Genomic DNA, 119,143 nt, shown 5'->3' with positions numbered 1-119,143 from the left:
CAGCATACAGAGAAGAGCAGGAGGAAGAGGCTGGTAAATTACAGTAAAGACCTGTAAATTTCTCTCTCCAAGTGATGCCTATCCTTCACTCCTGTGGCAGACCACTAAAGGGTTCAGATCCTCCACTCTTCTGGCAGACAACTAAAGGGTTCAGATCCTGGCTACCTCAGTGGTGACAAAAAAGAATGTAAAAATCCTCTTCACCAAGACCAGAGACAAGCACTACCTATCACCAATCACAGTTTTGATTAGTGACATCACGTTGCTGGGGGCCCAGATCTGAGGGCAGGCATTGTTCCAACCAACCCAGACAAAGATGGTGGCAGAACAGACTTAAAGATGCTACAGTTCTTCAGGGCTGCAGAAGACAGGTCTGCAGGTCAAGAAATCACAGCTTTGGGGAGCCATGGAAGAAGCTTTTGGTGCACTTTGGCCACAAGAAGCTTGGGTACTTTGGAACCAGTCTGTGCCCCCTTTTGTGGGTCCCTGACCCTGTTTCCACTAGGAAAGACTGACTTGGGCAATTTCTCTCTGGCATTCCTCTCCTCCCAGAATTTCCCCTCCAGGAGAAAGAAGCTTGAGACAATGAAAGGAGTCTAAGAAGCCACAGAGGTAGAAAGTCTAGGGCAAAGGTTTACCTGCTTTAAACACACAGGAGAAGGAGGTCTTTTTCCTGGAAAATAGAGTGGGCATTCAAACTTCTGTAAAAGAACTCCAAAACAACCAACAACCACAAGCCTAGGACAAGACACAGCCCAGAAAAGGTAGAAGGATCCTGAATACTGCATTTACCTTGGGCACATTTTCCTTATTGCAGGGCCGAAGCTCAAGAAAATCTTATCACCAGCTGGATAAAAAAATCAAGAAACAGACATCTTAGGGAATAAATCCCAGGTTTAACATTTTAAAATATTAAAATGTACAGTGTACAACAAAAGAGTAAAACACAAAGAAATGGGAAATGATGGCCCAACCAAAGGAAGAGAATTGAAGTACCAAAAACATCAAGGAAGAAGACCAGAATGTAGACATTCAAAACAAAGACTTTCAAAAAGTGATCTTACAAATGCTCAAGGAGATGAAGAAAATTACAGAGAAAGAAGTAAAGGATATCAGGAAAACAATGAAGGAGCAATATGAAAATCTTAGTAAAGAGACAGTGATTTGAAAAAGGAACCAAACTGAACTACTGGGGAGTTTAAGGCCACAATAACTGAAATGAAAAATCCCCAGAATGGTTTCAATAGCAAATTGGAGCTGGCAGAAGAAAAAATCGGTGAACTTAAAGATGAGACAATTGAAATAAGTAAGGCTGAGCAGTGGAAAGAATAAAGGAATTATGAAAATTGAAAATAGCCTAAGACACCTCTAGGACACTTTCAGGCATACCAATATATACATCATGGCAGTTCCAGAAGGAGAAGAAAGAAGGGGGCAGAAGGAATAGTCAAAGAAATAATGACAGAGAACTTCCAAAACTTAACAAAAGAAGTGAATATGCACATGGAAGAAGCCCAGAGAACACCAAACAGGACAAATGGGAAAAAAAAATAAACCCCATCATATATTGATTACAGGACCCAATGCAAAAGACAAGAAGACAGTTCTGAAAGCTGCAAGAGAAAAGCAAGCTGTTAAGTACAAGGGAATCCCAATTAGATTGAGAGCCAATTTCTCATCAGAAACCATGAAGACAAGAAGGCAGAGGGTCAAAACGCTTGTACTGAAAGAAAACAACTGCCAGCCAAGAATTTTATATCTGGTGAGATGTTCTTTCAAACATGAGGGAGAGATTAAGACATTCTCAGATAAACAAAAGCTGAGGGGGTCTATCACCACTAGACCTGACCTAAAAGCAATGCTAAAGAGATTTCTCTGACTGAAAGGAAAGAACATTAGACAGTGGTTCAAAGCAGCATAAAGAAAAAAAGACCTCCAGTAAAGGTCACCATTTGTGTACTTATAAATGCTAGTATTATTGTATTGTATTGTTTGGTACAAACTCCACTTCTTACTTCCTACAGGTGCTAAAATGCAAATACATAAAAAGTAATGATAATGCACAACTCTGTGATTATACTGAAAGCCACAGATTGTATACTTGATGGATTGTATGATGTGTAAATGAAACTTAAAAAAGAAAAAAAAAAAAAGCCCAGAGTTATAAGAAGGATAGTTAAGGGAATCTAATACATCCTAGCTCACTACACCATTAGTTTTGAAGAGGAAGCCTAAGGTATAAATTGAATACTAACACAGTGTGAGGAAAAGGAGAATTAATACAATCCCTAGCATTTAGTTAAAGAAGACAGAGGGAATGAATAGGGAAATTTGGCCTAAATCTGGGGAATGACTCTGTGGGGATCCAAGCAACCATATGTCCAGCTAGAAAAATCAGTCCTATAATTTAGACTGCTCTTGGATTGAGACATCTGAACAAGGAATTGAAGTTACATACCCAAGAAATAAAAGGTTTTTGTGGAACAATCCTGAAAGAAGGATATATACAGTAACTCAGAATAAGTAAAATAGTCTACATAAACAATAAATACTTGATTACTCACACAAACCAAGTTGATAAACCAAAAATAAAAGGTAATATGAAAATTGTCCATGTCTGATATTAAAAAACATACAAATTATTAATTTCATTGTTTTTCATGAATTTGCTTGCATTTCTTAAAAGTATTTCAGTGAACTCATAAACTGAAGTACTGAAGGAATCTCCATTTTTTGGGAAAGTATATAATCATGTCACTAAAATTGACTTAATCCACAAAAAATATGTGTGTGAAGATAGAGTTTACTTCCAAACAGCCACTTTTAATATTTACTATTTTATAAATAATAGAATATCTGTTGGTGATGTCTTAAGGCCCTGTACTACCATAAATTCTTGGAATACACTGGGAAGGCATAGACCAAACCTGTCTGCATCTAATTGGGCTCAGAGCAAAACCTCTCAGGTAATATCTTTCAAAATATTTCTGCTCACTGTTTCCATTGCGTTTGATGAGCCAATTTGTGCTGTGGTTTACACAGTTTTGGAGACTATAAGGAGAGCTGCATGTATCTATACACATAATCAGTATTCTAGGCAATAACAAATCACCTTTCTCAGTTCCCTATAAAAGACATTATTTTCAATACTCCAAAAGATCTTATTAAAAGTATACATATCAAAGCCTATCTGGAGCATTTTCTACACTACACTGAGTATCAAATGCTGAATGAATTAACGATTAGCTGAATTGATTATCTTTTTTGAATTTAATGATATAGAAAAGTATTAGTTTTCTATTAAATTATTTCTAAATAAAAATCTATACACTCACTGAAAAATGCACATGTTGGGAATTCCTGATTTTTCTCTTAATGTTGTGATACTTGACAGGTTACCCATATATCTCATTTTCCTGCTTACAAAACAGCTGCCCTATCTCAAAAAGCTTTTAGAAATGATAAAATATTTATTTAAATAGAATAAATTTAACAAAATTAAATGGAATTTATTATGCACTAGCCACTGTGCTAAGTGGTTATCTCACATTAGACTCTTTAATTAAAATCTCAGTTTTAACAGTAAATAAGTAAACCCACATGGAATATCGTAAATTACTGTTCCAGTGTGCTAAAGCTGCCAAAATGCAATATACCAGAAATGGACTGGCTTTTTCAATGGGGATTTATTAGGTTGCAAATTTACAATTCTAAGGCCATGAAAATGTCCAAATTAAGGCATCAAGAGGTAGCTACCTTCACTGAAGAGAGGTTGATGGCATTCAGAAAACTCTGTCAGCTCGGAAGGCACATGGCTGGCATGTGTTGGTCCTTTGCCTCCCAGGTTGTGTTGCTTTCAGCTTCTGATTCTGGTGGCTTTCTCTTTAAGCATCTGTGGGTTCTCACTTAGCTTCTCTTGGGTAAACTCTGGGTTTCCTCTCTTAGCTTAGCATCTCCAAACATCTTTCTGTCTGCATCTCCAAGCATCTGAGTCTGTGTGGCTCTGAGCTCTCTCTCTCTCTCTCTGAGTCTCTCAAAGACTCCAGTAAACTAATTAAGACCCACCTTGAATGGATGGGGTCACATCTCCATGGAAACAACCTAATCAGAAGATCCAACCCACAACAGGTCTGCCCCGACAAGAGTGGATTTTGTGGGTACATAACAGATCCATACCAGCACAATTACCACTCATTAAAATGTTAGTATTTAATAATCTCCTAAATAAGAAAACATAAATTTCAACATTAGAAGTGACCCAAAATACTTGATACTGTATTCTATTCTTATGAAATTTTCTAGGCACAATTTAGAAATCAAATGTACTTTTTTCCCATTTGACCTGTTCTCTACCCTTGTTCTTGATGGGCAAGTTACTCTGCCTTTAGTAAAGGGATATCATGAATGTTCTCGGCTACTTCAGAATTTATAGAAAGAACTATAATATACTGTCTGTTAACTAATTTCCCTATTCATGGGTATCATCAGAAGAATAATGGCCTTCCCAAAGATGACCATGTCCTAATTACTAGAATATATGAATATGTTAGTTTACATAATGTGCCAGTTTGGATGTATTACGTCCCCTAAAATGCCATGTTCTTTGATACAATCTTGTGGGGGCAGATATATTAGTATGATTAGGTTGGACTCCTTTGAGTGTTTCCATGGAGATATGACTCAATCAACTGTGGGCAAGAACTTAGATTAGATAATTTCCATGGAGGTATTACCCCACCCATTTAGGGTGAGTCTTAATTGAATCACTGGAGTCCTATAAAAGTGTTCACAGACAGAAGGAACTGCTGCATCCAAGAGAGACACTTTGAAGAATGCACAGGAGCTGAGAGTGGAGCTGGAAAACAAGCTGGGAATAGCAGATGTCAGCCACGTGCTTACCAGCTATCAGAGGTTTTCTGGATGCCATTGGCCTTCTTTCAGTGAAGGTATACTTGCATTGATACCTTCATTTAGACATTTTCATGGCCTTCAGACTGTAACTTTGTAACCAAATAAACCCCCTTTACAAAAGCCAATCCATTTCTGGTATTTTGCATAACAGCAGCATTAGCAAACTGGAACACATAGTAAAAAGAGAATTAAGATTGTGGATAAAATTAAGATAACTAATTAGCTGACATTAAGCTAGAAAGATAAATTATCCTGGATTATCTGGGTGAACTCAATGTAATCACAAGTTTCCTTAAAAGTGGAAGGGGGGCAGACAGGAGTCAACATGGCAAAATAGGGAGGTGTGGAGTTTAGTTCATCCCCTAGGGCAGCAAATAAAGAGCCAGGAACTGTCTGGAACAACTGTTTGGAGGACTTCCAAGACCAGACGCACCTTGTACACCAGCCAGGAACAATTTGAAGGGCTGAGACTGATAAATGACAGCACAGAACTGTAAGTAAATTCTTCCACGGTGGGCACACTAATGCCCCTCCCCAACAGACATGGCAGGCTGACTCCAAGTCTCTGCCAAGTGGGAAACAGAAGTCTTATCTACTAGGAACAAGGGAAGGGGAGCTCAACCACACTCCAATTGCAGAATTAATTAACAAACTTGGAATGCTGAATGCCAGCTCCAAGCACAGATAAATCAACAATGCAAACAAGAAATAATCCAAGAGTTCTGTATCAGCCCTGCTCCCAGCAGGAAGAAGGCAGAGCTGACGAAAATGAAATTAAATACAAAAACAAAAACAAAACAAAACAAAAACAGAGGCTTCTGAAGTTGGCTGACCTCGGAATACTAGAAAAGGGTTGTGCCTAAAGAGAAGTGGCACATAGAGCAGGGTACAAACTCTGGCTTTTGATTGGTGAACCCAGGGGGCTGGCGACCAGCTCTGAGAACAGATTTTGTTGTTGTTGCTGTTGTTGTTGTTGTTGTTGTTTTAATTTTAAGCAGCCCTTTAAAGAAAGCAACAGGCATTCTCCATTTTAAGCCCTTCCCCCAGCAGGGTGAAAGTAGGGCTGAACGAAAGACCAAGTAACTAATCAGGTGGAGGAAATAGTTTCCTGAAGGGTGTGTATTCCCCAAGAAAGGGGAAAGGCAGGACCCAGCATAAGTGGTGGCTCTCACTCAGAGAATTTAGTCACCAGGGTTTGGGATACCACAGTAGTTTCAAACCACAAAAAGCCTGTCTCAAACACACTCCCATTGAGGAGGAAGGGGGGCTGCTTGAGAGCCCTTTTTTTTTTACCAGCCTGCACGGAACAGGGAGCTGAGGAGCAGCTAGTCTCCACCCCCACAAAAAGGGTTGGGGGGAGGTCCAGCACAGACAGTGACTGTTCTTTAGGGAATTCAGACCCTAGGAGCTAAAAAACAGAAATAGTTTAAGCTTGCCTTTGGCCTCACCCTCTGTCTCAACAAGGGGTCCGGGAGGGAGGGAGTCTGCTGAGAATTAAAGACACACTACCACTTTAGGCCTCTGGGGAGCAGCAGGCTGACAAGCACCATCTGCTGAGCAGGACAGGAAAATCACAGATTTAAGAGGCTTCACAGGATAGACTAGCACCAGCTGGGTCTCATCACCAGGGAACCTTGATACCAATTACACTCTCTTTGTGAGTCCTTGGCCTGTCTTGTCTGGGAAAACCTGACTGGGGTTGATCCTATTTGGAGGGACCCTCCTCCCAGAGCCAGACCTCCCGATAAAAGTTGCCAGAGGTAATGAAAGGAGTGTTAAAAACATATAGAGGCAAGAAAACACAACAAACCAAAAAATCAACATTCCCTGAGAAGGAAGAGGGAAGACAAAGTTTTTTCCTGGGAGTGAATCAATTGCACCCAAAAAAAAGGGCACTCTCAAATATTTCCATATAGGCAGGGCAAGAATTAGAAAGATAAGAGCTGAAAAATTCCAATCAAACAGAAGCCATGCTAGAGGTATAGAATAAGTTGAACCAAATGTCAAAGGATAGTTCTAGAACAAAGCCAACCAACAAGAAACCCTTGGCAAAGAGAGGAAAATGACCCACAGAATAAACTAATCAAGAAAATCAGATGCCTAGACCTAGCAAAAAATCATGAGTCTACTAGGAAGCACAAAGATATAGTCCAGTCAAAGGAACAAACTAAACCTTCAGATGAAATACAGCAGTTGAAACAACAATTAAAGATGTTCAAACAAATCTTCTAAATCAAACCAATGAGTTGAAGAAAAAGTGGCAAGAGATGAAGAACATAAAGAAGACAATGGGTGACCACAAAGAAGAACTCAGAAACTTGCCTAGAGGACAGGACATCTGAAATCCTACCCACAAAAGGACAGATAGGCAAAATAATGGAAAAACATGAGCAGGGTCTCAGGGAATTGAATGACAATATGAAGCCTATTAGATTAATGAACATATATGTTACGGGTGTCCCCGAAGGAGAAGACAAGGGAAAAGGGGCATAAAGAATAACTGAGGAAATTATCACTGAAAATTTCCAAATCTTATGAAAGATATAAAACTACACTTAAAACTAGCACACCATATCCAAACAGAATAGATCCAAATAGGACTATGAGAAACTTACCAATCAGACTGTCAAATGCCAAAGACAAAGAGAGAATTCTGAAAGCAGCAAGAGAAAAGCAATCCATCACATACAAGGGAAGCAAGATAAATAAAACTAAGTGCAGATTTCTCAGCAGAAACCATGGAGGAAACAAGGCAGTGGTATGATATATTTAAGATACTAAAAGAGAAAAACTGCCAACCAAGAAGTCTATATCTGGTGAAACTGTTCTTCAAAAATGAGGGAGAGTTTAAAATATTTACAGATAAACAGACATTGAGGGAGTTCATGACTAAGAGATTTGATCTAAAAGAAATACTAAAGGAATACAATACAAAAGGCAGATAGGATAAGACAAGAGAGAAAGATTTGGTTATCAGTAAGTGTAACTAAAAGGGTAAAAAAAGAGAAAAAATAAGATGTGGTATATAAAATCCAAAGGATAAAATGGTTGAAGATAGTACTGCCTTCATAGTAATAACATTAAATGTTAATAAACTCCCCAATGAAAAGACATAGACTGGCAGCATGGATTAAAAAAAAAAAAAAAAAAAAAGGGATCCATTTATGTACTGTCTATAAGAGACCCACTTTAGACCCAAGATAAAAATAGGTTGAAAGTGAAAAGTTGGAAAAAAGATATTCCACAAAAACAACCCGAAAAGAGTAGGGGTAGCTATACTAACATCAGACAAATTAGACTTCAAATATAAAACAATTAAAAGAGACAAAAAAAGGGCACCATGATTTAATAAAAGGAACAAGTCATCATCAAGAAGAAATATCAATCATAAATATTTATGCACCTAGCCAGATAGTCCAAAAATACATGAGGCAAACACTGAGAACACTGAAGGGAGAAGTAGACAGCTCTACAAAAATAGTTGGAGACTTCAATACACCACTCTCATCAATGGATAGAACATCTAGACAGAGGATCAAAAGGAAATTGAGATCACTAATAATATGATAAATCAACTAGGCTTAAGAGACATTGACAGAACATTGCACCCCACAACAGCTGGATATACATCTTTCTCAAGTACTCATGGATCATTCTCCAGGATAGACCACATGTTGGGTCACAAAGCAAGTCTCAGTAAATTTTAAAAGATTGATATTATACAAAACAAATTTTCAGATCATAATGGAATGAAGTTGGAAATCAGTAATAGGGAGATGGCTGGAAAATTCACAAATATATGGAAGCTAAACAACACACTCTTAAACAACCAGTGGGTAAAGGAAGAAATTACAAGAGAAATCAGTAAATATCTCAAGGCAAATGAAAATGAGAACACAACATTACAAAATATATGGGATGCAGTGAAGACAGTGCTAGGAAGAAAACTTATTGCCCTAAATGCTATATTAAAAAATAAGAAAGGACAAAAATCAGGGACTTAGCTCACCTGGAGGATTACAGAAAGAACATCAAACTAACCCCAAAATGAACAGAAGGAAAAACATAACAAAGATTAGAACAGAAATAAATCAAATTGAGAACATGAAAATAATGGAGAGAATCAACAAAACTGGAAGTTGGTTCTTTGAGAAAATCAATAAATTTGATGGACATATACCTAGGCTGACAAAGAAAAAAAGAGGATGCAAATAAATAAAATCATAAATGTGAGAGGGGACATAACTACTGACCCTGCAGAAATAAAGAAGATAATGAGAGGATATGATAAGCAACTATAGCTAACAAACTAGAGAACTTACAAGAAATACACAACTTCCTAGAAAATCATGAACAACCAACAGGGAATTGAGAAGAAATAGACCTCAACAAACCAATCACAAGTAAAGGGATTGAATCAGTCATCAAAAACCTCCCAAGAAAGAAAAGTCCAGGACCAGATGGTTTCACATATGAATTCTACCAAGCATTCAAGAATTAGTACCAATCCTGCTAAAACTCTTCAAAAAAAATTGAAGAGGAGGGAAAGCTACCTTAACTCATTCTATGAAGCCAATACCACCCTAATACCAAAGCCAGGCAAAGACACTACAAGAAAAGAAAATAACAGACCATTCTCTTTAATGAATATAGATGCAAAAATCCTGAACAAAATACCTGCAAATTGAATCCAGGAGTACATTAAAAGAATTATACATCATGACCAAGTTGGTTTTATTCCAGGCATGCAAGGGTGGTTCAACACAAGAAAATAAATTAATGTCATACACCACATTATTAAATCAAAGGTGAAAACCACATGATCATCTCAATTGATGCAGAAAAGGCACTTGACAAAATTCAGCATTTTTTCTTGATGAGAACACTTCAAATGACAGAAATAGAAGGAAACTTCCTCAACATGATAAATGGAGTATATGAAAAATCCACAGAGAACATCATACTCAATGGGGAAAGACTGAAAGCTTTCCCTGTAAGATCTGGAACAAGATAAGGATGCCCACTGTCATCACTGTTTCTCAACATTGTGCTGGAAGTTCTAACTAGAGCAATCAGGCAAAAAAGAAATAAAAGGCAGCCAAATAGGAAAAGAAGAAATAAAATTTTCACTGTTTTCAGACGACACAATCCTATACATAGAAAATCCCCCAAAAATCTATAGCAAAGCTACTAGAGCTAATAAACAAGTACAGGAAAGTGGCAAGACACAATATGAACATGTAAAAATCAGTAGGGTTTCTATACACTAGCAATGAGCAATCTGAGGCAGAAATCAAGAAAAAAATTCCATTTACAACAGCAACCAAAAGAATCAAATATATAGGAATAAATTTAACCAAGGACATAATAAACTTACACACAAAAAACTACAAAACATTGCTAAAAGAAATCAAGGAAGACCTAAATACATGGAAGGACATACCATGTTCATGGATTGAAAGACTAAATATAGTTAAGTTGTCAATTCTACACAAACTGATTTATAGATTCAATGCAATGCCAATTAAAATGCCAACAACTTACTTTGTGGAATTCGAAAAACCTATAATCAAATTTACCTGAAAGGGCAGGGTGCCCCAGATAGCTAAAAATATCTTGGGAGGTCTCATGCTACCTTACTTTAAAGCATATTACAAATCTACAGTAGTCAAAAAGGCATGGTACTGGCATAAAGATAAATATACTGATCAATGGAATCCAACTGAGAGTTCATGATATAGACCCTCGCATCTATGGATAATTCATTTTTGATAAGGCTGCCAAGTCCACTCAATCAGGGCAGAATAACCTCTTCGACAAATGGTGCTTGGAGAACTGGATATCAATAAGCAAAAGAATGAAAGAGGACCCCTATCTCACACCTTATACAAAAATTAACTCAAAATGGATCAAAGACCTAAACAGTAGAGCTAAGACCACAAAACTTTCAGAAGAAAATATAAGGAATGATCTTAAAGATCTTTGGTAGGAGGTGGTTTCCTAGACCTTATACCCAAAGCTCAAGCAATGAAAGAAGAAATAGATCAATTGGATCTCCTCAAATTTGAATACTTATGTGTGTCAAAAGACTTGTCAGGAAAGTAAAAAGGCAGCCTACTCAATGGTAGACAATATTTGGAAACCACATTTCACATAAGCATTTAATATCTAGAATATATAAAGAGACCTTACAACTCAACAACAAAAAGACAAACAACCAAATTTAAAAGTGGTCAATAGATATGGATAGACACTTGTCTGAAGAGGGAATACAAATGGCTCAAAAGCATATGAAAAGATGCTCAACCTCACTAGCTATTGAGGAAATGAAAATCAAAACCAAAATGAGATATCATTTCACACCAACCAGAATGGCCATTATTAAAAACACACACAAGCACACAGAAACTACAAATGCTGGAGAGGATGTGGCAAAATGGTACACTTATTCACTGCTGGTGGGAATGTAGAATGGTACAGCCTCTGAAAGGCAGTTTTGTGTTTCCTCAGGTAACTAAACATAGAATTGCCGTGTGATCCAGCAATCCCATTACTAGGTATATACTCAGAAGAACTGAGAGCAGGGACATGAAGACATTTGCACACCGATGTTTATAGTGGCATTATTCATGATTGCCAATAGATGGAAACATTCCAAATGTCCATCAGCTGATGAGTGGATAAACAAACTGTGGTATATACATACAAAGGAATAATAAAGAGCTGTAAGTCAGAATAAACTCATGATGCATGCAACAACATGGGTGAACCTTGAGGAAATTTTGTTGAGCGACATAAGCCAGAAGTAAAAACACAAATACTGTGTGGTCTCACTAATATGAACTAACTATAATGAGCAAACTCTGAGAGTTAAAGTTGAGGACACAGGTTATCAGGAAATAGAAAGAGGGTAGAGTGGACATTTGATGCTTAAGGAGTACAGAATGTTTAACAAGATGGATTGTAAAGATTCAGAAATGGATAGCACCATGCTGTATGATGGTAGCACAATACTGAAAGTGTACTGAACAAAGATGATTGTGAGTATGGTTGAAAGAGGAAGGCTAGGGGCATGTATGGCACCAGAAAGAAAGAAAGAGGATAAAAACTGGGACAGTTTAATTAAGTGAAACCTAGAATGGATTATGATGATGATTAAATGTAAAAATATAAGAAAGTTTTTATATGAGTGAGAACAAATGAATGTCACCATTGCAAGGTGTTAAAAATAGGATGGTATATGGAAAAACACAATTAATGCAAAGTAGGATCTATACTTAACAGTAACATTGTAATATTCTTTCATTAATTGTAACAAAGATAATATACCAAAGCTAAATATCAGTGATGGGGATATAAGGGAGGGGTATGGGGTCTACTTTTTCCTTCTTTATTTGTGGAAGAAATGGAAATGCTCTCATATAGATTGTGGTGGTGAATGCATAACTATTTGATTATACCAGAAGTCATTGACTGTACACTTAAGATGTTGTTTCAGTTCACTAAAGTTGCCAGAATGCAATAGACCAGAAGTGGATTGGCTTTTAACAATGGGGATTTATTAAGTAGCAAGTTAGAATTCTAAGGCTGTGAAAATATCAAAATTAAGGCATCAACAAGAGGATACCTTCTCTGAAGAAAGGCTGCTGTCATCTGGGGTTCCTCTGTCACATGGGAAGGCACATGACAATATCTGCTGGTCCTTCTCTCCTGGGTTCTGGTTTCAATTCTCTTGCTCTCTCAGCTCCTGTGAGTCTTTCTTGCTTCACTGGGCATTTTATATCTCTGCCCCCTCTCTCTGTGTTTCTACCATTTATCCTCTCATAAAGCGCTCCAGTAAAGGATTAAGACTCACCTTGAATTGGGTGGGTCACATCCCAATTGAAACAACATAATCAAAAGGTCCCACCCTCAATAGATCTACACCCACAAGAATGGATTAAAAGAACATGGCGACTCAGCAGGCTCGGCTGCGGCGGCGACAGCTGTGGGAGCTGAGTTGCTGTGTGGGAGAGGTCCCAGGCGCGTTTGCGGGCTCCGGCTTTGCCACTCTCCGCTTCTCTGATCCCAGTTTCCCTGCCAGGTGCTGTGGTAGGGACTAAAGCCTGCCCTGGGAACCCCGAGCACACACTTGGCTCCTTCGACACCCGCCCTCTTTCCCTTCCCAGTCGCAGGCCTCGCTTGGTGCTAGGCGACTCTGCTGGGAGGCGGCGGAGGCGATGGCTGCCTGTCTGTGGAGGAGTCCTGCCCTCCAACCTTGCTCCTCCGCCGGGCCCTGCAGGGGTCAAGAGAGCTCGGCGCCTGCCCTTCCTCTCGCTTTTTTCCTCAGCCGGTTGGAGCAGCGTCGGTCTGGGAGGTCTCTGGGCTGAGGCGGCGGCAGCTCCTCCGGCTCCATCATGTCCGCGGGCGGAGACTTTGGGAATCCGCTGAGGAAATTCAAGCTCGTCTTCCTAGGGGAGCAAAGCGTTGGAAAAACATCCTTGATCACCAGATTCATGTATGACAGTTTTGACAACACCTATCAGGCAACAATTGGCATTGACTTTTTATCAAAAACAATGTATTTGGAAGATCGAACAATCAGGCTGCAGCTGTGGGATACTGCGGGTCAGGAACGTTTCCGTAGCCTCATTCCCAGTTACATCCGCGATTCTGCTGCAGCCGTAGTAGTTTACGATATCACAAATGTTAACTCATTCCAGCAAACTACAAAATGGATTGATGATGTCAGAACAGAAAGAGGAAGTGATGTTATCATCATGCTAGTAGGGAATAAAACAGATCTTGCTGATAAGAGGCAAGTGTCAATTGAGGAGGGAGAGAGGAAAGCCAAAGAGCTGAATGTTATGTTTATTGAAACTAGTGCAAAAGCAGGATACAATGTAAAGCAGCTCTTCCGACGTGTTGCAGCAGCTTTGCCTGGAATGGAAAGCACGCAGGACAGAAGCAGAGAAGACATGATTGACATAAAACTGGAAAAGCCTCAGGAGCAGCCCATCAGTGAAGGAGGCTGTTCTTGCTAATCCCTCATGGCATCTTCAACACTTCTCCAGAAGCTCACTACTTTGGCCCTCTTACTCTTTCATTGACTGCAGTGTGAATATTGGCTTGAACCTTTTCCCTTCAGTAATAACGTATTGCAGTTCATCATTGCTGCTTGTCTCGTGGAGATGATTTGTTAGCTTCACAAGCACAAAAAAAGTCAGTGTCTTCATTATTTATATTTTACAAAAAGCCAAAAGATTCCAGAATATTCCAGTGATAACTTTAAAAATTAGATACATTTTCTTAACATTTTTTTCCTTTTTTAATGTTATGACAGTATGCTTCAAAATGATGGAAATATCAACAGTATAAGTGTGGCTTGATTAAGGAGCAATATATTTACAACAGCATTTGCCTACCTACTTGATCTCTCCCTGTTTTTCTTACCTCTCCTGTAGCCAATACTTATTCTCACCCTCCGTTCCTCAGAACAAACAGGAGATGGCAAGGCAGCAGTCAGACCAAACCCACTGGAATTTTCCTTAAATTTTAGGGATACTACTTGCTGTAGGCCTTGGGTCAAGATGTCCAAAATTATTCTTGAGTACTGATATAAATTCCTTAGACCTTCTTTGAGGTCAAATCTCGGCTATCATGGTGGGCAGTGCTTGAATGAGAAAAGGGTTCTGTTGCATATTTAAAATGAATCCTAATGAACATACTGAGTACTTACAACTAGAAGAACAAAATGTATTTCTGACCAAAATGAATGACCCTTTCACATGTGCTTTATTAGACTCTGGGAGAGATAAGTGAATAAGTCAGTACAGGTTTTTAATATTTAACTCTTTGTGGTAAAATAAAAAGTTCTAATGAACTATTTCTCCCAAGATTTAAAAAATTCCTAGTTAGAGTTACTCTTATTTGTTAGAAAAGCCTTTTTAAACAATAACTTTTGCTTGCGTTTTCTTTCCTTCTCTTTAAATGCTGTGCAGGCAAGGAACTGTTCAAGCCGAATTCCTTTAAGAAGAACCAATGGATGAATTTAAATTTGGCACTATGATCAAAACTATTATAAGCAGTAGAAACAATTTAATATCTAAAACTTACCAACACAGAACCCTCAGCAGAATAGCAAATACTTTGCTCAGGATGTTTGAGGTCAGAATGAAGAAGGAAATAGTTTTTTTATAAGCCCCTATAGGCAGATCTGAAAAAGCATACGTATAAGAAGAGGGGAAAGGAGTGAATGGAAATAAAACAATATTATGCAGGTTTATGCCTTACTTTTTAGTGTTTTTTTTTTTTAATGTTGGATCTTTCAGGCTGGTTTTGCTTTTTATTAGATCTGTATAGTTAGGTTAATTAACCAGTGATTTAGTTTTATATTTAAGCTACAATTTATCTTTTTTCTTTGGTGATATTTATTTCTTTGCCTTCTTTTTTTTAACTACTTTTACCATTTCGATGTTTTGTTGAATCCATTTAGAACCTGATCACCCTGGCAATATGTATTTCCCTTAAAACATTGCAAACAAATATACTAGGAGTGCACCCTCTTTACTAGTTATTGTGAGATTGCTGTGTAAGTTAATAAACAAATTTGTAAATACATTGTTTGCAGGAATAAAATTTCTGAGTTATAGCTCAGCCTGCTGAATTTATGTTTTAAGCATTACTTAACACAGTATAAAGATGAAAAGACAACATCTTCATACTTCCTCTTCTCATTACAACAAAACCCTTTAACTGGGAGAATTTTATTCCCCACTCTTTCCTCTTCCTCCTTCACATCCCATTTATTGTCACCTTGTAATATTCAGAGAGCACTTGGATTATGGATCTGAATAGAGAAATGCTTTCAGATAATCATTAGCCCACATACCAGTAACTTATGCTCAAAGACAGGATGGAGTGGTAAAGTGCTTTTATAATACAATATTATTGTTAAAGGCAAGGGTTGACTTTTTTGTTTTATTTTGACATGGCATGTCCTGAAATAAATATCAATTCAATATGGCAGATGGGTCATATTCTTTATTTGGAAGAAGTTGTGATTTATGACAAGGAGGTGATTGTCTTCCTATACTGTAGCATTTGATTCTTTTTATGTATCTTTTAAGAAAGTAACCAGTTATGCTGCTTTTAATATTGGTCTTTATTTAGCTTGGGGTTCTTCATCTGAAGCAGTGAAGTGTGTTCATAGTCCAGGTTTTTTTTTAATAAACACAACTTTTGCTGCCAAAAATATATAAATAAAACAAGAAAGAAAACAAAAAAAAAAAAAAAAAAAAAAAAAAAGAACATGGCGTTTTCTGGGGTATATAACAGTTCCAAACCAGCAAAGATGGACTGTATGGTGTGTGAGTAAAACTGTTTAAAAATTAATCAGAAAGATACAAGTGTAAGAGAAGATGTGGAGAGAGAAATATACCTATTCAATGTTGGTAAGGAAGTTGATTGGTACAGCCCATCTGGAGGACAGTGTGCCAGTTCCACAGGAGGCTAAGTATAGGATTGCCATATGATCCTGGAATCCAGTTACTAGGTATATATTCAGAAGAACCGAAAGCAGGGACATGAAAAGACATTTGCACACTGGAGTTTATGGCAGCATTATTCAAAGTGTCAATGGATGGAGGTAGCCCAAGTGTACATTGACTGATGAGTGGAAGGGTGAACTGGTGTATGCAAACGATGGAATACTGTGTGGCTGCAGAAAGGAATGAAGTCATGATGCATGCAATGAGGTGAGTAAGGACATTATGTTGAGTGAAAAAAGCCAGAAACAAAAGGACAAATATTGTATGATCTCACTAATATAAACCAAGTATAATGACCGAACTCTGAGAATTAAATTTGAGAGCATAGGTTATCAGGAGACAGAAAGTGGGCAGAGATCAGGCAATTGATGATTAAGGAGTACAGAATGTTCAATAAGGCTCACTGTAAAGTTTCCTAGATTGTAAGCTCTTACAGCAGTCACATTTATTCCTGAGTTTTAACTATTATCTCTAAATTCTGAGACTCTGTGTTCTTTGTGTATAAACTGGTAGTTCCTTGGAACTTTGAGTATCTGTGTGACACCTGAGACTCAGAGTTAGAGTTTTGCACCTCTGAAAGTCACCAATACTCCATACGGCAACTGTTAAAGAAGTTGAAAAAGGATCAGACTTCAATTAGAGATATGAATGAAGCTGATCTGGTTAGGAATCAAGTAAATCAGAATACAGGGTAAAGGATGATACTGTTCCTATTTTAAGACTTCAACTTCTGTGTGAGACCATAGGAAGGGATGTTTATTTTGTCCAAAATTTAAATTTTCTGTAGCACACTATATATTTATCCTGTGTGGTTAGTTTATTTAAACAATGTAGTAACATGTGACCTAGGATAGGGAATGAGATCCTGTTATTCTGTAACGGTTATTGTAATACCCTGATATATTCCAAAGTATTTTGGGCAGAAAATATAAAGGTATTTGAAAAGTCCTTTGAGGGACTGGAGAAAAACTGTAACTATTAAACGCCCCCACCTGGGGAATTCCTGATATTCTCTTAACCATCAGGGACTCTCAATTTAATAAGCCAAACCCTCAATCTTGAGCCTTGCCTTTATGAAACTTATTTTTATAATGGTGAAGCTAAGCCTACTTTTTGCTCACATGTGGCCTCTTTCTCTCTCTCTGAGCCAAACTCTGCAAATAAACTCACTACTCTCCCCCCCAACATGAGACATGACTCCCATGGGTGTAAGTCTCCCTGGTAACATGGAATATGACTCCCTTGGATCAGCCTGGCCCTGGCATTGTGGTATTAACAATATTCTTCTAGTTTGCTAATGCTGCCAGGATGCAAAACACCAGAAATGGATCAACTTTTATAAAGGGGGTTTATTTGGTTACAAAGTTACAGTCTTAAAGCCATCAAGTGTCCAAGGTAAGTCATCAACAATCGGTACCTTTACTGGAGGATAGCCAATGGTGTCCGGAAAACCTCTGTTAGCTGGGAAGGCATGTGCCTGGCATTTGCTCCAAAGTCCTGGTTTCAAAATGGCTTTCTCCCAGGATGTTCCTCTCTAGGCTGCAGTTCCTCAAAAATGTCACTCTCAGTTGCTCTTAGGATGTTTTTCCTCTCTTAGCTTCTCCGGAGCAAAAGTCTGCTTTCAAAGTCCATCTCCAAAATGTTTCTGTAAACTGCAGTTCCTCTCTCAGCTCCTGTATGTTCTTCAAAGTGTCCCTCTTGGCTGTAGCAAGCTTGCTCCTTCTGTCTGAGCTTATATGGTGCTCTAGCAAACTAATGAAGGCCCATGCTGAGTGGGTAGGGCCACAACTCCACGGAAACTATCCAATCAGAGTTATCACCCACAGTTGTGTGGGGTGCATTTCCATGGAAACAACCTAATCCAAACATTCCAACTTAATCCCCACTAATATGTCTGCCCCCACAAGTTTGCATCAAAGAACATGGCTTTTTCTGAGGGACATACTATATACAAACCAGTACAGATACCTTCTTGACCAAAAGGGGGGAAAGAAATGCAACAAAATAAAGTTTCAGTAGCTAAGAGATTTCAAATACAGTCGAGAGGTCATTCTGGAGGTTACTCTTATGCAAGCTTCAGCCGGATACTGCAAACTGCCACAGTACAACAAGCCCCAACCAACTGTATTCCTGAAAACCCTAAAGAATACCCTTGGCTCTATCCAATACTCTATGAAAGTTGTACCTATTAAGTTTATTTTTTCAGCAAGTTAAAGCCTCCAGATGGCTCCTACGCCAGATAAGCCCTGAAACACAGAGGTACCATTCTCTCTAAGTATTTCAACCAGTTTCATTCCTCTACCCCATAATGTTGAAACCCTTTTTCAGCACAAATAAGTTAGATTGGCCATTACCCAGATATCCCTGAAGACTGAGAGATGATCAAATGAGAGGGAGGAGTTCCTAAGAAATTAGGATCTAACAAATGATTATGACTACTGACTCATTAAATAGATATTTCTTTTTAGTTTCTAATGTATTACAATAGCCAGAAGGAAATGCATGAAATTTTTGAACTGCAATCCAGTAGGCTTGATCTGTGATGATTATATAACTATATAGCTTTCATCTTGTGATTGTGTAATTTAAAAATCCTTGTGACTGACACCTCCTTTATCCAGTGTATGGGTAGATGAGTAATAAAATAAAGACATGTATGAAAAAAAAATAATAGTTTGGGAATATGGGGAAAAAATACCCCTACCTTAACTACTACTACTAGTAGTACTACTTTAATAATCTTTCATCAACTATAAAAAATGTAACTAAAAAACAGAATTACAAACAATGCTATCACTAATTGTAACCAATTTTCCTCATCAATGTAAGTAGTGGTGGTGAGGAGGTATATGGAAATCCTGTATTTTATGCATGATCATTCAGTAAACCCACAAATTACTTTTTATGACATTATTTTATTGTTCCAACAAACAAAAATGTAAAAAAAAAAAAAAAAACTGGAAGAGGGAAGGAGTGGAGGGAGAACCAAAAGATGGCAGCATAAGAAGAACTTGCTGCAACCTTGCTGGCTTTGAAAATGGAAGAAGGAGTCATAAGACAAGGAATTTTGGCAGCCTGTAGAAGATAGAAAAGGCAAGGAAGCAGATTCTACCAGAAAGCCTCCAATGAAGCCCTATCAACACCTTGAATTTAGCCTAGTGAAACTCACTATGCACTTCTGACACCCACACTGTAAAACAATATATTTGCATTATTTTAAGTCATTTGGTTGTGGTAATTTCTTCAGCAGCAATAGGAGGCTAATACAATGTGGTTTTTTTCCAATCTAAAATTTAGGTATTGCATAAGGCAATGTTTTAATTTCCTAGGATGCTAAGAATAGATACCATGAAATATGTTGTCTTAAACAATGGAAACTGATTAGCTTACAGTTATGAGGCCACAAAAATGTCCAAAGCAAGGCCTCAAGGCAATGCTTCTTCCTGAAGACTGGCTGCTGGCAATCCTTGGCTCCTCTGCCACATGGCAAGGCAGATGGCAGCATCTGCTGGTCTCCCCTTCTCTTCTGGGTTTCTTTGCTTTCAGCTTCTTGCTTACATGGCTCTCTCTCTCTCTCTCTCTCTCTCTCTCTTCCTCTGTATTCATTTCATTTATAAAGGACTCCAGTTAGAGGATTAAGACCCATCCATGAATGAAGTGGGTCACACATTAACTGAAGTAGCCTCATCACAATATCCTACTTACAATGGGTTTACATCCACAGGAATGGATTAGATTTAAGAACACACTTCTCTGGGGTACATACAGTTTTAAACCAACACAAGTAATGTGCACTAAAATACTGAGAAATTATTCAATATTTTACAAAGTCCTGTGTCCTACTATATATTAAACTAACCTAATATTCATTTGTATAATATATATTCTTTAGAAAACAGCACAATATTATGGGCATTATAACATTTACAGATAAAATTTATGATAACAGCAAATATAATGGAGGGAAACAAAAGCATACTGTTGCAAAGCTCCTATATTTTACATGAAATGGTAGAATATTACTTGTAGATATTAAATGTTGAATATGCATACTGCAAAACCAAGAGAGGTGTTTCTCAATCTCTCTTATCTCAGGAAGCTTTTCAACTCTTAAAAATTACTGAGCACCTCAAAGATTTTTTGTTTACGTTATATCTCTTGATATTTACCTTATTAAAATTAAAACTGAAAAACTTTTAAATCACAATCTATTAGCCATCAGAACAATAAGATCCTCACACATCACGTAAGCTCTGGTAAACTCAGTGATACACTCACAAGGGAAAATTAGTTGAAAAAGGTAAAAACAATCAAAAAATCCTCACACAACAAAAAGTTTAGTATCATAACAAAAATAGTTTCAACTTCTTGAACCTCTAAAAGGGTACCAGAGACACCCAGGGATTGCCAGAAAAGGCTTTCAGCAACAATGCCTAGAGGAACAATCAATAAAATTAAATTAAATTTAAAAAACAAAATAAAAGTGATATACCAATAAACGAATACAGGAGATAAAATGGAATACTAAAAGTATTCTAAATAAGTCAAAATAAGGAAGGAAAATAAGAAAACAGACTACATTAGATGAATACAAAGCAAATAGTAAGATGTTACATTTCAACCCACTCATGTTGATAATAACATTAAGTGCAAATTGCCCAAACACTCCAACTAAAAGGCAGAGATTCGCAAATACACCTCTAGAATGATGAAACCAGGACCTCAGAAAATCCAATCCTAAAAAAAATGAAGAAAGAATAGCAAACTGGGAAAAAGTAAAAACAAAACAAAAAACCAACTTTTCCAGTTCTGTGGAAATTAACCAAGAACATCCAACAATACAAGCAGCATTTATTCCAAAAAACTCGTTGAATCACACTAAGAACAGTGAGATTTGTAGCATTTTAGCTTACCCTGTATTGAAATGCCTCTTCTTAGCTCCATGGTAGAATTGAAAACCAGCAGACTGACCCCATGGTAGCTATGAAAACCAGCAGCATAGCAACCACTAGCAAACAGAACAGGGTTAGAGCTTCCCAAATAAGCCCCTTCCCCAGATAATTATCTCTATTCACCCTATTTTCCAGTTTGCTAATGCTGCCAGAACACAAAAATACCAGAAATGGATTGGCTTTTATAAAGGGGGTTTATTTGGTTATAAAGTTACAGTCTTAAGGCCATAAAGTGTCCAAGATAAGGCATCAACATGAGGGTACCTTCACTGAAGGATGGCCAATGGCGTCTGGAAAACCTCTGTTAGCTGGGAAGGCACATGGCTGGCATTTATTCCAAAGTTATGGTTTTAAAATGGCTTTCTCCCATGACATTCCTTTCTAGGTGCCTGCTTGCTCCTGGGTTACATTCTCTGTAAGCTGCAGCTCCTCTAAAATGTCACTCTCAGTTGCTCTTGGGGCGTTTGTCCTCTCTTAGCTTCTCTGGAGCAAAAATCTGCTTTCAAAGGCCATCTCCAAAATTTCTCTGTAAGCTGCAGCAACTCTCTCAGCTCCTGTGCATTCTTCAAAGTGTCCCTCTTGGTTGTAGCAAGCTTGCTCCTTCTGTCTGGGCTATATAGTGTTCTAGTAAACTAATCAAGGCCTACGCTGAATGGGCAGGGCCATTACTTCCATCGAAATTATTCCATCAGAGTTATCACCTACAGTTGGGTGGGTCAATAGAAATTCTCTCTTATGAAAACCAGACATTGAACTTACTAGTTACATCACCTATTTTAAATATGTCCAAAAAGCTAAAAGAAGCCATTCTCAAGAATTCAAGGAAAATATGAAACCAATGTCTCACTAAAAAGAGAAAAACAATAAAGAGATAGAAATTGTATTTTTCAAAACAGGAACTAAGTGGAAATTCCAGACTTGAAAAATTCAATAACTGAAACAAAAAATTCCTTGAAGTAGTAAAAAATAGTTTTGACTGGCAGAAGAAAGAATCAGTGAACGTGAAAATGGGTCAATTGAGATTACCCAGTCTGAGGAACAGAAAGAAAAAATAATGAATAAATGGAGTCTCAGAACTGCAGCACACCATAAACGTTCCAAAATAAGTGTAGTGGCAGTCCCAGAAGGAGAAGAGAGAGAGAACAAGTGGAAGAAAAACTGCTTGAAGAAATAATGGCCCAAAACTTCCAAAGTTAACAGAAAACCTTCATCTATACATTTAAAAACCTTAAAAAACTCCAAGTATGATAAGCTAAAAGAGCTCCATACTTAAACACAGCATAATGAAATTCTCAAAAGACAGTGAGAGAATCTTGAAAGTAGTGAAAGAAAATAACTCATCTGTTCCAGTTTGCTAATGCTGCCATTATGCAAAATACCAGAAATGGATTGGCTCTTATAAAGGGGATTATTTGGTTACAAATTTAAAGTTCTAAGGCTATAAAAGTGTCCAAAATAAGGCATCAATAAAGGATATCTTCACTGAAGAACAGCTGATGGCATCTGGAACACTTTTGTCAGCTGGGGAGCACATGGCTGACATCTGCTGGTCCTTTGCTCTTGGTGTGTTTCTAAATGGCTTTCTCCAAAGTGTCTCTGGGCATCTGTCTTGGTTCCTCTCTCTCAGCTCCTCTGTGTCCTTGCTTCTTTCTCCCAGGATGTTTCTCTCTATGCATCTGGGGGTCCTCTCTTAGCTTCTGTGGGGCAAACTCTGAGCTTCAGCTCTTAGCTTAGGAACCCCAAATATCCTTTTGTCCACATCTCCAAGCATCTCTCTGCTCCAACTCTTAAATAGTCCAGTGAACTAATTAAGACCCACCCCGAATGGGCAGGGCCCACAACTCCATGGAAATAATTTAATCAGAGATTCCACCGTAATCAACAGACTAATCAGTCTGTCCCCACAAGATTGCATTAAAGAATATGGCTTTTCTGGGGGACATAATATATCCAAACTGGCACATCATCACATACAAAGAATTCTTAATAAGCTTAACACCTCAATTTTTGTTAGAAAGCACAGAGGATAGCAGGCAGTGAGATGACATATTCAAATTACTGAATGAAAATGAATGTCAAAAAAGAATCCTATATTCAGCAAAATTATCCTTTAAAATTTAAGGATAAATTAAGACATTACCAGATAAACAAAAACTGAGAGAATTTGTCCAGAGCACACTCATCCTAAAAGAAATTTTGAAGGAAGTCATTCAGGATGAAATGAAAAATTACCTCTGGAGAGTGGGTATGGGGGATGAGTAGAGGGGTTGGACTTTTCCCTTTATACTGTTGGGTATTGTTTCTTTTTTTTTTAAATAAAAAATGTATAACTTAATTCTCAATAAGTTTGGAAACCATTGGTCTAGATATGTCCAATATGGTAGCCACTAGCCACACGTGGTCATTTAAATTAAAAAAAAGAAAAAAGAAAAATACCAGACAGTAACATGAATCCATACAAAGAAATGAAGAAAACTGGTAAAGGTAACTATGTAGGTAAATACAAGAGGCATTATGAATATATTTTTACTAATAAACTTTTTGTTCTGATTTAAAGACAACTACATAAAGCAATAATTACAAACTGTGTTGACAGTTCATAATGCATAAAGATGTAATTTATATGACAAAAATAGCACAATGAATGGGAGGGTAAACAGACCTATATTGGAGCAAATATTTGTACTGAATTGAAATTAAGTTGGTATTGATCCAAATTAGGTTGTTTTGAGTTAAGATGCTTCTTGTAATCCCCAGGGAAACCAGGAAGAAATTATTTTAAAAATATAGAAGAAACAATAATGGATTAAAATAATACACTAGAAAAATATTTATTTAGCACAAAAGAAGGCAGACATAAATACAAAAAGAAGAGACATAAATATATAGAAAATAAATACCATATTGGCAGACATAAATCCTACCTTATCAAAAATTACATTAAACATAAGTTGATAAAAACACTCTGTTCCGGTTTGCTAATGCTGCCGGGATACAAAAAATCAGAAATGGATTGGCTTTTATAAAGGGAGTTTATTTGGTTACAAAGTTACAGTCTTAAGGCCATAAAGTGTCCAAGGTAATGCATCAACAATCGGGTACCTTCACTGGAGGATGGCCAATGGTATCCGGAAACCTCTGCAGCTGCAAAGGCACATGGCTGGTGTCTGCTCTGGAGTTCTGATTTCAAAATGGCTTTCTCCCAGGACATTCCTCTTTAGGCTTCAGCTTCTCTCCAAAATGTCACTCTCAGTTGCTCTTGGGGGCATTTGTCCTCTCTTAGCTTCTCCGGAGCAAAAGTGTGCCTTCAAAGGCTGTCTCCAAAATGTCTCTGTAAACTGCAGTCCCTCTCTCAGCTTCTGTGTGTTCTTCAAAGTGTCCCTCTTGGCTGCAGCAAGCTTGCTACTTCTGTCTGAGCTTACACAGTGCTCCAGTAAACTCATCAAGGCCCATGCTGAATGGGTGGGGCCACACCTCCACAGAAACTATCCAATCAGAGTCATCATCCACAGTTGGGTGGAGCGCATCTCCATGGAAACACTCAAATAATGACAATCTAATCAACACTGATATGTCTGCCCACACAAGATTGCATCAAAGAACATGGATTTTACCACCAGAGAGTTTGGGTATTGGCTAAAAGATCATGGCGACCCTAGAATTGAAAGAGACGGGCAACCTACTAAAGTCTTACTTGACTTGCATAAGCAGAAGAGCTCAAGGTCACGTGAAGAAAAGTTTGACCTGAATCAGCACAATAGAGAGTCAAAGTTCCTCAACCCTTTCCAGACTTGAACCAGTTCACAGATCCAGAGCCCAAGCAAATAATACTGTTTTAAAAAACTACCCCAAAGAATGCAGGGGTATTGGGCTTCCCCACCTCGATGGTTGCTGATATGCTCACAGACATAGGGGACTGGTGGTTTGATGGGCTGAGCCCTCTACCACAGGACTTGCCCTTGGGAAGACTGTTGCTGCAAAGGAGAGGCTAGGCCTCCCTATAATGTGCCTAAGAGCCTCCTCCCAAATGCCTCTCTGTTGCTCAGATGTGGCCCTCTCTCTCCAGCTCAGCCAACTTGAAAGGTGAAATCACTGCCCTCCCCACTACGTGGGATCAGACACCCAGGGGAGTGAATCTCCCTGGCAACGTGAAATATGACTCCTGGGGAGGAATGTAGACCCGGCATTGTGGGATGGAGAACATCTTCTTGACCAAAAGGGGGATGTGAAAGGAAATGAAATAAGCTTCAGTGGCAGAGAGATTCCAAAAGGAGCCGAGAGGTCACTCTGGTGGGCACTCTTACACACAATTTAGACAACCCTTTTTAGGTTCTAAAGAATTGGGGTAGCTGGTGGTGGATACCTGAAACTATCAAACTACAACCCAGAACCCATGAATCTCGAAGACAATTGTATAAAAATGTAGCTTATGAGGGGTGACAATGGGATTGGGAAACTAGACTCCCTTTTGTCTAGTTTATGGATGGATGCGTAGAAAAATAGGGGAAGGAAACAAACAAACAGACAGACAGACAAATACCCAGTGTTCTTTTTTACTTTAATTGCTCTTTTTCACTTTAATTATTATTCTTGTTATTTTTGTGTGTGCGCTAATGAAGGTGTCAGGGATCAATTTAGGTGATGAATGTACAAGTATGTAATGGTACTGTAAACAATTGAATGTACGATTTGTTTTATATGACTGAGTGGTATGTGAATATATCTCAAGAAAATGAAGATTTAAAAAAAAAACAAAAAACAAAGAACATGGGTTTTTCTGGGGGACACAATACATTCAAACTGGCACACACTCCATAGAAAGGCAGAGTTTGCCAAATTAGATTTTGTTTTTCTAGAAACATGGTGCTTTCTACAAGAAACACACTTTAGATTCAAGGACACAAATAGGTTGAATGTAAAGGGATGGAAAAACATATATAAAAGTAACTAGAAGATCTCAAGTAGCTGTACTAATATGAAACAAAACAGACTAAGAAAAAGTTTGTTACTGGAGTTGGAAAATTATAATAATAAAAGTTCAATCTATCTATAAAGATATCAGCACTTAACAACACCGCCCAAAATACATGATGTATAACCTGACAGAATTAAAGGGAAAAATAGATAATTTAACAATAATAGATGGAGATGTCCATACCCTACTTTCAATAGAGGACAGACTATCTAAGCAGATCAACAAGGAAAGAGAAGACTCAAACAACACTATGAAACAACCAGACCTAACATATACCGATAGCACACTCCACCCAACAACACTAGAACACACATTCTTCTCAAATGCACATGAACTATTTTTTAGGACTCACCATATATTAGCCCAAGAAGCAAGTCTAAATAAATGAAAAATGATTGAAATCATATGAAGTATATTCTCCAAACACAACAGAATGAAATTAAAATAAAGAATTTGGGAAATTCACAAATATGTGGAAATTAAACAACATGCTACTACATAATGAATATATCAAATGAAAAATCAGAAGAGAAATTTTAAAATATGGTGAGATAAATAAAAAACAGAGTACCAAACATACGGGATGTAGCTAATGTAGTGTTTAGAGGCAAATTTATAGTGGTATGTGCCACTATTAAAAAAAGAAGAAACATTTCAAAATCAATTGGCAACCTTCATTTTAAGAAACTAAAGAGAGGCGGGGCAAGATGGCAGACTGGTGAGCTGTATGTTTTAGTTACTCCTCCAGGAAAGTAGGTAAAAAGCCAGGAACTGCGTGGACTGGACACCACAGAGCAATCTGTCTTTGGGCATACTTCATACAACACTCATGAAAACGTGGAACTGCTGAGATCAGCGAAATCTGTAAGTTTTTGCGGCCAGGGGACCCGCGCCCCTCCCTGCCAGGCTCAGTCCCGGGGGAGGAGGGGCTGTCAGCTCCGGGAAGGAGAAGGGAGAATTGCAGTGGCTGCTCTTATCGGAAACTCATTCTACTGATTCAAACTCCAACCATAGATAGACTGAGACCAGACACCAGAGACTCTGAGAGCAGCCAGCCCAGCAGAGAGGAGACAGGCATAGAAAAAAAACAACACGAAAAACTCCAAAATAAAAGCCGAGGATTTTTGGAGTTCTGGTGAACACAGAAAGGGGAAGGGCGGAGATCAGGCCTTGAGGCACATATGCAAATCCCGAAGCAAAGCTGATCTCTCTGCCCTGTGCACCTTTCCTTAATGGCCCTGGTTGCTTTGTCTATTAGCATTTCAATAACCCATTAGATCTCTGAGGAGGGCCGTTTTTTTTTTTTTTTTTTTTTAAATCCTTTTTGCTTTCTTTAAAACAATTACTCTAAGAAGCTCAATACAGAAAGCTTCAAAGAATTGAAATTTGGGCACGTCAAGTCAAGAGCAGAACTAAGAGAGCTCTGAGACAAAAGGCAATAATCCAGTGGCTGAGAAAATTCACTAAACAACACAACTTCCCAAGAAAAGGGGGGTGTCCGCTCACAGCCACCATCCTGGTGGACAGGAAACACTCCTGCCCATCGCCAGCCCCATAGCCCAGAGCTGCCCCAGACAACCCAGTGTGACGGAAGTGCTTCAAATAACAGGCACACACCACAAAACTGGGCGTGGACATTAGCCTTCCCTGCAACCTCAGCTGAATGTCCCAGAGCTGGGAAGGTGGAGCAGTGTGAATTAACAGAGCCCCATTCAGCCATCATTTTAGCAGACTGGGAGCCTCCCAACACAGCCCAGCAGCCCAGAACTGCCCTGGGGGGACGGCACTCACCTGTGACATAGCACAGTCATCCCTCAACAGAGGACCCGGGGTGCACAGCCTGGAAGAGGGGCCCACTTGCAAGTCTCAGGAGCCATACGCCAATACCAAAGACTTGTGGGTCAGTGGCAGAGACAAACTGTGGCAGGACTGAACTGAAGGATTAGACTATTGCAGCAGCTTTAAAACTCTAGGATCATCAGGGAGATTTGATTGTTAGGGCCACCCCCCCTCCCCGACTGCCCAGAAACACGCCCCACATACAGGGCAGGCAACACCAACTACACACGCAAGCTTGGTACACCAATTGGGCCCCACAAGACTCACTCCCCCACTCACCAAAAAGGCTAAGCAGGGGAGATCTGGCTTGTGGAGAACAGGTGGCTCGTGGACGCCACCTGCTGGTTAGTTAGAGAAAGTGTACTCCACGAAGCTGTAGATCTGATAAATTAGAGATAAGGACTTCAACTGGTCTACAAACCCTAAAAGAACCCTATCAAGTTCAGCAAATGCCACGAGGCCAAAAACAACAGAAAATTATAAAGCATATGAAAAAACCAGACGATATGGATAACCCAAGCCAAAGCACCCAAATCAAAAGACCAGAAGAGACACAGCACCTAGAGCAGCTACTCAAAGAACTAAAGATGAACAATGAGACCGTAGTACGGGACATGAAGGAAATCAAGAAGACCCTAGAAGAGCATAAAGAAGACATTGCAAGACTAAATAAAAAAATGGATGATCTTATGGAAATTAAAGAAACTGTTGACCAAATTAAAAAGATTCTGGACACTCATAGTACAAGACTAGAGGAAGTTGAACAACGAATCAGTGACCTGGAAGATGACAGAATGGAAAATGAAAGCATAAAAGAAAGAATGGGGAAAAAAATTGAAAAACTCGAAATGGACCTCAGGGATATGATAGATAATATGAAACGTCCGAATATAAGACTCATTGGTGTCCCAGAAGGGGAAGAAAAGGGTAAAGGTCTAGGAAGAGTATTCAAAGAAATTGTTGGGGAAAACTTCCCAAATCTTCTAAACAACATAAATACACAAATCATAAATGCTCAGCGAACTCCAAATAGAATAAATCCAAAAAAACCCACTCCGAGACATATACTGATCACACTGTCAAACATAGAAGAGAAGGAGCAAGTTCTGAAAGCAGCAAGAGAAAAGCAATTCACCACATACAAAGGAAACAGCATAAGACTAAGTAGTGACTACTCAGCAGCCACCATGGAGGCGAGAAGGCAGTGGCACGATATATTTAAAATTCTGAGTGAGAGGAATTTCCAGCCAAGAATACTTTATCCAGCAAAGCTCTCCTTCAAATTTGAGGGAGAGCTTAAATTTTTCACAGACAAAGAAATGCTGAGAGAATTTGCTAACAAGAGACCTGCCCTACTGGAGATACTAAAGGGAGCCCTACAGACAGAGAAACAAAGACAGGACAGAGAGACCTGGAGAAAGGTTCAGTACTAAAGAGATTCGGTATGGGTACAATAAAGGATATTAATAGAGAGAGGGAAAAATATGGCAAACATAATCCAAAGGATAAGATGGCCGATTCAAGAAATGCCTTCACGGTTTTAACGTTGAATGTAAATGGATTAAACTCCCCAATTAAAAGATATAGATTCGCAGAATGGATCAAAAAAAATGAACCATCAATATGTTGCATACAAGAGACTCATCTTAGACACAGGGACACAAAGAAACTGAAAGTGAAAGGATGGAAAAAAATATTCCATGCAAGCTACAGCCAAAAGAAAGCAGGTGTAGCAATATTAATCTCAGATAAAATAGACTTCAAATGCAGGGATGTTTTGAGAGACAAAGAAGGCCACTACATACTAATTAAAGGGGCAATTCAGCAAGAAGAAATAACAATCGTAAATGTCTATGCACCCAATCAAGGTGCCACAAAATACATGAGAGAAACACTGGCAAAACTAAAGGAAGCAATTGATGTTTCCACAATAATTGTGGGAGACTTCAACACATCACTCTCTCCTATAGATAGATCAACCAGACAGAAGACCAATAAGGAAATTGAAAACCTAAACAATCTGATAAATGAATTAGATTTAACAGACATCTACAGGACATTACATCCCAAATCACCAGGATACACATACTTTTCTAGTGCTCACGGAACTTTCTCCAGAATAGATCATATGCTGGGACATAAAACAAGCCTCAATAAATTTAAAAAGATTGAAATTATTCAAAGCACATTCTCTGACCACAATGGAATACAATTAGAAGTCAATAACCATCAGAGACTTAGAAAATTCACAAATACCTGGAGGTTAAACAACACACTCCTAAACAATCAGTGGGTTAAAGAAGAAATAGCAAGAGAAATTGCTAAATATATAGAGACGAATGAAAATGAGAACACAACATACCAAAACCTATGGGATGCAGCAAAAGCAGTGCTAAGGGGGAAATTTATAGCACTAAACGCATATATTAAAAAGGAAGAAAGAGCCAAAATCAAAGAACTAATGGATCAACTGAAGAAGCTAGAAAATGAACAGCAAACCAATCCTAAACCAAGTACAAGAAAAGAAATAACAAGGATTAAAGCAGAAATAAATGACATAGAGAACAAAAAAACAATAGAAAGGATAAATATCACCAAAAGTTGGTTCTTTGAGAAGACCAACAAGATTGACAAGCCCCTAGCTAGACTGACAAAATCAAAAAGAGAGAAGACCCATATAAACAAAATAATGAATGAAAAAGGTGACATAACTGCAGATCCTGAAGAAATTAAAAAAATTATAAGAGGATACTGTGAACAACTGTATGGCAACAAACTGGATAATGTAGAGGAAATGGACAATTTCCTGGAAACATATGAACAACCTAGACTGACCAGAGAAGAAACAGAAGACCTCAACCAACCCATCACAAGCAAAGAGATCCAATCAGTCATCAAAAATCTTCCCACAAATAAATGCCCAGGGCCAGATGGCTTCACAGGGGAATTCTACCAAACTTTCCAGAAAGAACTGACACCAATCTTACTCAAACTCTTTCAAAACATTGAAAAAAATGGAACACTACCTAACTCATTTTATGAAGCTAACATCAATCTAATACCAAAACCAGGCAAAGATGCTACAAAAAAGGAAAACTACCGGCCAATCTCCCTAATGAATATAGATGCAAAAATCCTCAACTAAATACTTGCAAATCGAATCCAAAGACACATTAAAAAAATCATACACCATGACCAAGTGGGGTTCATTCCAGGCATGCAAGGATGGTTCAACATAAGAAAAACAATCAATGTATTACAACACATTAAAAACTCGAAAGGGAAAAATCAATTGATCATCTCAATAGATGCTGAAAAAGCATTTGACAAAATCCAACATCCCTTTTTGATAAAAACACTTCAAAAGGTAGGAATTGAAGGAAACTTCCTCAACATGATAAAGAGCATATATGAAAAACCCACAGCCAGCATAGTACTCAATGGTGAGAGACTGAAAGCCTTCCCTCTAAGATCAGGAACAAGACAAGGATGCCCGCTGTCACCACTGTTATTCAACATTGTGCTGGAAGTGCTAGCCAGGGCAATCCGGCAAGACAAAGAAATAAAAGGCATCCAAATTGGAAAAGAAGAAGTAAAACTGTCATTGTTTGCAGATGATATGATCTTATATCTAGAAAACCCTGAGAAATCAACGATACACCTACTAGAGCTAATAAACAAATTTAGCAAAGTAGCGGGATACAAGATTAATGCACATAAGTCAGTAATGTTTCTATATGCTAGAAATGAACAAACTGAAGAGACACTCAAGAAAAAGATACCATTTTCAATAGCAACTAAAAAAATCAAGTACCTAGGAATAAACTTAACCAAAGATGTAAAAGACCTATACAAAGAAAACTACATAACTCTACTAAAAGAAATAGAAGGGGACCTTAAAAGATGGAAAAATATTCCATGTTCATGGATAGGAAGGCTAAATGTCATTAAGATGTCAATTCTACCCAAACTCATCTACAGATTCAATGCAATCCCAATCAAAATTCCAACAACCTACTTTGCAGACTTGGAAAAGCTAGTTATCAAATTTATTTGGAAAGGGAAGATGCCTCGAATTGCTAAAGACACTCTAAAAAAGAAAAACGAAGTGGGAGGACTTACACTCCCTGACTTTGAAGCTTATTATAAAGCCACAGTTGCCAAAACAGCATGGTACTGGCACAAAGATAGACATATAGATCAATGGAATCGAATTGAGAATTCAGAGATAGACCCTCAGATCTATGGCCGACTGATCTTTGATAAGGCCCCCAAAGTCACCGAACTGAGCCATAATGGTCTTTTCAACAAATGGGGCTGGGAGAGTTGGATATCCATATCCAAAAGAATGAAAGAGGACCCCTACCTCACCCCCTACACAAAAATTAACTCAAAATGGACCAAAGATCTCAATATAAAAGAAAGTACCATAAAACTCCTAGAAGATAATGTAGGAAAACATCTTCAAGACCTTGTATTAGGAGGCCACTTCCTAGACTTTACACCCAAAGCACAAGCAACAAAAGAGAAAATAGATAAATGGGAACTCCTCAAGCTTAGAAGTTTCTGCACCTCAAAGGAATTTCTCAAAAAGGTAAAGAGGCAGCCAACTCAATGGGAAAAAATTTTTGGAAACCATGTATCTGACAAAAGACTGATATCTTGCATATACAAAGAAATCCTACAACTCAATGACAATAGTACAGACAGCCCAGTTATAAAATGGGCAAAAGATATGAAAAGACAGTTCTCTGAAGAGGAAATACAAATAGCCAAGAAACACATGAAAAAATGTTCAGCTTCACTAGCTATTAGAGAGATGCAAATTAAGACCACAATGAGATACCATCTAACACCGGTTAGAATGGCTGCCATTAAACAAACAGGAAACTACAAATGCTGGAGGGGATGTGGAGAAATTGGAACTCTTATTCATTGTTGGTGGGACTGTATAATGGTTCAGCCACTCTGGAAGTCAGTCTGGCAGTTCCTTAGAAAACTAGATATAGAGCTACCATTCGATCCAGCGATTGCACTTCTCGGTATATACCCGGAAGATCGGAAAGCAGTGACACGAACAGATATCTGCACGCCAATGTTCATAGCAGCATTATTCACAATTGCCAAGAGATGGAAACAACCCAAATGTCCTTCAACAGATGAGTAGATAAATAAAATGTGGTATATACACACGATGGAATACTACGCGGCAGTAAGAAGGAACGATCTGGTGAAACATATGACAACATGGATGAACCTTGAAGACATAATGCTGAGCAAAATAAGCCAGGCACAAAAAGAGAAATATTATATGCTACCACTAATGTGAACTTTGAAAAATGTAAAACAAATGGTTTATAATGTAGAATGTAGGGGAACTAGCAGTAGAGAGCAATTAAGGAAGGGGGAACAATAATCCAAGAAGAACAGATAAGCTATTTAATGTTCTGGGGATGCCCAGAAATGACTATGGTCTGTTAATTTCTGATGGATGTAGTAGGAACAAGTTCACTGAAATGTTGCTATATTATGTAACTTTCTTGGGGTAAAGTAGGAACATGTTGGAAGTTAAGCAGTTATCTTAGGTTAGTTGTCTTTTTCTTACTCCCTTGTTATGGTCTCTTTGAAATGTTCTTTTATTTTATGTTTGTTTTCTTTTTAACTTTTTTTTTCATACAGTTGATTTAAAAAAGAAGGGAAAGTTAAAAAAAAAAAAAGAAAAGAAAAAAGACAAACAAGGAAAAAAAAAAAAAAGATGTAGTGCCCCCTTGAGGAGCCTGTGGAGAATGCAGGGGTATTCGCCTACCCCACCTCCATGGTTGCTAACATGACCACAGACATAGGGGACTGGTGGTTTGATGGGTTGAGCCCTCTACCATAAGTTTTACCCTTGGGAAGACGGTTGCTGCAAAGGAGAGGCTAGGCCTCCCTGTATCTGTGCCTAAGAGTCTCCTCCTGAATGCCTCTTTGTTGCTCAGATGTGGCCCTCTCTCTCTGGCTAAGCCAACTTGAAAGGTGAAATCACTGCCCTCCCCTCTACGTGGGATCAGACACCCAGGGAAGTGAATCTCCCTGGCAACGTGGAATATGACTCCCGGGGAGGAATGTAGACCCGGCATCGTGGGATGGAGAACATCTTCTTGACCAAAAGGGGGATGTGAAAGGAAATGAAATAAGCTTCAGTGGCAGAGAGATTCCAAAAGGAGCCGAGAGATCACTCTGGTGGGCACTCTTACGCACACTTTAGACAACTTTTTTTAGGTTCTAAAGAATTGGGGTAGCTGGTGGTGGATACCTGAAACTATTAAACTACAACCCAGAACCCATGAATCTCGAAGACAGTTGTATAAAAATGTAGCTTATGAGGGGTGACAGTGGGATTGGGAATGCCATAAGGACCAAACTCCACTTTGTCTAGTTTATGGATGGATGTGTAGAAAAGTAGGGGAAGCAAACAAACAGACAAAGGTACCCAGTGTTCTTTTTTACTTCAATTGCTCTTTTTCACTCTAATTATTATTCTTGTTATTTTTGTGTGTGTGCTAATGAAGGTGTCAGGGATTGATTTAAGTGATGAATGTACAACTATGTAATGGTACTGTAAACAATCGAAAGTACAATTTGTTTTGTATGACTGCGTGGTATGTGAATATATCTCAATAAAATGATGATTAAAAAAAAAAAAAAAAGAAACTAAAGAAAAAAAAAGAGCAAACTGACCCAAAGCAAACGTAAGGAAGAATTAATGAACAGGAGCAAAAATAAATGAAATAAACAATATAAAAACGATAAAGAAAATCAAAGTTTGTCCTTTGAATGGGTCAATAAAGTTGACAAACTTTTAGCTAGATTGACAAAGAAAAAAAAAGAGACAGGATGCAAATAACTAAAATCAGGAGTGAAAGCGGGGAACATTACTACCAACCACACAGATACAAAAATAATTCTAAGAGGATGTTGTGCTGGTTTGAATCTCTTATGTACCCCAGAAAAGACCATGCTCTTTTAATCCATTCTTGTAGGAGCAGACCTATTGTGGGTGGGACCTTTTGGTTAGGCTATTTCAATTGAGATGTGACCCAGCTTCTTCAAAGTGGTCTTAATCCTTTACCAGAGTCCTTTGTGAAGAGGATAAAAAAGAGTAACAGTCCAGAGAGTTGAGAAAGAAATGCCCCAGGAGAAACAAGCAAGGATCCACATGAGCTGAGAGCTAAACATCCAGACATTTGGAGAGAGCCTTGAAACCAGAACCCAGGAGAGAAGGACCAGTAGACATCACCATTTGCCTTCCCATGTGACAGAGGAACCCCAGATGCCAGCAGACTTTCTTCATAGAAGGTATCCTTTTGTTGATGACTTCATTTGGACATTTTCATGGCCCATGAACTGTTAATTGTAACTTAAATCCCCACTTTAAAAGTCAATCCATTTCCAATATATTGCATTTCGGCAGCTCTACCAAACTGAAACAGATGCTATGAGCAACTGTATGCTAATGGACTAGATAGCCCAGATGAAATGGGCAGATTCCCAGAAACCCACAAACCACCCCCACTAACTCAAGAAGCAATAGAAGATCTATACAGACCAATAACAAGTAAAGAGATTAAATGACGAATGCAAAAACCTACCAACAAAGAAAAGCCTGGGACCATATCACTTCTCTGGTGAATGTACCTAAACATTCCAAGAAGAATTAATATCAATCCTGTTCAAATTCTTCCAAAACATTGAAAAAGAGGGAAAACTTCCGAACTCATTCTATGAGGCCAACATCACCTTAATATCAAAGCTAGATGAAGATCCCACAATGAAAGAAAATTAAGACCAACATCCCTTATGAATATAGATATAAAAATCCTCAACAAAATACTCAAAAAACCAAATCCAACAGCACATTAAAAGAATTATACACCATGAAAGTGGGATTTATTCCAAGTATTAAGGGTGGTTCAGCATGACATGTAATACATCCTATTAACAGAATGAAGGAAAGACCACATGATAATCTCAATTGATGCACAGAAGGCATTTAGCAAAATCAGCACCCCTTCTTGATTAAAAAAAAAAAAGGCAATCCAGAAAGTAGTAAAATTTTTCCAATTTTCAGATGACATTATCCTATTTATAGAAAATCTGGAAAACCCCACAACAAATCCACTAGAGCTAAAAAGAAAAGAAAAAAAAAAGAAGAATTCAGCATGGCAGGGTACAAAATCAACACTGAAAAATCAGTAACATTTTTATCTAGGAAAAAATTTAACCAAGGATATATCTTATTCTCAGAAAACTAATAAATATTGCTAAAAGAAATCCAAGAAGACTAAATAAGTTGAAGGATATTCTGTGCTCATGGATTGGAAGACTAAATATTCTTGAGATAACAATTCTCCCCATGTGGATCTGCAGATAGAATGTTATCCCAATCAAATCCCAACAGCCTTCTTTGTAGAAATGGAAAAGCCAATCATCATTTACATGGATGTGTAAGGGGCCCCAAATAACCAAGCATTCTGGAAAAAGAAGACAATTTAGAGTACTCACACTTTCAGATTTTTAAATGTACTACAACACAGCATGGTACTTTCACAAGGACAGATATATAGACCAATAGACTCAAATTGGGAATTCAGAAATAAACCCTCACATCTAAGGCCAATTGATCTTTGACAAGGGTGTCAAGTCTGTTCAATTGGGATAGAATATTCTCTTCAACAGATGGTGCTGGGAAAACTGGGTATCTGTATGCCAAAAAAAAAAAAAAAAGAAAGTGGACCCCTATTTCATATCATATACAAAAATTAATTTAAAATAGATCAAATACCTAAATATAGGTATACCTACAAAACTACTAGGAGAAAACATAGGGAAATATCTTCAGGACCTTATAGTAGGGAGTGGTTTCCTAGAATTTACATCAAAAGCATGAGCAAGAAAAGAAAAAAATGGATAAATGGGACTTCATAAAAATTAAAAACTTTTGTGCATCAGAGGACTTCATTATGAAACTAAAAGGACACCTACAGAAAGGGAAAAAACATCTGGAAACCACATATCCAATAAGGGTTTAAAATCCAGAGTATATAAAGAAATCCTACAACTCCACAACAAAAGACAACCATCCAATTAAACAATTGGGCAAAGAACTTAAATAGGCATTTCTCCAATAAGCACATGAAAAGATGCTCACTATCAATAATGATTAGGGAAATGCAAATCAATACCACAATGATATACCATTTCACACTCGCCAGAATGGCTACTATTAAGAAAATAGAAAATTACAAATGTTAGGGAGATGTGGAGAAATAGGAGCACTCATTCCTTATTGATGAGTATATAAAACAGTTCAGGAGTTCCTCAGAAAGTTAAGTATAGAATTGCCATATAACCCAACAATCTTACTTCTAGGTATATACCAAAAATAACTGAAAGCAAGGACTCAAACAGTTTTTTGCACACCAAGGTCCACAGTGGCATTATTCTCAATTGCCAAAAGATAGAAGAAACCCAAGTGTGCATCAATGGATGAATGGATAAACAAAACGTGGTATATACATACAAGGATATATCATTAAGTGTTTAAAAGGAATTAAGTTCTGATACAGGTAACAAAATGGATGAACATTAAAGTCATCCTGTTGAGTGAAATACACCTGTCACAAAAGGACAAATAGTGTATGATCCCACTGATTTGAAAAAATTAGAATAAGTAAATGCACAGAGTCAGAAACTAGAATACAGGCTGCCTACGTAATTTGTTCACAGCTAAGTTTGTGAACCTTATGCATTTTCTTCCTGAAATGATTTTTTTTTTTTTTTTGCTGGAGTTAATAATTGCCTTATTTTCATTGGCTTAGCTTAGTTTTATTTCCAGCCACTCCAATTTACATATAAATTCCACAATAGTTACATTAGGTAATCAATATATTTCCTTTTTAATCCAAATATCCCTTTTTAAAACTTTTAATGGACAGAATTTTAAATTTTATTATTTCCCAACTTATGAATCTTTTGCTTATGGTGAGTGCTTTTTGTTATTCATTTTAAAAAATCTTTGACTTCCACAAAACATATTTAAACCTCAGAACAACATTTTGCTGTAGATTTTCTTTGTCCCCATTTGTTTGATGAGGACAAAGATCACAGAGTTGTTTCACAGGTAGTAATGTAGTACCAGGTTATACAGACTTTATACCAAAGCTATAATTAGACATATTTTAAATAGCACAGTTTGGGTTTCTAAGTTTTTTTCAATGAAAAAATCTATTATCTTGAGGAATGGGAAGTTATTGTTTAATGGGTACAGAATTTCTGTTTGGGGTGATGAAGTAGTTTCGGTAATGAATGGTGGTGGTAATAGCACAATATTGTGAATCTATATCATTGAATTGTATATGTGAAAATGGATAAAATGGGGATTTTTGCATTGCATAAATATTATGACAATAGAATTTATTTTAAAAAGTATATCAATTCTTGTCAGCATTAGTTTGATGGATTATTTACTCATCTGTTCTATTTTGTTCACAAGGCAGAAAAGGGAAAATATAGCACTATTTTGGAAAATTACAATTTCTTTCTTTGGGTTAAAATGACAGAGAGGAAGGAAGAATAGAATATTCAGAATTAGAAACCCAAAGGGGTTGCAACATGGGGAGGGGTCTTGAAATTTCAATTATCATGTTTCTCTAGTAAATATGAAATCAAAATATCTCATCTTTGAAGACCTCATTTTTAAGTCCTAACCTTTGATGGCACTTTTACGACCCGAGTGACTTCACACCATGCTAGGGGCAACACCGTGGCAGGAAAACTGGAACCTCGGGGCCAGCACTAAGGGCTGAGGCGGAGCGAGACAGCTTGTAAATGAGAAAGCGGGAGGACTTCCAGCCAGCAGGTGGACGCGCCTGTGTGAGATCTTCCCGGCGGCTATCGGAGGAGCCTGAATGAGATCCTCCCGGTGTCACTGGAGGCTGTCTGAGAGAACTTCCGCGCGACGTCTTCCTAGAGGCCCTGGAAACCGAGTGGGAGGACTTCCTGGCGGCAGCTGGAGGCGCCTGCGCAAAGACTTTTCGGCGGCACCGGAGGCGCGTGTGCAAGGACTTCCTGGCGGCAGTTGGACGCGCTTGCACGAAGAATTCCCTACGGCAGGTTTTTGCGGTTGTGAGGAATTCCGGGCGGTTGCACGTGGCGGTGGTTGCCGCTCTCCCAGCAGGCTCAGCTGCTGTCGGGCGCACACACTGCAAGACTAGTTCAAATTCTGCCTGATGGCTTCTCGCTATGACAGGGCCATCACTGTCTTCTCCCCAGATGGACACCTTTTCCAAGTGGAATATGCTCAGGAAGCGGTGAAAAAAGGATCCACGGCGGTGAGCAAACAACTTCCAGACCACCATCCCCTGCTTCGTGTCAGGCCTCCCCCTCATCCCTCTGCCGCAGCCTACACTCTGGCGTAGGGGGGTCTGGAAGTGAGAGCCTCCGGCCTCCTCCCGCTTGTGAAAATTGTTTCCTCCCTTCTGTTGAGGGAGGTCTGTTCCTGGGATTTGGGCTGGAAATGGCAGAGTAAAAAATGGTAGATTTCGTTGTGTTTTTTTGTTGTGTAACTGCCTTTTTTTAATGACTAGAGGCAAAACGTGTGTGTTGTCTCAACTCTAGATGCGATATTAGTGTTGTATCTGATAAAAAGGAAAGAAAAGACTTCTGTTAGCCTGTTACAGCCGACCTGAATGTGCGTGACCCATTTCCCCAGGAAGTCACAGACCCGGAAATCCAGCCCAGAGTAATAATTCCTTTAGATTGTTTAATAGTAATTATTTTAAAAATAAAAAATTGGTCTCATCTGCCACTGAAATGTGGTTTAAACCATTGGATGAGTAAATTCTTGTTGACTAGAAAGTGGTTAAAATTGCTAATCCGCTCATCAGTCTCTTACAGCCATTAAAAATAATTGCTCTACAGTTTACACACACAAATTTGGCAGTTTTTTTCAGGCAGAGGGTCCGAAGAGTTTCCACTCTTGCCACTTTTTCTTTTTTTTAAAATAATATTGGGAGTTCCTTGAGAGATTAAATCCTACTTTAAATTTATGTATCCACATTTCTGAAAAACTTTTTAAATACTCAGGGCAGCAGTAATACTTCTGCCAGATTTTAACTTCATTTAATAATCTTAGTAATTTATAAAAACTTAAAAGGACAAAAATGCCCTAGTGACCAAGGAAGGATCTCTTTCTCCTAATCTTCCACGTTCTCGCCTATGAATTAAAAAGGATCTGATTTTTTTTACTCTCACAAATATCATGAGCATATTTGTTTTGGAATTTGAGACACTAGCTATGAGAATATACAGTGCATGTTTAAGTGGGAAGTGTATGTATTTTCTCTCATCTTCCATACTCTTCGTAACGGAAGGAAATCAGTCACTTTTATTATATATCTATCAAATGTGGAATGGTTAAAAAATGACACTGAAAAAAATCTTATTTTTGAAAGTATTTTTCTTTTTAATTGGGCCCACTAGTTTTGCTACTGCTTTATAAGAAATATTTTTAGAATTGTAAATTTAAGAGATGCCTGGTGTAGCTTAAACCAAAAGGGTATCATTTTGATAAAAACAAAAAGTTACATAATCCCCTGCTTAGCAGGTAGCATATGGTTAGAAAATAATGCCCAAGTTTTACAGCCTAAAATAAAGGTAATGATGGGAAAAGACTGGGGTGTAATAAGAAACCACGTTGGCTCATTTAAAATGTTTTAAGAATGCTATAGAACTGATTGATAGTTCCTTTGTAATGAGCTGTAAAAGGGTAAGGGATATAAAAATACCTATAGTGGGCATTTTTAAAGATACATTGGAAAGATGAGACAGTTTTGTATCAGGGTTCTGAAATTATAATTTGCATCTTTGTGTGGAGTTGTTAACTGTGTTTCCTTGAGGGTGCTATGACCTTTTACTTACTGTAAAGTTTATAATGATTTTTGTTTGTTAAAATATTCTGTCTATAAACAGTTGTTGAAATGATGATTATAAATAAACCAGAATTGACTGGTTTTAACCAATAAGTAGATGTGATATTTAGTCATATAAAAGTTATATGGGCCACTTGTAGAGACCGTGGGTTCTACTTCCTTCTTGATGGTTATCTGACAGCATAAGTGAGGCTAGAGGCCTGTTTTCTTTTTACTTTAGTTCCCTTTTCTGTAAATGAAAAATATGTTTGAATAACATTCTGGAGAGGTAATAACCTTTCTTCTTGGGGAAGAAATGAATCCTTCAAAAATATTCCCATGAAAAATAAAAGATTTATTATCATTCCTTCATCCTGTCCTTTTCCTAACCCCAAGTTGTTACTGGCTCCATATTTCCTTCTTTATCAAATCTCAACTCCACTGTCTGGCCATCAAAGCCTTCTATATCCTTATCCACCCTCCTTAGTTAAGAGTGCATCTTGGTTTGATGAACATTCCATAGTAATGTTTGCTTCTTCCCTTGTAGGTGAGGAGAGGAGAAAACACCTTTCTCTCTGCCTCTCTACTTCTTACTTACCCTTAAAGGATCTCCTCACATTTCTCCCCCTCCATGAAAAAGGAGGACTGATCCATCCCAGTCATATTGAATCATTTTCTTATTCTGAATTTCTAATCTGTACCACAGAGTATTGTACTGTATTTGCTACTTGGCCTCATTTTCTCTTTAATTACAAGTATATTTAATAGTGTTCTCATGCCAGTTGAATAATAAGATCTCTGGGCATGGATGGTATAATTCCGTTTTGTATTTTTACCATATCATATACATTGGAGAGAATAGGAAGGAAGTAAACTAACATTTAATTAATATGTATTTTGTTCCAGGCATTTTATGTATGTTATATAACTTTAAGGGCAGTATTTCATCCCTTTTTTTATATATGTATTTATATAGATAGATAGATAGATATAGATATAGATATATATTCAGAAGATTTAATAACTTGCTTAAGGTTCCCAACTACAAGGTAATGGAACCCATGTTCACCCTATATTTTTCTTGTTCCAGAGTCTCTGCTCTTTGCATTGTACTATGCAATTTGTTCAGTAAATATTTGTATATTAATTAGCTATGATTATCATGATGTGGAAACCCAGATGAATATCACTTAAGGCAATTAACTTTTATAAGCTGCAATGTCTTTAATAGTAAAATGGGTATCATAATAGCACCTCCCTCATAGGATTGATATGAGAGTTGCATGAGATGATAATATATGACAAGCATCTTGCACAACATCTGGCTTACAGTAAATACTAAATAGTAGCTATTGTAATTTACTATTCTTTTGTTGTCTTGTCATCTCTTTTTTCCTTCAACTTTGCCTGTGGTTCTTTCACCATATTCATTTATTATCTCAAGACATTTTTGTTGAACACTTACGTATGCCAAACGTGGTGCTAGGCCCTAAAGTTTCACTGTGAACAAGATGGATAATCCCTGTCCTCAGAGAGCTTGCTATCTAGCAGTAAAGTTAGATGATTAAGTAAATCATCCTATTAAAGCCTAAATGAGTATTATAATAGGCAAGAAGGGGAACATTTGGGAAATCTAGGAGTTAGGGAGATATCCCTGAGGAAGTAATATTTAAACAGACACTTGAAAGATGAAAGTATAGCCCGGTGAAGAGGTGGAAGGGGAAAGAGTGGAGAGTATTCTAAGCAAAGAAAAAAGCATGAGGGAAGACCAAGTAGCAAAAGACAAGTGTGATTCATGAACTAAAAGGCATTCAGGATTGCTGAAGCAATGGAAAAATAGGATGAGATGAAGCTAGAAACAGGGGCCTGATTATGGAATGCCTTTAAATCATGTTAGTGTGAATTTAGTTGTTTCTGAGGGAATAAGAAGCTTTGAAGGGTTTTGATGTGATTATGGTCATTATCTAGATTACTGTACTCTGTCCTTCTAGTATCAGGCTGTGTTTGTCTTACTACAGAGACCCAGGCAGAAATATTCATAGTTTCCATCCCTCTGGCCACAGGTATGAACATGTGACCCATATCTCATCCTAAGTCCTGAGTCCATTCTTAGGACTTTTCTAACTAAAAATAGTGGTAGCTTCTTTCTCTGGGAGGATTATTGGGGATATTAGTCCAAGGTTGCTGGCGACCATATTTCTTTCTACATGGAGGAAACCTGTCTGCAGTAGAAAAGCAAAAGGCCAACATGCAAGGAGAAGCAGAGAGTAAATATCATAGTCCCTAGATCCTTTTGCCCCAAGTTCAGCTCTGTGCTGTCTTGGTTTGCTTAGTAAGGAAAAGTTCTTACCAATATAAGTTTTTAAAAAGGGAATGACGTTTCAATGTTTTTTCTTCAGATTTTCATCTTTGAAAGATTTGTCAGGCTACAGTGTGATCAGTAGATTGGATAGAGTCAAGATAGGGAAGGAGACCAGATAGGAGTCTGTTGAAGTAGTCCAAATGAAAGATTTTACTAGGGTCAAGGCAGAGATGAATAAAGTAGGCAGATTCCAGAGAAACTTTAGTGGCATCATTGATATAATTTGGTAATTATTTGCTGCCATGTTGTGAGTTGCCCTATGGCTTCACCTTTATGGCAAGGAACTGATGGAAGCTTCTGTTCAACACCTGGAATGGAACCTTAATCCAATAACCCTTGAAGAACTGAATCCTGCCAACAACCATGTAAGTGAGCTTGGAAACAGATTCTCCCCCGAGTCTTGAAATGAGTGCAACCCCTTGATTACAACCTTGTGAGACACCCTGAGCCTAGCTAAATTGCACCCAGATTCCTGTTTCACAGAAACTGAGATACTAAATGTTTTGTTATTTTAAACAGCTAAGTTTCGGAGTATTTTGCAACGCAGATAAATAATATAGGAAAGTTCAAGTGTAGTTGTGGAAGGAGCAGCTGAATGTACATGTTTGGAACTCAGGAGATTGATTTGTGCTGGAGGTAATAATTTTGAAGTATGACCTTTCTCTCTCCTGCTTAAAATTTGTGTTGAAGGTCAAGTAAATGAATATTCTTCTTCAGCCAAGAAGACTATATAGAGGATGGCATAGGGCCTGCAACTGAGCTATGAGGGACCTCAGTGACCTGAGTATATTTTACTCAGGCTAAACTCTCAATGGAAGGGTAGTTGAACCAGATTGCCGTGGGCTAAGGGATGATGACAGGATTTGGCTTTGAAGGAATTGAGAAAGACTTGGGATTGAAGTGGAGGGATTTTTAAGATTTTGTTTAAGGTAAGACATATTTATTTAGACTTAAGCATATGTTTAATTAAATGGTGGTGAGAAAAAACAGTAGAGAAATATATTGAAGTTTATTTGTTTTAGGATATTTTATTTGTTTTTAACTTTTTATTATGAAGTATTTCAAAAATATGAAGAGACTAATATAATGGACCTCTGTATACTTACCACCCAGCTTCAGCTCTTACAACATTTTATCAGTTTGTTTCATCTTCTCCCACCTCCTTCTCCTTTCAATGGACTACTTTTTAATTTAAATTTTTATTGAGATAATTATAGATTCACATAGAGTTGTAAGAAATAATACATAGAGATCCCCTGTATACTTTGCCCATTTTCCCCCAGTGGTAACATTTTACAAATCTATAGTACGATATCGCAACCAAGAGACTGACTTTGATACATTCCAACCGTCACATTTCCCCAATTTTACTGGTAATCATTTGTGTGTATGTATCTATGTATTAAGCTCTATAAAATTTTAACACCTGTGTGGGTTAGTGTATCCTCCACTAAAGTCAAGATAATGAACACTTCCAACTCCACAAGGATCCCTTGTGTTGCCTTTATGAACCACACCCTTGCCCACACCCTCTCACCCCTATCCATAAGCTCTGGCAACCACTAATCTGGCTCCTATTTCTAAAATATTTTGTTATTTTCAAGATGTTACATAAATGAAATTTATGACATTTATGTATGTTGTATATATACAGGTTACATCCTGTATGTAACCTTCTGGGATTCGCTTTTTTCTGTTGAAATTTATACAAGTTGCTGTGTATATCAATAGTCATTCCTTTTTATTGCTGTATAGTATTTCATGGTATGGATGTACCACAATTTGTTTCAACAGTTTACCTGTTGAAGAACATTTAGGTTGAGTAAAGCTGCCATGAACATTCATATACAGCTTTTTGCATGAACATAAGTTTTCATTTCTCTGGTATAAATGCCTAAGATTGCAATTGCTAGGTCTTATGCTAATTGCGAGTTTAGTTTCTTGTTTTGTTTTTTGTTTGTTTGTTTGCTTTTGTTTTTTTATCTTCATTTTATTGAGATATATTCACATACCACACAGCCATACAAAACAAATCGTACATTCAGTTGTTCACAGTACCATTACATGGTTGTACATTCATCACCTAAATCAATCCCTGACACCTTCATTAGCACACACACAAAAATAACAAGAATAATAATTAAAGTGAAAAAGAGCAATTGAAGTAAAAAAGAACACTGGGTACCTTTGTCTGTTTGTTTGTTTGTTTCCTTCCCCTATTTTTCTACTCATCCATCCATAAGCTAGACAAAGTGGAGTGTGGTCCTTATGGCTTTCCCAATCCCATTGTGACCCCTCATAAGCTACATTTTTATACAATTGTCTTCGAGATTCATGGGTTCTGGGTTATAGTTTGATAGTTTTAGGTATCCACCACCAGCTACCCCAATTCTTTAGAACCTAAAAAGGGTTGTCTAAATTGTGTGTAAGAGTGCCCACCAGAGTGACCTCTTGCCTCCTTTTGGAATCTCTTTGCCACTGAAACTTATTTCATTTCCTTTCACATCCCCCTTTTGGTCAAGAAGATGTTCTCCGTCCCACGATGCCAGGTCTACATTCCTCCCCGGGAGTCATATTCCACATTGCCAGGGAGATTCACTCCCCTGGGTATCTGATCCCACGTAGAGGGGAGGGCAGTGATTTCACCTTTCAAGTTGGCTGAACTGGAGAGAGAGGGCCACATCTGAGCAACAAAGAGGCATTCGGGAGGAGGCTCCTAGGTACAATTATAGGGAGGCCTAGCCTCTCTTTTGCAGCAACCGTCTTCCCAAGGATAAAACCTATGGTAGAGGGCTCAACCCATCAAACCACCAGTCCCCTATGTCTGTGGTCATGTTAGCAACCATCGAGGTGGGGTAGGCCAATACCATTGCATTCTCCACAGGCTCCTCAAGGGGGCTCTACATATTTTTTTCCTTGTTTTTTTTTTTTTTTTTTTTTAACTTTTTTCCCTTTTTAAAATCAGCTGTATGAAAAAAAATTAAAAAAAAAAAAAAATACAATAAACGAACATTTCAAAGACCATAACAAGGGAGTAAGAAAAAGACAACTAACCTAAGATAACTGCTTTACTTCCAATGTGTTCCTACTTTACCCCAAGAAAGTTACCTAATATAGCAACATTTCTGTGAACTTGTTCCTACTATATCCATCAGAAATTAACAGACCATAGTCATTCCTGGGCATCCCCAGAACGTTAAATAGCTTATGTGTTCTTCTTGGATTATTGTTCCCCCTTCCTTAATTGCTCTCTATTGCTAGTTCCCCTACATTCTACATTATAAACCATTTGTTTTACATTTTTCAAAGTTCACATTAGTGGTAGCATATAATATTTCTCTTTTTGTGCCTGGCTTATTTCGCTCAGCCTTATGTCTTCAAGGTTCATCCATGTTGTCATATGTTTCACGACATCGTTCCTTCTTACTGCCGTATAGTATTCCATCATGTCTGTATAACACATTTTATTTATCCACTCATCTGTTGAAGGACATTTGGGTTGTTTCCATCTCTTGGCAATTGTGAATAATGCTGCTATGAACATTGGCATGCAGATATCTGTTCGTGTCACTGTTTTCCAATCTTCTGGGTATATACCAAGAAGTGCAATCGCTGGATCGAAGGGTAACTCTATATCTAGTTTTCTAAGGAACTGCCAGACTGACTTCCAGAGTGGCTGAACCATTATACAGTCCCACCAACAATGAATAAGAGTTCCAATTTCTCCACATCCCCTCCAGCATTTGTAGTTTCCTGTTTGTTTAATTGCAGCCATTCTAATCGGTGTTAGAGGGTATCTCATTGTGGTCTTAATTTGCATCTCTCTAATAGCTAGTGAAACTGAACATTTTTTCATGTGTTTCTTGGCCATTTGTATTTCCTCTTCAGAGAACTCTCTTTTCATATCTTTTGCCCATTTTATAATTGGGCTGTCTATACTATTGTCATTAAGTTGTAGGATTTCTTTGTATATGCAAGATATCAGTATTTTGTCAGATACATGGTTTCCAAAAATTTTTTCCCGTTGAGTTGGCTGCCTCTTTACCTATTTGAGAAATTCCTTTGAGGTGCAGAAACTTCTAAGCTTGAGGAGTTCCCATTTATCTATTTTTTCTTTTGTTGCTTGTGCTTTGGGTGTAAAGTCTAGGAAGCGGCCTCCTAATACAAGGTCTTGAAGATGTTTTCCTACATTATCTTCTAGGAGTTTTATGGTACTTTCTTTTATATTGAGATCTTTGGTCCATTTTGAGTTAATTTTTGTGTAGGGTGTGAGGTAAGGGTCCTCTTTCATTCTTTTAGATATGGATATCCAACTCTCCCAGTCCCATTTGTTGAAAAGACCATTATGACTCAGTTCAGTGACTTTGGGGGCCTTATCAAAGATCAGTCAGCCATAGATCTGGGTGTCTATCCCCAAATTCTCAATTCGATTCCATTGATCTATATGTCTATCTTTGTGCCAGTACCATGCTGTTTTGACTACTGTGGCTTTATAATAAGCTTCAAAGTCAGGGAGTGTAAGTCCTCCCACTTCGTTTTTCTTTTTTAGAGTGTCTTTAGCAATTTGAGGCATCTTCCCTTTCCAAATAAATTTGATAACTAGCTTTTCCAAGTCTGCAAAGTAGGTTGTTGGAATTTTGATTGGGATTGCATTGAATCTGTAGATGAGTTTGGGTAGAATTGACATCTTAATGACATTTAGCCTTCCTATCCATGAACATGGAATATTTTTCCGTCTTTTAAGGTCCTCTTCTATTTCTTTTAGTAGAGTTATGTAGTTTTCTTTGTATAGGTCTTTTTTTTTTTTTTAATCATCATTTTATTGAGATATATTCACATACCACGCAGTCATACAAAACAAATTGTACTTTCGATTGTTTACAGTACCATTACATAGTTGTACATTCATCACCTAAATCAATCCCTGACACCTTCATTAGCACACACACAAAAATAACAAGAATAATATTTAGAGTGAAAAAGAGCAATTGAAGTAAAAAAGAACACTGGGTACCTTTGTCTGTTTGTTTCCTTCCCCTATTTTTCTACTCATCCATCCATAAACTAGACAAAGTGGAGTTTGGTCCTCATGGCATTCCCAATCCCACTGTCACCCCTCATAAGCTACATTTTTATACAACTGTCTTCGAGATTCATGGGTTCTGGGTTGTAGTTTAATAGTTTCAGGTATCCACCACCAGCTACCCCAATTCTTTAGAACCTAAAAAAGGTTGTCTAAAGTGTGCGTAAGAGTGCCCACCAGAGTGATCTCTCGGCTCGTTTTGGAATCTCTCTGCCACTGAAGCTTATTTCATTTCCTTTCACATCCCCCTTTTGGTCAAGAAGATGTTCTCCATCCCACGATGCCGGGTCTACATTCCTCCCCGGGAGTCATATTCCACGTTGCCAGGGAGATTCACTTCCCTGGGTGTCTGATCCCACGTAGGGGGGAGGGCAGTGATTTCACCTTTCAAGTTGGCTTAGCCAGAGAGAGAGGGCCACATCTGAGCAACAAAGAGGCATTCAGGAGGAGACTCTTAGGCACAAATACAGGGAGGCCTAGCCTCTCCTTTGCAGCAACCGTCTTCCCAAGGGTAAAACTTATGGTAGAGGGCTCAACCCATCAAACCACCAGTCCCCTATGTCTGTGGTCATGTTAGCAACCATGGAGGTGGGGTAGGCGAATACCCCTGCATTCTCCACAGGCTCCTCAAGGGGGCACTACATCTTTTTTTTTTTTTCCTTGTTTGTCTTTTTTTTTTTTTTTTTTAACTTCCCCTTCTTTTTTAAATCAACTGTATGAAAAAAAAAGTTAAAAAGAAAACAAACATACAATAAAAGAACATTTCAAAGAGACCATAACAAGGGAGTAAGAAAAAGACAACTAACCTAAGATAACTGCTTAACTTCCAACATGTTCCTACTTTACCCCAAGAAAGTTACATAATATAGCAACATTTCAGTGAACTTGTTCCTACTACATCCATCAGAAATTAACAGACCATAGTCATTTCTGGGCATCCCCAGAACGTTAAATAGCTTATCTGTTCTTCTTGGATTATTGTTCCCACTTCCTTAATTGCTCTCTACTGCTAGTTCCCCTACATTCTACATTATAAACCATTTGTTTTACATTTTTCAAAGTTCACATTAGTGGTAGCATATAATATTTCTCTTTTTGTGCCTGGCTTATTTTGCTCAGCATTATGTCTTCAAGGTTCATCCATGTTGTCATATGTTTCACCAGATCGTTCCTTCTTACTGCCGCGTAGTATTCCATCGTGTGTATATACCACATTTTATTTATCCACTCATCTGTTGAAGGACATTTGGGTTGTTTCCATCTCTTGGCAATTGTGAATAATGCTGCTATGAACATTGGCGTGCAGATATCTGTTCGTGTCACTGCTTTCCGATCTTCCGGGTATATACCGAGAAGTGCAATCGCTGGATCGAATGGTAGCTCTATATCTAGTTTTCTAAGGAACTGCCAGACTGACTTCCAGAGTGGCTGAACCATTATACAGTCCCACCAACAATGAATAAGAGTTCCAATTTCTCCACATCCCCTCCAGCATTTGTAGTTTCCTGTTTGTTTAATGGCAGCCATTCTAACCGGTGTTAGATGGTATCTCATTGTGGTCTTAATTTGCATCTCTCTAATAGCTAGTGAAGCTGAACATTTTTTCATGTGTTTCTTGGCCATTTGTATTTCCTCTTCAGAGAACTGTCTTTTCATATCTTTTGCCCATTTTATAATTGGGCTGTCTGTACTATTGTCATTGAGTTGTAGGATTTCTTTGTATATGCAAGATATCAGTCTTTTGTCAGATACATGGTTTCCAAAAATTTTTTCCCATTGAGTTGGCTGCCTCTTTACCTTTTTGAGAAATTCCTTTGAGGTGCAGAAACTTCTAAGCTTGAGGAGTTCCCATTTATCTATTTTCTCTTTTGTTGCTTGTGCTTTGGGTGTAAAGTCTAGGAAGTGGCCGCCTAATACAAGGTCTTGAAGATGTTTTCCTACATTATCTTCTAGGAGTTTTATGGTACTTTCTTTTATATTGAGATCTTTGGTCCATTTTGAGTTAATTTTTGTGTAGGGGGTGAGGTAGGGTTCCTCTTTCATTCTTTTGGATATGGATATCCAACTCTCCCAGCCCCATTTGTTGAAAAGACCATTATGGCTCAGTTCGGTGACTTTGGGGGCCTTATCAAAGATCAGTTGGCCATAGATCTGAGGGTCTATCTCTGAATTCTCAATTCGATTCCATTGATCTATATGTCTATCTTTGTGCCAGTACCATGCTGTTTTGGCAACTGTGGCTTTATAATAAGCTTCAAAGTCAGGGAGTGTAAGTCCTCCCACTTCGTTTTTCTTTTTTAGGGTGTCTTTAGCAATTCGAGGCATCTTCCCTTTCCAAATAAATTTGATAACTAGCTTTTCCAAGTCTGCAATGTAGGTTGTTGGAATTTTGATTGGGATTGCATTGAATCTGTAGATGAGTTTGGGTAGAATTGACATCTTAATGACATTTAGCCTTCCTATCCATGAACATGGAATATTTTTCCATCTTTTAAGGTCCCCTTCTATTTCTTTTAGTAGAGTTATGTAGTTTTCTTTGTATAGGTCTTTTACATCTTTGGTTAAGTTTATTCCTAGGTACTTGATTTTTTTAGTTGGTATTGAAAATGGTATCTTTTTCTTGAGTGTCTCTTCAGTTTGTTCATTTCTAGCATCTAGAAACATTACTGACTTATGTGCATTAATCTTGTATCCCGCTACTTTGCTAAATTTGTTTATTAGCTCTAGTAGGTGTATCGTTGATTTCTCAGGGTTTTCTAGATATAAGATCATATCATCTGCAGACAATGACAGTTTTACTTCTTCTTTTCCAATTTGGATGCCTTTTATTTCTTTGTCTTGCCAGATTGCCCTGGCTAGCACTTCCAGCACAATGTTGAATAACAGTGGTGACAGCGGGCATCCTTGTCTTGTTCCTGATCTTAGAGGGAAGGCTTTCAGTCTCTCACCATTGAGTACTATGCTGGCTGTGGGTTTTTCATATATGCTCTTTATCATGTTGAGGAAGTTTCCTTCAATTCCTACCTTTTGAAGTGTTTTTATCAAAAATGGATGTTGGATTTTGTCAAATGCTTTTTCAGCATCTATTGAGATGATCAATTGATTTTTCCCTTTCGAGTTTTTAATGTGTTGTAATACATTGATTGTTTTTCTTATGTTGAACCATCCTTGCATGCCTGGAATGAACCCCACTTGGTCATGGTGTATGATTTTTTTAATGTGTCTTTAGATTCGATTTGCAAGTATTTTGTTGAGGATTTTTGCATCTATATTCATTAGGGAGATTGGCCGGTAGTTTTCCTTTTTTGTAGCATCTTTGCCTGGTTTTGGTATGAGATTGATGTTAGCTTCATAAAATGAGTTAGGTAGTGTTCCATTTTTTTCAATGTTTTGAAAGAGTTTGAGTAAGATTGGTGTCAGTTCTTTCTGGAAAGTTTGGTAGAATTCCCCTGTGAAGCCATCTGGCCCTGGGCATTTATTTGTGGGAAGATTTTTGATGACTGATTGGATCTCTTTGCTTGTGATGGGTTGGTTGAGGTCTTCTATTTCTTCTCTGGTCAGTCTAGGTTGTTCATATGTTTCCAGGAAATTGTCCATTTCTTCTACATTATCCAGTTTGTTGCCATACAGTTGTTCATAATATCCTCTTATAATTTTTTTAATTTCTTCAGGATCTGCAGTTATGTCACCTTTTTCTTTCATTATTTTGTTTATATGGGTCTTCTCTCTTTTTGATTTTGTCAGTCTAGCTAGGGGCTTGTCAATCTTGTTGATCTTCTCAAAGAACCAACTTTTGGTGATATTTATCCTCTCTATTGTTTTTTTGTTCTCTATGTCATTTATTTCTGCTTTAATCCTTTTTATTTCTTTTCTTGTACTTGGTTTAGGATTGGTTTGCCGTTCATTTTCTAGCTTCTTCAGTTGATCCATTAGTTCTTTGATTTTGGCTCTTTCTTCCTTTTTAATATATGCGTTTAGTGCTATAAATTTCCCCCTTAGCACTGCTTTTGCTGCATCCCATAGGTTTTGGTATGTTGTGTTCTCATTTTCATTCGTCTCTATATATTTAGCAATTTCTCTTGCTATTTCTTCGTTAACCCACTGATTGTTTAGGAGTGTGTTGTTTAACCTCCAGGTATTTGTGAATTTTCTAAGTCTCTGATGGTTATTGACTTCTAATTGTATTCCATTGTGGTCAGAGAATGTGCTTTGAATAATTTCAATCTTTTTAAATTTATTGAGGCTTGTTTTATGTCCCAGCATATGATCTATTCTGGAGAAAGTTCCGTGAGCACTAGAAAAGTATGTGTATCCTGGTGATTTGGGATGTAATGTCCTGTATATGTCTGTTAAATCTAATTCATTTATCAGATTGTTTAGGTTTTCAATTTCCTTATTGGTCTTCTGTCTGGTTGATCTATCTATAGGAGAGAGTGATGTGTTGAAGTCTCCCACAATTATTGTGGAAACATCAATTGCTTCCTTTAGTTTTGCCAGTGTTTCTCTCATGTATTTTGTGGCACCTTGATTGGGTGCATAGACATTTACGATTGTTATTTCTTCTTGCTGAATTGCCCCTTTTATTAGTATGTAGTGGCCTTCTTTGTCTCTCAAAACATCCCTGCATTTGAAGTCTATTTTATCTGAGATTAATATTGCTACACCTTCTTTCTTTTGGCTGTAGCTTGCATGAAATATTTTTTTCCATCCTTTCACTTTCAGTTTCTTTGTGTCCCTGTGTCTAAGATGAGTCTCTTGTATGCAACATATTGATGGTTCATTTTTTTTGATCCATTCTGCGAATCTATATCTTTTAATTGGGGAGTTTAATCCATTTACATTCAACGTTAAAACCGTGAAGGCATTTCTTGAATCGGCCATCTTTTCCTTTGGTTTATGTTTGCCATATTTTTCCCTCTCTCTATTAATATCCTTTATTGTACCCATACCGAATCTCTTTAGTACTGAACCTTTCTCCAAGTCTCTCTGTCCTGTCTTTGTTTCCTGTCTGTAGGGCTCCCTTTAGTATCTCCAGTAGGGCAGGTCTCTTGTTAGCAAATTCTCTCAGCATTTCTTTGTCTGTGAAAAATTTAAGCTCTCCCTCAAATTTGAAGGAGAGCTTTGCTGGATAAAGTATTCTTGGCTGGAAATTCCTCTCACTCAGAATTTTAAATATATCGTGCCACTGCTTTTTGCCTCCATGGTGGCTGCTGAGTAGTCACTACTTAGTCTTATGCTGTTTCCTTTGTATGTGGTGAACCGCTTTTCTCTTGCTGCTTTCAGAACTTGCTCCTTCTCTTCTATGTTTGACAGTGTGATCAGTATATGTCTCGGAGTGGGATTTTTCGGATTTATTCTATTTGGAGTTCGCTGAGCATTTATGATTTGTGTATTTATGTTGTTTAGAAGATTTGGGAAGTTTTCCCCAACAATTTCTTTGAATACTCTTCCTAGACCTTCACCCTTTTCTTCCCCTTCTGGGACACCAATCAGTCTTATATTTGGACGTTTCATATTATCTATCATATCCCTGAGGTCCATTTCGAGTTTTTCACTTTTTTTTCCCCATTGTTTCTTTTATGCTTTCATTTTCCATTCTGTCATCTTCCGGGTCACTGATTCGTTGTTCAACTTCCTCTAGTCTTGTACTATGAGTGTCCAGAATCTTTTTAATTTGGTCAACAGTTTCTTTAATTTCCATAAGATCATCCATTTTTTTATTTAGTCTTGCAATGTCTTCTTTATGCTCTTCTAGAGTCTTCTTGATTTCCTTCATGTCCCGTACTATGGTCTCATTGTTCATCTTTAGTTCTTTGAGTAGCTGCTCTAGGTGCTGTGTCTCTTCTGGTCTTTTGATTTGGGTGCTTGGGCTTGGGTTATCCATATCGTCTGGTTTTTTCATATGCTGTATAATTTTCTGTTGTTTTTGGCCTCCTGGCATTTGCTGAACTTGATAGGGTTCTTTTAGGGTTTGTAGACCTATTGAAGTCCTTATCTCTAATTTATCAGATCTACAGCTTCGTGGAGTACACTTTCTCTAACTAACCAGCAGGTGGCGTCCACGAGCCACCTGTTCTCCACAAGCCAGTTCTCCCCTGCTTAGCCTTTTTGGTGAGTGGGGGAGTGAGTCTTGTGGGGCCCAATTGGTGTACCAAGGTTGCGTGTGTAGTTGGTGTTGCCTGCCCTGTATGTGGGGCGTGTTTCTGGGCAGTCGGGGAGGGGGGCTGGCCCTAACAATCAAATCTCCCTGATGATCCTAGAGTTTTAAAGCTGCTGCAATAGTCTAATCCTTCAGTTCAGTCCTGCCACAGTTTGTCTCTGCCACTGACCCACAAGTCTTTGGTATTGGCGTATGGCTCCTGAGACTTGCAAGTGGGCCCCTCTTCCAGGCTGTGCACCCCGGGTCGTCTGTTGAGGGATGACTGTGCTATGTCACAGGTGAGTGCCGTCCCCCCAGGGCAGTTCTGGGCTGCTGGGCTGTGTAGGGAGGCTCCCAGTCTGCTCAAATGATGGCTGAATGGGGCTTTGTTAATTCACACTGCTCCACCTTCCCAGCTCTGGGACATTCAGCTGAGGTTGCAGGGAAGGCTAATGTCCACGCCCAGTTTTGTGGTGTGTGCCTGTTATTTGAAGCACTTCCGTCACACTGGGTTGTCTGGGGCAGCTCTGGGCTATGGGGCTGGCGATGGGCAGGAGTGTTTCCTGTCCACCAGGATGGTGGCTGTGAGCGGACACCCCCCTTTTCTTGGGAAGTTGTGTTGTTTAGTGAATTTTCTCATCCACTGGATTATTGCCTTTTGTCTCAGAGCTCTCTTAGTTCTGCTCTTGACTTGACGTGCCCAAATTGCAATTCTTTGAAGCTTTCTGTATTGGGCTTCTTAGAGTAATCGTTTTAGAAAAAGAAAAAAGGATTTAAAAAAAAAAAAAAAAAAAAACAAACGGCCCTCCTCAGAGATCTAATGGGTTATTGAAATGCTAATAGACAAAGCAACCAGGGCCATTAAGGAAAGGTCCACAGGGCAGAGAGATCAGCTTTGCTTCGGGATTTGCATATGCGCCTCAAGGCCTGAGCTCCGCCCTTCCCCTTTCTGTGTTCACCAGAACTCCAAAAATCCTCTGCTTTTATTTTGGAGTTTTTCGTATTGTTTTTTTTCTATGCCTGTCTCCTCTCTGCTGGGCTGGCTGCTCTCAGAGTCTCTGGTGTCTGGTCTCAGTCTATCTATGGTTGGAGTTTGAATCAGTAGAATGAGTTTCCGATAAGAGCAGCCACTGCAGTTCTCCCTTCTCCTTCCCGGAGCTGACAGCCCCTCCTCCCCCGGGACTGAGCCTGGCAGGGAGGGGCGCGGGTCCCCTGGCCGCAAAAACTTACAGATTTCGCTGATCTCAGCAGTTCCACGTTTTCATGAGTGTTGTATGAAGTATGCCCAAAGACAGATTGCTCTGTGGTGTCCAGTCCACGCAGTTCCTGGCTTTTTACCTACTTTCCTGGAGGAGTAACTAAAACTTACAGCTCACCAGTACTTGGCATACAGACAGTCCATCATTGACTGCACTAAATCCAGTTTGGCTTTAATGGAAAAGTTGATAAAGTTGGTATCTACCAGGATGTGGTAAGGTGGGCCCAGCTGTGTATTATATTGGAAAAATAAGCAGTAAGGATGTTGAGGCAATTCTCTTTCCTTGAGTGCGTTGGGATCTTTCTTTTCTTTCTTTTTAGGCTTTAATCTATCCTTTTCTTTACATATTCACGCCACACTCTGTCTTATTTCCGGAATCACTGGCGGCGCGACCCTTTTACCTGTATAGGTCTTTTACATCTTTGGTTAAGTTTGTTCCTAGGTACTTGATTTTTTTAGTTGCTATTGAAAATGGTATCTTTTTCTTGAGTGTCTCTTCAGTTTGTTCATTTCTAGCATATAGAAACATTACTGATTTATGTGCATTAATCTTGTATCCCACTACTTTGCTAAATTTGTTTATTAGCTCTAGTAGCTGTATCGTCGATTTCTCAGGGTTTTCCAGATACAAGATCATATCATCTGCAAACAATGACAGGGCAGTTTTACTTCTTCTTTTCCAATTTGGATGCCTTTGATTTCTTTGTCTTGCCGGATTGCCCAGGCTAGCACTTCCAGCACAATGTTGAATAACAGTTGTGACAGTGGGCATCCTTGTCTTGTTCCTGATCTTAGAGGGAAGGCTTTCAGTCTCTCACCATTGAGTACTATGATGGCTGTGGGTTTTTCATATATGCTCTTTATCATATTGAGGAAGTTTCCTTCAATTCCTACCTTTTGAAATGTTGAGGTCTTCTATTTCTTCTCTGGTCAGTCTAGGTTGTTCATATATTTCCAGGAAATTGTCCATTTCCTCGACATTATCCAGTTTGTTGCCATACAGTTGTTCATAGTATCCTCTTATAATTTTTTTAATTTCTTCAGGATCTGCAGTTATGTCACCTTTTTCATTCATTATTTTGTTTATATGGGTCTTCTCTCTTTTTGATTTTGTCAGTCTAGCTAGGGGCTTGTCAATCTTGTTGATCTTCTCAAAGAACCAACTTTTGGTGATATTTATCCTCTCTATTGTTTTTTTGTTCTTTATGTCATTTATTTCTGCTTTAATCCTTGTTATTTCGTTTCTTCTACTTGGTTTAAGATTGGTTTGCTGTTCATTTTCTAGCTTCTTCAGTTGATCCATTAGTTCTTTGATTTAGGCTCTTTCTTCCTTTTTAATATATGCGTTTAGTGCTATAAATTTCCCCCTTAGCACTGCTTTTGCTGCATCCCATAGGTTTTGGTATGTTGTGTTCTCATTTTCATTCGTCTCTATATATTTAGCAATTTCTCTTGCTATTTCTTCTTTAACCCACTGATTGTTTAGGAGTGTGTTGTTTATCCTCCAGGTATTTGTGAATTTTCTAAGTCTCTGATGGTATTGACTTCTAATTGTATTCCACTGTGGTCACAGAATGTGCTTTGAATAATTTCAATCTTTTTAAATTTATTGAGGCTTGTTTTATGTCCCAGCATATGATCTATTCTGGAGAAAGTTCCGTGAGCACTTGAAAAGTATGTGTATCCTGGTGATTTGGGATGTAATGTTCTGTATATGTCTGTTAAATCTAATTCATTTATCAGATTATTTAGATTTTCAGTTTCCTTGTTGGTCTTCTGTCTGGTTGATCTATCTATAGGAGAGAGTGATGTGTTGAAGTCTCCCACAATTATTGTGGAAACATCAATTGCTTCCTTTAGTTTTGCCAGTATTTCTCTCATGTATTTTGTGGCACCTTGATTGGGTGCATAGACATTTATGATTGTTATTTCTTCTTGTTGAATTGCCCCTTTTATTAGTATGTAGTGGCCTTTGTCTCTCAAAACATCCCTGCATTTGAAGTCTATTTTATCTGAGATTAATATTGCTACACCTGGTTTCTTTTGGCTGTAGCTTGCATGAAATATTTTTTTCCATCCTTTCACTTTCAGTTTCTTTGTGTCCCTGTGTCTAAGATGAGTCTCTTGTATGCAACATATTGATGGTTCATTTTTTTGATCCATTCTGTGAATCTATATCTTTTAAGTGGGGAGTTTAATCCATTTACGTTCAATGTTATAACCGTGAAGGCATTTCTTGAATCAGCCATCTTATCCTTTGGTTTATGTTTGTCGTATATATTTTTCCCCTCTGTCTATTAATATCCTTTATTGTATCCATACCAAATCTCTTTAGTACTGAAAATTTCTCCAAGTCTCTCTGTCCTTTCTTTGTTTCTCTGTCTGTAGGGCTCCCTTTATTTTTCTTTTTTTTTTTTCTTCATTTTATTGAGATATATTCACATACCACGCAGTCATACAAAACAAATCATACATTTGATTGTTCACAGTACCATTACATAGTTGTACATTAATCACCTAAATCAATCCCTGACACCTTCATTAGCACACACACAAAAATAACAAGAATAATAATTAGAGTGAGAAAGAGCAATTGAAGTAAAAAAGAACACTGGGTACCTTTGTCTGTTTGTTTCCTTCCCCTATTTTTCTACTCATCCATCCATAAACTAGACAAAGTGGAGTGTGGTCCTTATGGCTTTCCCAATCCCATTGTCACCCCTCATAAGCTACATTTTTATACAACTGTCTTCGAGATTCATGGGTTCTGGGTTGTAGTTTGATAATTTCAGGTATCCACCACCAGCTACCCCAATTCTTTGGAACCTAAAAAGGGTTGTCTAAAGTGTGCGTAAGAGTGCCCACCAGAGTGACCTCTCGGCTCGTTTTGGAATCTCTCTGCCACTGAAGCTTATTTTATTTCCTTTCACATCCCCCTTTTGGTCAAGAAGATGTTCTCCGTCCCACGATGCCGGGTCTGCATTCCTCCCCGGGAGTCATATTGCACATTGCCAGGGAGATTCACTCCCCTGGGTGTCTGATCCCACGTAGGGGGGAGGGCAGTGATTTCACCTTTCAAGTTGGCTTAGCCAGAGAGAGAGTCCATTCTGCGAATCTATATCTTTTAAGTGGGGAGTTTAATCCATTTACATTCAATATGATAACTGTGAAGGCATTTCTTGAATCAGTCATCTTATCCTTTGGTTTATGTTTGTCATATACGTTTTTCCCCTCTCTCTATTAATATCCTTTAATGTACCCATACCGAATCTCTTTAGTACTGAACCTTTCTCCACGTCTCTCTCTCCTTTCTTTGTTTCTCTGTCTGTAGGGCTCCCTTTAGTATCTCCAGTAGGGCAGGTCTCTTGTTAGCAAATTCTCTCAGCATTTGTTTGTCTGTGAAAAATTTAAGCTCTCCCTCAAATTTGAAGGAGAGCTTTGCTGGATAAAGTATTCTTGGTTGGAAATTTTTCTCACTCAGAATTTTAAATATATCGTGCCACTGCCTTCTCGCCTCCATGGTGGCTGCTGAGTAGTCACTACTTAGTCTTATGCTGTTTCCTTTGTATGTGGTGAATTGCTTTTCTCTTGCTGCTTTCAGAACTTGCTCCTTCTCTTCCGTGTTTGACAGTGTGATCAGAATATGTCTCGGAGTGGGTTTATTTGCATTTATTCTATCTGGAGTTCGCTGGGCATTTATGATTTGTGTATTTATGTTGTTTAGAAGATTTGGGAAGTTTTCCCCAACAATTTCTTTGAATACTCTTCCTAGACCTTTACCCTTTTCTTCCCCTTCTGGAACACCCATGAGTCTTTTTTTTTTTTTTTAATCTTCATTTTATTGAGATATATTACCCATGAGTCTTATATTCGGACGTTTTGTATTATCTATCATATCCCTGAGGTCCGTTTCGATTTTTTCAATTTTTTTCCCCATTCTTTCTTTTATGCTTTCATTTTCCGTTCTGTCATCTTCCAGGTCACTGATTCGTTGTTTGACTTCCTCTAGTCTTGTACTATGAGTGTCCAGAATCTTTTTAATTTGGTCAACAGTTTCGTTAATTTCCATAAGATCATCTATTTTTTTTTATTTAGTCTTGCAATGTCTTCTTTATCCTCTTCTAGGGTCTTCTTGATATCCTTTGTGTCCTGTACTATGGTCTCATTGTTCATCTTTAGTTCTTTGAGTAGCTGCTCTAGGTGCTGTGTCTCTTCTGATCTTTTGATTTGGGTGCTTGGGCTTGGGTTATCCATATCGTCTGGTTTTTTCATATGCTTTATAATTTTCTGTTGTGTTTAGCCTCTTGGCATTTGCTTAACTTGATAGGGTTCTTTTAGGATTTGTAGACCAATTGAAGTCCTTATCTCTAATTTATCAGATCTACAGCTTCGTGGAGTACACTTTCTCTAACTAACCAACAGGTGGCGTCCACGAGCCACCTGTTCTCCACAAGCCAGTTCTCCTCTGCTTTGCCTTCGTGGTGAGCGGGGGAGTGAGTCTTGTGGGGTCCAATTGGTGTACCGAGCTTGCGTGTGTAGTTGGTGTTGCCCGCCCTGTATATGGGGCGTGTTTCTGGGCAGTCAGGGAAGGGGGGTGGCTCTAACAATCAAATCTCCCTGTTGATCCTGGAGTTTTAAAGCTGCTTCAATAGTCTAATCCTTCAGTTCAGTCCTGCCACAGTTTGTCTCTGCCACTGACCCACAAGTCCTTGGTAGTGGTGTATGGCTCCTGAGAGTTGCGAGTGAGTCCCTCTTCCAGGCTGTGCACCCTTTGGTCCTCTGTTGAGGGATGACTGTGCTATGTCACAGGTGAGTGCCGTTCCTCCAGGGCAGTTCTGGGCTGCTGGGCTGTGTAGGGAGGCTCCCAGTCTGCTGAAAGGGGCTTTGTTAATTCACACTGCTCCACCTTCCCAACTCTGGGACAATCAGCTGAGGTTGCAGGGAAGGCTAATGTCCATGCCCAGTTTTGTGGTGTGTGCCTGTTATTGGAAGCACTTCCGTCACCCTGGGTTGTCTGGAGCAGCTCTGGGCTATGGGGCTGGTGATGGGCAGGAGTGTTTCCTGTCCACCAGGATGATGGCTGTGAGCGGACACCCCCCTTGGGAAGTTGTGGTGTTTAGTGAATTTTCTCAGCCACTGGATTATTGCCTTTTGTCTCAGAGCTCTCTTAGTTCTGCTCTTGTCTTGACCTGCCCAAATTGCAAGTCTTTGAGGCTTTCTGTATTGGGCTTCTTAGAGTATTCTTAGAGTAATTGTTTTAGAAAAAGAAAAAAGGATTAAAAAAAAAAAAAAAAAAGGGGGCCCTCCTCAGAGTTCTAATGGGTTACTGAAATGCTAACAGACAAAGCAATTAGGGCCATTAAGGAAAGGTCCACAGGGCAGAGAGATCAGCTTTTCTTCAGGATTTGCACATGAGCCTCAGGGCCTGAGCTCTGCCGTTCCCCTTTCTATTTTCACCAGAACTCCAAAAATCCTCCGCTTTTATTTTGGAGTTTTTCGTACTGTTTTTTTCTATGCCTGTCTCCTCTCTGCTGGGCTGGCTGCTCTCAGATTCTCTGGTGTCTGGTCTCAGTCTATCTATGGTTGGAGTTTGGATCAGTAGAATGAGTTTCCGATAAGGGCTGCCACTGCAGTTCTCCCTTCTCCTTCCCGGAGCTGACAGCCCCTCCTCCCACGGGACTGATCCTGGCAGGGAGGGGTACGGGTCCCCTGGCCACAAAAACTTACAGATTTCGCTGATCTCAGCAGTTCCGCGTGTTCATGAGTGTTGTATGAAGTATGCCCAAAGTCCGATTGCTCTGTGGTGCCCAGTCCACGCAGTTCCTGGCTTTCTGCCTACTTTCCTGGAGGAGTAACTAAAACATACAGCTCACAAGTCCGCCATCTTGCCGCAAGTTTAGTTTTATAAGAAACTGCCAGATTGTTTTCCAGAGTGGTTATGTTGCTTTATATGCCCACCAGCAATGCGTGAGTGAGCCAGTTTCCCCACTTCCTTGTCAACTTTTGGTGTTGCCAGTTTCCCCACATCCTTGTCAACTTTTGGTGGTGTCACTTTTTTATTTTAAGCATTCTTACAAGTATATAGTGATACCTCGTTGTAGATTTCATTTGCATTTCCCTTATGGCTAATGATGTTGAATAACTTTTCGTGTGCTTATCTGTCATCCACATATCTTTTTGATGGAATGTCTCTTCATGCCTTTTGCCCATTTTCTAATTTTTTTTTTTTACTGTTGGATTTTGACAGTTATTTTTAAATTCTAGATACTACTCCTTTAATAATATGTAGTTTGAAAATATTTTCTCTGAATCTGCAGCTTGTCTTTTCATCTTCTTCACATGAGCTTTCATAGGGCAAATGTTTGTAATTCTGATCAGGTTTAACTTATCAATTTTTGCTCTTATGGTTTCAAGTCTAAGAACTATGTGCCTTGTCCTAGATCCTGAGGATTTTCTCCTACTTTTTTTCTGGAAGTTTATAGTTTTATATTTTAAATTTACGTCAGTGATCTATTTTGAGTTATTTTTGTATAAGATGTAAAGTTTGAGATTCATTTTTAATGGAGTTTTTAAAAACAAGTATCTTGATTTTTCACCTGTAAATCCTTTAGAATGCGTCGTTCAAGAATAAGGTGTTTTTGTTTTTGTTTTTACCTTTTTTGTGAAATATAACATATATACAGAACAATGATAACTTTCAAAGTACAATTTAACAAGTAGTTATATAAGTAATTTCAAAAATTTTTATGGGTTACAGTTCCACAGTTTCATTCATTTCCTTATTTTGAAATATATATACAGAAAGATGATAACTTTTGAAATACAATGTAAAGAGTAGCTGTAGAGCAAATTTCAAAGAATGTTATGGGTTACAGTTCCACCATTTCTGTTATTTTCTTCTAGCTATTCCAATACCCTAGCATCTAAAATATATATTTATATAAATATCCGAGAATAAGGGTATTTTTAAAAACCAATTATCACACGTAATGAAATTAATGGTAACTTGTTAACATTTTCAAATGCCCACTCTACAGTCTAATTTTCCTTTTTACTCACAAAATATCTTTTTGCAGTTGACTTTGTTTGGGTCTGAATCTAAAGGAAGTCTGTGCACACTGTTAGCCATCTCTGTTTTAATGTTGAACAGCATCCCACCTTTCTCTTTGTAATTTTGACAGGACTAATTGTTCTGTAGAGTATCCCACATTTTGAATTAGTCTGATTTTTTTTTTCCCTCAGAGAATTTACTTTTGGAGGGTAATTATAATAAATGAAAAAATAATTATAAATGTGTTGATTGCCAGGAAAGAACAGAAATGCTGTTGAGAGAATAAAGCCTGCCTCCCTCTCTCTCTCTCTCTCTCTCTCTCTCTCTCTCTCTCTCTCTCTCTCTCTCTCTCTCTCTCTCTCAGTGAGATTGAAGTTGGGAGCTGAAATAGGAGCTGAAATAGGAAAAGCATTCCAGGGAATGGAAATATCATGCATGAAGGCTCCTAGAATGGAAAAAATGTTTTAAAAAGTTTTGAAAGGTGGCTAGTGAGGCTGCTGCTTAGTGAATGAGGAAGAATATAACATGCTGCTAATAGAGAAGCAGGCAGGGTTAAGGAGTTTGAAATTTTTTTCTCAGAGTAGTGGGAAGCCGTTAAAAGTTACTCAACAAGAGAGTAATCTGACTCTATTGATGATTTAAAATTCTCACCCTGTCTGCTTTGTGGAAACTGTTCAACTACTAGGTGTTGAGGTAGTTAATTAGGACAATGACTTTAGATAGGATGGTTAGGGAAGGCCTGTCTGTTAACAGTAACAAACTTGAATAAGGTGAGAAGACAGCAACAGCCTTGATAAGTTGTCAGTGTTTTATTTAATTGAAAGATGTAATCTTGGGCTTAGTTCTATATTTAGCCTGTTACATGTTTTTACTTCAGTAATACTAGTCCAGAGCATACCTATTTGCATAATTGTGTTGTACTAATATCATCACACTTGGCCACAAGATAATAATAAACATAAATGCCTATATCAAATTTTTGGATTACCACTGTAATACAGAATTTAAATTCTGGTAGATTACTCTTCGACCCCTGAAAATAAGGCTATGTTTTCCCAGAGGTTTCTGTTTTAGAACTTCTGTCCTTGTAGATTATTCTTTATATCCTTTCTCACTTCTCTCCAAAAAGAAGGGTTGTGATCCTATGAGATTTTTTCTTGTTTGAATTGAGGCATTGTTTATCGGTGATCTAGGGTAAGAGCAATTCAGACTTTCTCTTGGCAGTTTATGGCCACCAGACCCTATGTCATCAAATTGTGGGATACATGTTAGAGCTTTCACAGAATTTTATCTACTGAGCTTTCTATACAACTGCTACTAGTAGTATTGCTCACTATATAAGGAATTCACATGGATTCCCGGCATCTTCTTTCATTTTGGTTCAAATTGTTATGTATTTAGACAGCACGTCTTCATATCTATTGTGTGAGATTAGGATACCCATGTCGTTCAGCATTGGTGGTATATTTGCAGTTTCTACCTATCTGTCTCCTTTGCTTTGAGTTTTGGGAATGAACTTCCAGTAAGCCTATACCTATATAGCTGTTTTCCTGTAAGTCTGACTTTCTCATTTTTGTTGAATGTTTAAGAAAAAGACTTGTCTCATAAGTCATGTATTAGAATAAACTTGATTTTAATGTAAAACTGACAGCTAATTATGTTTTTTTAATGATAGGTTGGCATTCGAGGTACCGATATAGTTGTACTTGGGGTAGAAAAAAAATCTGTTCCCAAGCTTCAAGATGAAAGAACTGTGAGGAAAATTTGTGCCCTTGATGATCATGTCTGCATGGCTTTTGCAGGTAATTAAGCACCTTAGTGTAGTAGGACAGCACAATTGTCCCACTCTAACTGTTATATATATGTATGTATATATACATATACACACATACATACATGCACACATGTGGAATTATGCACCGTTTCTTGTTAAAAACAATGTACTCTATCTTCTAAGTAAAATCACAACTCTGTGAACCAGATTTTGTGAGAACAAGTTTTGAAGGAACATGAACATTAAAAGATATATTTTATATTACCTTACTTATAACTTTAGGCAGTTATTTTCTTTTTAAATTTTTTATTTTGTAGTCCTTACAGATCTAAGGAGGTAGCAAAAAAAAATTCAGGGAGGTGTCTTCTGCACCCTACATTGAATTTCCCTCAGTGGTGACATCTTCAAAACCAGGAACTTGACATTGGTACATTGCAAAGAGCTTATTCTGATTCCATCAGTATTACATGTCCTTAGTTTTACCTGTGTGTATATAATTTTATTATACTTTGTCATATATATAAATTCATATAACCATCACCACAATCAAGATACAAAACTGTTCCATCACCACAAGGTTACCTCATGCTATTTCTTTGTAGCCACAGCCATCCCCCTCCCCATCGCTAACCCCTGGCAACCACCAGTCTATTATCCATCTGTATATTTTATCATTTGAAAATTTATTTGAATAGAATCATACAGTATATAATCTTTTAAAGTTGGCTTTTTTCACTCAATATAATTCTCTTAGGATTCATTCAAACATTTGAGTGTATTAACAGTCCATTCCTTTTTATTGCTGAGTAATATTCCTTGGTATGGATGTACCACAGTTTATCAGTTCACCCTTTGATGAACATTTGGGTTATTTCCAGTTTTAGACTATTACAAATAAAGCAGCTATGAATATTTGTATACAAGTTTTTACGTGAACATAGGTTTTCATTTCTCATATTTGTTGCCCAAGAGGGCAATTGCTGGGTCCTATGGTGATAACACACTTAGTTTCATAAGAAACTGCCAAATTGTTTTCCAGAGTGGCTGTACTGTTTTATTTTACATCCTCAGTAGAAATGTATGAGTGATCCAGTTTCTCCATATCCTCACTGTAGTTTGATGTTGTCACTACTTTTTTATTTTAGGCATTCTTATAGGTATATAGTGGTATTTCATTATGGGTTTAATTTGTATTTCCTAATGACTAATGAAGCTGAACATCTTTTCATGTGCTCGTTTTACTAATTGTAATTGTTTTTAAAACCAGGATTTTGTACTGAAGTTTAAAAACCTTACTGAGCAAAAACAGCTTTTATCTTACTGTCTTAAAAAAGGAGTCCTCTTAATATAAGTGATATGCAGTGCTTTAACTTCTGGTACACATGCCTTTCTATCCTTGATATGAAAATAATTTTAATATGGACATAACTTTTTAGCAATTTTCCTTCACTTGTTAATTGATTTTGGTATTGGAAAGTAAGTAAATATCTACTGTTGGGGACTTAGTATGATAAATCATGGTATATCCATACAATGGCTTGAAATCACAGACATTGGAACCGTACCAACTGCATTCTAAGCCAATTCCATTGTCTACTAAATTTGTGAATGTGGGCGAGTTACTTAACTGCTATTTACCTCAGTTTACTCATCTATAACATTGGATTAACGATAGTGCCTACTTAATGATTTGCTTCTAGAAGTGAGTTAAATATATGTGAAGCATTTGGAACAGTGTCTGGCCTATGATAAGTGCTTAAGAAATATTACTATTATTATTACCACTACTATTACTGCTACGACCATGCTATATTATTATTTAGAGGCAATTAAAAGAAAGAAGGTGGTAGGATCTGTATTATTGACACAGAAGAGTATCTACAATATATTGTTAAGAAGTAGTAAGAGGAATATGTGTAATATACCACTTACATAAATTGTGGAATTATATGACAGCTTTTATTTCCTCTGCAATGTTGGAAGATTTTACAGTGAGAACATATCAGAAAGAAATACAGTTCCATTTTGAAAAAAAGTCACAATTGTCATTGTTGTTATATTGTGATTCTAATATTTGGAAAACAACCCTTAAGTAAAATTGAAGAATTTGAAAAAAAAATATTTTATATAACATGTGGAATTCCACTTAATAGTAGAAATTTTACGTTATGATAATGTCTTTAGAGTAAAGTTGTGGTAAAACTTTAAAAGCACTAGACTGAAGACTTGTTTCTTCTATAGATTGGTTATTTATAAACATAAGGTGAAGTTGCCATTTCAAATGCTATCTTTAATTAAATAGAATTTGTTCTTTTTTCCCTAGCCAATTAGTATTGGTTAGTATAATTGCCGCTGCAAACACACATACACACACAACTGTGTTGTTCATATAGTTTGGTAAATGTATCAATAATTTTTTTTCTTGAATCATTCAGTTGTATTACTACTTTTCTAAGTATGAGAGGTTTATGTTTCTTCAGTTTTGGATCATATTCACATTGTATAAAGGGAAGTATTTAGAACTCTCCTACCTGATCATGTTTTCTAATTGAGTGAAACTTTTAACCTATAGCGTAGGTTGTCAACCTTCTCTTGCCGTTTTTTTTTTTCCAAATAACACTTTGCAAAGAGAAGAGTATCAGTTTCTCTTCCTATAATTGTGTCTGATTGAAATTGGTACCCTACCTGTGAGTGGTAGGGTAACTTCTAACAGGAGCGTAAGGGTAACTCTAACAGAAGCATATTCTAACAACTGCTTCATTGTTGATTTTAACTGGCTTCAGGAACTGAAGATTATTCCAGATTTGTTGAAACAGAATGTGAAATGGTACAGAAGGGGGAACAAGAGTTTGTGACAGCAGAAAACTGATAATTATTTGAAAAATCACTAAGTTTCAGAGCTTTTGTGAATGAATAGTTTGACAGGATGGTATGGAGAGAGGGAGAAAGAAAACTTAAAATTACAAAATGGCCATGGAACAGTCAAATGCCAAAGAAATCATTAATAGAAATGTTTATAATCATTACATCAGTTAAAGTTTGTCAATTTATTACTCTTTTGATAGAAACACAATCTGTTTCCTTATAGAAGTGTAGAGAATTAATCATGTTATTTTGGTATCACAAAAACAAGGGAATGTGTTTCTTTTTCTATTTTAAAATTCTTGATCTTCGATCCCTTAGTCTTAGCTAAAAAGCTGAGAAGTGATGTATCACAGTTTCATTAAAAGTAATTTAAGTTCACTGGATGTATGTTTAATAGTGAAGTCAGGTTCATTGTTTTCTCAAGAAGAAATCTGACTTACTTCATGATTTAGGTAATAAGTATATTTGTTTTAGTTTTTGGAATCAGGACAAACCATAAGCTTTTCAAGTCTGCCATTGCAATGTTCAAAAAAATAAGTTTTAAAAAATACAACTACCGATTTTTTGTAAAAATATTTAGTGAATGTAATAATCAGCTTAGCTACTGTGAATTAAACCATTTTGATCTCTAGGAAATAATTTTCTGAACACTAGTGTCTAAACTGTTATGCTTTAAAACCTTTTTCTTTAAAATGTAAATAAAAATGTTACCAAGTTAATTCTGGAAGGAAATAAGTCAGAATGTAGGATGTGCAACTTTTCTTTATTTTCCAGATCCTTTGTTATGAGTATGTATTGAAAAAAACAAACAAAAAAAAGGGTGTTGTAAGAAAGATTTCATGGTGGCTAAGATGACAAAGAAAAGTCATTCTTTTCCTGTAATGTGTTGAATAGGACTAACTGCTGATGCGAGAGTCGTAATCAACAGAGCCCGTGTTGAGTGCCAGAGTCATAAGCTAACAGTGGAGGACCCAGTCACTGTAGAGTATATAACGCGCTTCATAGCAACTTTAAAGCAGGTGAACTAATTTGCTAACAGATTTCATCAAGTTTTCTCCTTTTCTATCTTTATGGTACTACATGGAAATACTACAATTACCTCAACCATTTAGTCTGTTAAATATACTAAATCCATTATTCTTTTTCATACTTCATACTCACTCATTCCAGTGAAATAGATTGATTTGATTGCTAAAAAAATCACTATCAATTCTGAGAATTATATGAAATTTTAAAAGAGCAATAAGTCTAATCTTTTAAGGGGTTGCTACAGTTCTGGAGATACAGAATAAGAAATATTCTTTGAAGTTTTCCAAAAGAATACCTGTGATCCTTTCACCTCAAACTTAAATGCATCTATTCAGGTTTATATATGACTGCTTCTGAACCTATACATAGATGTATAGCTTAACATTAAGTTTCATCATGATGTAACAAGTTTTCCTTTTTCACTTATCATCATTTTATATGTACTGTATATATGGTATATATATGGTTAATATATATATAGTTAGTATATTCTGTTAACAATATACTGTATCTAGTTGCTATCTGGTAAGTGAATTAGTTGTTGTCAATTATCAGTTAGGTTGTTTCCAGTTTTTTCATTTGTTCTTTTGTTTGTTTACTTATTTGTTCTTTTTTTTCTATTTGCTAACTTTAATGATGTTACTCTCTGTCATAGCTTTTCCTTTCATTTTTGAATTATATTGTTAAATTAATTTTTAGGATGGGATTATTAGAGCAGAAATAGTAATCATTTTCTTCCTTTTTTAAAATACTTTTTATTGTGAAATATACATGCAGAGAAGCAATAGATTTCAAAGTACAGTTGAACAAGTTCTTAAAAAGCAAATTTCAAAGTTTAGTATGGGTTACAGTTCCACAATTTCAGATATTTCCTTCTGGCTGTTCTAATACACTAGAAACTAAAAAGAAATATCTATATAATGATCCAGTTGTCATAATCATTTATTAAATCCTAATTTCTCTGTTGCAACTCCTCCCTCTCATTTGATCACTCTCTCATTCTTCAAGGATATTTGGGCAATGACCATTGTTCTAGTTTGCTAATGCTGCCGGAATGCAAAACACTAGAAATGGATTGGTTTTTATAAAAGGGGGTTTATTTGGTTACACAGTTACAGTCTTAAGGCCATAAAGTGTCCAAGGTAATGCAGCAACAATTGGGTACCTTCACTGGAGGATGACCGATGGCATCCTGAAAACCTCTGTTAGCTGGGAAGGCACGTGGCCAGCGTCTGCTCCAAGTTCTGGTTTCAAAACAGCTTTCTCCCAGGACATTCCTCTCTAGGCTTCAGCTCCTCAAAATTGTCACTCTTAGTTGCTCTTGGGGCATTTGTCCTCTCTTAGCTTCTCCAGGGCAAAAGTCTGCTTTCAAAGGCCTTCTGCAAAATGTCTCTGTAAGCTGAAGCTTCTTTCTCAGTTCCAGTGCATTCTTCAAAGTGTCCCTCTTGGCTGTAGCTCCTCTTCAAAATGTTTCTCACAGCTGCACTGAGTTCCTTGTGTTTGTCAGCTCATTTATATGGCTCCACTGATCAAGGCCCACCCTGAATGGGTGGGGCCCCGCCTCCATGGAAATTATCTCATCAGAGTTATCACCTACAATTGGGTGGGGCACATTTCCATGCAAACAACCTAATCCAAATATTCCAACTTAATCCCCACTAATATGTCTGCCCCACAAGATTGCATCAAAGGATATGGCTTTTTCTGGGGGACAATACATTCAAACCAGCACAAGCATTCTGACTTTTTCGTGTTGAAAAGGGGTGTCGAAATTATGGGGTAGGGGAATGCAACTGGTTGTTCTGGGAGAGACTGGTACCTCTTAAATTTCAGGGCTTATCTGGCATAGGAACAATCTGGAGATTTTAAGTTTCTAAAAAATAAACTCAGGAAGTAAAACTCTTATAGAACTTTAGATAGAGCCCTGGTTTACTTCAGGGTTTTCAGCAACAGTGTTGGTTGGGGCTTGTCATACTGTGGCTGAAGCTTGTGTAGGAGTAACCTCCAGAATGACCTGTAGACTCTTTGAAATCTCTTAGCCATTTAAACCTTATTTTGTTATATTTCTTTTCCCTCTTTTGGTCAAGAAGGCATTCTCAGTCCCATGATGCCAGGGCCAGGCTCATCCTGATAGTCTTGTCTCATGTTGCAGGGGAACTTACACCGCTGAAAGTCATGTCCCATACAGGGGGGAAGGTAGTGAGTTTATTTGCAGAATTTGGCTTAGAGAGAGACAGGCCACATCTGAGCAACAAAAGAGGTTCTCTGGGGGTGAGTCTCAGGTGTGTTTATAGGTAGGCTTAGCTTAACCATTACAGAAATAAGTTTTATAAGGGCCAACCTCAAGATCGAGGGCTTCACTTATGAAATTGGAAATCCCCAATGCTTGATAGAATATCACATTTTTGTTACCTGCCCCAAATACTCTGGAATGTATCAGGATATAATAACCAGTATTAAGACTCATGTTATATGTAGTTAGACTGTTTTCTAAAATGGTTGAACCTCTTTTCATTTTGTAACCAAAAATGCATAAATGTATCCCTGAAGAATCATCAGTGTTGGATTTTTCATTTTTCTGTTATTTTACAAATAAATATAACACTGTAATAGTTGCTTTAATTTGTAGTTAATAATTAGTAGTGAGGTTGAATTTTTCCAGGTACTGGTTTGCTGTTTTCATTTCTTCTCGTGTAAACTATCTATCCTTTTGACAGGTACTCCATTGGTTAAGAGTGTGCCCCCAGGAGTCAGAATTTTGGGGTTTGAATCATGGTTTTGCTACTTTCTAGTTAGCGCTTTGGGAAAATGATTTAGCCTGTTTTTGCCTTGGTTTTCTTGTTTCTAAAATGAGTATTACAGTAATGCCTACTTCATTGAGGCACATTATAGAAAAATGATTTAATACATTTAAAGCATTTAGAACACTTTCTGGCATGGATTTTACCTTTGGTCTGTTTAGAACTGTTCATAAACTCTTGATATAGTCTAGGTATTAAAGTTTCAACAGATACATTTATAACAAAGTTCCTAATTTTGTTACTCTTTGTTAATTCAGATTGCAAGAAAGTCCAAAACTTCTATATATTATTCTACTTTTCTTATTTATTTGCTTTTTTTAATGCAATTTTGTTGAGATATATTCATATACCATACAATCATCCATCTCAGCCATTCTACCCATTTCAGACTGGTGTGTGATGTCTGGTCACAGAAGTACCTCTAACATTTTTTTCAGAATATTTGCTAGTTGTTCCTGGCTGTTTGCATTGTTCTAGGGGACTAACTAAATTCCACACCTCCCTATGCCATCATCTTGCCCTGCCTCTGATTATTTATTTGTTTTTATTTTTCCAGTAATTAAAAAAGCATGCACCAAAATACAAGGTATGGAACATATATACAGTGTTCCCAATTGTGGTTTTAAAAGTTTTCTATAAATATTATAGAGAGAACATTTCTGGAAACATGTTGTAAATCTGTAATAATGGGATTGCCCCTTGCGGGGACAGGGCTTGGACACCGGGGCAGAAAAGAGAAGTCCTTTCATGCATACCTTTGTACTTTTAAATTATTTTTGCCCTATGAGTGTATTACATTTTCAATTTTGAAAAACATGGTTGATTAGGCATAGAAACATAAAGTAGCACCTACTTCATACCTAGATGTGAACCAAGAATATTAGGAAGTACAGAGGAATTAACACAGAAATCCTCTCCTTTAAATGTTCATGTTCACAGCCCAACTGTTTGCACTAAAATTTTGAAATTGCTTATAAAAATACATATAATCTACTAAAATTAAAAAATGAAAGCATCAAAAAATACTTGTGATACATAGGCAAGACCAGGAAGGAAGCTAGTATAAAGCTATTTTAAGCTACAGAGTTACATATAGCTCCTAAAGTTCGCCACAAAGCTAGTGTTGTGCTTTTTGTCAGGACAACCTCTTTGTGCCACTACTGGGGGCAACAGTCGCATAGAATTAGCGTGATTTCCACCCTTTGGAGTACAAATCCAGGAAGCCCCTGGCTCTAAAGTAAAACAAAATGCAATTAGTGTCTCATTGTCTATGAGGAAAAATAATGCTTTTTCTTCAAGAGAAATAAAAGTTTCCTTCTCTTGGGACAGAAAGAAATGTTTTAATTGGGGATTCAAAGTATAGATAGCTTAGTCTATAATGATACTTAATAGTAATAGTAACAATCACAGTGTCCTTCAAGGTAAACAAGAACTTTACTGCAGACCAAAATGGTATGACAGAAATTCTCAGCTCTTTGGTATATTAAAGAGATTGTAATCTATTGTAGTTATGTTACTAAGATGGATGTACACAAAGCAACAAGAAAATTATAAGACCCAATATATAAGCCTACTGGCGATTTCATTTTCCATTAATTTTTAAAACATTTGTCATAAATTGAGGTTAGTCCAGGAGGGTTTAGGAAAGAGGATCTTTAAAATGCATTGAATAAATTTGGTGAAGTAGATAATTATGGCAGGAATACTTTATTATTAGAATTCATTATTTGATAAGTAATAATGTTATAATTTATAGTGGCTTGATACAGCCAATAGTTGTGAAAACATTTTATTTTTCAGAAATATACTCAGAGCAATGGACGAAGACCTTTTGGTATTTCTGCCTTAATTGTAGGTTTTGATGATGATGGTGTCCCAAGATTATATCAGACAGATCCCTCTGGTACCTATCATGCTTGGAAGGTAAGTTATGAATTTGTTATTATTTTTATTAGAAGTTGAGTAAATGAGTTCATTATAAGTACTTTATTGTTTTTAAGGTCATGATAAAATTTATGCTGCATTAAAATATTGATGGTGACACTAACTTTCTAAATGTAACCATTTAGCTTAACAGAAACTATGATACTTTTTGATGGACAGAGAAACACTGCTTAACAATAGAACCTCACAACTTAGAGGAAAAAAGTGGTTTTATAAAACCAAATAGCATTAAATATTTTAACCACACCCAAAGCAGTAATTAATATTCTACTAGTTGTTTTTTTGAACTTTTGATTTCTGCCTTATATATGCCCAGTGCTTCCTTTACAGCCTCTATCTCTTTTGCAATATCTCCTCTAAACTTTTTGAATTGATTTAGCATTAGTTGTTTAAATTCCTGTATCTCAGTTGAAGTGTACGTTTGTTCCTTTGACTGGGCCATAACTTTGTTTTTCTTAGTGTAGGTTGTAATTTTCTGTTGTCTAGGCATGGTTTCCTTGGTTATCCGAATCAGGTTTTCCCAGACCAGAACAGGCTCAGGTCCCAGAAGGAAGAAATATTCAGTATCTGGTTTCCCTAAAGGTGTGTCTTAGAAAATTGCTCCACCCTTTGATGCCTCGGGTCACTGTGCTTTTCTGCCCAGCAGGTGACGCCTGTTAGCCTATAATTCTTGACTGGTGTGAGGAGGTATGGCCCTGTTCCCCCAGGCTCTGGGGTCTGGTTCTGAATGGAAAGGGCCCCACCCCTTTCCTCCTAGAGAAGACAGACCCCTCAGGTGGAGGTCATTAGCATTTCAATGGTCTCACTCTTTGCTTGTGGTGTCTCCACCCTTCCCGGAGTCACAGCCCTGGAAACTGAAAATGACTAGGGCTTTCTCCACTGAGCCAAAAAAGAAACAGATAGTTCCCTTCAGACCCAGTCCAAGGCGACCCTCCTGCTCTCCCAGGTCAGTTGTCACCCAAAGCCTCTGTCTGTTTTTTGGGGATGCGTACCTGTAGTGAGCAGTTCACACTCGCTACTTAAAACCCCAGTTGGAGCTCAGCTGAGCTGTATTCGCTTGCTGGGAGAGAGCTTCTCTGTGGCACCACACGGCTCCGCAGCTCGGGCTATGGGGGAGGGGGTCTCACAACTTGGATCCACAGGTTTTACTTACAGATTTTATGCTGTATTCTCGGGCATTCCTCCCAATTCAGGTTGGTGTATGATGAATGGATGGTCTCGTTTGTCCCCCCGCAGTTATTCTGGATTATTTACTAGTTGTTTCTGGTTTTTTGTAGTTGTTCCAGGGGAACTACTTAGCTTCCACTCCTCTCTATGCCACCATCTTGCCCGAGTCCAAGAATAGTTTTTAAGGGAGATATAGCTAGCACATTTTGAGAGTTTCCAATGACTGAGCAATAGCAAAAGAAATTATAAAGACAGAACATAGGAGTAGGAGCTGTTTAAATGTAACTGGTTTTTCACACTAACGCAAACTGTTCAAAATTTAAAAGGAGAACTACAACTCTGGGGTTACGGTTAGTGGGGCTTAAACCCACTGAGATGCATGCATGACCCTTGGATTAATTTAATTAGCCTTACTATACAATAGACTAATTGAAACAAAAGAAAGCAAAGTGAACATAATAAACAAAAGATTACACACTTACCCAGCACAGGGAAAGTCTTGGTTGCAAAACTGCCTTAACTCAGATGCGTTTGGTGTTCGTCTGCGGCGAGTGCTTCCACCTGGACTTTCTAGTCCCAGTACTCTAGGAAAAATTTCTGGGCAACTGGTAGGCACAGAGCTGAGGGGTCCAGGGGAGCTCCACAGCCAACAATACATGGATCAGGTCATTTGAAAACAAGGTTTTAAATAGTTAGGCTTACCTGATCTCACATCAAATAGAGAAATAAGTTTTCTTTTTGTTAGGGGAGAGGGAAATTTCTAAGTAAGTGACTTGTGGCTTAGAAAATTGTTTTTTATCTTTGGAAACTTTATATCCTTTCTGCTGGAGGTAGTTAGGGAGAGTGACTGTTTTTGTGATAAGGCTTCAGAGGGCTGCATTGTAGGAGGTGAGGAGTTCTCGCCTTATCCATCCATCTTCCAGTTGTGCCAGGCGCCTGCGCTCTGGGCTTGCGCTGCAACCCCCTGCCTGGGAGAGGCGGGCTGGAGTGGGAAACGGGGAGGGGCGCACGGATGGCAAGCAGACTGCACGCAGGCAGGGTGAGGTAAGGAGGCGGTGGTGGCAACGGGATGAGAAGGGAGGGGAAGGGGTTAAAGAGGAATCGGGAGTATATTTACAAGGGGGATGGTTTGCAGGGTTAAAGAAACAGAAGCTGCTTAAAGGCTTTTCAGCGTTAACTTTTGTAGAGAGGAAAGTGGAAGACTTAGAAGGCTATTTTTGTGAAGGAGGAGGATTTGGTAGGAAGCGACAGAGTGGCACAGAGATAGCCAGGACCAAACAGTTTAGAAAGCTTGAGATTAAGAGCTTCAGACCACCTGTCGTTGCACTGAATGAAATTATTAAATTCAGTGAGAATTTGCCAATGGAAAGTGCCATTTTCTGGCCAACGCTTTTGTTGCTCTAAAGGATATTGCAGCCAAATTGTATTGGTTCTACTTCCCCTTTTAATTGAAGTTTATCGAGATTGCAGAGTAAACATCCGAGGGGAATAGATTTAGGAGGAAATGCGGTTTTGGAGTCACTTAAAAGTGACTGTACACTCAAGAAACTAAGATGGCGGCTAGGTGAGACAGGGCAAAAAAACACCTCTGTGAAAAACACTAGATAAAAACCAGAAAGTGACCCAGAATACCGGTTACAGCAATGCACCAGCTGGACGAGGTCTGCTAGTTCCACAGCGGCCGTATACTTGGTGAAACCAGGAGTCTGCATTCTGAAACGAGTGAGTAAGCTGGCTGGAAGACCCACAGCCGCGTGGCGGTCTGGGGAAACCAGGGCTTGGCGTTTGGAGACCAACTGGCTCTTTTACAAAAAAAAAAAAGGTGGGTGGGGACCCAGGAGCAGCTGCAGTTGCGATAGTGGGAACCACGCAGTAAAACACAGCAAGAGGGGGCTGGGCCGGCCTCTCAGTGTCTGGCCTGGAAGATAGCCAGCTGCAGATACCCTCGGGGCCGGGGGAACGGAGGGGAGAGCCGGAAACAGAAAGAAACCCTGCAACTAGCAGCTGGCTCCCCAGAGGGCTGGATAAACTCCTGCCTGGGGCCGTGCCCACAGCCCAGAGCCCCGCCAGTTGTCCCAGAGCTGGGAAGGAGGAACTGTGTGAGGAGTGGGGTGTAGAGACACCCCGTTCGGCCATCTTTGCATCAGGCTGGGAGTGCCCCTGCACGCCCCGGCGGCCCGGGACTTCCCTTGAGGGACGGCGTGAACTGGTGATGTAGCACGGAATTCCCTCGGCAGAGGTCCTGGAGGATCGCAGCTGGGCGGGGGGACCCACTCGGAGAACCCAGGGACACTGCACCAAGTCCAGTGGTTTGTGGGACAGTGAGAGAGAGGGTCTGTGGCTGAAATGAAATGAAGGCTTAGACTCTTGCGGCAGCCTTGAACCTCTGGGAACCTGGGGGATTTGAATATTAAAGCTGCCCTTTCTCCCTGGCCACCCGTACACATGCCCCACCTTCAGGGTGGACGGCTCCAGCAACACACACAACTGAGTTCTCCAACTGAACCCCACAAGAATCATTTCCCCACACACCACGGGACAAGGTGGAGAACTGACTGGAGGGGTATAAGTGACTCACAGACACCATCTGCTGGTTAGTTAGGGAAAGTGTACGCCACCAAACTGTTTCTGAAAAATTAGATTGGTATCTTTTTTTTACAACTTGAAAAAACCCTATCAAGCAAAGCAAATGCCAAGAGGCCAAAAACAACAGAAAATCTTAATGCATATGATAAAACCAGACGATATGGAGAATCCAACTCCAAACACACAAATCAAGATTTTGGAAGAGACACAGTACCTGGCACAATTAATCAAAGAACTACAATCGAGGAACGAAAACATGGCAAAGGATTTAAAGGACATCAAGAAGACCATGGCCCAGGATATAATGACATAAAGAAGACCCTAGAAGAGCATAAAGAAAACATTGCAAGAGTAAAAAAAAATAGAAGATCTTATGGAAATTAAAGAAAGTGTTGGCCAAATTAAAAAGATTCTGGATATTCACAATACAAGACTAGAGGAAGCTGAACAACGTCTCAGTGTCCTAGAAGTCCACAGAACAGAAAATGAAAGAACAAAAGAAAGAATGGAGAAAAAAATCGAAAAAATCGAAATGGATCTCAGGGATACGATAGATAAAATAAAACGTCCAAACTTAAGACTCATTGGTGTCCCAGAAGGGGAAGAGAAGGGTAAAGGTCTAGAAAGAGTATTCAAAGAAATTGTTGGGGAAAACTTCCCCAACCTTCTACACAATGTAAATACACAGAGCATAAATGCCCAGCGAACTCCAGATAGAATAAATCCAAATAAACCCACTCCAAGACATATTCTGATCAGACTGTCAAATACTGAAGAGAAGGAGCAAGTTCTGAAAGCAGCAAGACAAAAGCAATTCACCACAAAGGAAACAACATAAGACTAAGTAGTGACTACTCAGTGGCCACCATGGAGGCGAGAAGGCAGTGGCATGACATATTTAAAACTCTGAGTGAGAAAAATTTCCAACCAAGAATACTTTATCCAGCAAAGCTCTCCTTCAAATTTGAGAGAGAGCTTAAATTTTTCACAGACAAACAAATGCTGAGAGAGTTTGCCAGTAAAAGACCTGCCGTACTTCACGTACTAAAGGGAGCCCTACCAACAGAGAAACAAAGAAAGGAGAAAGAGTACAGAGAATTTTAACAGACATATATAGTACCTTACATCCCAAATCACCAGGACACTCTTTTTTCTCTAGTGATCACGGATCTTTCTCCAGAAGGGAACATAAGCTGGGACATAAAACAAGCCTCAAGAAATAAAAAAAAAAAAATGAATATACTCAAAGCACATTCTCCAACCACAATGGAATACAAATAGAAGTCAGTAATTTTTGAACTGTAACTCCACTATTTACTTCCTACATGATATAAAATACACAAACTCTAAGACAAATCAGTGGTTTTGAACTCAATGTAAAATATGTAATTTTAAACAACTATATAAAGGTGGGGGAATGGAGGAATACAGGAACATAGTTTATGTGTCCTATTGAAGTGAAGGTGGTATCAAAGAAAAACAAGATTGTTATGGATTTAAGAGGTTAATTTTAAGCCCCACAGTAAACACAAAGAAATTACCAGAGAATATAACCATAGAGATGAAAAGTAGAGTATGGGTAAAGAGAAATGGGGGAAGCGGCAGTGGGGAGTTAAGAAATGAGTGTAGGGTTGCTGTTTGAGGTGAAGGGAAATTTCTAGTAATGGATGGTGGGAAGGTGATAGCATTACAGCATTCTAAATGTGATTAATCCCACTAATGGATTTCTAGGGAGGGGGTGGAATGGGAAGATTTAGGCTGTATATATGTTTCCACAATTGAGAAAAAAAAAAAGACAGTCTAAATAGATGACAGTTGAATGCCAAGGATGACCCTGGATGGGATCTGAGCTCAAAGGGACACAGTTGAGACATAAGGAAAAGGAAATATAGAATGTAAGCTTTGTATCATTGTTGAATCTCTTGTACTTCTTAGCTGTGCTTAATGGGATTGCATAAAAGAATGTTCTTGTTCATGGGAAGTGTATACGTGAATTATAGTGTATGTTCAAGGATGTGTGCAGCTAGCTCTCATATGTTCAGAAGACAGAGCAATAGATGATGGATGATATATAGGGAGGGAGAGAAATAACGGTGTGACAGCATGTTAAAGTTGGTGGATTGGGCTATCGGGGGAGGGGGGTCAGGGTATGATGGAATTCTGTGTATGGGGTTAGTATTGTTTTTGCAACTGTTCCTATAACTTTGAATTTATTTCAAAATTTTAAAAAAAATGACTGTATATTGCCCATGATTATTTAAGAAATTTGAGAGGCTTGTGGTTTATTTGGGAACTTTGCTCGCCAGAGGCTTACGGAGATCGCCCGTGAGAGATTTACAGTCCCTCCACTCCTTTAGAGGCTTGTGGCCTCCCTGAATGAGGCTGAGACGAATTGGGGCTATGCTTGTGGGAGGCTTACAGAGATCGCCCATGAGAAATTCATGGTCCCCCCGCTCCTTTGGAGGCTTACAGAGGCCACCCAAAATGTTGCTCAAGTGAGACTAACAACCCAGATCCATACGACCTGTCGCAGTAACAAAGCAGTCGTCCCTGGTTTGTCATTGGCGGTCAGGAAATTGCATGCAGTCTTTCGCCCAAGGTGTCCCCTGGGTTACTTTCACTGCTGCAGTGGGGAAAAATGCTCCTGGAGCATTAGAGAGTTTTGACTGAGCGCTCAGATTTTGCTAGGCTTACGAAGCTGGGGCGCAGCATTAGAGCAGGCCTAGGCACCGCACTGGGGGTGGGCCGGGGTGTCCACAGGACACCAAAGAAAACTCTCGTGAGGGGAGGATCTGGGCAGAAAGACGTCACTTACCTAGGGCCGAATTAGTTGTAGATGTTTGAGAGCCGTGAGGGTGTCCCGGCATCGTGTTAAGGTGGTCTGAGTTGATTCACTCAAGCCTCTGAGTGCATGGAAACCTCAACAACTATGTAGTTGGGGAACAGAGTCAGCTGGAAGGCTGCCCTGTTGCCCTGAGGGGCTGGGAAACTCAAACCTCAGTCGGTCCTCCGAGCAAGGTTGACTGAGAAGCTGTCCCGTTGCCCCTTAAGGGGCCGGAGACTCAAGCCTCAGTCCAACCTCCGTATCTGAGTCATGGCACCAGATGTTAGGTCGGAGTTGTTCAAGAATCCACACAACACAGCGAGTCATAGTTTAAGTAGAGAGTTTAAGGTGTATTAGAGGAAGAAAGCAGGTGGGAGCCAGCAAAAAGAAAGAAAATGGCTCCAGCTCTCTATCTGAGAGCAGCATTTTTTAAAGGAAAAACCACGTGGGGAGGGAAGGGTGTCTTGTGCTTTGAGTGGGTGAGGGCTTATCAACTTCTGAGCTGATTGGTTGCTAGGGTTCTAACACACTACTCTTCTTTGATATGCAGCTGTATTATCTATGTGGGGGAAGCAGGCCTTTTGGCTTGCTTGTGGTCATTCATCTTATGGGCCTGTCTGATCTTGTTTTATCCACCTTTTGGGGTCAAGGCACCACTATGACTGGGATTTCTGAAACAGCCTTCAACCTTTAGTTTATGGTGCACCTGGTATCTATGAGATAAGCTGCAGGGCCCCTGGATCAGACATTCCTTCTATATATTAGACTCTTTTCTGGGGTCTGACACTTAAGATCCCGGTTTTTGGATAAACTGCTAGTTTATGTACTTCCTCTCTGGGCAGCAACCAGTTAACAAAAATGCTAATAACAAATAAACTCCAAAGTCATGCCAGGCTGAAAGCTCTACCCTTGATCTAAGTGAAATTTCAAGGCCACAGGAAATTTAATTTAGAGCTTGAACAGCTATTTATTTTAATCCTCTAAAATATAATGGCATAGAACAAATTTTGTGAGGTATAAGAATCTTCTGCTAATCAGAACAATATATTCCTGTATAGTTCAAAAGTTGTGTTTTCATGCTCACTTCCTAAAATCTGCTTTAGATCTCTTTCCTGTAACCATAATACTGAACAGTTAGAATGAAGACATTCCCACTTTTAACCCCATGATCCTTCAGTGAAGGAATGGGATTTTTCTACTGGTTCTTTCTATTCACAAGAGTCCTCATAGCATAGAGGTATATGGTGGTATGGTGGTATAGAGTAGAGTTAAAAGCTTAGGATGTGGATCCAGACTACTTGGTTTTGAATCTCACCTCTTCCACTTACTCCCTGTGTGATCTTGGGTGAGATTCCTTAACCCAGTGTTTCTTAAGCAGGGGTGATTTTGCCACTCTCAAGGGACATTTGGTAATATCTAGAAATAATTTTGGTTGGCACAATTTGGAGGGTTGCTACTGACCTCTTGTGAGTAGAAGCCAATGATGCTGCTAAACATCCTACAATGCACAGGACAGCCCCCCACAACAAATAATTTTCTGGCCAAGTGTCAATGGTTCTGAGGTCAAAAAACCCCATTTCAACCTTTCTGAACCTCCATTTCCTCATCTGTGACTTGGGGTCAATAATAGTAACTATTAGTTTTTGTGATAGTTAATTTATGAGATAATCCATGTAAAATGCTTAGCAATAGTGTGAGAAACAAGCACTATTCCTAAAAAGGAATAAACGCTCACCCGATTGTGGAGAAGAAAAGAATTTATTCACGGTCTTGCAAGAACGGGCACCCAACCAAAATGTGGGGGTTGGCGCCCAGAACAATAGATTCAGCAGTATTTATTCCCTAAACCTAACCGCAAGTCCCTCCCCTGTTTCTCCATTGGCTGGATACTCCAGAGGTTACATTCTATTCGACAAGCCTAACTAGCCCGTGCAAATTTGAAACATGCAGCCCACCCAAATTGGAAACATTTGAAATACATTTCCAGCGCAAATTTGCAACATTAGGAACTGATGGAACAAATCCCCACCCCTGACTATAATGGTTATGCCCAGGCCTCTTTAGAGCCAGTTCTGGCTAGTTTGGTAACAAGTTATGAGGCTATTTTGAGAACCTCTATTCCGAGGCTCCACCCTGCAAGGATAGTACATAGTGGGCGGATAAGCAGGGGGACTGACTGTGGATAGTGGGTGGATAAGCAGGGGGACTGACTGTGGATTACGGTTTGTCTTTTTGACCTACCAATTCCTTAACTGCCCCACCCTGCTTGGCACACCTGTCCTGTGTGAAAGCTAAACTTAATCTAATTCTCACAATAGTTCCTGGCACATAAGTGCTCTGTTAATATAAATTATCATTACTATCACCATCACTATCATTATTCTGGATATTTAGACTTATTTAAAAGAACATGTTGTCTGCTACCTGTATCCATGTGCCCAGGGAAATCTGTTTGCCTCTTTCCTTCAACTAATAAAAATTTCTAGAGAACAAAGAAAAATGGGGAATGGAACAGAAGAGGCTCTTCTTGCTTAAATAACCAAAGAAGATAATGGACCAATAATTAGATACTAGAATAATATCTAAGAATTTTATTGGAATTCTAATATCTAATTAGAATCTGTTATTAGAATAAGTTCCTTTACATTCGAAGCAATGATACTCAATCATATTAATGCAAACAGCTTTCTTTTTCAGATCAATATTTTTTTTTCTTTTCCTTCTGCAAAGCCTTTGTACTTCCTTTCCTCTCCAGATATTTTGGAGTTCCAACCTCAGTCTTTTCTGGTTATTAAGGACTTGGGAGCTATTAAACTAATAGAAAGCCTTGGCTAGGACAAAACATTGGAATATTTGAAAATAAAAGTTATGCCATTAGAGAGTATTCATATAGTAACCAAATGAGATGCTGAAATGTTTCCAGAGTCTTCAAACATACAATTTTCATTTTGTAATTATACTAAGGCATAGTGGAGCAAACTAAACTCCTAAATTGTACTCAGTAATCAGGAGTTCATTCATATTGCAATGACATTAATAATTATCTTTTGTTTTTCAAGGCAAATGCAATAGGCCGAAGTGCTAAAACAGTTCGAGAATTTCTTGAAAAGAATTACACAGAAGATGCTATAGCAAATGACAGTGAGGCTATCAAATTAGCAATAAGAGCTTTGCTAGAGGTAAGTGATCTAATAAATAAAGCATATTCAATGAAGATTTGAGAGAAGCATGTTTTGTCCCATCTATTTGCTTACTAAAACACAAAATTCACTGAAGTAATTCTAATGTTGCACTTTTTCCACATTAGGTTGTCCAGTCTGGTGGAAAAAACATTGAACTTGCCATAATAAGAAGAAACCAACCTTTGAAGGTAAATCACTGACTAAAAAGGAAAAATATGTATAGTGTAAAGTATTTTGACAAAAGAAAAATGTTAACACCTGTGAATCCCCATTATAAGCCTGAAACGTCCATTAGGATCCACTGACACCATGATCCACTTCTGTTTTGTTTCTCTAGGCTGATATTCACTAATTTGTATATGCTTATTGTAAACAGTTACTATACCTATGTGAAGACTTCAAGGCACTGAGATTTTATATAGGCCTGCCCCAGTTAGTACTTTCTATAAGTAGGAACCCCTGCTGAATCAGCCCTATGTCAGTATAGCATATCCCCTATGGGAATTCAATCCTGGCATCATATACAGCAGTCACTCTTCCTGTCTCTTCAGATATTCTCAAATCAAGACATTCTTCTAGCCAGTGTTATTCAACTGTCATGTATATAATAACTGTTGACTCTCTGGCCTTCTGACATAATATCAGTCTTCTTAATATCATAAAACCTCCAGCCATTCCTGATTGTCTACTGATCTTTATTTTCTCCATATTTTTCTTGAAGGTGACTTGAGCCTCTGTAAGACTTGAGTTTTACTACCTAGCGTGATAACCTTTCTATATTTTTTGTGGCATATTTAATATTATTAATTGTATATCTTCTGTCAGCCATTGTGGATTAAAACTGCTGTACTTCAAAATAAATTTTTCAGAACAATGTGATAAGTAAATTGTTGAGAACACTGTGATAGAGGACTCATCGGCTAAAGAGCACTTGAAATGTAGTTTACTGTTTTTCATTAGGTAGGTCTGTAGAGTAGAGCTTGCGAGATACTTCTCTTTATTTGAGAATGTACAAAAGCCTCAAAGCATGGGAAGCTGTGTTTGACTTATACTATAAAGGATTGTTTTACATGTACCTTTTCTTTTGTTTTAAGGAAAATATTTCAAGGAGAAATAGTGTTAAAACAATGTTGGAGCAGTGTTTTTTGTTTTTTTTGACACCAGTTTCCTACCTTTTATTATTTGAACAAATGGATAGGAATACAAGGATAGGACAGCAGCAGAGTTTCAATAAAGAAGAAAAATGGGGAAAGGGCAGTGGGGCCCAGCATTGCATGGTCCCACATAAATAAACAGGTTACTGAAAAAAAAGTATGGAGATGGGGACTGGGCTTGGTAGTTGTCCAGGCCACGAAAGACATGAAGTCAGATGCTAGCCCCACAGGAACACAGAAACCACTGAGGCCAGGAGTACCTCTCCAGCCCCATCACATGCACATATACACACAAGAATAAATAGATACACACAGTTATATGTATATACTTTTATTTATGAGTGGTAGAATGGTACATGTACTGACAGCAAAGTTAGACTCATTCAAATTGATATTTCAGGATGGGCTGTATAGACATGAGTTTAGAAGTTGGATAGACATGAGTTTAGGTTTCAGTATAGCCATTAGTTTAATAATGTGACTTTAAGCGTGGTACTCCCATCTTTGATTTTCAGTTTCCTTGTATATAAGATGAGGCTAACAATAACTGCCTCAGAGGGTTGTTGTGATAAAAAATGAGATAGTATGGGATAGTAGTATATTAGTGGGCACATTTCATTTTGTAGATGCTCATTAAATGGTACTGTTACCATTTTATCTTGAAACAAAAGGAAGATATGTCTGTATATGTATATGCATGTATACATAGAGAGACAAAGTTTGGTCAGTTTTAGTGTCATTAATTTTGGCTAAAAGCAGTGCTGTGTCTCTGTACCTTTCATGAAAAATTTAAAAAGAAGATGATCTTTTGTAAACCTAGTCACATTCTGCAACTAAAACACAAAAAATTGCCTTTCCCTGTAATCTTTGACTACCAACATATGAAGAGCAGAGAGCCTATAGGGAATAGGATTACATGCTCTCCTTTCACCATCTCACCTGCTTCTGGCCTGCTTACCTCACCACCTAGTAAACATCCAGGAAGCTCACTGGTTGCTTTCTCCAACTATCTACACAGAGTTTCCAGTTCACTTTTTAGTGCCTCACTCTTAAATAAAAAGTTTAGCCAAGGATCCTGTAGATATTGAGGAAAGCCTTCAATATGAAAAGTAGACTGAATCTGAGAGAAAAGGGAATTAGAGGTAACAGATACATCACCAGAGTCAGAAGAAATCTGAAACAGCCACTACCACCAAAATCCTATGATTAGTAGGGGGAGGGGCAAAATGGTGGCATAGGGAGGAGTGGAATTTCGTTAGTCCCCTGGAGTAACTAATAAACAACCAGGAACAACTAGTAAATAATCTGGAACAACTGCTAGGGTACAACTGACTGTCCACACATAGTACATCAACCTGGATTGGGTGGAATGGCTGAGATCTCAGCATAAAAACCTTGGAACTGCACCGAGATCCCTCTACACCAATGACAGGCTGAGCTGCAAGACCTCGCTGTAAGAGAAAGAAGCAGTTCTGGAGCAAGTGGATATAGCTCACCCCAGCTCCAACTGGGATTTTAATGAACAAATGTGGACTGCTGAATACAAGCTACAAACATAAACAGACCTGTAACAAGCAGACAGAGGCTTTTAGAGACAACTGACCTTAAAGAGCCAGAAAACTCCTATGCCTTGGGAAAGGGAGCCCAGAAGATGAGGTGCTCTCTCTGACGACAGGTGAAACTGGAGGGCCATGGACCTGTTCTGAAAGGGGGCTTTCTTTTCCTTTTTCTCTCTCTCAACCTGAGTGGCTCAGTGGAGAGAGCCTCAGCCATTTTCAGTTTACAGTGCTCTGACCCAGATGGGGGTGGAGATAACAGAGTCAGAGAAAAAGGAGCAATTCAAATACAGAAGAAAACACCCTAGGGGGTGTATCTTCCCTAAGAGTAAGGAGGTGGGGCCCAGCCCTAGGGCTGCCCTTCGCTTCAGAACTCAGACCCCAGAGCCTGGGGGGAAACAATCAAACCAGAAACAACCTAAGCTGAGAACTAAAGGGGCCATACCTTCTTCCACTACAGGGAGGGACAGGCTGACAGGCACCACCTGCTGAGCAGGTTAGAGTGGCTAGAGGCCTCACAGGGAAGTCTGTCAGTCTTCTAAGATACACCCTCAGGGAAACTTGAAACTGAATATAACCCCATTCTGAGATCTGAAGCCGTTCTGGTCTGGGAAAATCTGATTGGGGTAATCAAGGAAACCAGATGCCTAGACAACAGGAAAACTACAAATTACAGTAGTTAAAATGAAGATATGGCCCAGTCAAAGGAACAAACATACACCTCAATTAAGATATAGTTGAGATATTGTTTCACTTTAATGAAACAATCAAAGATTTTCAAAGAAATTTGCTAAATAAATTCAAAAACCAAATCAGTGCATGCACGGAAGATATGGCAAAAGAGATGAAGGATATAAAGAAAACACTGGGCAAACATAAGGTAGAAATCAAAAGCTTGATAAAACAGCAGCCAGAATCTATGGAAATGAAAGGCACAACACAAGAGATGAAAAACACAATGGAGACATACAATGGCAGCTCTCAAGAGGCAGAAGAAAACACTCAGGAACTAGAGAACAAGAAACCTGAAATCCTATACACAAAAGAACAGATAGGGAAAAGAATGGAAAAATATGAGCAATGTCTCAGGGAATTGAATGACAACATGAAGCACATGAATGTATGTGTCACAGGTGTCCCAGAAGGAGAAGAGAAGGAAAAAGGGGCAGAAGCAATAACGGAGGAAATAATCAATGAAAATTTCCCATCTCTTATGAAAGGCATAAAATTACAGATCCAAGAAGTGCAGTGTACCCCAAACAGAATAGATCTGAATAGACCTATGCCGAGACACTTAGTAATCAGATTATCAGATTATCAAACATCAAAGACAAAGAATTATGAAAGCAGCAAGAGAAAAGCAATCCATCATATACAAAGGAAGCTTGGTAAGACTGTGTGCAGATTTCTCAGTACAAGCCATGGAGGTAAGAAAGCAATGGTGTGATATATTTAAGATACTGAAAGAATAAAACTGCCAACCAAGAATCCTATATCCAGCAAAACTGTCCTTCAAATATGAGGGAGAGTTTAAAATATTCTCTGACAAACAATGACAGAGTTTTTGAACAAGATACCTCCTCTACAGGAAATACTAAAGGGAGTAGGAGTGAGAGGTTTGGAACACAATTTTGGGTTATGATAGCACAACAATGTAAGTACACTGAACAGAGATGACTGTGAGTATCGAGAGAGGAAGGTTAGGAGCATGTGGGACGCCAGAAGGAAAGAGGAAAGATAAAGACTGAGATTATATAACTCAGTGAAATGTAGAGTGCTCAACAAGTGTGATAAAATGTACAAATATGTTTTTACATGAGGGAGAACAAATGATTGTCAAACTTGCAAGGTGCTAAAAATGGGGTGGTATTGGGGAAAAATATGATCAAAGCAAACTAGAAACTATAGTTAACAGAAACATTGTATTATGCTTCCTTTAATGTAACAAAGGCAATATACCAAAGCTAAATGCCTATAATAGGGGGACATACGGGAGGGGTATGGGACTCTTGGATTGGTGATGTTGTCTTGACCCTTTTATTGTACTTTAGTTTCATTCTATCCTTTCATTGCTTTTTAGCTGTCATTTTTTTCTTTTTCTTTTGTCTCTCTACGTTCTTTGACTCTTCTTTCTTCTTTGTGGAAGAAATAGAAATGTCCTTATATAGATAGTGGTGATGGTGGTGAATGCATAGATACGTGATTATACAGGGAACTATCAATTGTTTACTTAGGACAGAAAGTATGGTCGGTGAACAAAGCCATCTTGAAAAAACAGGTTGATGGAGAAGTCTTGAGAGCACTATATTGAGTAAAATAAGACACATAAGGACAAATATTGTATGGTCTCACTGATATGAACTAATTATAATATGTAAACTCATAGAAATGAAATATAAGTTACCAGGATATAGATTGAGGCTAAAGAATGGGGAGTGGTTGCTTATTATGAGCAGAATGTTTAACTAGGTTGAACTTAAGTGTTTGGCAATGGACAGAGGTGATGGTAGCACGTTATTCTGGGAATAATTAAGAGTGCTGAATGGTGTGTGAATGTGGTGGAAAGGGGAAGCTCAGAGTCACATATGTCACCAGAAGGAAAGTTGGAGGTTAATATATGGGAATGTATAAAACAGTGAATCTTGTGGTGGACAATGTCTGTGATTAACTGTACAAATATTACTAATCTCTTTCATGAAATAGAATAAATGCATGACACTATAACTAGAAACTAATAATAGAGGAGTATATAGGAAGAAATATACCTATTGCAAACTATGTACTACACTTAGTGGTATTTTAATATTCTTTCATCAACAGTAACAAATGTTCTATACCAATACTATGAGTCAATAATGGAGGGGTGTTCCAGTTTGCTAATGCTCTTTTTGAAAACACCAGAAATGGATCAGCTTTTATAAAGGGGGCTTATTTGGTTGCTGTGCCAGTTTGAATGTATTATGTCCCCCAGAATGCCATTATCTTTGATGTAATCTTGTGTGGGCAAATGTATCAGTGTTGATTAGATTGTAATTCTATTCTTTGAGTGTTTCCATGGAGACGCACCCCACCCAACTGTGGGTGATGACTTTGGTTGGATAATTTCCATGGAGGTGTTGCCCCACCCATTCAGGGTGGGTCTAAATTGAATCACTGGAGCCATATAAATGAGCTGACAAACAGAGGGAATTCAGTGCAGCTGTGAGTGACATTTTGAAGAGCAACCGAGAGTGGTATTTTGAAGAGGAGCTTCAGCCAAGAGGGACACTTTGAAGAATGCAGAGAAGCAGAGAGAGGACTTGCAATTTACAGAGACATTTTGCAGATGGCCTTTGAAAGCAGACTTTTGCTCTGGAGAAGCTAAGAGAGGACAAATGCCCCAAGAGCAACTGAGAGTGACATTTTGGAGAGAAGCTGAAGCCTGGAGAGGAACATCCTGGGAGAAAGCCATTTTGAAACCAGAACTCTGAAGCAGACACCAGCCACATGCCTTCCCAGCTAACAGAAGTTTTCCGGACATCATTGGCCATCCTCCAGTGAAGGTACCCTTTGTTGATGGACACTTTATGGCCTTAAGACTGTAACTTGTAACCAAATAAACCCCCTTTATAAAAGCCTATCCATTTCTGTGTTTTGCATTCCGGCAGCATTAGCAAACTAGAGCAGTTACAAAGTTACAGTCTTAAGGCCATAAAGTGTCCAAGGTAATGCATCAACAATCAGGTACCTTCACTGGAGGATGGCCAATGGTGTCCGGAAAATGTCTGTTAGCTGGGAAGGCACATGGCTGGCATTTGCTCCAGAGTTCTGCTTTCAAAATGGCTTTCTCCCTGGACATTCCTCTCTAGGCTGCAGCTCTTCAAAAATGTCACTCTTAATTGCTCTTAGGGTGTCCTCTCTTAGCTTCTTCAGAGCAAAAAGTCTGCTTTCAAGGGCCTTCTCCAAAATGTCTCTGTAAACTGCAGCTCCTCTCTCAGCTCCTGTGTGTTCTTCAAAGTGTCCCTCTTGGCTGGCTGTAGCAAGCTCGCTCCTTCTGTCTGAGCTTATATAATGCTCTAGTAAACTAATCAAGGTCCACACTGAATGGGCAGGGCCATACCTCCATCAAAATTATCCCATCATAGTTATCACCTACAGTTGGTGGGTCACATCTCCATGAAAACACTCAATCAAAGAATTACAATCTAATCAACACCAATGACATCCACCCACACAAGATTGCATCAAAGAACTTGGCATTTGGGGGGACATAATACATCCAAACCAGCACAAGGGTGTTGGTTAGGGGTATGAGAGGACTTGAGTTTTATTTTTTGTCTTTATTTCTTTTCTGGAGTAATGACAATGTTCTAAAAATTGGAAAAAAAAAGTTCATTGTGGTGGTGTATGCACAGCTGTATGATGGTACTGTGGGCATTTGATTGTGCACTTTAGATCTTTGGATGATTGTATGGTATGTGAACAATCTCAATAAAACTAAATTTTTAAAAAGTCCTATGATTAGTAGCCATGGAGAGATGAAGCAATATAAAAACAGAAACATTCAGAGAACCCAGAAGTGCTCTTGGAAACCCGACTATGAAGGGGAGAATTAAAGATCAATAGAAATATTAGAATTAAGTGTAAAATGAAGAAAATCTCCTAGAAAATAAAACACAGATATCTATAGATGAACAAACAGAGAAAAGGTAAATCAGAAGACAAGAGGAAGCACATGTAAGTGGCATGAAAAATCATCAAAGAAATAATAAAGTAAAATTTCCCAGAAGTATAAGACATGAGTCTTTAAATCAAAGGTCTCACCAAGTACTCTGCATGATGAATGAAAAAGACCCATCCAGTGCCTCAATGTACAGCTTTGCAAGATGCTGCAGCCAAACCTGCTTGCAGCCAGTGACAATGATGTCACTGTTTGGTGTTCTCAGGGCAGGATGCATCAAATTGAAATGCAATAGAAGCTATTAAGCAAGGTTCAACCATAGTTGGCCTGAAGGAAACAAACAAACAAACAACCTTGCAGTGTTGGTTGCATTGAAGAGGACACCATCAGAGCTTGCAGCCCATCAAAAACAAAATTCTCCATGTTGACAGCCTTTTCTGTACCTCAAGTGCAGGGCTTACTGCTGATGTTATATAATTTCTTTGCCTGGAGTGATTGGATTCCTGAGTTGTATTTGACAGACTTCTTCCCATGTCTGGTCTTCTATGTCTAATTGGAAGCATGACCTAGACCGGAGACCATATAGTGTGGGGCTGCTCATTGCTGGTTATAATGATATGGGCCCTTATATTTTACAAACCTGTCCACCTTCTATTTTGACTACAAAGCTATGAGCATTGGAGCCTGTTCTCAATCAGCTTGTACTTTCTTCTATAGATATGTCCATGGACTGCAGTTTGAACAAACTGTTTAAAGATGAGCTGTATGTCTTAAGAGACACATCCTACAGAGCAGGACCTAAGTACAAAAGATGTTTCCATTGGAATTGTTGGTAGAGACTTGAAGTTAATGGTCTGTGATGATGATATCTCCATTCCTGGCAGGTCTTCAGGAATTATCACAGAGAAGGGCACAAGCTTCTGATGAATCTGCAGAAAAGGCTGCTGACCCAGTGGAACATTAGATGAAATTCAGTCTATATACATATTATCAAATCGTAACAATTCAGAAACAGGTACCTGAAAGACAATAATCTATACTTTAAACCTAAAGATGTAGATGGTGGAATGGTATGTTTTAGAAATTAGTACAGGTGTGAATTTGTTCCAAGCATCCTAACTTAAACCATGTAACAGGGTGCTTTTTTTCCTTCAAGAGGGTCTATATAATCATTTTCTAGAAAGTATAGGGTATCTGTACTACAGTTTTTATGTGAAGAACCTAAGAGCCTTTGTGGTTTTAAAAACAACCGGGGCAGACTTGCAGGAAGATGGCAGATTAGGAGAGGCAGAGCAGAAATTCTCCATGAAAAAGACTAGATAAAGGGCAGAAAGCACTGCAGAACAGCAGTTCCAAGGTGCCACCAGTCAGACATGGACTTCTATACCACATAGTGGGGACTAAGCTGGAGAGGCAGAGAGACTGCGTTTGAAAGGACAGGGTGAGTGTGTTCAGCCTGTATGACCAGCAGAGATGGACAGCTGAAGCCGGCTGTCGAGTGTGGGAGGGAACAGATATCCATGCCCTGTCTACCCATCTCAGCTGTCGACTGGGGGGACAACCCTTCACAGCCCTGCAGCCAGTAGCTCCCATTGCCAGGAATGGTGGCTGGAGCTGGCCACTGAGTGGAGGAAGGAGCAGCTTTTCATGCTCTGTGCACGTATCTCAAGAGTTAGATGGGGAGATAATCCTTCACAGCCCCATGGCTGAGAGCTCCCATGTCAGGGACTGGTGGCTAGAGCTGGCCACTGATCATGGGAGGAAGGAGTTTTTCATGCCCCATACACCCTTCTCAGCAGTTGGTGGGGAAGATAACCCTTCACAGCCCTGCAGCCAAGAGCTCCTGTGAGGGCACTTGGGATTTGGTGGACTTGTGGTGACTGCATTCACTCTTCCTCCACAGAAGTCCATGGTGAACACAGCTAAGAGGCAAGGGTGCTGTACAGAAGTGCAAGGAGACCCTCCCCAACACCAGGGACTCATGAGTGCATTGTGGACAGGAACTGCAGTGCGTTTGAGCTGGAGGGTGTGACATGCAGCTTCACAGCCCCAGAGAGGTCCAGTCGCAGCTCTGGTAACTTCCAGGACCACTGTGCCCTGAAGTGGACTCCCTGCCGAACTATACAACATCTGCCCCCCAACCACACGGCTGGCAGTTCCAAGTGCACACAGGGAACTGGTGCAGTAATTGGATTTCCATCTGGGTTGGACTCTGCCTAGTGCACAGGCAAATTTGGGGGAGATCTGGCCTGATCACTTCTAGGACATGGGATGTGCATTCCACCAAGCTGTAGCTCTGCGAAATTATAGATAAATGTTCAAAGAATCCTGTATATCCCAAAATAACCTTAACAAAATAAGCAAATGCCCTGAGGCCAAAAACAGAAAATCATAAAGTACATGAAGAAACAAGAAGATATGAACAACCCAAACAACCAAATTAAAAAGTCAGAGGAGACACAAAGCTTGGAGCAGTTAATCAAAGAAGTACACATAAATCTCCAAAACAACTTCTGTGAGTTGATTAAGGTCATAAAGGACATCAACAATACTCTTGCAGAGCAAAAGAAGAACTTGAAAGAGTAAATAAAATAATAGCAGATCTTATGGAAATAAGATAATGTTGAACACGTTAAAAATATATTAGACACTTAGCAGATTTGAAGAGGCAGAAGAAGGAATAAGTGAATTAGAGGACAAGGCAATTGAATATGGACACACAAAAGAACAAATAGTGAAGAAAACTGAAAAATTTGAAATGGATCTTAGGGAAATGATGAACAACATGAAGCGCACAAATGTAAGAATCATTGGTGTCCCAGAAGGTGAAGACAAGAGTAAAGGGCTAGGAAGAGTGTTTGAAGACATAGTTGGGGAAAACGTCCCAACCATTCTTAAAGACATCAATATGCAACCAAAGATGCCCAGTGGACTCCAAATAGAATAGATCGAAATAAACCCACTCTGAGATATATGCTAATCAGATCGTCAAATGCTGAAGAGAAGGAGAAACTCCCAAAGATGACAAGAGAGAAGCAATTCACCACATACAGGGAAACCACATAAGACTAAGTACTGACTACTCAGCTGGCACCATGGAGGCAAGAAGGCAGTGGTATGACATATTTAGGATTCTGAAAGAGAAAAATTTCCAACTAAAATTTCTTTATTCAGCAAAGTTCTCTTTCATATTTGAGGGAGAGTTTCAATTTTTCACAGAAAAACAAATTCTGAGAGAATGTGTTAACAAAGAGATCTGCCCTGCAAGAAATACTAAAGGGAGCTCTACCAGCTGAGAAAAAAAGAAATGAGAGAGAAGTCTGGAGAAGGGCAGAGAATTGAAGATTATTAATAAGGGAAACTTAAAGGGAAAAAAGAGGTGGGGGGGGAACAGATCTTACAAATGAAAACCAAAAGATGAGATGGTTGATTCAAGAACTGCCTTCAGAAAGAAAGACAGTAAAGACTGGGACTGTACAACTTGGTGAAACCTAGAGTGTTCAATGATGGTGACTAAATGTACACATATAAAATTGTTTTTACCTGTGGGAGAACAAATGAATGTCAACCTTGCAAGGTGTTGAAAAGGGGATGGTATTGGGGAAAAAATATAATCAATGCAACTGGAGTTTATGGTTAACAATAACATTGTAATATGCTGCCATTCAGTCTAACAAAGGCTAATATACCAAAGCTAAATGTCTGTGAGAGGGAGTTATAAGGGAGTGCTATGGGATTCTTGGTAGTGGTGGTGTTGTCTAACTTTATTGTTGTATTCTATTTTTATTTTTTCTTTTACCTTTTTTATTTTAAAAATTTTTTGAGTAATTATTATGTTCAAATGCTGATTGTGGTAATCAGTGCACAACTATATGATGATACTGTGAACAATTGTATACCATGGATGATTGTATGGTATGTGAATATATCTCTAAAAGTAAAGGGAAAAAATAAACAGGAAAACAAGTGCTGGAGGAAACAGAGAGATGTACCTATTCACTGTTGGTGGGGAAGTAGAATGGTGTAGCCTATCTGGAGGACAGTGTGGTGGTTCCACAAGAAGCCAAGCATGTGGATGACATAAGGTCTTGCAACCTCATTATTGGGTATATACTTGGTAGATCTGAGAGCAGGGACACAAATGGACATTTGTACACTGGTGTTTATGGTGGCAGTATTTGTGATTTGTAATGGGTGAAGGTGAGCTAAGGGCACATCGACTGATGAACAGAATGTTGAAATGTGGTGTATGTACACAATAGAAAATTGAGCAACTGCAAGAAGGATTGAAGTTGTGTTGTGCAACTAGGTGAATGGATTTTGAGGATGGCATTTTGAGTGAAGAATGCCAGAAACAAAAAGACAAAACATTATAACACCTCAACTAATATGGACTAACTATAATGTGCAAACTCTGAGAATTGAATCAAGAGCACAGGTTATCAGGGGAAGGCTTAATGTAAAGGTCCCTAGATTGTAAGCTCTTACAGCAGTCACGTCTATTCCTGAGTTGTAATGGTTACCCTTAAACTCTGAGATGCTGAGCTCTTTGTGTATAACCTGGTTGATCTCTGGATCTTTGGGTATCTGGGTGGCACCAGATACCCAAACTCAGAGCTAGAGCTCGGTAGCTATGAATGTCAGTATTATCTCATATGGCAACTGTTAAAGAGCTGAAAAAGAATTAAGACTTCAATTAGAGATATGAATGAAGTGGATCTGGTTAGGACTAAGGCAAATCAGACCAAAGAGTCAGGGACAATACTGACTGTATTTAAAAACTTCAACTTCTGTGCAAGACCAAGAGAAGACATATTTATTTGTTGCAGGATCTATATTTTCTGTAGTGCACTGAATAATTTAACTTGTACGGTCAGTTTGTTTGAACACCGTAAGTACATGGAGCTTTGAATGGGAAGTGAGATCTGGTAGGTTTGTACAGGTTGGGGTGAAATCCCGATACTTCCCAAAGAGATTTGGGCAGAGGATAAAAATGTGTTTCTGGGGCCCCTCCTGAGGAACTGGGGAAAATGTGGAAATGTTGGACTTCCCCACCTCGGTTGTTACTGATAGTCTCACAGACATTGAGGACTACCAATTTAGTAGGCTGGACCCTCAATCTGGGGGCTTTCCCTTATGAGATTTGTTACTACAAGGGAGAGGTTAAACCTACTTATAATTGTACCTAAGAGTCTCCCCCAGAGAACCTCTTTGTTGCTCAGATGGGCTTGTCTCTCTCTCTAAGCCCATTCAGCAGGTAAACTCTCTGCCCTCCCCCACTATGTGGAACATGACTCCCAGGGGTGTAAATCCTCCTGGCAATGTGGGACATGACTCCTGGGGATGAGCCTGGATCTGGCATTGTGGGATTGAGAAAGCCTTCCTGACCAAAAGGGGGTAGAGAGATAAAATAAGATTTCAGTGGCTAAGAGCTTTCAAATGGAGTCAAGAGGTCACTCTGAAGGGTATTCTTATGCGCTATATAGATATTCCTTTTTAGTTTTTAGTTTGTTGGGATGGCTAGAGGGAAATACCTAAAGCTGTTGAACTGCAACCCAGTGACCTTGATTCTTGAAGACGATTGTATACCTGTATAGCTTACACGGTGTGACTTGATTGTGACAAACTTTTGGCTCATGCTCCCTTTATCCAGTGCTTGGACAGATGAGTAGAAAAATGGGACAAAAATTAAATGAAAAATAGGGTGGGATTGGGGAGATGGAATGTTTTAGGTTCTTTTTTACCTTCTATTTTTTGGGGAGGAGTAAGGAAATTTTTCAAAAATTGATTCTGGTGATGAATGCACAACCATATGATAGTATGGTGAATAATTGTGCACTGTAGATAATTGTAGAATATGTAAATATATCTCAATAAAACTGTATTAAAAAAAAACAACTGCTTTCACAATGATAACATGGAATGTGAATGGATTAAGCTCCCCAATTAAAAGATATAGACTGGCAGAATGGATTAAAAAGTATGAACCATAAATATGCTGTTTGCAAGAGACTTATCTTAATTCCAGGGACGTAAAGAGATTGAAAGTGAAAGGATGGAAAAATAAATATTCCATGCAAGCTACAGCCAAAAGAATGGGGTAGCAATACTAATATCAGACAAAATAGACTTTAAATTCAAAGATGTCATAAGAGATAAGGACCCTCTATATTAATAAAAGGGACAATACACCAAGAAGAAATAACAGTCATAAATGTTTATGCACCCAATCAGGGTGCTCCAAAGTACATGAGACAGACATTGACAGAACTGAGGGAAGCAATAAATGTTTCTACAATAATTGTGGGAGACTTCAATACAGCATTCTCTTCTATAGATAGAACAACCAGACAAAGGACCAATAAGGAAATTGAGAACCTAAACAATGTGATAAATGAATTAGACTTAATAGACATATATAGAGGATTACATCCCAAATTACCAGAATATACATTCTTCTCTAGTGCTCATGGAATACTCTTCAGGATAGATCGTATGCTGGGACATAAAACAAGCCTCAATAAATTTTAAGAGATTGAAATTATTCAAAAAACATTTTCTGACCATAATGGAACAGAACTAGAAGTCAATAACCATCAAAGAACCAGAACATTCAAAATACGTGGATGTTAAACAACATGCTCCTAAACAGTCATTGAGTCAAAGGAGAAATTGCTAAATATCTAGAGATAAATGAAAACAAGACACAACATATCAAAACTTGTGGGATATAGCAAAGGCAGTGCTGAAGGGGATATTTATAGCTGTAAATGCATACAATAAAAAAGCAGAAAGCTAAAATCAAAGACCTAACTGAACAAATGAAGCTAGAGAATGATCTGCAACCTAACCTGAAAGCAAGTAGAAGAAAAGAAATAATAAGGATTAAAGCAGAAACAAATGATATGGAGAACATAAAAACAATAGAATAAATAAAACCAAAATTTGGTTCTTTGAGAAGATCAACAAGATTGACAAAACTTTAGCTAGAACTGAGAAAGTCAAAAAGACAGAAGAGTCAAACAAAATCATAAATGATAGGGGGGACATTACTGTGGATCCTGAAGAAATTTTTTAAAAAATCATAAAAGGATACTGTGAACAACTGTACACCAACAAACTAGACAATTCAGAGGAAATGGACAATTTCCTGGAAACACATGAACAACATAGACTGACTTGAGAAGAAAGAGAAGGCTTCAACAAACCAATCACAAGTAAAGAGATAGTGAGCCATCAAAAAAAAAAAAAAACTTCCTACACTCATTGCTGCAAAGGAGAGGCTAAACCTGCTTATAATAGTGCCTAAGAGTCTCCCCGAGTTCCTGTTGCTCATATGTGCCCCCCTCTCTCTAGCTAAGCCATCTCAGCAGGTAACTCAACCTGCCCTCCCCCTTACGTGGGACCTGACTCCCAGAGGTATAAATTTCCCTGGGAACGCAGGATATGACTCCCAGGGATGAGCCTGGACCTGGCGTCATGGGATTGAGAACATCTTCTTGACCAAAAGGGGAGAGCAAAATGAAACAAAATAAAGTTTCAGTGGCTGAGAGTTTTCAGATGGAGTCAAGAGGTCACTTTGGTGGGCATTCTTAATGCAGCATATGCATATCCCTTTTTAGGTTTTAGTGTATTGGAATAGCTAGAAGTAAATACCTGAAACTATCAAACTGCAAACCAGTTGCCTTGACTCTTGAAGATGATTGTGTAACTATGTAGCTTACAAGGGGTGACAGTGTGATTGTGAAAACCATGTGGATCATGCTCCCTTTATCCAGTGTATGGATGGATGATTAGAAGAATGGGGACAAGAACTGGATGAGAAGGAGGATTGGATGGGGGGGATGATTTGGGTGTTCTTTTTCACTTTTATTTTTTATTCCTATTTTTATTCTTTCTGGTGTAAGGAAAATGTTCAAAAAAAGATCAGGGTGATGAATGCACAACTATATGATGGTACTGTGAAGTTGATTGTACACCATGGATAATTGTATGGTATGTGACTGTATCTCAATAAAAGTGAGTTAAAAACAAAGCAAAACAAAAAACCACAAACTGAAAAACTTCCTACAAATGAAAGTCCAGGGCCAGACGGCTTCATGGGGGAATTTTACCAAACTTTCCCCAAAGAACTGACACCATTCCCACTCAAACTCTTTGAAAACACTGAAGAAAAAGGAGCACTACATAACTCGTTTTATGAAGCTACCATCACTCTAATACCAAAACCAGATTAAGATGCTGCAACAAAGGGAAACTAAAGGCCAGTCTCCCTAATCAATATAGATGCAAAAATTCTCAACAAAATATTAGCAAATTGAATACGAAGACATATTAAAAGAATGATACACCACAAACAAGTGGGGTTCATTCCAAGCACGCAAGTGTGTTTCAACATAAGAAAATCAGTCAGTGTAATACAACACATTAACAATTCAAAAGGGAAGTATCAAATGATCATCTCGATGCTGAAAAAGCAGTCAATAAAATTCAGCAACCTTTTTTGTTAAAATCACTTCAAAAGGTAAGAATTAAAGAAAACTTTCTTAATATGGTAAAGGACATGTATGAAAAACACACAGCCAGCATAGTACTCAACTGTGAGAGACAAAAAGCCTTCCCCCTAAGATTTTGAATGAGCCAAGGATGCCTTCTGTCACCACTATTACTCAACATTGTCTAGAAGGTCTAGCCACAGCAATCCAGCAAGACAAAGAAATCAAAAGCATCCAAACTGGAAAGGAAGAATAAAACTGTCATTATTTGCAGATGATATGATTGTATATTTGGAAAATCCTGAGAAATCGATAACACAGCTACTTGAGCTAATAAACAAATTCAGGAAAGTGGTGGGATACACATTAATGTGCAAAAGTCAATAATGTTCCTATACACTAGAAGTGACCTAACTGAAGAGACACTCAAAAAAACAATTCCTTTCACAATATCAACTAAAAAAAATCAAGTACCTAGGAATAAACTTAACCAGGAACATAAAGACCTCTACTCAGAAAATTATGTAACTTACTAAAAGAAATTAAAGGAGACCTAAAGAGGTGTAAAGATATTCTGTGTTCATGGATAGGAAGGCTAAACGTCGTCGTCAGTTCTACCAAAACTTATCTACAGATTCAATGCAATTCCATTAAAAATTCCCACAACATACTTTGCAGACTTGGAAAAGCTAGTTATCAGTTTTATTTGGGGGGGGGGGGAGCCTTGAATTTGCTAAAAACATTCTAAAAGAAGATGAATGAAGTAGGAGGACTTATGCTTCCTGTCTTTAAAGCCTACTATGAAGCCACAGTAGTCAAAACAGCATGGTAGTGGCACAAAGATAGACATATTGATCAATGGAATAAAATTGAGAGTTCAGAAATAGACCCTGAAATCTATGGTCAACTGATTTTTTATAAGACCCCAAATCCCCTGAGCTGGGACAAAACAGTCTTTTCAACAAATGGGGTGGGAGAACTGGATATCCATATCCAAAAATGAAAGAGAACCCTTACCTCACACCCTATACAATAATTAACTTGAAGTGGATCAAAAACCTCATTATAAGAGACAGTACCGTAAAACTCCTAGAAGATAATTTAGGGAAACATCTTCAAGATTAGTATCAGGAGGTAGGTTATATTTTTTTATTTACAATTACTTTATCAAATAAAAAAACATTTCCAAACAAAACAAAGCAAAACAATGGGAAAAGCAAATATCCTAAAATAACTTAATTCCTTTCAATATACTCGTATTATACCAAAAGAAATTTAACAAACCATAGTCACACCCGAGGATTCCCATGTCATTAAGATCAGCCTCAATATCTTGTCAGTTCTTATTAGATTATCATTTCCCCATCACTAGCTGCTATCTCTAGATCCCCTATATTCTACAACATAAAACACTTATTTTACATTTTTCACAGAGTTTGCATTAGTGATAACATGTTAAGGAGGTAGCTTCCTTACACCCAAAGCACAAGCAACAAAAGAAAACATAGATAAATGGGAGCTCCTCAAAATCAGAAGTTTCTGTACCTCAAAGGACTTTTTCAGAAAGGTGAAGCGACAGCCAACGCAATGGGAGAAGATATTTGGAAATCATGTATCTGATAACAGTGACTGATATCCTACATATATAAAGGAATCTACAACTCAATGACAGTAGTTCAGTTGGCTTGTGCCGGTTTGGATATATTATGTCCCCCCAAAAAAGCCATGATCTTTAATCCATTCTTGTGTGATATTGGAATTAGGTTGTTTCCATGGTGATGTGACTCACCCAACCATAGGTGATATTTTTTAGTAGATTGGGTACGGCCCTGCCCATTCACTGTGGGTCTTTGCTTAGTGTACTGGAGTCCTTTAAAAGAGCCACACAGGCCCAGATGCTTGCTGACACTGATGCTTAGAGTTGCTTGGAGATGCAGACAGAAGAATGTTTAGCTAAGAAATGAAGCCCAGAGTTTGCCCTGGGATAAACTAAGAGAACAACCCCAGACACTTAGAGAGAAATGTCCTGAGAGAAAGCCATTCTGAAATCAGAACCCTGGAGTAGATGCCAGCCATGTGCCTTCTCAGCTGATAGGTTTTCCTGACGCCATCACCCATCCTTCAGTGAAGGTACCCTGTTGTTGATGCCTTAGTTTGGACACTTTTATGGACTTAAGACTGTAAATTTATAACCAAATAAACCTCCTTTATAAAATCCAAACCATTTCTGGTACTTTGCATAATGGCAGCATTAGCAAACCAAACACAACCCAATTATGAAATGGGCAGAAGATATGAAAAGACAGTTTTCTGAAGAGGAAATCCAAATGACTGAAAAACACATGAAGCATGTTCATATTCACTAGCTATTAGAGAAATACAAATCAAAACCACAATGAGTTATCATCTTACACCAAGAAGAGTGGCTGCAATTAAACAAACAGGAAACTACAAATGCTGGAGAGGATGTGGAGAAATTGGAACTCTTATTGATTGCTGGTGGGAATGTGTAATGGTACAGCCACTGTGGAAGACAGTTTGGTATTTCCTCGGAAAACTAAATATTGAGTTACCCTATGATCCAGCAGTTTCACTTCTCAGTATATATGCACATCTGGAAGCAGTGACATGAATAGACATTTGCAAATCATGTTCATAGAGGCATTGTTCACAGTTGTCAAGAGATGGTGCTCTAGTTTGCTAATGCTGCCAGAATGCAAAACACCAGAAATGGATTGGCTTTTATAAAAGGGGATTTATTTGGTTATACAGTTACAGTCTTAAGGCCGTAAAATATCCATCAACAAAGGGTACTTTCACTGGAGAAAAGCCATTGGCATCTGGAAAACCTCTGTTAGTTGGGAAGGCACATGGCTGGTGTCTGCTTGTTCCTAGGTTGCATTTCAAAATGGCATTCTCCAAAATGTCTGCATCAGCTTACAACAGCCATCTTCAAAATGTCTGTCCCAGCTCCAGCTAGCTATGAGCTCCTTCTGTCTGAGTTTGTATAGTGGTCCAGTAAACTAAACAAGACCCATGCTGAATGGGCAGGGCCACGCCTCCATAGAAATTATCCAGTCAGAGTTATCACCTACACTTGGGTAGGTCACATCTCCTTGGACACTGAACCAATAGGTTCCAACCCAATCCACACTATCAAGTCTGCCCCCACAAGAATGCATTAAAAAATATGGCTTTTTCTGGGGACATAAATATACAAACCAGCACAGATGGAAACAGCCCAAGTGTCCTTCAACAGACAAGTGGATAAACAAAATGTGGTATATACATACAATGGAATAATATGCAGCCATAAGACAACCTATGACAACGTAGATGAACTGTGAAGACATAAGGCTGAGTGAAATAAGCCAGACACAAAAGGAGAGATTGTATGTTACCACACTAATGTGAACAAAGTAAAATCAGTGTCTTATAATATAGAATGTAGGGAGCCTAGAGATATACAGAAGCTAGTGAAGAGGAATGATAACTGAGGGTGAAGTTAAGGGTAAGGGAATGGACAGGGGTGGTGATAGCTCATTAATGGGATTATAAGTATCAGAGCCACATTGAAGGTACATATGATTGAAAGTGGTTTTTTAAAGGCATGTAACCCACAGAGTAACACTACAGATGTAAATAAGTATTTGTGTGATGTCCTTCTAAGGTATGACAGTGGTACAAAGAGTTAACTACAGAATGGTATATGGAAAAACTACCCATTACATATTGTAGGCTAATTTAATAGGGATACTTAGCAGCACTGCACTAATACTAGGGATGAAGAATTAGTGGCTGATAAGAGCTCTAGGATATTTTGTGTTATAATAATTGTTTAATATTGAGAGTTACGATGATTGTATAAGCAAGTGAAGATAATGTGAGACTCTGAATGTTTATCTTGGATAGAATGTATGCTATGTGAAATTAGGAATCCCCTCCTTAATAAGTCAAGCCTTCAATTTTGAGGCTTGCTCTTGTGAAACTGAGGCCGTAAATGGGAGGCTAATCCTTCCTATTATTATGCCTAAGAGGCGCCTTCAGAGAATCTCTTTTTTGCTCAGATGTGGCCCTTCTTTCTCTAAACCCAACTCAGCAAAAAAATTCATTAACCTCCCCACTGTGTGGTACATGACTCCCAGGTGAGTGAACCTCCTTGGTAACGTGGGACACAACTCCCAGGAATGGTCCTGGCTCTGGCATCAAGGGATTGAAAATGTCTTCTTGACCAATAGAAAGGTTAACAAGGTTACAGTGACTAAGAGATTTCAAATAGTGTCGAGAGGCTATCCTGGAGGTTACTCTTATGCAAGCTCCAGCTAGATATTCCAAATGCCCACAGTTTGCCAAGCTCTAATCAACAGTAGTCCTGAAATACCTAGGTCGCTATCTGAGATTCTATAAAAGTTTTGCTCACTAAGTTTATCTCCCAGAAGCTTGTATCTACCAGAGTGTTCCTATGCCAGACAAGTCCTAAAACCCAGAGGCAACAGCCTCTTTAGGAGCAACAACCAGATACAGCCCCCTTTCTCATAATGTTGACACCCCTTTTCAATATGAACAAATTTGTGTGGTCACTGCCTCGACATCCCTGAAGATTGAGAAAGTGCTTAAATGAGGAATGGGTAGCAACAGACAAGATAGGATTTAACAAAGGATTACGAATACTGAATCTTTATATAGATTTTTTTTTTTTTTTACATGCTAGGGTATTAGAATAGCTAGAAGGAGAGAGAAACCAAGATGGTGGCTAGGTGAGACAGGGCGAAGGAACACCTCCATAGAAAACACTAGATAAGGACCAGAGAGTGACCCAGAACACCGGTTACAGCGATGTGCCAGCTGGACGAGATCTGCTAGTTCCCAGGGGCTGTATACTTGGTGAAACTGAGAGTCTGCATTCTGAAACGAGTGAGTAAGCTGGCTGGAAGTCCCACAGTTGCACGGTGATCTGGGGAAGCCAGGGTTTGGTGTCTGGAGACCAACGGGCTCTTTTAATAAAAAAGAAAAAAGGGGAAAAGCCAGGAGTGGCTGCAGGTGCAATCGTGGGAAACACGCAGTAAAACACAGCAAGAGGGGGCTGGGCCGGCCTCTCGGTGTCTGGCCTGCAAGATAGCCCGCTGTAGATATCCCTGGGGCCGGGGGAACAGAGCAGAGAGCCAGAAGCCAAAAGAATCCCCACGGCTAGCAGCTCACTCCCGGGAGGGCTGGATAAACTCCTGCCTGGGGCCATGCCCACAGCCCAGAGCCCCACCAGTTGTCCCGGAGCTGGGAAGGAGGAACTGTGCGAGGAGCGGGGTGTGGAGACGTCCCATTCGGATATTTTTGCATAAGGCTGAAAGTGAGCCGGCCCGGCCCGGCGGCCCGGGGCTTCCCTTGAGGGACGGCGCGTGCTGATGACGTAGCACAGCATTACTTCAGCAGAGGTCCTGGAGGATCGAGGCTGGGCAGGGGGATCTGCTCGGAGATCCCAGAGACACTACGCCAAGTCCGGTGGTTTGTGGGACATCGAGAGAGAGGGGCTGGGGCTGAAATGAAATGAAGGCTTGGACTCTTGCGGCGGCCTTGAATCTCCGGGAACCGGGGGGATTTGAATATTGAGGCAGTCCTTCCTCCCTGACCACCCATACAAGCGCCCCACATTCAGGGCCGACAGCTCCAGCAACACACCCAGGCTGAGTTCTCCGGCTGGAGCCCACAAGAATCGTTTCCCCATATAACGCGGGGACAAGGTGGAGAACTGACTTGAGAGGTATAGGTGACTCACAGACGCCGTCTGCTGGTTAGTTAGAGAAAGTGTATGTCACCAAAGAGTGTTTCTGGAAAATTAGATAGGGTTTTTTTTTTTTTTTTTTTTTTTTTACAAATTTAAAGAACCCTGTCGAGCAGAGCAAATGCCAAGAGGCCAAAAACAACAGAAAATCTCAATGCATATGGTAAAACCAGATGATATGGAGAATCCAACTCCAAACACACAAATCAAGTTATCAGAAGAAACGAAGTTCCTCGCAGAATTAATGAAAGAAATACAATCGAGGAACAAAAGCATGGCAAAGGATTTAAAGGACATCAAGAAGACCATGGCCCAGGATATAAGCTACATAAAGAAGACCCTAGAAGAGCATAAAGAAGACATTGCAAGGCTAAATAAAAAAAATAGAAGATCTTATGGAAATAAAAGTAACTGTTGGCCAAATTAAAAAGACTCTGGATATTCACAATACAAGACTAGAGGAAGCCGAACAACATCTCAGTGTCCTAGAAGTCCACAGAACAGAAAATGAAAGAACAAAAGAAAGACTGGAGAAAAAAATTGAAAAAATCGAAATGGATCTCAGGGGAATGATAGATAAAACAAAACGTCCAAACTTAAGACTCATTGGTGTCCCAGAAGGGGAAGAGAAGGGTAAAGGTCTAGAAAGAGTATTCAAAGAAATTGTTGGGGAAAACTTCCCAAACCTTCTACACAATATAAATACACAAAGCATAAATGCTCAGCGAGCTCCAAATAGAATAAATCCAAATAAACCCACTCCAAGACATATTCTGATCAGACTGTCAAATACTGAAGAGAAGGAGCAAGTTCTGAAAGCAGCAAGAGAAAAGCAATTCACCACATACAAAGGAAACAACATAAGACTACTTTGTGAATACTCAGTGGCCACCATGGAGGCGAGAAGGCAGTGGCATGACATATTTAAAATACTGAGAGAGAAAAATTTCCAATCAAGAATACTTTATCCAGCAAAACTCTCCTTCAAATTCGAGGGAGAGCTTAAATTTTTCACAGACAAACAAATCCTGAGAGACTTTGCCAATAAAAGACCTGCCCTACTTCAGATTCTAAACAGAACCCTACCAACAGAGAAACAACAGAAAGAAGAAAGAGATGTAGAGAATTTTAACAGAAATATATAGTACCTTACATCCCAAAGTACCAGGACACTCATTTGTCTCTAGTGATCACGGATCTTTCTCCAGAGGGGACCATAAGCTGGGACATAAAACAAGCCTCAAGAAATTAAAAAAAAAAAATTTGAATATACTCAAAGCACATTCTCCAACCACAATGGAATACAAATAGAAGTCAATAATTTTTGAACTGTAACTCCACTATTTACTTCGTACATTATATAAATTAACACAAACCCTAATGACAAATCAGTGGTTTTGAACTCAATGTAAAATATGTAATTTTAGACAACTATATAAAGGTAGGGGAATGGAGGAGTATAGGAACATAGTTTATGTGTCCTATTGAAGTGGAGGTGGTATCAAAGAAAAACAAAATTGTTATGGATATAGGAGGTTAATTTTAACCCCCACAGCAAACACAAAGAAACTATCAGAGAATGTAACCATAGAGATGAATTGTAGAGTTCGGGTTAAGAGAAATGGGGGACGGTGCAATGGGGAGTTAAGAAATGAAGGTAGAGTTGATGTTTGAGGTGAAGGGAAATTTCTAGTAATGGATGGTGGGAAAGAGCATTACAACATTCTAAAGGTGATTAATCCCACTTATGGAAAGCTAGGGAGGGGGTGGAATGGGAAGATTTAGGCTGTATATATGTTCCCACAACTATAAAAAAAAAATGACAGTCTAAATAGGTGACTGAATGCCAAGGATGAACTTGGATGGAATTAGAGGATAGAGGACAGGTGGCTCAAAGGGACACAGTTGAGACATAAGGTAAAGGAAATATAGAATGTAAGCTTTGTATCATTGTTGAACCTGTTGTAGTTCTTAGCTGCGCTTAATGGGATTGCATAAAAGAATGTTCTTGTTCATGGGAAGTGTATGTGTGAATTATCATGTATGTTCAAGGATGTGTGCAGCTAGCTCTCATGTTGAGAAGACAGAGCAATAGATGATGGATGATAGATAGGGAGGGAGGGAAAGAAATAGCGATGTGACAGCATGTTAAGGTTGGTGGATTGAGCTATCGGGGGAGGGGGTTCAGGGTATGATGGAATTCTTTTTATGGGGTTAGTATTGTTTTTGCAACTGTTCCTATAACTTTGAATTTATTTCAAAATAAAATTTAAAAAAAAAGAATAGGTAGAAGGAAAGAACTGAAATCATGGAAGTGTAACTGATAACATTCTTTGAAATTTTCTATCTACTTGTTAAATTATAAATTATACTTTGAAAGTTATCACCATTATGTATATCTGTTAAATTTCACAGTAAAAAATATGTATTAAAAAATAAACATCTTCCAAGTTCAACCTTAAAAAAAATTGTGAAATAATATTATTTCACCTGTAAAAAAGTCCATCCAGTTATTTCATCAAAAACTTTCAGAACCCCATGGATAAAGAGATCTTAAGAACTTGGAGCAAAGATGAGGGGGGTGGGGGAGGAAGACACATACCAAAATAAGAGAATGAGAGTGTCGTCAGAATTCTTATGGCAGCCTTGGAAGATTGAAAAGAATGGAATATTGTCTATATATGCTGATTTAAAGTGGCATTCAACCTACATTTCTATGCCCAAATTGTCAATCAGGTGTAGGGTGTCAAGAATTTTACTTCCCTGGCATCCTTTTTTAGGAAGCTACTAGAGGATGTGGTCCAGCAAACAAGGGAGTAAACCAAGAAAGAGAAAAACATAGGTCCTAGGGGATAGTGATTAAAACAGAGGAAGAGTGGCAAAGCTAAGTCCTACAGAGCAACTGTTATGGATTAGAAGAGGAAGTCTAAAGCCTACAAGGAGAAAGCTCCAGAAAAAAAAATTGAAGTGCTGGAAATCGTATTTGAACTTTTGGAAATATTATTAGTTTGTGCATGATTAACCTGCTGGGATATTTGGGAAATTTTAGCACTAGGTATTTAAAACACTAGCCAATGGTAAAACAAGGTAATTATCAGTTTCAGGAAACAAGAATTTACATGATAAAGAAATGTAATAGTATATTGTTTAAACTTTTGTTTAATGTGCTTCTTTATTCACAATAAAAAACCTTTCATATCACATCATACCTTTTTTGTCATTTATATCAGGGAAAATTAATTCATAGTCGTAGTTTGATTTAAAAAAAATACCCAAATTTTTTCTACCAGCTTTGACGGAGTCACATGCAGGAGAGAGATGCTGAAACGTTATTCTGGCTGTTAATATTGTGCGAGTGTCAATAAAGAACATTTTCACTCATTTATCTGCTTTCTGTTTCTTTAGTATTCATGTAATTATCAGAAGTACATGACTGTGCAAGTGGGGTAACACTTCAGACTCTTCACAGTCCTTGACAAAATGGACACAATTTCTTCTACAGATCAGTGGGTGAACTGATGCATTAAGAGTACTTAGTCTTTGAATCTATGTGTGTGGTACATCTTGCATATACCTAGATCTTCCATAAATCCTCTAAATATTATTTTAATTGTCAGTATAGAGTTTTACGCATCTTCTTTTAAAACCATTCCTAAGTCAGAAAAAAACATTCCTATATCTTATATTCTGATAGGTTATAAATGCTTCTTGTGTTTCATTTTACATGTGTTAATTGCTAGTATATAGAGATAAAATTGAATTTTTTTTATTTTGTACACAGTGACCTCCTAAATTTACTTATACATTCCAAATTATTTTATTAATTTAATAGTGGTTTTTACTTACTGTGATGATTAGGTTCATGTGTCAACCTGACCATGTGATAGTGCCCAGGTGTCTGGTCAAGCAAGCACTGGCCTGTTACTGCAAGGACATTTGTGGCTGTTTAATAAACCAGAAGTACTGGTTTATTAAATCATCAGTCTACTGATTGCATCTGTGACTGACTACATCAACAAAGGATATGCCTTCCACAATGAGAGGATTCATTCAGCTGGATTTAATCCAGTCAGTAGGGGGACAGTGATTAAAACAGAGGAAGAGTGGCAAAGTTAAGTCCTTTTAAGGGAGAAAAGAGAGAACTTTCACTTCTTCAGCCAGCCAGCCTCTCCTGGGGAATTCATTGAAGACCCTCGTTGGAGTGCCAACTCACAGCCTACCCTATGGAATTTCTCTTCTTCAGCTAGCCAGAATATCCTGGGGAGTTCATTGAAGACCTTCATTGGTGTTGCCAGCTTGCTGCCTGCCATACGGAATTTGGACTCATGCATCCCCACAGTTGCATGAGACACTTTTATAAAATCTCATATTTACAGATATCTCCTGTTAATTCTATTTCCCTAGAGAACCCCAATACACATACCCAATCATATCCTCTGCAAATAAATTCAGTTTTCTTTTCCTTTACCAACCGTTATGTATTTTTTTCCTACTCTGTGATGAGAGAGGCTATCCTTTCCTTGGTCTCTATTTAGGGTAAAGCAGTCAATCTTTCAACATTATGCGTGATGGATCTGTAGTGGTTAGAGAAGTCATCCTTGCCTTCTCGCTGAAGAATTCCTTTATTTATGACCCTGAGGATGTTTTACATAGTGTGAATTCTTACATGACCTACTAGTATTGCTGTGTGGATAAATGATTTCTCATGATTTTCAGTGAATAACTTTCCCAATATGAATTATCTGGCTCTCTTCCTAGGGGTTTGGTCCTGCTAATAAAGACTTTACCTCCTAATTTTTTGTTTCAGAGGTTATGCCTACACTGAATTTTCTTTTGCACACCAAAGATGGTGCATGGCAAAATGGTTGAGCACATTGATTACAAACTCAGTGTTTTTTTTTTCCTGTGTAGTTCACTCAGTTTAAAGGATAACTTATAAATTAAGGTATTCCCACACTCATTAGAGACTCATAATTTCTCCCATGTGATTTTTCTAGTTTATGACTTAAAGGGTGGTAGATGAAGACTTTTCCACTTTTATTACATTTATATTGAGTTCACTCCTGTTGTATATCATCAGGCCATCAATGAAAGACTTTGCTACATAGATGACATTCATTAGGATTCTTTTTAGTGCAGGTTTGCTTAGATTGTGTGATATGATAAGAATAAGGAAAAGTTCTTTCATGTCGATTACAAACATAGTGTTTCTTCAGTATGAGTTCTCTGGTATGTTGAAGGTAGTTCTATGGCTGAAATCTCTTCTGTTTTGAAAACATTTATAATGAATGTTCTCATATCATGTAAGGTCAGAGCATCTCCTGAAGATGTTCCAACATATATATCACTCATAGTTTTCCCTCTAGTTTGAGTTCTCTCATGTTGTCTAAGGATACAAAAATAAATTTAAAGTTCTGCTATATGATGACATTCATATATGGTTTCTCTCAAATGTGAATCCTCTCATGTCATCTAAGGCCAGAATAATACGTGAAGGTTTTCCTCATAGGTGACATTCATAGGGTTTCTGTCTCATGTGAATTCTCTATTGTTGTCTCAGGGCAGAACATTGAGTGAAGGTTTTCCCACAAAATCATTCACACGGTTTCTCTCCAGTGTTAGTTCTCTCATATTGTCTAAGATTAGAATATTGAAGGAAGGTTTTCCCACATAGATGGCATTCATATAGTTTCTTCCCAGTGTGAGTCTTCTCATGTCATTTAAGGCCAGAGCTTTTGGTGAAGGCTTTCCCACACCAATGACACTGATAGCATTTCTCTCCAGTTTGAGTTTCTCATGTTCTTTAAAATGAGAACATCTCCTGAAGGATTTCCCACATAGATGACATTCAAAAAGTTTCTCTCCAGTGTTGGTTCCATTGTATTGTCTGTGGCTAGAGGTTTGAATGAAGGCTTTACCGTTTAGATGATACTTATATGACTTACTTCTAGTGTGATTTGCTTATGTTGAGTAAAAGATGACCAGTCACTGAAGACTTTTCTGAAGAGCTTGCTGATATAGGGATTCTTTCCCTTGCATATTGACACATGTTGAGTCACTGTGGGAAATCTTCTTGCAAATCATTAAATTTAAAGGAATTCTTTGGCATGTGAGTTTCTAAAAATATATTGCTAGATATGTCTTTCCTGTAACTTTGTTGTACGGTTATCATTTCTTGTTTTTTAATGCCACTTTCCCTATCTGAATTCTGTTTTTGGAGAAATACTATTCTTTATCTACAAAGTTCCTCTCCTTGCTCCAATTGGGAACATACATCTGATTTGCAGACTTAATATCCCAGTGAGATCAGATGATTGAAAATCTCCAGACTTACATCTCTGAACAGCTTTCTCTGGGATGTATCCAACAGGGCACAGTGTTCCTAGGTGAAGTCTTTAACTACATCTTTCAGGTTCATTTACTCCAGTGGTAGCATTGGTTAATAGCTTAACTGACAGTTGACTGCCTCTGGGTTTCTGTCACAACCAGAAAAACAGTAGTCAAGCAAAGGTGGATGTGGCCCGAGTATTCCCAGGGCCATGGACATCTCCTCCATGGTACATGCAGGCATAAAGTGTTTGTCCTCCATCTATACCTCTTGTTCCAGCAGTAAATAGGATTATATAATCATAAACACTTGATTTAGCAAAATCATGATGATGTATAACTAAATTGAAGGAGCAAAAGAAATGGGATAAAAATAGGTGAATCCTTTTCTTCCATACTATGAAGTCAATAGATAATGTCTAAAATGGAGCAAATAAATGGCAGTAAAAGCAAAATATTTAAAAATATGAAGATAAATACAAGAAGAAACAGGTAGAAATGTTGAATATTGTGACCACATTCAGTACTGGTATTAATGGTTAGAGAGGGGAGTTGAAATGGGGTGGAGCAGGTGACTGCTATGTTTCATTATAAGCCTTTTAGTACCATTTGATTTTGTATACATATATGCATGTGGCACAAGTGGAGGAGTTAGTTTGATATAGTTGTCTACCCCTTAATTTTGAAATGTTCACTAGGCTAGACCCAATTTTAAGAAGGCTTCTTTGACTCTTCCCCAAGTAGTGTCACTTCCTATTGTGTGCTTCCACAACAGTTTGTTCAGGTTTTTTTTTTTTTAAATAACATAATGATATGCTTTTATGTCTGTTTTGCCACTAAACTATGGACTCTTTAATAGCAGGTAAGAACTGTTTTGTTCATCTTTATTTTCAGAGCCCATGGAACTCCCAGTAATTGCTTTGTGGGTAAATTCACTTCAGATAATATTTATTACATAGATTACAGACAGAAACAGGTTTTTGACACATATCTTATTGGTGAAATGAAAAGAATTATGGAGACGGATTAGGAATAAGAATACCTAGCTTCCACTCCTCTTCAGTCTTTGGCCAAATCAGTTTACTTCCTGAGTCTCAATTTCCTTATATGTAAAACTTGGTGGTGAACTAATTGCTACAATCTCTTCCATCTCTAACGTCTTTAAAAATGTGTCTTTTCATGAGATTGATTATTCATTTAGCAGTTTCATAGGTATCTCTTTTCAGTATTAGGATAATTAAATTTAGGTCTCCATATATAAATTTCTTAATTTATATGTAATAGTCTTATGACATCAATCATGTAATCTTGGATCTAGGTGGAAAAGAAAAATAGGAAAGCAAAAGTATACTGCAGTTTCTTAGAAAATAAAACATCATTTAGCTTCCAACTTGGTGAGGAAGAAGTAAACAGAACTGTGCAAATCATCTTTCCCCTACTCTGTTGGCAATTCTGTGAGCTGATAAAATAGTTAAACCCCATCAGAGAATCACACACTGCAATGGGGGTAGGGGAAAGTTCAATAATGAGTTATTTGGATAAAAATACCATGGATAAAAGTAAACCTTGCATCAAAATGTTTTCAGAGTTATGTGTTTATGTAGGATATGCCCAGATTTCTTTTTTAGCAGATGATAATATAAATGTCATAGGGTTCTGGTTTGTCCTGTGTTGCTTTTGGAGCCTTTGAAACACTTCATTGTATTTTTGAAGTTTCAAAATACAGTTGTAAGTAGGAAATATGTTTATAAAATATAGTGTGGATCCTTTATGTTATAAATATTTAGAATTTATTAGTGTAATTGAAAATTGCTTTAAAAATTTTTCTCATTTCAGATGTTTAGTGCCAAAGAAATTGAATTACAAGTAACCGAAATAGAAAAGGAAAAGGAAGAGGCAGAGAAGAAGAAATCAAAGAAAAGTACCTAATTCTTAGAATGAACACTAGGGGTTTTTAGTGTTTTGTTGTACTGGTTGGAGTAATTTACTGAACTTTTAGAGGAAATAAGTTACTTTGCAGCATTAAATTTAGTAGATGATTTGAGATTGCCACATTTATGGCTCTGTTCAGTCTATTACATGGAAAAATTAGATGAATATGAAGATTTTCTTTGAAAAGAGTTTTCAGTAATTGTTGAAAGCAGTCATTATTTAACACAAACCTGAGACTATACCATATGCATGTATTGTCTGGTGTTACTTTTCTACATATATGGAAATTTAATTAAGAAAAACATTTTTATTTTAAAAAATTAATAATTTGGTGAGATTTGTGTATTGACTGTCCCTCAAAGAGACAGCTATTCTAAGATAAACATAATATGAGTTGCATTCCCAGATGAATGATAAAAACATCCTTACATTGGGGAATTGTCAAAATTCTGTCAGAGAACTTTCTCCATCTCTGAATTCTTTGTGTTTGTTTTACCTTTTTCTTTTTGTAAGTTGTAGTTTATTGCTTTGTTTGTGAAGTAAATATTTAAGGCCTAAAATCCAAATAGGCAATTAGAATAAAGTGTGGTAAGAATGTATAAAAGCATCAGAATAGGGATCTATATGGACATAAGGATAGAAATTAGTAGATGATTTCTTAATTTAGTTTATATTTTATCTTAAGTGTACAGTATGTTAGGTTTGTTACATGTTCCATCAAATGTCTGAATGCTTATTATGTCTGGCTTATTGTACTAGGCTTATTTAGAGGGTCAAAATAAATATAAAAATTGATCCCTGCAGACACAGATTGTTAAATCTAAATTACCCACAAAAAGAATATGCTTAATGCCTGTAAGGAGATTGTAATTTTTTAAATAAAGGTTATTAATAGACATAAAAAGAAAAGCCTATGTATCTTATTATTTTAGGGTTTTTCCTCTTTTTTATGTGCATTTTGGAAACATGGAGGAGAGAGATTGAATTCTGGCAGAGGAATGAAAATCCCAGAGGAGATGGTAAAGAAAGAATGAGTTGGGTTAAGGAACTGTCATATTTGAAGATCCAAGCCATTTGATGGTTATAGCACTCTGAAGCAAGAGCATAGGAAGAACAGAGTCAGAATTTTAAGAGGTATAAAGACCTTAGTGGGTCACCTCACTCATGTTCATTTTTCCTTGGGTCGAATTCCTGTGACCTCCTGCTGCTTCACTTCATTTTTCCAGACATAAAGATTATAGGGCATTTTCCAGAGCTGAATGTACAGTCTGTATTGCTAACTCAGATTTAGTTCCTGAATGCTTTTCTAGTTTCATTCACTAAAGCAGTAATCATGGAATCTCATGAATCCCTGTACCCCTCTTCTTTAAAACTTAGAATCAAAGTCAGCCACCTGTTCCCTGTAATGCCTCCTGGCTCCTGCTAAGCTGCTTCCCAGGCAGAAGGCTTACTAAGCAAAATTTTGCCATTTGGGGCAAAAAAATTATTTTGTTAATGGGCTCCCACTGAAGATAACTCAACATACATGCACACGCACATACTCAAGCACACACAACAAAGGGGCTAGGTGTTCACATTATCCTACAGTACTGTAATGAACCCTTTATGAATCCTTGATATCCTTGATACATGGCTGGGCATCTTGCATATACCTCTTTTTTGCATTCATCATATTATATTGAAATTATCTGTTTGATCTACTTATTTGACAAGTGTTGAGTGCTTTATGTGGCAGACATTGTGCCAGAGGTCAGGGAAATAGGAGAAAAAATAGACTGAGTTTTTGTCATCATTACTGTGTAATGAGAGGCCAAACATGAAACCTAAGTGATTATAATTACAGTTACAATTAGTGCTGTGAAGCTCTTTGTGTTTGTGTCCCCTAATAACCTAGAAACTCTTCAGGAGGCAGGACTGGGACCCATGTCTTTTTAAACTTTATTTTCACAGCTTGTTTATGGTAAAGACTTATGCATGTTTGTTGAGTTGTTAAATTGTATACTCTCTCCTTAAGAGAGATCAGAGGAAAGGGTGAAACTAATAATCTAGCCTAATCTCTCATTGGTTTAGAAGTCAACCTCCTCATCTCTTTGGTACTTGTTGAATATTATAAAGATGGGAAGATACCAAGTAATCGGTGAGTATGTATTGAATGCAGGGCCCTAGGTTTAGAGCCTAGTTGGTGGAAAAAAAAAAAAAAGTGAGAGGAGAACTGTATTGTTAAGCAACATAGTATGGCCCTAGACAACTTTTCAGTGGTGCAGTGATTTGAAGTGTCAATCCCATACCACTCATCCCTGATTAAACATTCTTTTTGTGCCAGGTACCGGAAATGAATAAGATATTGTCCTTGTCTTGAAGAGGTCATAACACCAAATAGTTAAGTCCATTCATATGTCATATGAATGCTGAGAAATATAAATTCTGTGAATTTAATATGGGGCATATTGCTGAATGGTTTTTGGAGTAACTTATTTGTATCTTCCCTGGTAAATGTAGCACTCAATACCAGATCGTTTAGAAAGAAAACAAGACTTATTTATTGGGTGTTTTTAAACAAAAGAAGGGAAGTGATAGCACCCTGTCTACCAATCTGTCTCAGATTTGTCAACAGGACATTCTACCCCTCTGGATGGATTTGGCTATAAATGATTATCATGCTAAGGGCTCTTTTCTGAACCATAGCTCAGCTGTGTGGATCTCCATATTGCCTAGCTGGGGAAATAGTGACACATAATCCAAATAGTATGATTGTAACTCCACCCTTCATTTTTTTTTTATCTTCATTTTATTGAGATATATTCACATACCACGCAGTCATACAAAACAAATCATACATTCGATTGTTCACAGTACCATTACATAGTTGTACATTCATCACCTAAATCAATCCCTGACACCTTCATTAGCACACACACAAAAATAACAAGCATAATAATTAAAGTGAAAAAGAGCAATTGAAGTAAAAAAGAACACTGGGTACCTTTGTCTGTTTGTTTGTTTGTTTCCTTCCCCTATTTTTCTACTCATCCATCCATAAACTAGACAAAGTGGAGAGTGGTCCTTATGGCTTTCCCAATCCCATTGTCACCCCTCGTAAGCTACATTTTTATACAATTGTCTTCGAGATTCATGGGTTCTGGGTTGTAGTTTGATAGTTTCAGGTATCCACCACCAGCTACCCCAATTCTTTAGAACCTAAAAAGGGTTGTCTAACGTGTGCGTAAGAGTGCCCACCAGAGTGACCTCTCGGCTCCTTTTGGAATCTCTCTGCTACTGAAGCTTATTTCATTTCCTTTCACATCCCCCTTTTGGTCAAGAAGATGTTCTCCGTCCCACGATGCCAGGTCTACATTCCTCCCCAGGAGTCATATTCCACGTTGCCAGGTAGATTCATTCCCCTGGGTGTCTGATCCCACGTAGTGGGGAGGGCAGTGATTTCACCTTTCAAGTTGGCTGAGCTAGAGAGAGAGGACCACATCTGAGCAACAGAGAGGCATTTGGGAGGAGGCTCTTAGGCACATTATAGGGAGGCCTAGCCTCTCCTTTGCAGCAACAGTCTTCCCAAGGGCAAGTCCTGTGGTAGAGGGCTCAGCCCATCAAACCACCAGTCCCCTATGTCTGTGAGCATATCAGCAACCATCGAGGTGGGGATGCCCAATACCCCTGCATTCTTTGGGGTAGTTTTTTAAAACAGCATTATTTACTTGGGCTCTGGATCTGTGAACTGGTTCAAGTCTGGAAAGGGTTGAGGAACTTTGACTCTCTATTGTGCTGATTCAGGTCAAACTTTTGTTCACGTGACCTTGAGCTCTTCTGCTTATGCAAGTCAAGTAAGACTTTAGTAGGTTGCCCGTCTCTTTCAATTCTAGGGTCGCCATGATCTTTTAGCCAATACCCAAACTCTCTGGTTGTAAAACCCATGTTCTTTGATGCAATCTTGTGTGGGCAGACATATCAGTGTTGATTAGATTGTCATTATTTGAGTGTTTCCATGGAGATGCGCTCCACCCAACTGCTCATTTAGTGACTCCTACAAGCCCGACACTGTTTTAAGGTTTTTTTTTGTTTTGTTTTGTTTGTTTTTTTTAACAAGGAAACATCTACTCATATAATTCTTTTAACATCTTCATGAGATAGGTCATATGATTTATGCCCATGGTGCTGACTACTTAGTGTTTTGCCACCACAACCCTCCATCAAATTGGAAAAAAATTCTTTCCAGTCTCTACCACACAAGGCTGTTTCATGAGAAGCAAGTGCTCTTATATGTCATTGATTTTATTCCTCCTGGAATAAATAATAATTTGGTAATTATTGTCTCAACCACTTTCTTTTACTTTAGAAATCTAAGTATTCTTTTGGCCAAATTTCACTGATATGTACAAAGTTTTTTTTTTTTAATTTAATGTGTATTTTTAACCCAAACATACTGAACATTATGTTACTTAAAGTGTCATCTTGATAGAGAACTGAAGATGGCAGCTAGGTGAGACAAGGCAAAAAAACTCCTCCGTGAAAAATACTGTTTAAAAACCAGAAAGTGACCCAGAACACCAGTTTCAGCGATGCACCAGCTGGACAAGGTCTGCTAAAACCACAGGGACCATGCACTTGGTGAAACCAGGAGTCTGCATTCTAAAGCGAGTGAGTAAGCTGGCTGAAAGCCCCACGGCCGCACTGCAGTGTTGGGAAGCCAGGGGTTGGCATTTGGAGACAGACTAGTTCTTTAAAAAAAAAAAAAAAAAAAAGCCCAGGAGCGGCTGCAGTTTCAACGGCAAGAGCCACGCAGTGAAGCACGGCAGGAGGGGGCTGTGCCAACCTCTCAGTGTCTGGTGTGGAGGATAGACTGCTGCTGATTCCATCAGGGCCACGGGGCAGAGAGGAGAGCCAAAAGGAGAAAGAAACCACATTGCTTGCAGCTGGCTCCCTGGCGGGCTGGAGATACTCCTGCCTGTGGCCATACCCACTGCCCAGAGCTGCGCCAGGAAACCCAGTGTGACTGTGAGTGTATCCCATGGCACCGCACATGCGCCACAATATCGGCCGTGGGCAGTGGCCTTGGTTACATACACAGCTAGTTGTCCCAGAGCTGAGAAGGTGGAGCTGTGTGAAAGGGGGGGGGGGGGTTGAGACACCACATTCAGCCATCTTTGCATCAGGCTAGGAGTGCCCCTGCAAAGCCCGGAGGCCTGGGGCTTCCCTTGAGGGATGGCAAGCACTTGTGACATAGCACAGCCTTCCCTATAGCAGAGGTCCTGGAAGATCACAGCTGAGAAGGGGGGCCCACTTGGAAAACCCAGGGACACTACATCAAGGCCGGGGACTTGTGCGTCAGCAGTAGAGAAAATCTGGGGCAAAACTGAAATGAAGGCTTAGACTCTTGCAATAGCCTTGAATCTCCAGGAACATCTGGGAGGTTTGATTATTAAAGCTGCCCTGCCTCCCTAACCACCCAGACACATGCCCCACAAGTTGTATTTTTTTACAACTTGAGAGAACCCTATCAAGCAAAGCAAATGCCAAGAGGCCAAAAACAACAGAAAATCTTAAAGCATATGATAAAACCAGACGATATGGAGAACCCAATCCCAAACACCCAAATCAAAATATCAGAAGAGACACAGTACTTGGCACAATTAATCAAAGAACTACAGTCAAAGAATGAGAGCATGGCACAGGATATAAAGGACATGAAGAAGAACATACAGGATATAAAGGACGTAAAGAAGACACTAGAAGAGCATAAAGAAGAAATTGCAAGAGTAAATTAAAAAACGGAAGATCTTATGGAAATAAAAGAAACTGTTGGCCAAATTAAAAAGACTCTGGATACTCATAATACAAGATTAGAGGAAGTTGAACAACGACTCAGCGTCCTCAACGACCACAGAACGGAAAATGAAAGAACAAAAGAAACAATGGGGAAAAAATTGAAAAAATCGAAATGGATCTCAGGGATACGATAGATAAAATAAAACGTCCAAATGTAACACTCATTGGTGTCCCAGAAGGGAAAGAAA

At 38.5% G+C, this 119,143-nt stretch overlaps 2 protein-coding genes across 2 annotated transcripts; both read left to right on the top strand.

The window, feature by feature from the left end:
* The first annotated feature begins 12,872 nt into the window (after nucleotides 1-12,872).
* On the top strand, nucleotides 12,873-16,169 carry LOC119511466 (ras-related protein Rab-6A-like). Its single transcript, XM_037805899.1, has one exon. The coding sequence runs from the start codon at nucleotides 13,308-13,310 to the stop codon at nucleotides 13,932-13,934; it is 627 nt and encodes a 208-aa protein (XP_037661827.1). The 5' UTR covers nucleotides 12,873-13,307; the 3' UTR covers nucleotides 13,935-16,169.
* A 23,128-nt stretch (nucleotides 16,170-39,297) lies between these two features.
* On the top strand, nucleotides 39,298-114,011 carry PSMA8 (proteasome 20S subunit alpha 8). Its single transcript, XM_037806119.1, has 7 exons — nucleotides 39,298-39,577; nucleotides 64,724-64,850; nucleotides 68,582-68,706; nucleotides 73,318-73,440; nucleotides 83,098-83,217; nucleotides 83,346-83,408; nucleotides 113,025-114,011. The coding sequence occupies exons 1-7, from the start codon at nucleotides 39,476-39,478 to the stop codon at nucleotides 113,115-113,117; spliced, it is 753 nt and encodes a 250-aa protein (XP_037662047.1). The 5' UTR covers nucleotides 39,298-39,475; the 3' UTR covers nucleotides 113,118-114,011.
* The last annotated feature ends 5,132 nt before the right edge of the window (nucleotides 114,012-119,143 follow it).

This window comes from Choloepus didactylus, chromosome 16, assembly GCF_015220235.1.
Source record: "Choloepus didactylus isolate mChoDid1 chromosome 16, mChoDid1.pri, whole genome shotgun sequence".
Taxonomy (NCBI): domain Eukaryota; kingdom Metazoa; phylum Chordata; class Mammalia; order Pilosa; family Megalonychidae; genus Choloepus; species Choloepus didactylus.
This window is presented reverse-complemented; position numbering and strand designations above follow the sequence as displayed.

Bases quoted from the DNA above. Each gene is read 5' to 3' on its own strand.
- LOC119511466 (XM_037805899.1), top strand. From the start codon at position 13,308: ATGTCCGCGGGCGGAGACTTTGGGAATCCGCTGAGGAAATTCAAGCTC.
- PSMA8 (XM_037806119.1), top strand. From the start codon at position 39,476: ATGGCTTCTCGCTATGACAGGGCCATCACTGTCTTCTCCCCAGATGGA. The intron at 73,441-83,097 runs GTAAGTTATGAA...TTGTTTTTCAAG, and splicing joins GTACCTATCATGCTTGGAAG to GCAAATGCAATAGGCCGAAG. The intron at 83,218-83,345 runs GTAAGTGATCTA...TTTCCACATTAG, and splicing joins CAATAAGAGCTTTGCTAGAG to GTTGTCCAGTCTGGTGGAAA.